Consider the following 144,179-nt stretch of genomic DNA (forward strand, 5'->3'; position numbering starts at 1 on the left):
TTGTGGCAGCAAGGCCCTGACCCCCACTTGCTTGACAGAGTTCACAAATCTGTCATAATTGATGACTTTCCCATCCCTTTTCTGGCTCTCTTGTCTTACTAAGCTTTGGTTCCTGGCAGTGATTAAAACTGCCTACCACTGCCATCACTATTGCTACTGCTGAGACCACCACAGCCATCTTGGTTTCGTGGTTTGGCAAAAAAGTACTGGCCTCCACCACCATAAGGGTCAGAGCTTCTACCTCCCAAATTTCCTCCTTTCATGGGTCCAAAATTTGAGCATTGACTGTTGTAATTGCCAGAATCATTGAAGCTCCTGCCACCTCCATAGCTGACTCCATCACTATCAAATCCCCACTGCCACCATATCCACCACCACCTCGACTGCCACCAAAACCACCTTGCCCACTGAAGTCTTCTCCATGGCCAATGTTGTCATTCCCACCAAATCCACCTCCATGACCACCACCAGAGTTTCCAGAACCACTCTGACCTCTTTGGCTGGAGGAAGCCCTAGCCATCTCTTCCTAAGATACGGCTTTCCTTACGTCATAGTCATGGCTATTCACAGTATGGGCTTTTTGAATGACAAACTTGTCTACAGAGTCATGGTCATCAAATTTTAAAAAAGCAAACCTCTCTTTTTGCCACTGTCTTGGTCAGTCATGATTTTAGTCACTTTGATTTTCACATACTACTCAAAATAATCTCTTAGATCATGTCCTCCAGTGTCTTCTTTAAGTTCACCAACAAAAATCTTTTTCAATGAAGTGGGCACCATGTCTTCGAGAATCTTCTCTTGAGACCACCCTCTTTGGTTCCACAAGACTTCCATTCCCCTTTGTGTGACCTTGCATTCGTGGCTGCATCCACCTTCTCTATGGCGGCATACATGACAAACCCAAAGCCTCTGGAACATTTGGTGTTTGGATCTCTCATGACCATGACAGTCCATGAGCGTCCCCCACTGCTCAGAATGACTCCTCAGACTTCCTTTGGTTGTTTCAAAACTAAACTTCCAATGAATAGCTTCCGCACCTGTTCAGGCTCTTTGAGAGACTGACTTCGACATGATGGTGGTGGAACTGGGGAGACTTTAACAATTCTTACCTGGTGGTGTCCACAGGCAGAAAGAACCACATCTTCTTTATCCATTCATCTGTCAATGGACACTGGGGCTGTTTCCATATTTGGCTGTTGTAAATAATGCTGCTATAAACATAGGGGCACATGTATCCATTTGAATTAATATTTTTGTATTTTTTTTTTAAGATTTCATTTATTTATTCGAGAGAGAGAGAGCGAACGAGCACAGGGAGAAACAGAGGGAGGGGGACAAGCAGACGCCATGCTGAGTGCAGAGCCCAACTTGGGGCTTGATTTCAGGACCCTGAGATCATGACCTGAGCCAAAACCAAGAGTTGGACATTTAAGTGACTGAGCCACCTGGGAGCCCGATGCGGGACTCGATCCTGGAAGTCCAGGATCATGACCTGAGCCACAGGCAGCTGCTCAACCAACTGAGCCACCCAGGCACCCCCGGTAAAAGCCTTTTTTGAACCACTCTGGATTTTAATCAGTTTTTGTTCCCCAAGAGGTGTCCAGACTTTCACCATCCAACTAGCATTCCTTTTTTTTTTTTTTGCCTCTCCTTCCCAAATCCTTATCTCCTTTTTTCTGCATGTGGTCACACACTTGGCCTTAAGACTGAGGTCAACCACATGGCAATCTATCAATCATGCCTATGCAATGAAGACCCAAGAAAGACCCTGGTCACTGAAGCTCAAGTGGGTGTCCTAGAATTCATTGGACCTAGAATAACCAAAATGATATTGGAAAAGATGAGCAAAGATAAAGGACTTAAATTACCTGGGCTTTTAAAAATTAATTAATTAATTATGTTGAGAGAGAGAAAGAGTGTGCCAGCAAGGACAGGCAGAGGGAGAAGGAGAGAGAATCGCAAGCAATCTCAGTGCAGAGCCTGATGTGAGGCTCAAATCTCAGGACCTTAAGACCATGACTTGGGTCCAAATCAAGAGTCTGATGCCCAAACAAATGAGCCACCCAAGTGCCTCTTAAATTATCTGTTTTTAATCTTTATAATAAAGTCACAGTAAAAAATAGTGTGGTATTGGTGTTTAGACAAATAGATCAATGCAATAGAGGTTCTAGAAATAGAATTATACATATACGGTAAATCTATTTTCAACAAAAGTGCCAAGGCAATTCATCAACAAAAGGATAATCTTTTCACCAAATGGTGCTGGAATAATGGGATAACCATAGGCAGAAAATAGCCTCAATCTTTATGTCATACCATGTAAAGATATTAACTTGAAATCATATATCTACACATAAGAGCAAAAACTAAAATACAACCAGAATAAAAAAAATAAGAGAAGACCTAGTGACCTTGGGTTCAACAAAGAGGTCTTAAATATGACACTAAACACATGAATTATAAAAGGAAAAATCAAATCAGTTGAACTTCATTGACATGAAAAGTTTTTGTTCTTCTAAAGGCAATATTAAGGGGCTCCTGGGTGGCTCAGTTGGTTAAGTGTCTGCCTTCTGCTCAGCTCATGATCTCAGGGTCCTGGGATCGAGCCCCGCATTGGGCTCTCTGCTCAGCAGAGAGCCTGCTGAGAGCCTGCTTCCTCCTCTCTCTGCCTGCCTCTCTGCCTACTTGTGATCTCTCTCTGTCAAATAAACAAATAAAAGCTTTTAAAAAAATTTTTAAAGGCTATATTAAGAAAATGAAAAGGCAAGCCACATACTGGAAGAAGTTATTTGCAAAACATATATCTGACAAAAGACAAAGGATAAAGAACTCATAATTCAAGAATAAGGCAAGCAATTTTTTAAATGGGCAAAGATATGAACAGAAGAGGATATACAGGTGGCCAATAAGCACGTGAAAAGATGCTTTGTATTATTAGTTACTAGAGAACTTCAAATGAAAACCATGAGACATAACTTCATACCCACCACATTGCTAGCCATAAAAAGACTGACGACACCAAGTGTTGGAAAGGATCCAGAGCAACACTCACTTCCTTAAAAAGTTAAACATTTGGAAGCATATGTCTGCACAAGAACTTGCATTGTATTTATAAATGACATATATATGTATATTTATAAATATATAAATATATATGTATGTTTATTTATATGTATGTATATTTATAGATATATAAATACACAAACATGTATTTGTAATATATATATTTGTATATATATATATATATGAACCCAAGGACCCATTAACATTAAGCAAATGGATAAACCAGTTTTGATTAACCTCTACCAAGGAATATTGCTCAAAAATAGAAACAAATGAGCTATTGATACAGAAGTATGTGGATGAACGTTTAAAGAGCTGAGTTAAAGCAATCAGAGTTCTCTCTCTGAAAAATAAGTATATACTGCATAATTCCATTTACAAAAAATTCTAGAAAATTCTAACTCAACTCTAGTAACAGAAAGCAACTCAGTGGTCACCTGGGACTGGGGTTGAATGGAGGGATGACAAAGGGGCACAAAGAAACTTCTGGGCATGTAGATCTGTTCATTATTATGACTGTGAGGAGATTTCACAGAGGTACATATCTAATAATTTATCAAGTGGTACACTTGATAGAAGTGCAATCTGCGTGTGTCAATTACACCTCAATGAAGCTGTAAAAAATTATTAGTCCTTCATATCTGGTAAAAAAAATTAAAATAAATACAGGCATCATTGACAAAGATAAAAAAGATGATATCTCATCATGGTGAGTGAGTGATGAAGAAGCCAGTTCTGTCTCTAAAAACTCCTGGCCATGGTGAGAGAGCCATTCATGGTCTCTAAGAATGAACCCAGAACCAAATCAGTTGTATTAGAGAAGAGAGGAGATGGGGTTGAGGAGGGGAAGGCACACTAGTCCAGGAAAGAGGGACGAGCTCAGGGAAGAAGCCAACAATCCAAAGGAACCCTGAAGAAGTCATACTGAGTGAGGAAGAAGGGATGGATGCCAGAGAGACTGGACAGTCCGAACAAATGCACAGACTTGGGTGTGCTTTGGGGCGGGGCTCCCGAGTAGCATCACCTCTTCTGGTAGCATGTTTTCTATATGGATATTCAGATCTGTAGTCATACTACCAATCAGAGAAAATAGCGTCTTTCCTAACGTGAGTCCATTTGCACATCCTCATTCTCTGGAAGACTCCAGCCCTTTGATAAGCATTTCATTGTTTATGTAGCAAGCACTGTGATATCTACTTACATCTCCATAGGACCCCAGTGCCTGGGGAAGTTCTTTTTAAACGGAAGGGCCTTTCAAGACAGTTAAGAAAGACTAGTGCTCCTTTGGCTTCCGAAGGTACACTTGTAGCATCCTGGAAGTGCTCAAAGACTTTTCATATAAAGTTTATTTTCTCAGTCATGTAAGAATCACATGTTAAGATAAAATACCTACGATATACAGGAAGAAGGGGAAAACTCCCACGGTCATGTCACACTAACCATCCGTTGTTAACATTTTGACATTTCCTTTGAGGATTTTTTTTTTAAGATTTTATGTATTTATTTGAGAGACAGTGAGAGCATGCACAGGAGTTGGGGGCAGGACAGAGGGAGAGGAAGAAGCAGGCTCCTCACAGAGCATGAAGCCGGAAGTGGGGCTCACCCCAGGACCTGGAGATCATGACCTGAACCCAAGGCAGATGCTCAACCCACTGAGCCACCCAGGCACCCCTACTTGGAGGCTTTTAAGGCACTTTTTAACACAGGGGTGACAAAGATATACATGTTGTTGTTTCTTGCAAAGGGCATTTTTTTGGTCCATAAAGGTAATTAATTAGCTGGGTGTATTTCTACTTTATATCTGGGAATTACATCTGCTCAAGTACAAGAAATTTATCCATTATTTACATTATTAAGCAATGGCCTGCCACTCTTCACGATGCTTGTCGGTTTCATAAAGGACAAAATCAGTTACAGACGGCATTCACCAATAACACATTCAATGCTATTCAATAGTAACTATATTAATATGCTCCTTTTTAAATCAGCTAATGGAAAGTTAAGTGTTAGCAGGGCCTGTTCCCAGATTGAACAAGAGTCATCAGCTTCCTGGTAGTCAACTTTTGGGTTGGAGAGGGTTTTCAATGGAAATGTGTGCATCTGATGAATGCTAATTACATGCTTCCAAATCTTCTTTAGCCAATCCGTTTGCAGCTGTTATCCAAGTTATTTTATAAACGTCTGAAACAGCTGTCAACATTCTGAGGGGGAAGCTCTTCAATCAATGAATTGACAGAAATGCAATACTTAGATTTTTCTGAGCAGAAGGCACGAGAACATAATATACATCTATTTAGTGATGTAGCCAGCAATGAAAGGCAACGATTGATACCGCCATTGTGTTTTAAAGTGTTGAAGAAAATTTTCATGCTCATGGGCATGGAAAGTACATCGTAAGAGTGCCCTACTTGGGGGGAGACCCACAAAGTCAAATGGGATGTTTGAGTGTCCTAAGGATACAAACAATGCAATCTTATTTCCTATCAATAAGAACGCTTCTAGTGGTGTATAGCAACATTGTAAATCATATTTTAATTAAAATTTTAGTACTTGTTGATGTTATTTGTTTATTGTCTCAATAAAACATTTTTAACAGATGACATCTGGACATTTTGCTTAATTTCTCTTTTTTTCTTTCTCTATAAAATTCTTTAGTAAATCTAATTGTCAAGAAATGCATCAGACTGACAGCTCTGGAAAACGAAGCCTTTTACTCAGGCTCAGAATCTGTGTATTGAGAAAAGAACTACCTCGATGCTGCTGCTGGCCTCAATTCCTTACTGAGACTTGAAGGCTCAGGTCCCTTTTAACCTTCAGGTTGCATTCACTTCTTTGCTAAGGTTACAGTCTTCAGGGTGAAAATGAGCATCTCTTACAGAAATGCTTATGTGTCAGAAAGAAGATTGAAGCCCACTATGCCTTTTTACCTGCAACTGGTCCAAAATGATTCTTGAGCTCTTATGACCTCTTTAAAAGTAACCCAATGTTTTCTTTGCATGAGTGGAAGAGAAATCCTGTCTGCCCTGACTTTTCATGGAGCTATGTCCCTGCATGGGCATGTCATGATTTTTCATGCCAGTAACCAAAGAACATAATTAGGACATGTAAGTTTGCCAAAGTCAGCCCAGTTAAGTCATGCTGGCACAATACATATCCTCATCTCTGCAAATTTGATACTAATGATCACATATATGAAAATATTTCGCTATTGGTGCTGTTTCCTAATAGATGAAAATATCAGCAGTTGTGGCATGATAGCCTGGGGCAGTTTTTTGAAAACACACAAAATAATGTTTTAAACTTTCAAAAGTTTAAACATAGAAAGTCTTTTTCATTGACCTTAAAATTTCTTCAAGCGTTGCAGAATAAGTTGGTTCGTTTGTTTCCAATCTCTGTTTCTCTTACCTTCTCTTTCCTCTCTTAACTAACCTACTTCTAGGGTTAGTTACCAGGGAACCATGGGAAGCAGATATCGAGACAAAGATAAGCATGCAAATAGTTTATTTCTGGAAGTGCTCCCTGGAGAAACTAATGAGGTATGAGGGAAGCAAGACAGGGAAAGGGAAAAAGCAAGCGAGGGTATGATCTCATGCAAAGTTCACTGAAGAGAGGAACTAGCCTGACCTGGCAGGGAAACTGGGTTACAAGTTTTGCCTCAGTTTATCCCAACTGCAGGCAAGAAAGCCTGGGCTTTCATTGTCTGCACCAGTCAGCCATGGGCTAGGGGCTTCCCAGAGGAGGCAAGACCTCCCAGGCATTTCCTGCTTTCCGTACTTGTGCCTAAAGTGACTTCAGCCGACCTTGGGCAGACCTCCAAAGAAAGGTGCAGGTGTGGACAGTTACAAGCAAAAGCATACAGAAGCCAAAGGAGGGGTGCAGAAGAATAAAAGAGATCCAACTGAATCTGGCTGAGCCCCAGCTATGTCCAATACACAGAGGAACATTAGACAATATCCCGGAATTGTAAAATGAGGACAGTGCTCATTCAGAAATCATAAGTTTTGTCCTGGAAGAGTACAAAGATGCCTGAGGGGTCATATTTTGAGTGGCATGCTCATTGCCACAAGAGAAAGAGAGCATAGAGCAGAGATTCCCATGCTCGTTAGAATCACCCAGGAGCTTTTAGAACTCCCAAAGGCCAGGACATACCCCGGACCATTCAATCACAATCTCTGGGCCTAGGGCCAGATGGCAGTGTTTTTTCAACATGCAGGCAATGTAAAGAACCTTTGGCATAGAATATGGTCTCAATATCGATGGCGCTTGCAAACGGATATCTATTGCCCTTCCTAATATGGCTTTTGTTCATAGTCTATAAAAAACAAAACAAGCAAACAAACAAAAATCTACTCCTTAATATGATACCATTTTAGTGGGAAAATGTCTTGCTTTGGGCAAAAATATCAGACTATCTCCCTATTAATATGTTATTTAGTATTTATTTAAACATTTAATTGGTGCAGGGACAAGCTAGTCAGAGTTTTGCAGAAATCTGCAAGGAAACATTTCATTGTCTTAAAAATACTAAACAAAGAGAACTATTTTAAGAAATAATAAGAAAGCCACCTTGTATCTTATAAAAATGAAGGGAGGATTCTGGGAAGATGGCAGAGCGGGGAGCACCAGGATCTGTCTCCCCACCTAGACAGTAATTGCACTGGCAGATTCTGTCTGCTATAACTATTTTGGAACTCTGGAGTCTATTGAAGGCTTGCTACTTCCAGGGGAAGTAAATTTTCTGGATGGTAAATTGCACTTAATTTCAGTCAATTTCATTGTAGCAACTACCCATCTCCCATCCTCTGGCCCTACAATAGACAGCTGTGCACATGTTTCAAGAGCAGCTTGCGTACAGCTTGAGGGAGCCAGGGTGGATAATAAGGACTCTGCCTCCAAATATCCGGGATCTGTGCTCTGATCACTGATTGCTGTTTCTGATCACAGAAGAACAGGCGCAGAGTGCAGACACAGAGAGGCATTGTTGCCTTCATCCCTTCACTGTTACAAACCTCTTCTCTTCAGATTGAAATGACTGTCGGAGGATTTAAAGGGCCAAGGTCTTTTAAAATTTTCTTTTGTCTCCCCACCCCACACCTCATTTCCTCTTTTGGGAGCCAGATAGTTAAGCTCTAGGATATTTAAAAGCAACCACATATATAGTGGGGAATTTCGAAAGTCATGCGTGCTCAGGAAAAAGAGCAGGCTCAGAAAAAACTTGAGAAGACCTTTAGTTTATACCTCAGGCTGATCCCCAGGACAGAGCAGCCTACAGCAATCAAAAAAGAAAGACAAACACCCAAATCAGCAAACCCTGGGGAAAGGGAGAATCTGCTTTCCAGAGTTACTTCATTATTTTATTCAAATGCCCAGTTTTCAATAAAACAAAACGACAAGGCATTCAATGAAATAGCAAAGTGTGGCTCGTTTCAAGGGGGTGGGGGGTGGGGAAACAACAGAAACTGTCCCCAAGAAAGACCATATGATGGACCTACTAGACAAAGACTCTAAAACATCTGTTTTAAAGATGCTTAAAGAACTAAAGAGAAAATAAAGAAAATGATGTATAAACAAAACAAAAATAACAGAAAAGATATTTGAAAACCTAAAAAAAGAAAGGAACAGAAATTCTGCAACTGAAAAGTAATAGAACTGACATGAAAAATTCACTAGAGGGATTCAGAGGCAGATTTGAGCAGGCAGAAGAAAGACTCAGTGAGCGTCAGTATGGAAAAATGGAAAATCTCAAGTCTGAGAGAAGAAAAAAAAGATTGAGGAAAAGTGAACAGAGACTGAGGGACTGGTGGGACACCATAACCCAACCAGCATACACATAATGGGCATCTCAAAAGAGAGAAGAGAGACAAAGGGGAAGAGAGATTATTTAAAGAAATAATGGGCCCTAGCTCCCCAAATGCAATGAAAGACATGGTTATAAATGAGAAACTCAATGAAATCCATGCAGAATAAATCTGAAGGAACCACACCAAGACACATTATAATCAAAGTGTTGAAAGTCAAAGATGAGGAAAGAATCTTGACAACAGCAAGACGAGTGGCTCTTAACAAACACGAATCCTCAATGGAATCATCAGCAGACTTGGTTCAGAAACTTTGGAACCGGAGGCAGTGGGCTGATATATTCAAGCTGCTAAGACTGCTGAAGACATCATGCTAAGTGAGATAAGCAGGTCACCAAAAGGCATATAGGTTCCTTAAGTCATCAAATTCACAAGGTAAGGACAGAAAAGAGAATAGTGGTTGTCAGGGTTTGGGAGGGGGGAATGTTTTCTCTAGGTTTGCAAGATGAAAAGAGTTCTGGAGATGGATGGTGGTGATGGTCTAACAACAGCTCAGATGTGCTCAATGCCATTGAACCTACACTTTAAATAGTTAAGACGGTAAATATTACATTATGTGTATGTTACCACAATGAGAAAAAAGAGGGATATTAATATCAAGTTATAAGAGAAAACGTTTATGTGGAAAGGATTATAAGTCAAAGGAGGAAAATGGCCAGGAAAAGAGAAAGGTGGGGGGGGGGGGTATCTCAGCCAATTGATTTTCTAAATTCTTAATTACTCAGTCTTACTTAATATGAACTTGGAGAATAAGCTTGAACTCCTGGCCAAGGAAGTAGTCATGAAACCTGGATACCAATATTTAGGGCAAGTTAGTGTTTGCAGTCATGAAATTATATAAAAAAATCATTGTAGTATTTTTTTCACATTGTTCAGGGTATTTTGATTGTGTGTGTGTGTGTGTGTGTGAAGAAATTGAGAACATCTAAGAAATTTAAGAAATTCCATTTTCACAACCAACCTACCTAGATAATGTTTTATTTTTCCTTTGAAGTATTTTATTTTCATAGGGTTAATAGGGTTTTTTTCTTTCTAAAGATCAAATAACACTTTCCCAATGTTAATATGTGCTTTTGACACTTAAAATATGCAAGCTAGGGTATCCAAACTTGACAGTTCTTGGTATGCTTAAACTCTAATTAGATTGCTGTGAGAATCGAGTGAGGTAAAATACAAAAAAAACCCTTTGAAAAATATAATTTATTGAATAAAGTGTACATTTTGGTCTAGATATGGTTATAAATCTAGTTTTGGAGAAAGACAAATCTTAGTGGAATTTTGTAAAATAAAACATGGAGTTGTGTATAATGAGCAATCCATTTGCTTTAATTAATTCCTAAAGGTGCTGAACTTTGGGTACCTCAATTAAATAATCATTACAATAACTCATTTATGGAGATATGTACACACTGGGTCTTCACGCAGAAGATAATGGAGATGTCTGGACAGAAAATGAAACATCAGTGAAATTTCTTAGGAAATGAAAAAAACCAGGGTTTTAATATAAGTAAAAAAATAAGTAAAAAAAAAATAAACAAACCCTCAAGTATTATGAATATGAAACAAAAGAGAGAAGCATTTACCAAGAAAACGGCAGTTCTCTTTGTTATCCTTCACCCCAAATCACAGAGACAGTCATATGGAGGACATGTTGTTTGGGAAACAGATCTGAGGATCATTATTTTCTAACTCATCATGTTGCCCTCGTCTTGCTTCGAGGTCTAAGATGCCACTTTCTAAGGTTAGAAGGAAGGCATTCTCTGAGGGGTAAAAATCATCAATGGTCCTTTTCTGTAATAAAAGTAGAAATGGATCCAATGGGCAGCCACACTGTTACTGTAGTGGCCAGTACACTTACACTGAGCTACCCAGGCATCAACATAAACGTAGCTGACAGTATACAGAGAAGGTGGACTCGAAAGTGCTCACAAATTCTCAATTTTAGACCTCCTTAAGAAAAGGAAATCAAATGACAGAATTATCAGAGTTATCTAACTGACATCTAACAAAAATTGGAAAATAATCTGTATATGACCCTAGACTCCTGAAGGATGGTGGCAGTACAAAAAAAGCTATTTTATATTTCATGTAATCATTCATTTAACCAAGAAGCGTTTATTGATTGCCTTGTATTGTGCCAGGCACAGCCCAGCTGGGGATATAATATGAACAAAACACACATGGACCCTGTGCTCGAGGGATTTGAAAAGGACTTCAGATTCATCTCATGTAAGCATCTACTAGAGGCATAAGCCCCCTTTGTGATATCCCTATTAAGTGGTTGTTGCAAAAACCTCGTATTAGCTTGCTCAACAGCCCTTCCAATTTCTTTCCTTTCACCAACCTGTATATTCCAGATCCCGGGTACTGTGTGAAACAGGGTTAGGAGTGAGCAGAGCAATTACAAAATTACTTTTCCCCTGTACTGTTAAAGCAGGGAAGTTAAAGACTCCCTTGCAGCTTGAGTTCCAGGGATGCCTTCATTTCCGCTGATCAGAGGTATCCATGTGAGACTGGAATTTGTAACTGGTTTAAGTGGGAGAAGATGAGCAGAGTGTGAGGCATATCCAGTTGGCTGGTGCACCTAATAGCTATGTGGTCCTCAGGGAGATGTTCCTCAAAGTGCAGCTGCGGCTTGATCCACCGGCCCCTTCAATGAGTTTTTGAATACCTGAGTAAATCCCTTTCTGCTGAAACCAGTTAAGAGTGGATACCAGTGCCTGAAAGTGAAACTGACACAGTGTAATTAACCCAAGCTTGTACCTTCTGTCAGGAAGGATTCCTCCTAGCTGCTAGGAAGCTGCAAATCTACAATGAAATCGTGTGTGTGTGTGTGTGTGTGTGTGTGTGTGTGTGTACCAGCGCGCACGCATGCGCGCTTGTGGACACACAATAGAAGATCAAAACTAAAATCTTGTTTCTTTTCTTACATTCTCTCTTTCCAACAACAGGCCAAATGTATTTTAGAAACTTTGGAAGTCCTGCTAACTCATAGTATCAATTCTATCTTCTCCGGCATAACTGTACAAGTCGTTGAATTCTTAAACTGAAGTCTTGATTCTGTTTGCATAAAGAAATACATTTCGCTGATTGGATAAGAAGTTCTAAGAAACATGAATATTTGACAAGTGTGAGCCTTGAGGTCAGCAACCTATGTCTTAAAAGTGCCAGATGTATATATAAGATGACAGGAAATCACGGACTTACCACAGAGGCATAAACATTTGTAAGTTTCAAAGGTCATTAAGAATGTAATTCTAAAAGCTTGGTTTTGAAAATGGATATGCTTATTTCAGGAATCTGTATTTCCCTGGATAAAACTGTTACTTTGAGTCTAAAGTCAAAATAACACCACGCAGGTGTTTACAATCTAATCACAGCAAACTATTCATAAAGAGATGAGATAGTTTAATCAGACAGTAGGCTGTGATATGCTTCTGGAAATTGGACACAACTTCAGATCTTCAGATTTCAGATATGATACTTGATTTTTGAAAACACTTGGAAAATGGGCCAGCAATGTGTCTTCAGTGGAATTTGGAGAAAGGACATGCAAATGCTTAAGTGTCATTTAAGGATAGTGAAGAATAATTTTTAATCGCCTGATCTGATAAATTGAGATAGAAAATCCTACTTGGTAGGTATTATAAAATGGGGTAGGTTAAATGCTTTCGGAGAGGGTTTGAAAGTGATTCTGCAATATGGTAAAGAAATGAGTTAGAAAGTTTTCTTATTTTGATTTACAGCTCTATAAAAGATTTGGGAAATAAAGCCATCTTGATCCATTTGGCAAGAAGTAATGTTTTCCTTCTCAAACTCCCAAATTACTTTGCGGTTCTTTCGTGACCATATCACAGTCTTTCTCGAATGATATTTGTGTAAATATCTTTTTCTGCCTATAAGTTTATAAGCTCCTGAAAGACAGGTATCATATTAATACTCAGATGGTTTCTATCACAGAGCATTGCAAAGTAGGTATCAATACATATTGGGTGATAAAGACACAGTTTTTGTATAGACTGAATTCTCACTTCAATTCCTAAAGTAATAACTTTCCACTTTTCAGCTGGGTGGCGAAGTCAGTAGAGTTCCTAGGCGGATTTATCTATGTCTCCAGATTATGAAATAACCAGTTCCTTGGTTGGCCCTTCTGGTCAAATCCTTTGAGCCCTAGAGCCCCAGCATTCCTAGCTATCTTTGAGTCGGCAAAATCTGAATAGTGCTGGGGTTCATGTTTATATCAGGAAACATTTTTCAAGTTCATGTGTGTTGCAGCCACAGTGGGCAGTACAGAAAGCAAGATAGAATATGAGCATATGTGGGAACAGCCTGAAGTGGGGCTCCAAGAGTGGAGGGGACACGGTGAATGGAGGGTATGTGGTCAACCCAAAGTTTGCACATTTGAACTCAACACACACACACACACACACACACACACACACACCACTGTGCAAACAAAAGAAAATGTATCTGAAGAGCGACGTAGACAGATGTATTCTCATGCCCTTACACAGGAGATGGGATGGGTGAGAAGCGTGAGAGCAACAGACAGAATTAAGCAGGGTTGGATGCTAACCCAAGAGGACAAATGAAATGGGTCCCTGAAGAGATGAACAGCAAGCAGATAGAACATATAAAGGGGAGAGTTAGGGTTCTCAAGACACTCTGGTTAACTAACTCACAATTCTCCTGGGACAGGACATTATATGGAAGTGTGGTTAGGCATGAGTCTTCTGGTACCATGTTGCTCGGCTCCAGACCTCCTTAGCTGTAAGACCCTACACAAATTACTTAACACAGCCATGCTTCAACTTCCTTATGTCTAATATGAGGATAATAATAGTAGCTCCCTCGTAAGGATGTTGCTACGATCCAATGAGGCAAAACTTAGAATAGCCCTCAGCGACTGCCATGTAATATTACACAATACTCTTTCAATTAATATTTTGTGTGTGTTCACTTGCATACGATGTATAATTTATACAGCTCTCTTCCATATTTCTTGGAATTGCGTCTCATGGTCCATAGAAATGCAGATGCAGGCACTTTCTCAGAAATGCTGGCAATATGTTGCTCTTACCTTCACTTCCTCAAAAGCATAAGAATGAAGAATATACTTCAGAACGTCTCTTTTTTTTCAGGCCCAGATGACAATCTTCTACTTATTTACATTTTCAGGCTGCATCAACTTCTTCCCCACAATCCACTTTTAAAATCGACTCCCTGCTGTGTAAAGTGGCACCTCCTCTCTTTGTCCTAAAATAGTCTCTTTATGCCTGGGGAAGTTTATTTTGGCTCTAGTGTTCTGGCATTTGATTATTAAGTCTATATTTATTTTAGCCAGGCCCTCACTGATTTTATTGGTTCCAATTATATTCCTTCCTAACCGTTTTTTGTTTTGTTTTGTTCTGAAATCCCAGTATCTTGACCATATTCAGTCTATAAGGTTGGCTGTTTAGCTCCCGTTTTCTAGACCTTCTTTACTTCTGTTCAGGGCTCATCACAAGGGAGTCCTGTACCGAGTCAAATCCATGCGAAGGGAGGGCATGGATGAAAGAAATACCCAGAACGTCGTAGAACATTTTGTACATGCTACTATTCCTAACATGGAAATCACTTCTAATTCCACCACCCAGAGTATCTACTTCTACTGGCTACTTGCACTTAAAAAAAAAAATGTCTTAATCTATGCAAAATAATTGCAAATATGGTCAAGAAGACACTGGCCCTAAGCACATTGCCGTGAAACTATGTATGTTGGAAATCATTTTCAATGCACAGCAAATGGTGTGATCGATCCACCTTTATGCTCCATGTAAATTTGTTTTATTTTTGATAACGAAGCCTGGAGAAATGATTCTTGAAGCATCATAACAGCCTTGACTGACAGCTCCCTAAGTGCTGTGTCTTTTATAGCAAGCATAATTGACAGCTCGTGGGTAAAGAGCATATGTGGATGGATTGCGTCCACATTGAACGCAGTGGGGGAAAACACCAAAGAAGATATTTGTTCTCTTTGTTATTAATTAAAATGCAATTAATATTATAAAGTATATGCATTTGGGGAGAATAGATTTACTTGCAGGCTGAGATGGATTCAGTTTTTAAACTGTTATAGAAGCTTCATATATAGCAATTAGGTACTAAAATTACCTCTCATAAATATTTTTACACTTCAGTGAAATTTGCATTACTCATTTCCTTATTCCATGTGTACCGCGTATTTAGCTGGTTTAGATAATAAAAACTTTTTAAGTTGTAGATTTAAATTTCACTGAAGATGCGTGCGCACCTGCCTGGGTAGGTTAAGTTGGAAGTCTGGCCCCATTAAAAACATGAATCCTGCAATGTCACTTCTGGACATGTACCCAAAAGGACTGAAAGCTGGGATTCAAATAGACACTTGTGCACAAGTGTTCATAGCACCATTATTCACAATAGCCAGGAGGTGGAAACAACTCACGTGTCCCATGATGGATGGACAGATAGACCGAATGTGGAACCTATGTACAATGGAATACTATTGATCGTTAAAAAGGAATGAAAATCCTAAGACATGCTACCACATGGGTGAAACTTGGAAATGGTATGCTAAGTAAAATAAGGCAGGCCCAAACGGACAAATTCTGTGTGATATCACTTAGCTGTGGTACTTAAAATAGTCAAATACATGAAGACAGAAAGTGGGAGGAGGGTGGTTACCAGGGAGTGGGAAGAGGGAGACTAGGAGGTGTCTGATGGGGACAGAGTTTCAGTTTGGGAAGATTGACACATTCTGGAGACGGATGGTGGTGTTGATTGCCCAACACTGTAACTGTATTTAATGCCACTGAACTATATACACTCAGAATTGTTAAAATGGTAAACTTTATATTATGTATTTTTTAACCACACATGCACAAAAAAGGCACATAGGAATCTGCAGGGTCAGACCAGATGGCCGGGATGAAAGGATACTGACACCAGATGAAATGTAATGGAATCTATTCTCGACAAGAACTGTGAATGATTTGGAAGGCTTTATGCTGGGTCTCACTTCGAGATGTAGTAGGTCTGGACTGGGACTGAAGAATTTGCATTTCTAAGGAATTCCCAGGTGTGTTTTTTATTTATTGCTGCATGACAAATTACCCCATATCATAGTGGCTTCTTTTAAGAACGTACATATATTTTTGCATAATTTCTATGGCCCAGAGTCTAAGATTGGTGTCTCTGGCTCAGGATCTCTAATGAGGTGGTAATCAAACTGTTGGTTGGGGACTGAAGTCATATGAAGACTTGGCTGGAGGACCCAGTTTTAGGATGGCTCACTCCCACCTCTCTTAGCAAGAGACTTTTGTGCCTCCCTAGGCAGATCTCTCCGGATGGCTGTCTCACCACACAGCATCTAAATTCTCCCCAGAGTGGGTGCTTCAAGAGACAGAGAGCAAGCAGGAAGCCAGCTTTTGTGACTAGTATCCAAAGTCTATCCTTCAGAGATAGGTCATTAAATCCAGCTCATCTATTAAAGGAAGGACTTCACCTTTTAAAAGGAGGCATACCAGGGCACCTGGGTGGCTCAGTCAGTTAAGCGTCTACCTTTGGCTTGGGTCATGATCCCGGGGTCCTGGGATCGAGTCCTGCATCAGGCTCCCTGCTCAGTGGGGACTCTGTTTCTCCCTCTGCCCCTCCTCTCACTCATACTCCCTCTTGTGCATGCCTTCTCTCTCAAATAAATAAAATCTTCTCTTAAAAAAAAAAAAAAAGGAGGAGTACCAAAAATTGTAGACGTTTTAAAAAAACAATACACTGGGTATATTCCTGGGGCTGCTGTAAGAAAGTGCTATAAAATTGGTGCCTTAAGCAACAGAAATTTATTATTTCACAATTCTGGAGGCTGGAAGTCTGAGACTTCCTAAAATATTACCATATTGGATTAAGACCCACGGCAATGACCTCTTTTTTACCTGGTTACTTCTGGAACAACTCTTATTTCCAAAAAAGTTCATGTTATGAGGTACTGGGTGTTAGGACTTCATCATCTTCTGAATTGGACGCAATTTAATATACAATGTAATTAGGAATGCTGAGGTTCCTGCTCTGAGGACCATACTTTTGAGAACCACTGATCTCATCCACCCCTCAGTTACACTAATGAGGAACGTAGGTTTTCCATAAGCTAAATGAACCACCAAGTGTCAAAGAGTTTGTGGCAGAGTTCAGACAATAACACATATTTCTTAATCCAAATTCAGTGCACTTTCCATGAACCATGGAGTGTTTGTTCATCTTTGACCTGAAGTTCTCTGAAGAGCTCAGTTATCTGTGGACCCATGAAGACTTTGTGCTTTTTTTAGGCTAAGTTTTTTCACACTGATTCACGAAACTCTAGTTCCAGGAATCTTTTAAAGGTGTGTGTCTGTGTGTGTGTGTGTGCGCGCACGTGTGTGCGTGTGTGTGTGTGTGTGTACGATTTTTCTGGAAATGACATCATTCATCATTAAGCAATCTACACAGGGAGGGGGAAGAAAGAGATGAAGAAGGGATACTGAAGAAGAGAAGAGTAAGGAAATGGGATATGAGAAACACAGGAAAAAGAAATAACAATTGGTACCAATTTACACTCCCGCCATAGCCTGCCACATCTCCTGGTGTGAGTCACGGCAGGAGGTGAGATGAAATCAGCTCTACCTGTTATGTGTATCTATATTTTTAGAAATTCAAGGATAAAATGAACACCTGTATGTCCACCAGTCATCTAAAGACAAAGAACATTAGCAGGAACACTGACACTTCTGTGTGCCCTGCTCACGGCACCCTCTCCCTCCTTCCTGGGTTATTTACTATTCCCAAGTGGGTGTTGATCATGCTCTTGCTTTTCTTTATGGTTTTATGACAGATAGGGATAGACCCTTAAACAATATCTCGCTTCATTTTACGTGGTTTTGAACTTTATGTAAATGGAATCAGACTAGGTAATCAGACTAGGTAAGACTTTTTTTTTCTCTACCTGATGAAACCCATCCATATTGTGTGGTTGTGGTTCATTCATTGTCATTGACATCCATCCATCCTCTGATCAATAAATGGTTACTTTTGCTGTTACAAAAAAGACCCCAGAAAAGAATGTTATGAATATTCTTATGTTTATGCACTGATGTGTGTCTGCTCCTTGGTGACTTAGCCACAGAGACTACACCAGGTGGAGTTGCCTGAGATCATGTGAATCTTCCCAAAGCTATGTCTCCCAGAGCAGGGATAAGGAAGTTCATTTTATTAGGGTTTGGGATGGATATTTAGAGGGGAAGGTTTCATCGTCACTTGCAATGGTCAGGCATAGAGTTATACATTCCCACTCAGAAAACATGTCTATACATATGTTGTATGTTATGCTAATGAGGCTATGTTCCTCTCAGCGTGGGAATTTTAACATTATAATGAAACTCAGATACTTCATGATTCATCTGCCCAGGTGTCTGTTCTGGGGGGAGGGTCGTATTCAAAGGTTTTTTTTTGTTTGTTTTTTGGTTTTTTTTTTCTTGCTCCAGCCATTTGTTATCGCCCTCGACCTGCAAGGACGACAAGACGCCCCAGTTTAGATGCATCTTCTCTCTCTTTATTTCCGCAAGTCTATACACTTATATACGTTTACATGACCAATCAGTGAGCAGGGTACAGGAGGGAGCGAATCAGGCTGTCCACCTAAAGGAACAACTTCGCTAGCAACCAATGCTGTTTACTTCCTCTTTGGGCGTTCTGCTTAGTCTCACGAGGCAATCCTAACCTGGCAACTAGCCAGGCGCCATCTTTTAATGGCGGAGGCCGCCCTGGCCAGGGGCCTGCCTCTGACAATTTGTTATTTTCTAAAAGATAAAAATTTACAGTTAATCAGAGCTTTTAGAAGTTTCTTGAGTTCAGTGGTCTCGCTGATGACATAGATACATGTCTTCTGGTATACTGCCCAAGAATTTATGATAATACAGGCTATATACCTAAGACTGCAATTGATGGATTGTAGGGTATACTCCTTTTAACATCATTGATTGATTGGTTGATTTCAGGAGGTCTGTACTCCCACCAGAAGCATCTACAAGTTATTGCTACCTCACATCTCAGCAGCACTTGTTAGTTCATTTTGACTATAAGCTGACTTTAAAACCAAACCCTCACATTAGATGTGATTCCACCATATTGGACCTTGGGGACTTATGAGCCTTGTGCCTAGGATGCCTGATGCCACTGACATAAGAGGTGTTCAGAAAATGAGAGGAAACTTAAATGAATCTAAGTTTTAGCTGTGTGGTAAAACTAAAAAAAATTTTTTTTACATATTTTAAAAGTTTACCAGCACATTCCTGATTCCAGTCTTTTCTTCTGACTCCAAATTATGTACCTAATGTCAACCTATAATGGTATATTTGTTCCAAACTCAAAGGCTACACAGGAAATTTCATTCATGCAGCAGTCCAAGTGTTGCCCCTAGAGGCAGGAAATGTATTACATTCACTTTACTGTAATCTAATGAAATATTGTAACATGGATTTTAGAAGAAAAAAAAAGAAGAAAAGAAAAAAAGCCCTACAATCCCTCACCTTAATTTCCGAACTTACTTAGTTCTTATATGTTCCAGAATGTCATTATTAAAAAGAAATAGTAAAAATTCTGCTTCCACATATTTATTTGTTTTCTATTTAACTAAATACCCACAACTAAGTTAAAAACCTTTTTGTGACAATGTGTGGGAACTGCTGTCTAAAGGCACCTATTTGAATGAGCTATGAAGTTTTGGTTCCCAAATTTGTGAACCTCTGCCAATTTCTGATGAAAGTTTTACTATTCTAAAAGGTAGTAACAGAACAAGAGTGAGTTTTCAATACAGCAAAATACATTCCATTTAAAAGAATAGTTTTTTTTTCTGGAATTATGTCATTTCTACCTTTTTAATGACTAAATGTGTTTTAAGAAATGATGGTATATGTATTTTCTTGACAACTTTGTGTGTTTGTGTTTTAATTTTACTGATCCTTCCATTCTAAATGTTTGGAAATCCTTTCAGAGCGGCTTACTGCATCATTTAAAAATGTATTTTGTAGAAAAATGTATTTTGTTACTCTCAAGGGCCCACAAGTCTCCGGAAGCAAGTTATACTCATTTTTATTCCATGACGGTGCATTTAATTCTGATTGGGTTTCAAGCGAGGCTTAGTGCTGACACTGTGGGGAGAGGCGCGTAAACATGGCTAAGGCTGTTTCGTCCTCATCTGTGAATGGTTTAGCCTGAGCGTTATACAGTTCAACAATAGAAGTGTGAGCGCCATGGAAAGTAGAGTGGTTTGGCAGTTGCTGGAGGCAGGTGGAGACCCTGGACCCTGAAAACGTGGAAAGGTAGAGAGAAGGGGAAACCCATGGTAGAAAGACATATAAAGCAGCCAAGGCTTGGAGTTCATTCTTCCGTGAGCAAGAATAAGAGCCTCTGTTTTGCGAGTTCTGCCGTTCGAGGAGAGCCGGCTCGAGGTGCAGCCCCAGACAGGGAAGGAAGGGCTGGTTGAAGAGCCACGCGAAAGTCGTACCGAGACTTAAACCACCAGAGAATTCAGCAGCTGCGGGAGAGGAAAGAGGCCAAGCGCTTCAGTTTAGGACTACGACGAGCAAGGGGGTGGAGTCGGACACGCCCCGAGGGCTCACACACCCAACCAGCGACGAGCCGCTCCGCCCTGCAGAACACGCCCCCTGTTTCTTCCCGACAGCTCCCGGAACCCAGCCCCCACCCGCGCCTGCGCAGGCTTTATCAAGTCCTGCCCCTTTGCCCGGCCGCAGGGCTCTCTGGTAGCCAATATGGCGACTCCCTGTGTGTTCTGCGGCGCAGCAGCTTTCTACCGGCTCTTTCTCGGAGGTAGGGTTAGCCTCACCCGGAGACAAGGCGTTTGGAAAGCCGCGGCTGCTGAGTTGCAGACAGATACTGGATTCCAGGTAAGGGAGAAGCACTGGTCCGTGTAGCGCAAAGATGTGGATACGCGGCCGCAACCTTCCTCTGGCGTCTCACGTGCCCTCAGACGGGGACTTAGGGGTCTGGGGTATTTAGTTGAGGTCTGAGGTTGAGAGAGGAGAAATGGTATTGGTTTGCAGCGGCCAGTCCAGGTTGTTTCTGGTTTTCGTAGGGTGCAGTGAGGAAGTTGTCTGCAGGCAGAACTAGAGCCACCCCTCTTCCTTGAGTTGGCTGCCAAGCTAAGGGGAGTCCATGCCTTAGGTGTGGTGGGTCGGGTCCTTCCGGCTGGCCTGCGGTCCAGTGTGGAGGAGGGCCGCGCCAGGGGAGGTAAATGAGAACTGGACTTCTGCAGTAGGCTGGAAGACTTACTGGAGAAAGTCACAGTGGATGAGATGGACAGTGACTTTAAAAGTGCCTTGCATCTGTGCAGTTTCTGTTTTCTTAATTTTCCCCCAAAATCTTGTCTCTGGAGAGATGGAGACCAGAACTTTCACATTTCCTTTACTCCTGAGAGCAGTGAGAAGCCAAGATTTTAGCTTCACGGAACTCAGTTGGGTGATGGTGCCATTTGCTGACATGGGATCTCAAAAGAAGGGAAAAGTTTTGAGAGGGAAGAAAATGAGTTAAGTTTCGGATGTAATTATGTTTATTTTACAGTTTTAATTGGGATGTCCAAGAGGAGATTTCCAGTAGGCCCAAAGATTGACAGGTTTATAGTTCAAGGAGAGATCTGATTTACAAAGCCTCCGTTAACTTGTAGATAGTAATCAAGGCTTTGGAAGTGAATTCAAACACCTAGTGAACGTGTCCTGAATTGTTATAAATGGAGGGACAGGTCCTGAAGGACAGCAGTCAAGAAAGAAGAACATCCTAAAGATTGAGAATGAACTGCTAAAGAAGTAGGTGGAGACCAGACAGTGTGATGTCCTGGAAAACAGGCGAATGTTTTAAGTAGGGAAAGTGATAAACAAGTACCAAATATTGTAAAGAAGTCAAATATTATATAAAAACGATTGAAAAAAGGAATGCTTTTTAAAATTATCTCTCTTTTATATTTTAATCAAATTTTTAAATCTTTTATATTTTAATCTAAATCAACCAGTCCATCTATTCATTTATCCATCACTTATTTTTTAATACTTTAAAAAAGATTTTATTATTTGAAAGAGAGAAAGCATGAGCATGGGAAGACACAGAGGCAGAGGGAGAAGAAGAAGCAGACTCCCTGCTCAGTCGTGGAGCCTTACTTGGGCCTCCAGCCCAGGATCTGAGATCATGACCTGGGCCAAAAAAGAGTTGGATGCTTAACCGACTGAGCCACCCGGGCACCTCTTAATACTCTATTGTTGGAAAATATGTTGAAACTTTCATCTTTTCATGCATCTCTTTTGAGTATGTTTTCCCTGCATATGCTTAGTTAGCTATAAAAGGGGCTGTAGCATATAGAATGTTTTCATTGCTAACACTTTATGTATGTATGTGTGGGGTGGGAGGGGTGCTAACTTTCTTTCCCTCCCTCAGACTCCAGAATCTGTGTATCCTCTGTCTTTCTCTATGATCCTTTTTATCATGTGCATACATATGTGTTAGTGGTAATGGTTGATGGCCATTTATTTTGTTAACGTTTTCTTACCATTAATATGTTAACATTCTGTAATAATTCTTAGGTACTATTCCTTTTATTTGTGTAGAAGAGCATTCCAGTTGGGAGTTTATTGTTGCAAAGTATGTGTACATCTTACATTTGAATAGATATTTCCACAGCTTTCCAGGAAGGCAGTAGCAATCCACACTCCCATCACTGATATATGAGCATGCCCCCTTTTCTACTGGCATTAGCTATTTTTTTCAGGAAGATGGGTGAACAGTGATTTCTCCTTGCTACTTTAATTTTCATCTCCTTGACTAAAATAAAGCTTTTTTTCCCCCTCCATATGGTAAATGTTTACTGAGCACTTTACTTGAGCCAGCCACTGTGAAGTAAACAAATCATTATCAAATAATATATTACCAGACAGTTTTGACGCTTAGCACTCTACAGGGATGATCCTGAAACTGCCGAATCCCCAAATTCCTTTGTAGTGTCACAGCTTATATTTTACCACAAGAAGCGCATCTCACATATAACTAAAGGACTTAACTGACCCCACTCAGACCCTTACTATTACCATATATGTGATTAAAGATATTCATAAAAGTTTTTTTTTTTTGTCTGTGTTAAATATTAATACTCCTTCACTTCTGTATCTAACATTAATAGTTATATTTTTCTTGGGCTACCTGGGTGGCTCTGTCGGTTGGACATCCAACTTGATTTGGGCTTAGGTCAAGATCTCAGGGTCATGGATCAAACCGGGGGGCTGGGGATAGAGCCTGTTTAGGGTTCTCTCTCCCTCTCTCGCTCTGCCCCCCACACCTGCGCACACACAAACATGCTCTCTTTCTCACTCAGGAAAAGAAAAATATAGTTACATTTTTCTTAGGGGCCATATTTCTAAAAGGATGGAATAATAATAGCAAATACATCTCATAGGGTATTTTTGCATTTTTTTATATGTATAAGTGTGTCCTAGGTGGTGATCTAAATAGTAGTTATTACTATGGTTCACAGTCAAAAAAGTGAGAAACACTGATGCCATCTGGAAAAAGAAACAAGTTCCATTAAACTATGATTCCTGTGTGCTTAGTTGGGACCCTAACTAGCAGACTTCCTCTTGTGTACCCATCTTATATACATGCTTTGTATTAATGCCACTACAATTACAAATATCTAAGTGAACCAAATTCAGGATGGAGGAGGGAATCTTATTTGTGAATGGTGAAACTTCAGGTTATAAACCCCTGAATATTGGGGACCTACACACAGTTTACCATAAAGGTTTGCAGAGGTAAGTACAGAAGAGCACAGAAGTGCAGTACCTAGTGCAAATGGGTTGAAATGGGTAGAATGATGGGCAGCTTCTCAAAGGAGATGATACAGTCTTCAGGAGCAGTTAGGAGCTCCATGAAAAAAGAGGTGTTCTGTTCTATGATGATGTTAATAGGTACAGAAGGGACAGAGACCTACAGTCAGTGGATCTAGCAGCAACAACTAATTGGTTATAGCAGTTATAATTGGTGTAGTAATTTGTGCAAGGATGGTGAGAGATAAGAAACTTTGGCAGGGCCCAGATTATGATCTGTTTTGCTATACTAAGGTACTTGCACTTTTTGTTTTGTTTTGTTTTGTTTTTTGTCTTAAACTAGTGAGAGCCGCACTGGCATTATAAGCAGTTGACAGTCATGATGTCCTACAGAGGCTACCCATGGATTCCCAAATCCTCTATCAATATAATGTAAAAATGTTAACTTAGCTTTCTGAAATATTTATGACTTTTTAAAAAAGATTTGTTTATTTTACATACAGAGAGTGTGTGTGAGCACAGGGGAGGTAGGTCAGAGGAAGAGGAAGAGAGAATCCCCGCCCCCCCGCTGAGCACGGAGCCCAACTTGGGGCTCCATCTCAGGACCCTGAGTTAATAACCTGAGCAAAACCAAGAGTGGTATGCTTAACTGACCGAGCCACCCAGGTGCCCTTGATTTTTTTTTTTTTTTAAGATTTATTTTTAAGTAATCTCTGCACCCAGCATGGGACTTGGATTTACATCCCAGACATCAAGAGTTGCATGCTGTTGACTGAGCCAGCTAGGCACCCCTTTGACTTTTATAATAAGGAAAACCAGTAGACCAGTTTCCTGTTTTGAAAGCCAGTTATCAATGATACATCCTTTTAATTTTATTTTCTACCAAACACTTAGTGCTTAAACTTTCCGTGTTCACTGGGTCAATACCCGCCCCCCTTGTTGAATCGGACTGTCTGCCAAGGAATGACCAATAACATTTGGTGGCTTAGTCCTTGTGTATTTTGATTTTATTGTAAAAACATTGTTCTTGTCTTAAGTATCTGTTCTTTCCTTCTTTCATCTTATGGGTGCCTAGAGATTATAATGTCCTGTATTTATCATAGCATACGGCTGGTTTATGATAGGGTCTTAATAAAGTTTACTGATAAATTGCTTAAAAACTCTTTGAAATTAAAAATTGACTTCCATTTGTATCAAATGCTGTCTGCAGCTCGGTAAATTGGTTATGTTTTCCCCTAGGTAACTTTTGAATTTTTTAAAAATCCCATTTTATTAGCAATGGAATTTAAAACCCCTTTGATGGATAAGGTTTTTTTTTTTTTTTTTTTTTTGAGATCTCATCCTGTCCTTTTAAGGATAGAGTTAATGTACTAAATCTACTTTTATTATGCTTCATTGTTGTAAGTAGGATGATGAATTAGTTACTTATTGCTGCCTAACAAGTTACCCCCAAATTCTGCACCTTATAAACAGCACACATATGTTATTTCATGGTTTCTATGGGTCAGGATTGCAGGCACAGCTTTGCCGGGTCTTCCTTCTGGGTCACCCATAACGTAGCATTCCACGTGTTGGCTGTGGCTCTAATTGTCTCGGGGCTGGAGGGTGGAAATCTTCCTCCCAGTTTGTTCATTGTGGGTGTTAGTGGGATTCATATCCTGCAGGCTGTTGGATGGGCTGTTGGCTGGAGGCCACCCTCAGTTCTTGTCACGTGGGTCTCTGTAGTACAGCATACCACATCTGGCTTCCATCAGGTTGATCAGGACAGGAAAGAAAAAGAGGGAGCGCAGTCTTTGTTACATAATCTTAAAGGTGACATTCTGTCACTTTAGTAATATTCTGGTCATTAGAAAGAGGTTACTCCCATCCAAGTACTAACCAGGCCCGACCCTGCTTAGCTTCCGAGATCAGACGAGATCGGGCGCGTTCAGGGTGGTATGGCCGTTACTCAAGCAAGTTACAGAAGACCACGCTCAAGGGGAGGAGATTGAACAACAGAAAGAATACCAATGGTTGGGGGGACACCTGGGTGGGTCAGTGGGTTAAGCCTTTGCCATCGGCTCAGGTTATGGTCTTGGGGTCCTGGGATCGAGCCCCATGTTGGGCAATCCGCTCGGCAGGAGGCCTGCTTCCCTCTCTTTCTCTCCCTGCCTCTGCCTGCTTGTGATCTCTGTCAAATAAATAAATAAAATCTTTAATTAAAAAAAAAAAAGAATACCAATGGTAGAATTACTGGGAGCCATTGAAAGCTGTTTGCAACTATGAAAGACCCACATTTACTTCTTTTTTATGAAATAAGTGTCTTGTGTATTTAGGTCTTTCCCCTAGCTGTAAACCTCTTGAGATACATAGCATAACCTTTGTATCCCTATTCTGATGCGTAGTACAGTGCCCATAGATACCTCCTAGATGCTCACTCATTTCCTGAATTTGAACTTGGGAAGGGTTCTTACATATAGGGATATGTGCATGTGTACATGTGCATATACACATGTGTATACATGTGAACACCTGCCACACTTCTTTTTGCCAGATAGATTGGTAACTTAAGTAAGAAAACTGCAATTTGACCATACTTCGTATTTCCTTCTCTCGGTATGGCAGTGTTCTCATTTTAACACCAACTCGGTTCTGCTTGACAGTTATTTCTGTTAAAATTCTGTAGATAGCCTGGCCCATTGTAGTTGCCCAAATTTGTCAAATGAACTTGTAAAATAGTTTACTTTTTAGAATTTTATTATGAAAAATAAACCATGTTCTGTCAGGCATTTATAAAAATAGAATACTATAATGAACCCTGTGTATAAGTCAGCCGACTTCAATAATTGTAACTGTTTTCCAATCCTGTTTCATCTGTCTCCCTTTTTTTCCTGTGAGCTTTTATATAAATCTCACAATTCCCCATACACACACACACACACACACACACACACACACTTGAATGTGCATCTCTAACAGGCAGTTTTTAAAAGGGGGGAAAAAACCCATCATGGGGGAACCTGGGTGGCTCCAAGTTGGTTAAGCATCTGCCTTCACTTGGGTCCTGATCTCAGGGTCCTGAGATCGAGTCCCTGCATCCAGCTCCCTGCTCAGTGGGGAGTCTGCTTCTCTTTCTCTGCTCTTACCTTCCACTCATGCTATCTCTCTCAAATAAATAAATAAATCTTAAACAACAACAACAACACATAGCTTCCATGCCACTATGCAAATATCTGACAAAATGAACAATAATTTTAATATCATCTATTACCTGTTCCATGTTCAAATTTCTCTGGTTGTCCCAGCAATAATTTTTTATAGTTGGTTTGTTTAAAGTACAATTCAAGCAAAGCCCCTATATTTCATTTGATTGGGAAGTATGTTGAGGCTCTACGTTTTAAAAGTTTGTGGAAAGAATATAAATGGTGAAATTTTGCTCAAGTAGTGTAGTAGATTTCCTTGTTCGTTTAACCTGGTGTCCATTTCCCTTTCACCAGGCACTCCTGTTTTCTCAGGAGGAATGAGTTCCTCCCCATTAGATACAATGGGGAAGAACTGTAATCTGGGGCATCTGACCCAAGGTAGCCTCATTAGATAGTCCCGCGGGTGAGATCCTGAGCAAAGAGCTAAGGAAAGTTGGAATAGCATTTTATCTTAATGGCCACAGACTTCTTGAATGTGTTGTGTATCATTAGAGTACCTGATTTTAGCTGCCTGTTTCAAGTATAGTCCTGGGCACCTCTTAGTCTTCTAAGAAATGTCTCCTTTCCTTAAGCAAAGTCATTTTCTTTTGCTTGCATCTAGAGAATGCTAGTTGATAAAAATATAAACTCATTCAAAAAGGTTACTATCCTTTCTCTCTTGATGTCCTTATATTGTTTCTATCCATGTTTTCTCTAATCTGACTTTAGTCTTTACTTTTCTTTTTTATTCCTCAAAGTATTTTTTCTTTTGCCATTTCTTTTCAAATTAGCAGCAGTTCTTCTTTGTTCCATTTTTATCCAATTGAACAAAAAGGAAACTCCTTAATACTCGTAATATCATTAAAGTAGTGTGTGGCACTGGCATTTGGCCACATTTGGGACATCACTGCTCTGTCAGGATGTGTCTGCTTCTTTGGCAACCTGCTTGATTGAAATTATAGTTGTCTGACCCACTGATTATCTTAAAAAAGAAACAAATCTGTCAAGTTGTATCTATACCAGTCCCTAAAAGCAAAGTGTGAGAAAAATTCACTGTTACAGCTTTTCAGTTGGAAGTAAGTAGAACCTGTAGAAAATTTTGTTGGGGATTTGTACTCAATCAACAAAGCATGTTCTCTCCAGGAATTCTGGCTGTTCCTAGCTAAAGACCTAGTTGATTCACATTTAACCTCATCTTACTTAATGGATTGTACTAATGAATAATGGACTCTTTTGAATGTAAATATTTTTCTGTGAATCATTGCTGGAATAATTTAGAACATTTATAAATCTATTCAGTAATCTGGCATTGATGCTGTGATGGCTTTATAATAAATAGGGATTTCCAGAGTGTCATATTCTCTGGCAATGTATACAAATGTCTTTGAAAAGATCCTAAAGAGATTTTATGAAAAATAGCAAAGTGGGGGCTTTAAAAAAAAAAAAAAAAAAACAACTCTTTCTGAAGTGAACAACAATTTAAAAATTTAGTTTTTTAAGCCTCATTTATATTAGAACTAAGAAAACCGCCACATGTCACAAAGTCTGAAGAATATAGATACAAGATAATTTTAAATCAAGTGAAGAAAATGAATCCTCAAGGCAATAATCAACTCTCTTGCTTGAGGTGATATTAAAGTGTTATTGGAACAAAAGAAAAGGAACAGTGTGGGAAAGAGAGATGAAGAAAACACAAAGGAAATTTACTGAACAAAATGGAAGAATTATTTTAACTATAACTAACTGTCAGGGACATTCTTAAAAGGTTGGGTGAGGGAGAGCCGTATGAAATAGGCTATAAGACAAGATACAATTAAAGAAACGGTTAAGGAAAGATTTATGGAGATAGACCAGTGACATTCAGAGTGACTGCAGAATTAACACTGCAGAAAACAGAAAACCCAAGGAGTAAAGGTTTAACAATCATACAGGATGCAGAACAAAGGGATAAGAAGTAAGACTGAGAGAAGCTGATATGGTTGGAGGACAGAAAAACAGATCATTCCTATGGTCGAAGAAGTAAACAATAAGTGAGAATTCAATGAGTATTACTTTCTGAAGTTGATAGGAGAAATAATTTAAACACTTTCTTAAGAGACTTATAGGTGATCACTATTAAAATCAAAGTAGGCTGTTTGGTATTTAAATTGCTGGATCAAAAGACAAATATAAAAAACTATAGACCATCTAGCAAAAGAAAGAAAACAGGAATGAAAACATAAAAACGATAAAGACAAAATAAGATGAAAAAATGAGACGGTATCTATTAAGTCCATTTAAGTCCATTTAAATAGGATATTCTCATGTATTAAAAAAAGTCAGATTGACTCAAAACCTGAAGTGATTTAAAATTTAAATGAAAAATATGGGTAGTGATATTCCAGGAAAAGGCCAAGAGAAGTTTGAAAGGGTTGCAATATTGTGATTCGGCAATTAAATTCAAGGTAAAAGTATTGCCTGAGAATGGAATACTTTATAATTTGAAGGTACAATTTGCCTTATGATAGAACTCTTCTGAATTAATTAGTACATTGAAGGTACCACTGAAACATACAAAGGAAATATATAGGAAACAGGAAGATAATTAATAAAATATTATAGCTATTCTATGAATATAGATTCAATAACTGTTTTTTTCGTATTATTCTCCTGGCCCACATCCAGTATAAAGGGGTGCTTAAGATTTTTTCTTATTTTCTTCCTTTAATTGTTCTGTCTTCTTTACAACCATTGTATCATCGCTCTTTGAATATGGAGTATTCAGTCCATTAAACCTGTCCCCCCACTTAACTCTGCAGATCCATCTCTTGTCCTGTTTCATAAAAATAATGGCCATAATACATAAGTAATCTTATGCTTTCCCTCACAAACTGTGTTGTTTCTTTGCCTAGTAAAATAGATGTTTCTTACTCTTAACACTAATGCCTGCCATTTCCCCTACTTAGATGGTGTCACATCATGTCCCGTGCTGATTATTAACAAGACGGCATCTCCAGCTCCAGTCTCTCCTGTATACTCACCCACAGAGCCATCTGCTTTGAGGACACTTATATCTCCCAAGATGCCCATCAAGCATCTCAAACTTTTCATGCCCCAAATTGAACTCATCACTTCCCTCCTAATCTTACTCTTTCTTTAGAACTCATTACTTCAGTGAGGGGAAGTCTCCCGTATTCACTGGGAGACTCATTTCTCCTGAGGGCTGTGGTTGGTGATTGGTAAAAAGTGTAGTAGGCTCACCTGTATTATGAATGGATTCTTTTAGTTGTGGACAAAAACATTTTTGTCATATGACTTACAAAACCAGCCTCGTAATCATCCTTTTGGCAGGGGAACATTGGGGACAGCGGCTTTCTCCTCCAAATCCGCAGCTTTGCCATGATTCTTGGGGCAGACAGGCATTTTCTCTTCACTTTGAACATGGGAAGCAACATCTTCCCATGTTCAAAGAAAACATGGAATCATTTAAAAAAAAAAAAAAAACCAGAAGCAAACCCTGGAAAAAGTAAAAATAGAGTAAGATGGCAAAACTTATAATGAGGATTTGGTGCTGTTGGCACTGGCAGTGGGGAAAGATAGCAGGGGTGTACAAAGACGCTGTAATAGGGCAGGCTCACTGTATGTAAGCAAGTTTGAGTCGTGTTTTACTAATTGATAGCGACACTATATATTTATAAAGCATCTTAAGATTCTCAATTAATGGAATACCTGGATGGCTCAGTCAGTTAAGCATCTGCCTTTAGTTCAGATTATCATTGCAGGGTCCTGGGATCAAGTCCTACATCAGGCTCCTTGCTAGGAGGGGAGCCTGCTTCTCCCTCTGACCCTCCCCCTGCTCGTGCTCCCTCTCTCTCTCTCTCTCAGATAAATAAATATAATCTTAAAAAAAGAAGATTCTTAATTAATAATATAAAGAGAGAAAGTTCTTTGTGCTCCCCTGAGGAAAAATAAACTAGATGGTTTCATGGGATTTTAAATGGCCCTATCTTATTTAAGAGTAACAAGAAATCATTTTATCACTGTTTAGATTTGTGAGCATTTAAGAACATAATTTTTACTGTTAATAGGGTATTATAATATTTGTCCTGTATTTTTTTCTTCTGCTTTTTATTGTTACTGTGGTGACAAATTATCATAGTCACTTAAATCTCTGGTTCTCAAAGGGTTGGGGAATGGATGAGGCAGGGATGGGTTGGTGACGGTGTGTGCCAGAGAAAATTTATGTTAATAAAAAGAAAAGTGAAGGAGTTACTAAGAATTATAGTTCTTAAGGTCTGAATTGCTTAAGAGTGTTTAAAATTGTTGAGGCTGGGATGAAAGTAGAGAACCACAGATTAAGATTTTGAGAAAAGCCAGGACCAGAAATATCTGTTCTAGTTATATCCAGCCACTGAATGTGGCTGAACAGTCATTTGAAAACATTTTTCTGGTTCTTTAGCACCCTTTCTTGTAGGTGAACTGTTAATGCCTTGAGGGGAAATTCCTAGTGCTACAGCATAAAAGGATCAACAGCAGCAATTGGGATATCATTACTGATAGTTTAAAAGGATGGGAAAGCCCTTATTTCTGTAAGTTAGTGTATTGAACCAAGTTAATGATAAATCTTGTCAGTGCTTAGTGAAGCAGTTTCTTCCCTGTATCAACTTAAAGGACCACAGAATAGTCTCAAGCTAAGCTAAACTATTATTTTGAGGCCCTGAAAGATGGGCCATGTTTGTACTTTACAACAAGGTGACTTCCAGTAAGTAGCCAAAGTGTGCTGTCCCCCAGTACATGCTTCTTCCTTCTCTTGTCTTCTGCCTGCTCAGTTCTGTCTGCATGTGCATTTGCCTCTTTTTGAGGGAGTGTCATTTTACTTTTCATTGCCTGTGTGTCAAATATCACAACTAGTTGACATTGGCCAAGTGCTATCAAATGGGGATGTTTGTAGTAGATAAGGAGGTAGCATATCACTTACATATTTGGGCTTTTGGGGGTTTTAATGTGTTGAAATGCCAGTAAACTGTAAGCAGAGGCTTTTAAAAGCAAGCTTTTATAAGTGGAGTACAATTTCCAGTGGCTTTCTTAACAATCCTTTTTACCTGTTTCCAGACTCTTGGCAACTGAGTACTATAATAAAGAGAACTGTTTGAACATCCTGTTTCATTTAGAGGTGGTAGCCTAAAGATAATCTTTAATTTAAAATCTTTTCTCTTTTTGTTTATATTTTTTGCTAGATATTAAGGCTAAGGCACACCACAGGTGTCACAACAAAGAAAAATGTTGCAGCCTTAAGACGTGAAACTTACACAGTGGATTTTATTAAAAAGCAAATTGAAGAGTTCAACATAGGAAAGAGACATTTAGCCAACATGATGGGAGAAGATCCAGAAACTTTCACGCAAGAGGACATTGACGTAAGTGCAGTTGTCGGTTGGGAAGGTAATTGCTGTAGAGTTTCTTTATGATTTATTTATTTTAGAGGGAACGAGAGAGCATGCTAGCGGGGAGGGGCAGAGGGTGAGGGAAAGTTTAAGCGGACTCTGTGCTGGGCTCGGAGCCTGAGGCAGGGCTCGATCTCATGACCCTGAGATCACGACCTGAGACAAGACCAAGAGTTTTGTCTTAACCGACTGTGCTACCCCAGGTGCCCCTAGCTCTGTGTTAGTTTTCATCAAACTGTCAGAATAAGGACAACTACCACTATGCATTGCAAGTTGGAACCAAGGTTTCAAAGAGAGATGCTACTTTGTATTTTAAGCATTATGAATCATAGCAAGTTTTAGATTTTAATCAGAAATGGATAATTTTCTTGATTCAAGGTCTTAGGAGCCACTGTGAATGCTCATACACAATTTGGAAACATTTATCCTATTGTGGAGTCTTAAACTCCGCTTTCTTACAAAATGGTAAAACAGATGGTGATGAAAATATAGTGAAGTTTATAGAAATCCCATCAGTAAACCTGAGTTGAGTGTTTTTTATTATCTTAACTAAAATATTTGAATTTTCAAAGTCAGGGCATGTTCTAAATGATTTGAGAATTAAAGTTAGAACTCTGTTATTATTCCACTCTTGAGTTGTTCTAACCGTGATAAAAGTAGTAATAATAAATAATACTTTTATCTTTAAAAAAAAAAAAACTTTTTGTCAAACATCCCAACATACCTAGCAAAGATACTTAAGTTTAACCACTTTGAAGTTTGTTGTAACTTTTTACAATTTTATTTTGAATTCCAGTGTAGTTAATGTGCAATGTTGTATTAGTTTCAGGTATACCATATAGTGGTTCCACACTTGCCACACATCACCCAGTGCTCTTCACAAGTGCCCTCCTTAATCTCCATCACCTAGTTCACCCAGCCCCTTCACCCCCTCCCCTCTGATAACCATCAGTTTGTTCTGTATAGTTTAGAGTCTATTTCTTGGTTTGTCTCTCTCTCTCTCTTTTTTCCTTTGCTCATGTTTTGTGGGGGTTTTTTTGTTTTTTGTTTTTTTGGTTTCCTAAAAGTGAAATCAGATCATATTTGTTTTTCTCTGACTTCTTTCACTCAGCATTACACTCTACCTCCATCCATGTCATTGCAAATGGCAAGATTTCATTCTTTTTTAAGACTGAATAATATTCCAGTGTGGAGAGAGAGAGGTGTGTGTGTGTGTGCGTGTGCGCATGCACAACATTTGGACTGCTTCTGTGATTTGGCTATTTTAAGTAATACTGTTATAAACATAGGGATGTATGTATCCCTTTGAATTCGTGTTTTTGGTTTTTGGTTTTCTGTTTTTTGTTTGGTAAATACTCAGTAGTGTGATTGCTAGATCATGGGGTTGTTCTATTTTTAACTTTTTAAGGGACCTCCATACTGTTTTCACAGTGGCTACCCAGTTTGCATTCCCACCAACAGGGCACGAGAGTTCCTTTTTCTCCGCATCCGCATCCTTGTCAACACCTATTGTTTCTTGTGTTGTTGATTTTAGCCATTCAGACAGGTGTGAGGTGACATCTCATTGTAGTTTTGATTTGCATTTCCTTGATAAGGAGTAATGTTGGAGCATCTCTTCATGTGTCTATTGGCCATCTGGATGTCTTATTTCGAAGAATGTCTGTTCATATTTTCTGCCTATTGTTAATTGGATTATTTGCTTTTTGGGTGTTGAGTTGTGTATGATCTTTATATGTAATATATATATGAGATATAAAGAACGTACATTTGTGTTTATATATATAATCCCCCCCCCACACACACTCTAATCCTTTATCAGATATGTCATTTACAAATACCTTCTCCCATTCTGTAGGTTGCTTTTTGGTTTTGCTGATTGTTTGCTTCTATGTACCGAAGTTTTTTATTTTGATGTAGAGCCATTAATTTAATTTTGCTTTGTTTCCTTTGCCTCAGGAAACATATCTAGAAAAATGGTGCTATGGCCGATGTCAGAGAAATTACTGCCTGTGCTCTCCTAGGATTTTTATGGCTTCAGTTCTCACATTTAGGTCTTTAATCCATTTTGAATATATTTTTGTGTATGGTGAAAGAAGGCAGTCCAGTTTTATTCTTTTGCATGTGGCTGTCCAGTTTTCCTAACACCATTTGTTTAAGATGCTGTCTTTTTCCCATGGGATACTCTTTCCTGTTTTGTTGAAGATTAATTGATCATGTAGCCGTGGGTTTATTTCTGGGTTTTCTGTTCTATTCCATTCCATCTATGTGTCTGTTTTTGTGCCAGTATCATACTGTTTTGATTACTACAGTTTTGTAATATAATTTGAAGTCTGGACTTGTGATACCCCCAGCTTTGTTTTTCTTTTTCAAAATTTCTTTGGCTATGCAGGGTCTTTTGTGGCTCCATATAAATTTTAGGATTTTTTTGTTCTAGTTCTGTGAAAAATGCTATTGGTACTTTGATAGGGACTGTGTTAAATGCGTAGATTGCTTTGGGTATTATAGACAGTTTAGCAGTGTTTGTTATTCTAGTCCATGAGCATGGAGTGTCTTTCCATTTCTTGGTGTCATCTTCAATTTATCAGTGTTCATCAGTGTTTTGTAATTTTCAGGGTATAGGTCTTTCACCTCTTCGGTTAGGTTTATTCCTTGGTATCGTATAATTTTTGGTGCAGTTGTACATGGGGTTGTTTTCATAATTTTTCTTTTTTCTGCTTTATTATCAGCATATGGAAATGCAACAGATTTCTACACATTTGTATCCTGTAACTTGACTGAATTCATTTATCAGTCCTTGTAGTTTTTTGGTGGAGTCTTTAGGGTTTTCCATATGTAGTATTATGTCATCTACAAATAGTGAAAGTTTTACTATTTCCTTACAGATGCCTTTTTTCTTTCTGTTGTCTAATTGCTGTAGCTACAACTTCCAGTACGATATTGAATGAAAGTGGTGAGAGTTGACATCCTTGTCTTGCTCCTGACCTTAGGGGAAAAGCTCTCAGTTCTTCCCTGATGAGTATAATGATATCTGTAGGTTTTCATTTATGGCCTTTATTATGTTGAGGTATATTCTTTCTAAACCTGCCTTATTAAGGACTTTTATTATGACTGGATGTTGTGCTTTGTTACTTTTTCTTCATCTATTGAGATGGTCATATGGCTTTTATCCTTTCTTTTATTGATGTGATGTATCATGTTGTTTGATTGTGAATATTGAACACCCTTGCATCTGGGAATAAATCCATCACTTAATTGTGGTGAATGATTTTTTTAATGCATTGTTGGATTTGGTTTGATTGTATTTTTTTTTTTTAAGATTTTATTTGACAGACAGATTTTTAAGATTTTATTTGACAGACAGAGATCACAAGTAAGCAGAGAGGCAGGCAGTGAGAGAGGAGGAAGCAGGCTCACCGCTGAGCAGAGTGCCCAGTGGGGGGCTAGATCCCAGGACCCTGGGATCATGACCTGAGCCAAAGGCAGAGGCTTTAACCCACTGAGCCACCCAGGTACCCTGGTTTGATAGTATTTGTTGTGATTTTTGCATCTGATACTGATCTATAGTTTTCTTATATGTGTCTCTGTCTCATTTTAATATCTGGGTAATACTTGGCCTCGTTCAATAGAGTTGGTAGGTGTTTTCCTCTATTTTAGAAGAGTTTGCGAATAGTTGGTATTAATTCTCTAAACGTTTGGTTGAAATCATTTGGCCCTGGGATTTTTTGGGGTAGTTTTTTTTTATATTACTGTTTGCATTTAAAACTGGTTGTGTGCCTGGCTAGCTCAGTCGGTAGAGCATGAGACTCTTAAAACTGGTCCGTTGTCCTCTCCCTGTGACTTGTGTGTCCCTGAGTAACTCTTTTGAGCAAGAGGATTCTACTACCCAACTGAGTTTACTACATTTTTGGGTGTACATGGAGCATATTTAGCTCATTGAAAGAAATAGAATTGTTCAATGGTTTTGTAATTCTGTCTGAGAAGATAACCATTTTCATAGCATATTAAAAACTGTTTGGGGGGCGCCTGGGTGGCTCAGTGGGTTAAGCCGCTGCCTTCGGCTCAGGTCATGATCTCAGTGTCCTGGGATCGAGCCCCGCATCAGGCCCTCTGCTCAGCGGGGAGCCTGCTTCCCCCTCTATCTCTGCCTGCCTCTCTGCCTACTTGTGATCTCTCTCTCTGTCAAATAAAATAAATAAAATCTTTAAAAAAAAAAAAAAAAACTGTTTGGTTAGTTCAGTGCTTGGATCTTTAATCAGAATTATTTGTTTGGGCTGTTAAAAATATTTTCAAGATGATTTAACTTCCAGGTAGTCGACATGGCCTATAATTTAATTCATTTACCTGGTTGAAAGCCTAGGCTCACTGTATAATTTTCACATTGGTAATTTAGGTGCCATTGTATTACTATTACCTTTACTATTACTATTAAATGCTGTAAGTAAAATCTACCATAATTTAAATCCTTCACTCCTTCTCTGATTGCCTTCGTCACACAAATCTTCCATCCCACCTAAGACTGTGTGTTGAGAACAATAGGAAGTACTGTTGAACATACTGGTTTATCATGGAGTGATTGACACTGGAGGTGGTGTCATACACACAGGTTGAGATCTTGTCTCACCCAGCCTAAATGCCTACGAGGAAGTGTTAGCCCCTTTCCTTGACACCAGTGACGTAATTCTGCTGTGTTAGTAATTGATCTGCCTCACTTAAGTCTCACATTTTATATCAATGAACTCTTTGGGCATTTTATTAAATTTAGTGGACTCTCTTTGGCGTCTAAGTAGATGTAAAAGCAAAAGAGGACAGTGACAGCCAACTGTTACCAAAGTGCTAAAATTACATACCCATTGTGGTTCCTGGTTTTGTGTCTTCAAAACTCTTACCTTTGTTTGAGATTTGGCTATTGGTGTAACCTGAAAAAGAGTATATAGCTAATGAGTCTTAGGTAGTGTTCTCATACTAACAGAATGCTTAGTTATTTCCAAAGACAAAGCCAAATAATTTGATATCCAAAACCAGGAAAATATAGCTAATGAGTCTCAGGTAGTGTTCTCATACTAACAGAATGCTTAGTTATTTCCAAAGACAAAACCAAATAATTTGATATCTAAAACCAGGAAAATATTTTAAGCTTCCAGATAATTTTTGGAAGAACATCATGATTGCGTTTCTATATTTAGAGCTTGTAATTCTTTCGTAATGTGTTTGGCTTTTAATACAGAATTTAAAACCAGGTACAGTAATTTTTCTCTTACTTTATGTGTGATCAGAAAATTAGATATTCCACACAAGTGAAGTTTCCAGAAAAGGGAAACCTATTTTTAATTGTTACTTGTAATGAAAAATATCACCATTTATTGAAAACCTCCTATATACATTCAAGATGCTATCTGGGAACCTGGTTTACATTACCAGATTCAGTCTTTAGAAAAACATTATGGGGTTGGTATTTATTGTTATAAATAGGAATCCAGAGCTATACAAGGTCTTCCTATATGCAAAGTCTGTTTTTCCACACTTTCAAAGATTAATTTTTTGGGTAATGTTTTCTAAAATAGGGTTCTCCCCCAACCTTGTTAGTTGAGTACAGTGAGTATAATTTAACCTTACAGTGCCTCAGGATTTTCCTTTTAGTGTGGTTGTTAAGCTGATACCCTGGCTGGGGCTCGTAGTTTCTGTTTGTCCCTGTACTGACTGATTCCTGACATATCCTTTCCTGTCAGGATGTCTGCGTGTGTCTGCCTCTGGCAGCTCTCGCCTTCCAGGCTTCTAGCATAACTAAACTTTAGGCCCTGTGAATTAAAATGTAAGAGCCCTTGGACTTGGCGTCAGGACCTGTGTGCCCTTCCTACTAAGTAAAATCATGAATTTAGGTCATCTATTTTAGCTCTTCATGGGCTTTTTTTTTTTTTTTTTTTTTTGGTGGATTTCTAGGTTTAGAACTTTATTCCAGAAGGTTGAAATTGAATAGAAATCTGGCCCCTGGCTTTACTGAGTCCAGCATATAGAACATGTGAAAATTACACCCGGCTAATCTTACATGTTAGTGTTCTTTCAGTTACAAAGGCTTTTAAAAAGAGTACAAATGTGAGTTGGTAAAATAGAAAGGATATGACATAAAATTTTGTGAATAAAAATAATTGTCATTTTTAATATTTACTTAAAAGTTAACATTATTTAGAAGTTTATTATTAAAGCTCCAGCATTGTGTATCTGCTAGAATTGTTTCTACAAAATTACTTTTTTATATTTAATGCTCAGTCTTGGTATTGCATTTATATGAAAAGTTATTTTTGGTTTGTGAAACAATGAATTAACTGGAAAGAAATTAGTCATGGGCAAGTACAGATTTTCCCCATTTCAAGATAGTTTCATCTTTGCCTAATATTTTAAGTTCTTTTGAAAAGAAACCACCTATTGCAATTTCCCACTGAACCACTATGATGCCCCTGACCACCTGTGGGAGATATGGCCGAAGGAAAGCGGATGCCCCCTTGTTGGCAGTGAGTAGTATATACGGTGACACACATATACAGGTGTCCATGTATACAATATACTCCCATTGCTGCAAGTGCTGACATGCATGCCGTTTTGAAAATGTATCTTAATGCTGTGGTTCTCAACTTCCATTCCTCAGCCTTTCACAGGTTGCTGCCAAGTGTTGATCAGTGTGTAAAAAATATTTTTGACTCTCACCCTATAGTTACCATGAAGAGAACTGAACCATCAGATTGAACATTGCACCCGAGTGGATTCTGTAACTCAGCTCAAAGTGGTTACAGTCTGGCCAAGGGAAGACTCTGCATGTTTGAAGACTGTAAAGAAATCAGCCCCAGAGCCTATAACAGAGGCGGGGCTGCAGCGATTTCCCTCAGTGACCCAAAGGGAAAGCCTTGTCCGGTGACCCTGTAACATGTTATTAAGCTGGAGCAGACACTGGGTGACAGCAATTTCGAAATCTGCTGTCAGTGTAGAAGAAAGTTGAGAACCACTGCTGTTTGCATTTTCCTTTTTGAATGAAGTGATAGCAGTTACCAATTTTAAGTTGGAGACATCTCACTTGCATTAAGTTTTATGGATACAAAATTGCACTTGCATTTACTAATGTCTTTATTTGGGAATTAAAGTTGAGTTCTCCATAACTATAGAATTTCAGGAAAAAAGCCAGCAAATTGATATATAACACTGCTGAAGTCTACCAATTACTTTTTAATTGGTATTATAGACCTCATTCTGAAACCAGAATGTTTTATTCTCCTAAGTGTGAATATGCTGTATGAAGTTTCTCTAATTGATTTGCTGTGCCCATTCCATTTGATGTATCATTTTTCACAATATTTCATAATTTGTGCTCACTTCTAATGAACAGAGTCGTTAGGACAGGCATGTCTAAGTGCAACTGACAGCTAACATTAGGTGCCAGATGCAGTTTATAAAGCTATGTAGAACTGTAGAGAACAGTTTAAATAAATTAGCACCTGTACATTAGTCTCACTTGCTGGTAATTTATAAGCGAATCAGTAGAGATGACATTTAGGTAAGTCATTGATCAAGTTAACAGCTGCAGACCCACTGCCCAGCTGGGATACCTAATTAATAGAGATTGCATTCCTGACCCAGTGCTCCTCCTGGGTTGAGCCTGCAATCCTTTTATACTTTGATTTAAGCCTAAGAATGTAGTTAAATACTTTGCCTTCATTTTAGGGAACCCATGAATTCCCTGTATTCTAGTTAAAAATCTGAAAATGTAGGAATCATATACACAAAGGAGAATTGCCATAGTCCATGATTTATTTGGATTAATTTTTTTTTTAATTTATATTCTTTATTTTTGTCAGCATTTTTTTGTTTTAGATCCAGGCAAGCAGTACTATGGTCTAATAAATTTTTTAAGTTTCCTATACTTACCGTTAAATGTATACTCCACTTTTTTATTTCCAAAAGAAGTATGGCTTTTTTTGTTTGTTTGTTATTGTGACAACAAATAACAACCGTTGAACCCTACTTCAAATATGAAACGACTTTTTCAAGTGTGACATAAGTTTAAAATACCTAAGAACTTAGCCACGTTGAATTCCATACAAATTTCAGAACTTAATATAGGAAATACTAAGCTAGAACTTATTATAGGAAAATGCTCTTTTTTTTCTCTCTCTCTCTCCCTCCGGCTCAGAGTTTCTTCTGACTGAACTTCAGACTGAAAGAGTAAGTCATCAACAACTTCAAAATCAGAGTAAGGCAATGATTTGGTGTTTGCATACCAGTGTTAAACTACAGTCTACATCTGGAATCTGGTTCCTAGTCTGAGAAAATGTTCTTTTGAAACACAAATGCTAACCTAAAACAAATAACAACATTAGGTTAGTAATACTGTTTCCAAGCTTCTTGAGGAGTTGAGTCCCAACTGATAGACAGTTGGCCCTTGAACAGCGCAGGGGTTAGGGATACTGACCCCCTTTAAAGTCAAAATCCACATGTAACTTTTGACTCCCAACACTTAACTACTTACTAAAAGGCTACTGTTACCTGGAAGCCTTACTGATAACATAAGCAGTTGATAACACGTATTTTGCATGTGAGGTCTATTACATACTGTATAATCACAATAAAGCAAGCTAGAGAAAAAAATGTTACTAAGAAAATCATAAGGAAAATACATTTACAGTACTGTGCTATTTATCAAAAAAAATCAACACAAAAACATCTATGAATAAATTTGATGTTTAAAATTTCTAAAAAAAAAAAAAATCCGCACATACATGAACCCTCAGAAGTTCAAACTGTTGTTCATGGGACAAATGCATCGATTTTTGACTTTTGTCTTTGTGGAAGAACTGGGTGCTTCTCAGTTTACATAACCAGATAATTAGGAAATTTGTTAGTTCTTTTGTTGAAAAACATAGTCTAAGCGGGCAGAACCACAATTCACATGTGAAATGCCCAGTTTCCTCTAATTTTAAGATACTTGAAGACCTAGGCCATGTCTTGCTGGTGCGTCTCTAGCGCCTGCTAAGTGCCCAATGCACCTGGGAATTCGAGAACATTATAGTTGATAGATGGGTTAACATTAGCAGAGAGTCAAGTATTTCTCTCGTCACCTTCCTCCTCTGATTTTCTGGTTGACTTAATTTCATCTTATCAAAATATTTAAGTTCTGCACTTTTACCATCCTAATACAGATATTTTTGAATTATATCAGGAAAATTGCTTAAAAATGACAAGTATTTTAACACTTTCTTTGCCTGCCTTTTTTTTTGTTTTGTTTTGTTTTGTTTTGTTTTGTTTTCTGGTACTTCTGCTCCTTTCCCAACTAAATTTTTACCTTAATTAAAAATTTTATGGGAAAAGCCCTTATGCCGCTAACCACTTTTGTTACTTACTTTTTATTATAATTCTCTTCTTTGAAATACCATCTACAGCTTTATGTTGAACTGGGAATAGTATTTTCCTGTTGGGTATTTTGGAAAGCCCCAAAGACTCAAGACATCAGCCTTTGAAATGTTTTTCCAGTTTGGGCCAGAGGCTGTCAGTTGTAAGGAGTGAGGATATTGTCTACCACCTACAAGGAAAGCTTGAGGAAGTCTCTTGAGCCTGTGGCTATTAATAGAAATCAACTGAGGAAGCCAAAGGGGCAAATTTAGTGGGGTATGGAGGGAGGTGGAGGGTTAAATGCCATATTTGGAAGGGCTTGCACAAATGCCTTTCTACTAAAATAAGGTGTGAAGTCACTAGAGCCTAACAGACTACTTTATGGTGTGGGATGTGCCGGCCACTGAGCTAACCTCTCCTCGCCTGACCTTGAATTAAAACCAAGTAATCCTGGTCAGGAAAGGCATAATCTTATCATTGGGGCTCCTAGGGTAAGAAGATGGTGTGAAAGGCAGGAAGCAGTAAGGCTGTTGTGCTACCTGATGGGTCTTGCTCCCACTGCAGAGACCAGTGCCCTCATAGCTAATGCAGAGCTTCTAGTAGTTAACAGGAGATGCCGGACTTTAGTGAGGCCATGCCGGTGAGGTTGGTTCTGGAACAGCAGACTGTAGCACACATGTTCTCATACTTGGCAAATGTGCAGAATGTCCAGAAGCCATGTCCCTACTAGCACCAGGCTTTGGAGAGAAAGTTGACACGTGCTTTCCTCCCCTCACCATTCCTGCCTCTGACATGGTGGTGGGGACAGTTACTGTGGACCTGGACTGAAGGCCCTGCAGAGTCTGGCTTGGAGTGTTCCCTGGAGGGCATGTTGCAGACAAGGCTCTGTCCTCATGGGCTCTGGAGGATACCTTGTTCCTTCAGGTAGGCGTTCCGAGGCTTTAAGAAAGAAGTGGATGCTTGTCATTTTTGTTGTTAGTTTGGTTGGTTTTTTTGGTTTGTTTTTTGACAGTTTGGTTTTGTTTTGTTTCCACTTTTTCTAGGAGAAAGGAGATGCACAACAAGCGGGAATTTTCAGTGTTGGTCACAACTGGATATTTATGTCTTTTTCTTTCCCATAGCAAGTTAAGATTAATATGGAAGGTGGGAGGAGGACAGTGAGAGCTGTCCTGAATCAATAAACATTGCAAGAAGACTCATTGGGTATCTGGAGTCTTTTGTGATGTTACTTTCATTTTGTCCCATATGAGTACTTGTATGTATATTATACCTATATTTTCCTGCAACTTACTGTATGTAAATGTTTCTACTTCCTACCCCCAGCTCTGAAATCCAGGCTGAAATGAGGTATAAAATCCAAGTGCTCTTGCCTTAGACACAGGAAGTTAAAGTCATTCTGGTTAGTAGAATAGGGCCTCAGTAGTTCCAAGAGAGAAGTCAGGAAATTCAGCTTTCTACGTGGTTTCCATAATACTGAGTTCTCCATTCAAACCCTCAGGGAATCAAATCACAAATCTGAAGTATTAAAATGCTCTCACTTCATAAAGAGAAAAAGAGGGATGGCTATCATGACCAGATTCATTCTAGAAATTTCTATTCAAAGACAATTTGGTTGTTAATATTCTCTGTTATGAATGTGGGTATTTGTTGGGTAGAGCAGTAAAATTAAATCACAGATCTTATAACTTTGTACCAATTTAATGGAGTTTGAAAACCTTGCTGAGATACACAGTAGTAACATCAGTGCAAGACTGTCATGCTGCATGAGAGCTTTGGTTAAAATAGTCTAGAGCTGTGTGGTTGCCACTAGCTGTGTGGAATTGTTTGAAGTTAGTTAATACTAACTAACATTAACATTTAGTTCCTTAGTCTAATTCCTTAGTTGTACTCGCCATATGTCAAATGCACAGTAACCACATGGGCTACATATCATATCAGCCCACAGATTATCGGACATTTCCTTTGTTGGAGAAAGTTCTTCTGGACTGTTTAACCAGAGGATTGCTCCGTGATCTCCCCATAAGTAAGAATTTGTATTTTTTTGCCTTGTGTTATTTGAAAGAAAGGAAATACTTTGGAAGTAAAAGTAATATTCTGCAGTTTCATTTTTATATTGTTTTTCAATGACATGATTCTAAATATCCGAAGAATTGGTTTTGAAAACAGTTCAAAAATACACTGTAAGAATAAATAGAAATTTAGAAATGTAGGAAATGGTTGCTTTTACCTGACTGAAACAACAGGTTTACTAAAACAATTTCAGTTGTTTGGTTATTCAATTATAAACGAGCAAAAGCTTCATGACTTATATGTGTGTGTATATATGTATATATGTCTATGTATACATACATACGTATATGTATTTATGTATGTATATTACATGGGAGTAGGAACCAAAATTGAAAAACTGAAATAGTCTAAGCCAATAGCGATAGCCATAAACACTAATTTGTATGCTTTTTCTTATAAAAATTTCAGTCATACAGAAGAGAGGAAATAATTGTATAATGCATACCATGTAACCATCACCTAGTTTAAATAACATTTTGCCATATTTGCTCCCCCTGTATATTTTGTGGCTAAACTGTTTTTTTTTTCCTTTCTTCCTTTCTTCTTTTTCTTTTTTTTTTTTTTTTTGTTTCTTAGTTTCTTTTCTCCTTCCTTCCTTCCTTCCTTCCTTCCTTCCTTCCTTCCTTCTTTCTTTCTTAGAACATGGGGAGGGTATGGTGGTGGGACCAGAGGGAGAGGGAGAAGCAGACTCCCCACTGAGCAGGAAGCCTGACCTGGGGCTTGATACTAGGACCCAGAGGTCATGACCTGAGTCTAACTGACTGAGTCTCCCAGGTGCCGCTGAACTATTTTCTTTTAAAGTCAGTTACAAACGTTATGATACTTTACCCCTACATACTTGAGTATACATCTCCAAAAAGTTGGGATATTTTCCTATATAACCACAATACCATTATCACATTTACCAAATTTAATTTTAATATAGTCTGAGCATGGGACTCAGTATGGCTGAGTATATGACCGAGTATGGGATCATTTGTATATTAATCTGTATTTAAATTTCCCTAATTGTCTATAAAGTGTTACATAGTCTAGTTGATTCACTCAAGGACTGTGCACTCAGTTTGCTTCTTTATTTACCCTTTGCGTACTGTTTTCCCCTGCCACCTATTGTCTTGCTTTCTGTGGTTTCGATTACCCATCCAGAAGCAGATGATCTGCCTTCTGTCATATCAGAAGATCACTAGTAGTCTAACGTTACATCACAGTGCCTCCATCATTCGCTTCACATTATCTCATCACATACGCATTTTAGCATCTCATACCATCACAAGAAGATGTTAGTACAGTACAATAAAGTATTTTGGAAAAGAGACCACATTCACATAACTTTATTACAGTATATTGTTATTTGTTAACCTCTTACTGTATCGAATTTATAAATTAACCTTTATCATAGACATGTATGTATAGGGAAAAGCATAGTATATATAGGGTTCAGTACTGTCTGCGGCTTTAGGCAGCTGCTGAGGGTCTTGGAACGTATCATCCGCAAGTAAGGGGAACTATGATACCTGCCGATGTTCTCCCTCTGGGGTGGGCAACGGTGACTAAGAAACCAAGGTCCTTTGCCTTCGAGAGCACCTTCTACATATGACCAAGGTAAAATCCAAAGAACTGGTAACAGGGCCTGGGAGAAAGAACTTTGAGGAGGCAAAAGTAAGTTATTTGAGGAGCAGCTATGAATGTGCTTTTAGGATACTTAAGAGGAGCAATCCTAAAGACAACTGACAGTTGGGAGTGGTTTGGAAACTAAAGAAATAGATTTAGCCTCTCTGCATGAATTTGCTTGACAGAAGAAGAATCAGAGATGGAGCTCTGAGGGAACTAGCTTTTAAGGGAGGAGCAGAGCTGTGTTTACAAGAGACCATGGAAGAACTTGGAGAGAGGTAGGAGGAGAACATGGCTGTGAGTGGGAAAACAGCAACCTTCTGTGGTAGAGACCTGGCTGTAGGTCATGAGGTTCCAGAGGAAGGCTTGGTGAGCCCAAGCAATTGCAGGGTCAGAATTTGGGCTGAAGAGTAAGGTCGTTGAGAAAGTGGTTGTGTGCTTCTAAGGATAGAAATGGGAATTGAGGGGGGTTTATTGGCCTGGGTGACACTGGGAGTCTTGTGTAGGTGGCTCACACCCAGGGCAGGAATTGGTATGTAAATGAAAGGAGGTGAGCATCAGCCTTTGTGATTGCTGCAAGAAGTGTGGAAGTTCAAGCCAGGAGGAAGGATGAGGAGAAAATAACAGACTGGCCAGTGATCTTCTCAAGTTTCTAGAGAGACGTGAGAGCTCTGTCCATTGTGACTGACGTCATAGGGAAGGAGACAAATGTGGAGAGCACTCCCACAGGTGTAAACAAAGAAGGGAAATGACAGAGCCCTTGGGGAGTCAGGGGAGGTTGCATTTGAGCTAGGTCTCAAAAGAGAAGCAGGAAAATGTTAGATGGAACAATGGTATTCCAGGCAGAGAAAACAGTATGTAAAAGACCTGACTTGGCAAGGGACAAGTGACTGCTAAGAAGTCAGATGAAAAGTATTGCTGAAAAAAAGCTCGTGACCACTTCCCTTGGTTCCATCTGTGTAACCTAGAAATAGCTGCAGCACAGGTCCTGTAAAATATCCTTTTACTAAGCCATGTTATTCCATGTGTACTGTGACAGTGACCCCGGTAATTGAGATTATGTATGCATCTGTCTCTGCTGCTAGAATGTGGTCAGGAACTATAGCTTCCTAAACTCACAGAGTCCCTGTAACTTAGGTACAATGAGTATTTGTTGAATAAAATTGGTCGAGGTAAAACTGATTCACAGTAAATGGTCAATTTATTTTCCTTTGAGCATAGTTAGGCTATTCTCCTAATTTTACCTCTAACTAGGTGAATGTCCTTGATGCCAGTGGAGAAGTAAATCCGTTTTCTGAGAGACCTAGGTTGGCTCCCTGACCTCGGCGGGGAAGAGCACATTCAGATACTAAATTTCAGGAGGTCCAGGTTCTTATCTTTGCCACTTTAAGTCTTAATACAAAATAATGTGGAAAGTGTTTCACATAGAACATTTTCGTATAGCTAACATTTGTCTAGTGCCTGTGGGGTGCTGTGCTTTTGCAAATACCTTATTTCATCCCCACAACAACTAGATAAAGCCGATGTTCTCACAAGTTAAAATCACTGGGAATGGTGTTCCTGGAGAATATTTTTGTGGTTATAGGACGTAGTAAAGGTCTTACGTTACTTAGATATTTAGCACTCTCTGTTGTGAATTCTGAAGTGCAGCGAGAGTAAGGGTTTTTACTCTGTTACAGCACATGGTGCTCTGCTCCAAACATTGCAGCTTCATGCACACACTCAAAATTCTCTTCTTCCTATAAATTCTTTTTTTTTTTTTTAAAAAAACGGTATTCACCTACTTGAGTTTTAACAACTGCAGTCCCAGAAAGCCAACAAAATTATTTTTTCATAAAATCCAGGTAGTCCTTTGTTAGCCTCAGAATTTGTAAGAAATCTCTTCAGAGTGCCCGTAGTAGGTAAATGGAAGTGCTGCCTTAGGTGGTGGTCGCACTCTCCCTTGCATGCTGGACGGATGACGAAATGTACATTCCTACTGTGCCTTTCCTGTTTTGTATCTACTTTTTGGTTAAAAAGTAACCAGTTTATGACTAATACATCATAAGTCCCCTGGAATTAGAAAACCTATTCCTCATAATTTGGTGAAAAAGATGTAATACGGATTTGGAGGGATAACTCTTTTATGTTCTGTATCTTCATTCATTCTTTTTTCTGCCATCCTTTGTTTTTTCTTATTTTAACTGAGCCTGTGATTTTGCTGTTTATCTAACATGGTGTCTTACTCTATGGACCTTTTCCACAGTACTTAGTACAAAACCTAATGTAATTTGGTACAAATATAATATAGTTGGTACAGTATAGCAGAGCACCTTGTACATGCCCTGTCAGTAATTAGTAATAGAGTATATAATATAGTATAATATAGTTAATACAATACAGTGTAGTTGGTTGTGTTATTATTATCACCTACAGTACCTGGGTGACTTAGTTGGTTAAGCATCTGACTCTTGGTTTTGGCTCAGGTCATGATCTCAGGGTCATGAGATTGAGCCCTGTGTCATGCTCATGGTCAGCGCCAAGTCTGCTTCCTCTCCCTCTGCTCCTGCCCACCCCCTCTGCATTGCACATTCTTTCTAAAATAAATAAAATCAACATTATCATCTAATATAATGAGGAATTATGAATTAATAAATACGTGTTTTTTCTTAGCTGAGGTTTTTGGGTTTTTGTTGTTGTTTTTAAGGCAGTGCTACTTTTTCTGATCCTTCTAGGAAATTTGAGAATATTTCTACCAAAATCTGTACTAACTTTTTTTTAAGTCAATACAGAGATTGCCTGTAAGACCTAGACACCCTTTGCAGTCAGTTCCTTATTTTCAAGTTCTATTGATTAAATTCCTCGTGACTTGTGTATGTCTTAGTTTTCATGAGAAATCTGCTGTGAGTTGAAATTCTTTACATTTTTTTTTTTAAAGATTTTATTTATTTTATTTGACAGAGAGATCACAAGTAGGCAGAGAGGCAGGCAGAGACAGAGGGGGAAGCAGGCTCCCCGCCGAGCAGAGGGCCCGATGCGGGGCTCGATCCCAGGACACTGAGATCATGACCTGAGCTGAAGGAAGCGGCCCAATCCACTGAGCCACCCAGGCGCCCCATGAAATTCTTTACATTTTCATTGCTTTCTTGAACTCTTTCATTGTTCATGTAGTACTAGTAATTTTTATATTTGAAAATGATACCAGGGACAGCTTGAACCTGATTCAAAAGTTGGTTGGACTTTCAGCCGTGTAATCCTGGCATGCTTACCCCAGGCTGCAGAGTTGTACATCAGTCTTCCATGCTGTTATTCTCACCCAGGCCTTGAGTCAGTAGCCCCTTGGCTAAGATGTCTGACCAGCCTTGGGAGTGCCATGGCTGATTGTGGGAACCAGGCCTGAAGGCTAGCTGGGCTACTACAGGTGCTGTAGGCTCATGGTGGCCCTGCGGAGACAGGTTAGATTGGGAAAGATCTGATGGACTTACTTTTTAATTTTTAACATTTTTCATCTTTTTATTTTCAAATTTTTCAAATATCCAGAAAACTTGAATATTCGGTGAATATAAAGACACTTGCACATACATACCTTTCACATAGATTTGACAGTTAACATTTTGCCACATTCCCTTTCTCTCTGTATATATAAAACTTATTTGGAGTGAGTTGAAAATGCAGTATCATTACACCTAACTCCTAAATGTATCCGCATTTACTTTAGCCCTACATACATGCATCCTTCATACCATTTTTCCATGGTAACCACGTTTATACCTAGTACAATTAACAGTAAATCTGTAACACTCTATAATCTATAGTCTATACTTAAATTTCGTCAGTTTTCCCTAAAATGTCTTTATAGCTAGCTAGTTTTGTAGAATCCAGACCACTTGTCTTACATGGTTGTCTACATTCTGGCTTTCTGCTTGCTCCTGGTGATTAGATTTAGAATGTATAAAGGGTAATACTTGTGTGATATTGTATACTTCTTGTTCCCTCACACCAGGAGGTATATAATGAGCTTGTCCCACTATTGATTGTACATCTGACCCCTTGGTTAATGTGGTGACCACCGACCTCTTTATTGTAAAAGTGATTTTTTTCCCTTCATAACTAAGTCATCTGTAGGGTGATTATTTGAAGTCCATTTGAATATTCTAGGCCCCAGTAACCTTTTAGCCAATGACTTTATCATCCACTGGTGATCCTTGGCTGAAATTGAAGATTACTTTGGAGGTTATAAAACGGTGATTTTCTACATCTTTCATTCCTTCTACTTTTAATAACTGGTATTGTTTCATAAAGAGGCCTTCCTTTTCTCCTTGCTTCCTACCTCAGAACCCTGGAGAGAGTGAGAGAGAGAGAGAGAGTGAGTGAGAGAGAGACAGTGAGTGAGAGTGTGTGTGTGTGTGTGTGTGTAGAGGCATACTCTGCAACATGTATGTATTGAGTATGTTTCCAGGCATTGTCATTGTTCTTTTTGATGTTCACATTGTCGCAAGTGTGGTCCGTGGAAGCTTCTTGAAGCTGGTTTCTCTGTCCTTTCGAGCACTTCCTTGTTTTCTGGCACAGGAAGGTGTCTCAGGCTTATTCTTTACTTTCCCTGCCTTAGGCCTAGGATTAATCCTTTTCCTGAGATGCTCTATTCTTTATACTAGGAAACTGTATTTAGAAACCAAGATTTGGTTGCTAGAGTCCACTCCTTGATTCTAGAGTTTCATTAAGCCTGTGCTCTTTGAGGGGACAGAACTAAAAAGTAATCTCTTTTAAATATTATAGGAATAATCCAGGAAATAATATTTTTTAAAGATCCCAAGTATGTTTTGGTTTGTCTAATTCAAACTTAACATTACATTTCTTTTATGTTTGTATCCTCTCTCCTGAGTAACATCTTGGTCACCATAAAATTGATACCTTTATTTACTTTATGCTAGAACAGACACAAAATGTTTCAGAATTTTAATATTAATATTACTAACAATAAGCCTTCTGAGTAAAGTTGAAGAATTCTTTGGCTGTTGTGGTGTTTTGTTGTTGTTGTTTTTGTCATTAGAAATTAGGTTTGTATAGGGCACCTGGGTGGCTCAGTTGTTTAAGCCTCTGCCTTCAGCTCAGCCTATGATCCTAGGGTTCTGGGATCCAGCCTCACATCGGGCTCCCTACTCAGTGGGGAGCCTGCTTCTCCCTCTCCCCACCGCCCCTGCTTGTGTTCTCTCTCTCTCTCTCTCTCTCTCTCTCTCTCTGTCAAATAAATAAAATCTTTAAAAAGGAAAGAAATGAGGTTTGTTTATTTTGTTTATATTAAGTTTTAGAGTTTCTTTTGAAAATGTTGGTCTTTAATACATACAGCATATTTGTGCTTCCAAGTTCAGCTGAATAAAGGCATCCCCAGGAAAGCCTTACTCATCCCCGTAGCCCTCACCCTACTGCCGCCTACTCCTTAATAAATGATCATTTTTATTTGTTTACACTGTACCGTTCCTTGTGGAATGAAACCTATGTATATTTTCCCCATTCCTATATGTATTTTCTTATTTTTTTTTTCTTGTACCAAAGGTCACACTCTAAGCACATTTCCCTTGTGTCTTGCTTTTATCAATCCTTTTTTATGCTAGAGTGCTTGGTGGCATGGACATGCCATCATTTATGCCCCCAACCTTGGAGTGGGGGTTCTAATATTTTGCGGTTGTAAATCAGCGAATAACCTGTGATGGTGTTGGTTTTGCCTGTGGAGGTGTAGCTTATATAGAGGAATTCGCCATGTTTTCTTCTCATACTTGTTTGATTTTCTGTGTTCGACCATCTGACCCATCTGCGGCTTATCCTTGTATATGGTGTCGGGTTTGCGTCCACTTTTATCTTTTTCCAAATGGCAATCAGTTGTCTCAACATCACTTATTAAAAAGTCCACCTTTTCTCCCTCAGAGAAGGAAAGGCAGAGTCGTCCCTGGCTTTAAAAAAGAAAAAAAAAATGTTCACAAAATTAGCACTCTGCTGTGTGATCGAAGGGTTTCTTAAGTGTCCATTTTATTGCCAGAAGCCCAAATGGGAAAATGAAGCTTGACTCAGAGACACAGATGGGCTCCCTAAGATAACTGAATTGATAAGCCCCAGGTTACAGACCCCTGACTTTCGGGGGTGGAATCCGGTCTTAGCACTTTGCGTGGGAGGGCACAGAGGCCCATCCTGAGAACAGCTTCTCCACAGAGCAGCGCTGTGTCTGCGTGAGCTGCCAGTTCATTTAGAGTTCAGATGCAGTGCTAATAAGATCCAAGGCCACAGACTTCTCATCTGATACCATTCGAGAGAAAGGAAAACGCGTGTGCTTTGCTTTTGATTGTGAGGAGTGGTGTTGGCGAAGACACTGGCATGGCTTACACAGTTGTTCTCAAGTTGGTGGCAGTCCTGGGAGGTGGAGGGCTTTTGGAAATGTGTGCGGGCAAGATTTGTCACAGGTGCTAGGGTTATTACCAGCAGAGATGGTGGAGAAGGGCCAGGGCTGTTAAGTGACCTACAGGACAGGGAAGGGCAAGGCTGCCTACTACGGAGTTGTCACACTCAGAATGCCAGTAGTGTCCCCATTGAGAGACAGACATTTCAGAGAACCCGGTTGGGAAAATGTAGTATAAAAACCTCTCAAAACTTCCTAGGAAGAGTTCAGAGAGCATCTAAAAACACTGGGGCTGTCGCGGTGGGTGAGGCTTGGAGCCTGCTCTTCTCAGTATTCGGTCTCTGATATTCGCACTGCTAACAGGGAGTCCAAAGTGGGGCTCCTGAGCACATTACCACAGAGGTTGTAGAGGGGCACCTCTCGTTTGCTTTTGAAAGAGGGATTTGGGGACACCTGGGTGGCTCAGTCCATTAAGCCACTGCCTTCTTCGGCTCGGATCATGGTTCCAGGGTCCTGGGATTGAGCCCCGCATTGGGCTCCTTGCTTGGCAGGGAGCCTGCTTCTCTCTCTGCCTCTGCCTGCTTATGCTCGCTCCCTCGTGCTCTCTCTCTCTCTGACAAATAAATAAATAAAAATCTTGAAAAATAATAATAAAAAACAAAAGAGGGATTTGTGGGAGCACATGCATATTTGAAACTGACACTTGAAAATTGTTAATAACCAGTTTAATAGTGACAAATAATTTTTCTCTGGGGGATGTGTATGTGGTCATTTTTTTCTCCTGTTTAAAAGATTATGAGATCTCTGGCATGTACTAAGCACTCAGAAAGTATTAGTCATAACATTAACTTGTGTTTATAACAGTTGTTAATTAACCTTTGTGTATATTTTCAGAGAGCTATTGCTTACCTTTTTCCGAGTGGTTTGTTTGAGAAGCAAGCCAGGCCAGTAATGAAGGTAATTCTCTTCACTAATATTTTTAAAATTTCACTTAGGTCTGTAATATGTTACAGTAATTAATGCACTGTAATTTATTTTACAGCATCCTGAACAGATTTTTCCAAAACAAAGAGGTAAGTAAGTTTGCTCCTAATAAATGAGCAGTAGCTTTGCACAGTGGCAGTATTGTAGCCAATGAGGTTTATCTGAGGCGCGATTATTGCTGATTATTGCTAATTGAAGAATGAATGAGCAGTGCTTCCTTCACTGCAATGTCAGGTTACGTATCAGCAGCCACCCACATATGGTGGGGACATGCCCCTGTGTCATGGCAGTTGTGAGGCTGGTCAGCAATATTTTATAACTAATAATAAATGACTAGAATTTACAAATTATTTCTTTTTAATTAAATGATATTACAATTAGATCAGGTTAGAATTTATGCCTATACTAGTGTTACACTCATTTATCTGCATTCTAAGATGCCGTTTTGAGGAAGAGTTTGGTATAGATCTGCTGGAGACTAATTCACCTTTATTCAAAAATGGAAAATTTTTGTTCATTTTGGAAGCACTGAGTATAGACCCTCCCACCCCCCATCCCCCCCACTGCCACCCCCGCTCTTTCCTTTGTTGATATAATTCCATTGTCTTTTGTCTTTTATTGTTTCTGATAAGCAGTTAGCCATCATCCTGTCTGGCCTTCTCTTTTCTCTGATTTCTTCTAAGATTTTCTCTTTATCTCTTAACTGTGTAAAATTAAATTTGAAGAAAACATACATCAGGCTTTAAGGTTGCCAGGAAATAATAATTACTGTTTTCCAATTTACATTAAAAGAAAGCCTATTAGCCAGTGTTGACTGGTGGTAATTATCGGTTTAATTTAAAAAGCTAAAGCTAGGGTGGCTCAGTGGGTTAAGCCTTGGACTCTTGATCTTAGCTCAGGTCTTGATCTCAGGGTCATGAGTTCAAGCCCTACACTGGGCTCCATGCTGGGCATTGAGCCTAATTTAAAAAAACAACAACAAAAGATTTTAAGTACTAAAGCTAGAAATTACTTCTTTAAAACGCTCAGTATAAATTTATACTTATTCATCAATCTCTTGCTATAATAACTCTAGATGGTTTTCTTTCTTTCAGTAGGTATCTATTTCTCCCAATTCCTTTTATCCCCATTATCAAAGTTTTTTAGTTTTGGTTTCCTCACAGTGGAACAAAGAACTTAAATTTCTAAGAAATCTAAATGCAGAATATTTCTGTATTTCTACAGATTTTTCCTCTAACCACAATGAAGTGGAACAGACTTTTTTTTTTTAGAAGCTTGCCTTTCAGTTTTTCTGAAGCATTCAATTTCGTTTTCACAGCACCAAAAATTGTCTTTTCTATTTCTACTCATATATCATCTGCTTATATAGTACTTAATTCACGTAATTACAGAAATAAATACAATTGTAATAAATAGATTGGGAATGGACACAGCTGACTCTTCCAAAGCATTTAACTCTGCAGCAAAGATGTGTAGATTTCATAGAGAAGAGCCTGGTAGCCACAAATTCTTACTGTACAGGCTGCATTACTCAGTCTCTTTTAGAGCTGATTCAGTAGAGATTGGTAAGAGAGCAGATATTTCAATAAAAAAATGTATTTCTTTTGCACTGATATATCTGCTAAGTCTTAACCTGTGTTCAGAGCTAGGCACTCTTTTTTTTTCCCTTAAGATTTTATTTATTTATTTGAAGGAGAGTGAGCAAGAGAGAGAGAGCGTGAGCAGGGCAGAGGGAAAAGCAGACCCCCTGCCAAGAAGGGAGCCCGATGTGGGGCTCGATTCCAGGACCCTGGGACCATGACCCGAGCTGAAGGCAGAAACTTAACTGACTGAAAGCCACCCAGAGGCACCCAGAGCTAGATGTTCTTTCATTCTACTTCTCTACTTCGCTCTTTGAAATGATAACTTTTCTTTTGAATCTTGTTAAAAAAATTAGGGGCCCTTTTATAAATGAATTGTCTTTCATATTTCTTCATTTCTCTGACATAGTTGATTATAAACTATAACATCATTTCAACTGAGAGCTCTTGGGGAGATAATAAACGAAGGCTGTGTTACAAGTGCACATCCGTTTTAAAGATGCAGCTCAAGTTTATCGAAGTAGAACTGTATATACAGGACATAGAAACTTAATGGCTTTTTCTGTAAATGTGGTAACTGATTTTTTTTTTGTTTTTAGTAGCTTCTCTATATATCAGCCTCACAGGCTCCTCACTTACATCTCCTGTCTCTTTGTCTCTTTGCATCTCTTGTATATCTGTGCCTTTAAAACTGTTCTTTCAAATCATACCAGCTTCTCAGTATTAGAAATTTGTCATTACTATCAGCTAGAATGTAACAACTGAAACTTCCAGACATCCCTGCAAAATGCTTCTGTTATTTTGTCAGTATTGGTGGGGTTTTATTACATACTGCAGTTAACTATATTTAGACAGAATTCCTTTAGAATTAGCAAAATATTTTTTGCCACCTACCTACCAATTTTGCTATACTTTGTAAACATAAGACAGACTAATTTTTATGTTAAAAAATCAGCAAAATTTAGATTTGAATAGATTATGATGCTTGTAAAGTGCCACCACTTCCTTTATTAAAAGATGGAAGCTTCCAGATTGAGTTAACATAAAAATCTTACTCTACTGTTTAAGGCAAGTGATAAAAATGTCAGAAAAACAAAGATATATGCCAGATTGATGACAGACGCAAGGAATAGCACCTAACGAGATGAAATGGAATTCAGGGGGGTTGAGGAGTGGTTCGATGAGACAAGAATGTTAATTGATATTGATAGAATCTAATATCCTTTAAGTGGATTTGATGACCATGAACCTTTTTGTACCATGCATTTAGCATTGAAATGTTTGTAGCAAAAGCTGTTAAATAAGGCTCTAAAGAATTTGAATAACACAGCATGATTTTATAGCTTACACATACAGGTACAAAAATATATTTTTCTGTATAGATGCTAATGGAATATTAATAGAATTATGATGTAAGAGGTCATAGAGAAAATCTAACAAGTTCCAAAAATGTAGAAATTATATAGGTTAGATCCTCTGACTTCAGATCACTAGAACCATAAAACTGTTGGATTAAAGAGGAAACCAGAATTGAAATTACAGATTATTTAGAAATGTAGAAAGATGAGAACAGTTCATATCAAACCCTATGGGATATAGGCAGGTATTATGCAGAGGCAAACATAGTTAATAGACATTAACAGAGACTGGAAATAAATGAACTCAGTATTCATTTCAAGAAAGTAGGAAAGGAATGAAATTGATGAATGAAGAAATTTTAAAGATGAGGCAGGATAAATGAAGCCAACTAGTTCTTTGAAAAAGCCAGTGAAATTGATCAACATCTGGCAAGTCTGGTCAAGGAAAAAAAACATAAACGGACAATATTAATCATTTTCAATAATATTCAGAAGATATTTTTATCTATTTATTTTTACTAATTTTTAAAGGTTTTATTTATTTGACAGAGAAAGACTCAACGAGAGATGGAACACAAGCAGGAGGAGTGGGAGAGGGAGAAACAGGCTTCCCGCTGAGCAGGGAGCCCGATGTGGGGCTCAGTCCCAGGACCCTGGGATCATGACCTGAGCCGAAGGCAGATGCCCAATGACTGAGCCATCCAGGCATCCCTTCAGAGGATATTTTTGAAGTAAAGATTGTTGTGGGTAGCTTTATTCTAATTAATTTGAAAAATATCCTAATTAATAACTAGAATTTATTGAAACTTCGAGTGGGCCAGGCGCAGTTCTGAGTGCTTTGTATTTGCTCATAATCTTCATAACAGTTTCATTAAGTAGATACTGTTACATGTCCCATTTTACAGATAAAGGAATTAAAACCTGGAGAGTAATCTACCAAAAACACAGCTGGGAAGTGGCTGAGGCAGAGCCTCAAACAGCTAGATAAATAGCAGATTATTCTGAACACCCAAGAAGTCAGTCTGAGAGAACAGAACTACAGGTCTACAAGGAAGTGGCTGAAGCAAGATATAGGTAGGCCCTAACAATCTCAACTGCAAAGCACTGCCACACTTCCCTGATTCTCAAACAGGTAGTAATAATCTTAGGGAGAATACTGGTTAGACTAAAAGCTGGGAAAGTCAGAGGTGATCAGAGATCTAATCAGAGAGGCACCAGGCCCAGAGGTTCTGTAAGTGAGTTCTGTCATACTTGAGAAAGCTTGAACTTTTACGTTATGTGAACTGTTGCAGAGCAGAAAGATAACAAAACCTTCAGGTTCATTTTAAAGGCTCAGACAATTACTAGATCTGGATACGAATTGCATAAAAACTTGTAGTCTGTTCTCACTAAATAAAATGATAGCAAATGAAATAAAGAAATATAAATATAAATAAATATAAATAAATATATAATTAATAAATAAATGATATATATTATATAAATATATATTTAATATAAATATTTATATTTATTTATATAATATATAAACACATAATATGTAAATGTATAAGTAATATATAAACATACTTATATATTATGTATAATATATTTATAATAAATATATGAATATTATATAAATAAATGTATTATTTCTATTTATTTAAATTATACTAATATAATATAAAATATACTTGTTTATAAATAAATAAATATAAATATAAATAAAATATTAAGAGAAAATACCAGAAGACCTTTTTACTCCCAGGAATATTAGGATGGTTTAACATTAGGAATTTATTAATGAGTTGCTTGAGTCAGGAAGTAAATATTTTCATAGATGAAGAAAAGGTCATTAAACAAAATTCAGCATTTTTTGATGAAACTCTTAAACTAGAACTAAAAAGAAACTTTATTAGTTTGAGAAAAACTATCATGAGAAACAAACACATTAAATTAAAAAGCATGGCACTGGAATTACTTTATCTTATGTCCAGGAATAAGATCAGTATGCCTGCACTTGCCTGTGGTATTCGGTATTATTTTGAAAGGCTTAACCAGTGTGATTAAAAAAGGCACAGAGGTTAGGAATAAGTCAGTTATTATTCATAGATGTTAAGATTGCCCACCTAGAAAAAACAGACCACAAACTAAAAACCATATTAGAATTACAGTAGAATATCCTTATTTGGATATCTGAATATTGAAAATATTTAAACTATGTGAGTTGTAATTTTTTTTAATGATACTCTTTTTTTTAAAGAGTTTTATTTTAGATAGGGCACACATGAAAGAGAGCGAGCACTTGCAGGGAGTGGGGGAGAGCAACAAAGGGGGATGGGAGAGGGAAGAGGGGAAAGACTCAAGTAGACTCTATGCTGAGTCTAACTTGGGGCTCTGTCTCAGAACCCTGAGATCATGACCTGAGCCGAAATCAAGAGTTGGACGCTTAACCGATTGAGCCACCCAGGTGCCCCTTAAGTGGTACTCTTATAAAAGCATGCCACAGTATAGGTGAAGGGCAAAGTGCTAATTGTACAGAGATAATATGAGCATCCTGCCGATTGACAACATGGTGGCCAAACCCACACAAAGCAGTATGGAATGGCGTGTAATGATGATTTAAGTAACACAATGGTCACATGGGTAACAAATAAATTGCGATTTTTCTCACCTATATTTTGGTGGACAGGAGCTGTTTCAGAAACATTGAATTCCAGCTTTACAAATACATATCTACATATGCACATAGAAAAATAGGTATCTGGGTGTATTCTATTTTTTCAACATTTCTTTGTATACACTTCATCTGTTCTAATTTTACATCTATAATTAAATTATTAAACTTCTGTTAAAGTTTCCCTTGTCATCTCTTGGTTGAATGGAGTTCATCTTCTAGTAGATTCTTCAAAGAGAGGTCATAGATTACAAAATTTCTTGAGCACTGACGTGTTTAAAATTATTTTCCTATAGCCTTGATACTTGAAGAACAGCTAGGCTAGAGGGAAAAATCTTTGGTTCACACTTTCTTGAGTTTCTTAGAAGTGCTGCGCTATTGTTGTCCTGCTTTGTCTGTTGTTCTTGAGAAGTCTCAGATCAGTCCAGCTATTCTTTCCTTATAAGTCATTTAATCTTTTTTCCTGGTGGTCGTAAGGATTCTTTACCTTTGTTTAGTAGCTTTGTGGAAGTATGACATTGAGTTGATTATGAAAAGTTAGCTTATTGTGCTGGCAGTGAGCTCTTTCGGTATTGTAGATTCAAGTTCTTTATATCCAGGAAGGTTTTTTTAATAGTTTAAAATATTAGTTCTGTTTCACTTTGTTTTGCCCCTTGGGACTCCAGTTATGTAATTTTTATTCCTTCTTTGGTTGTTTTCTAGTCTGTCTTTCTGACTCATCTTCATTTTTTCTTTGTCTCATTTTCATTTTCTTGATGGTCTTTGTAGTTTTTCCTCCAGTGTCCTTTATTATGTTTTCAATCTATTTCTTCTTCTAATCTATTTCTTCTTTTAATCTATTTCTTCTATATAAGTCAGTCTACATTTCTGATGATTTTAGCTTTTTTCCTAATTCTTCTCTGAGTTTAATCAAGTTTCATTACTTTCAGTTTTTTTGTCCATTATGGGCTCATATTTTGAAGATTTGATGCAGACTATCCTCCAGTAAACGCAAATGCTTGTTTGAAAATATTTAATTCAGTTTGGAGTGTTGCATTTCACTTTCCTTCTGTTTTGTCATTGGTTTTACTAAGGATGATTTTCTTCAGCTGAGCATTTGGGTTATTCTCATTTTCTGTTTTATTTTTGTAGCAGTCTTTAAAAAATAAATGGGACAAGGCATCCACATTTCTGTGGACAGAAGTGTCCCCCCCCCCCCTTTTTTTAAAGATTTACCTATTTTAGAGAGAATTAGCACAGGTGGGAGGGGTAAGGAGAGAGAGAGAGAATGCATCTCAAGCAGACTCTGCACTGAGACTAGAGCCCAACACAGGGCTTAATCCCATGACCCCAAGGCAATGACCTGAGCTGAAACCAAGAACTGGGCACCCAACCAGCTGTGCCACACAGGTGCCCCAGAAGTATCCTATTTCTTAATCCACTCATGGAATGTAAAAAAAAAAAAAAAAAAAAAAATAGAGTGTATCCAGAACATGACAGAATTGGGTCAAGACTTAAAGGTTCATTATGATTTTGGAATTAAGAAGTTCACACTCTAGAATAGAATTAAAGTTGTTAGTTGAAGGATAAACATACAACTATCAAATAATGGATAATATTATGTCCTTAAGTCACAAAAAAATGAAAAGGACAAAGATCGGTAAATTACCTATTTTAAAATTCAAAACTTCTCTTTGGAAAAAAGGCAGTATAAATTTAAAAAGCAAGCATCAGGGATACCTGGATGGCTCAGTCAGTTAAGCATCCGACAAAGTAAGCAAAGGGGAAAATAGTCAATTCATAAGTGAGAATACAAGTAACCAGTAAACATAAGAATTATCAGATCAGAAACAGTGTTTTATAAAACAATGATAAATCATTATCACTTACCAGATTAGAAATTGTGAATAGTATGTGTTAGCAAAGAATTAGAAACAGTCTAAATGTTCACTAAATAGGGTAGCTAACTAAATGTCGGAGAATCTACTGTGAAGTAATGTGCTGATAATCAAGAGAGAGCTAGTTCCAGGGGTTTTGAGTGGCTCGGTCTCGGTTAAGCAGCCAGCTCTTGATTTTGGCTTGGTCATGATCTCAGGGTTGTGCGGTCGAGCCTTGTATCAGGCTCCGCACAGACACTGGAGCCTACTTAAAATTTTCTCTCCCTCTCCATCTACCCCTACTCCTCACTCCTCACTCACGCGTTTCTGCTCACTCTCTCCCACTCCCTCTCTTTCACTCCCCAAATTGAAAGAGAAAAAGGCAGCTCCAGTTGCATTAGTACAAATGAGACACACTGTTGGGTGAGAAAAGGAAGTGAAAATGGTGTAGTGTTGTCTTAGTCCATTCAGGTTACTATACACTGGGTGGCTTACAAACCAAAGAAATGTATTTCTCCTAGTTCTGGAGGCTGGAAGTCCAAAATCAAGAAATCTATTCACTTCAAGAGCCCACTTCCTGGTTCATGGACAGCTGTCTTTCCCTGTGTTCTTACAAGGGGGCCTAGGATCTCTGGGGTTCCTTCTGTGACTGCACTCATCCTATTTATGATGGCTTTGCCCGTATGACCTGATCGCCTTCCAGAGGCCCCATACCAAAATACCAGCACATGGAGGATTAGGCTCCAACATGAATTTTGGGGGCAGGGGAAGACAAATAGTCTGTAAGAAGTAAATAATGTAAATACAGCTTAATACCATTTGTGTTTTTAAAAAACATGCAGACAGTCCTCTGTATATCAGTAGGTAGGTAGACATAGGTAAATAAATTGAAAGAGTCTAGAACAATCAATTTCAGACTTGTCTGTGGCAAGGGAATTCTGGTATTTAATCTTTATAAAAACAGTGGACAAAAGAAGTACTCAGAGGGAAATTGATAGCATTGTGAAAGTGTATAGTAGAAAAGAAGATCTAAAAATCACTTGTCTAAGCTTCCATCTTAGGAAACTTGACAAAGAAGAGCAAATTAAATCTGAAGTAAGCAGAAGAAAAAACGATAAAAATCATAGCAGAAGTCAGTGAAGTTGAAAACAAGAAATCAGTGAAGAAAATCAACAAAAACCGGTTCTTTGATAATAGATTTTATACGTCAGTTTTATTTTATCAATAAAATCGATGAGCCTCTAGTCAGGCTAGCTGAAAGAAGGGAGCATGGACACAGATGATTAGTACTGGAAATGAAAGAAAGGATACTGCTACAGATCAGGGACATTAAAAAGACCATTAAGGAATACCATGAACAACTCTATGCCTCCAGATGTGATGACCTATAAGAAATGGACCAATTCCTTGTAGGTTAGGTACAATCTGCCAGAACTTACACCAGAAGTAGACAATTTGAATAAGCTTAAATCAATTAAAGAAATTGAATCAGTAATTAATAACCCAGAAGACTGAGGTTTGGCTATGGCTTTTTATGTACAACACCAAAGGAGAAGCTGGATTTCATTAAAATTCACATTTTCTGCTGTGAGAAAGACCCTGTCCAAAGAATGAAAAGACAAGCCACAGATTGTAGAAATATTTGGAAAAGATGTATTTGATAAAGAACTGTTAACCAAAATATACAAGGAATTTAATCTTAAACTCAACAGTAAGAAAACCAATGACCCAATTTAAGAATTGGTCAAAGTTCTTAATAGATAACACAGAAGGTATATACATGGTAAACATGAAAAGATGCTTCACCTCAGGGAAATGCCAATTAAAGCAACAGTGAGATACCACTACAGGCCTTTTAGAATGGCCAAAGTCCAAAACACTGACACCACCAAATTGTGCCAAGGATGATGAGCAACAGGAGCTCTCATTCATCACTGATGGAGATGCAGAAATGGTACAGCCACTTTGAAAGAAAGTTCGGCGGTTTCTTACAAAACTAAACATAACTCTTCCCATACGATCCAGCATTTGTGTTCCTTGGTATTTGTCCAAAGCGGTTAAACACTTAGGTCCACCCAGAAACCTGTAGAAAGGTGTATAGCAGCTTGATTCATAATTGCCAAAACTTGAAAGTAACCAAGATGTCCTTCTGCATTTGAATGGGTAATGAAACTGTGGTACGTAGAGATGATGGGATATTCTTCAGCACTAAAAAGAAGGGTGCTGTCAAGCCATGAGAAGACATGGAGGAGACTTAAATGCAAATGTCCGAGGGAAAGAAGCCAATCTGAAAAGGCTACCTACTATATTCTACGTATATGACATTCTAGAAAAGGCTAAATTACAGAAACGGTGGAAAGGTCAGTGGTTGCCAGTGGTTAAGGGGAGTAGGTGGAGCACAGAGGATCCTTAGGGCACTGAAACCACTCTGTATGATATTATAGTACTGGATCCAAAGTCACCAAGTGTACAGGAGTGAACCCTGTTAACTGTGGACTTAGGGTGATAATAATTCTCCAGAGAGAGTAGATTCATCACTTGTAACAAAGGTACCACACTGTCAGGGGATGTTTTATGATGGATGTGGTTATGCATATTTGGGGGCAAAGATGGTATATGGGAAATCTCTACCTTCCTCTCAACTTTGCTGTGAACTGCTCTTAAAAAAAAGAAAAAAAGCGTTGAAAAAATAGTGAAAGAAGGGCATATCGCTTAAAATTAATTTTATAGAAAACATAGTTAAATGAAGGGACAGTATCAAGAACACTACAAACTAAAATACAGGTAAAACTTAGAAAAATATACATGAATTTTTATGTAGAAAATTAGGAAAATTATTATGTAGTAAATATGAAAATTAATAAAATTATAAACCTCATAGGTGAAAGTCTGAATAGCTAGAAAAAAGATTTCATGTTCTGTAAGGAAAGATATTGGAAAGTTACTTCCTTAAAAATTAACAAATGTAGTATAGTTTTGTTTTGTTTTTAAGATTTTATTATTTATTTGACACAGAGAAACACACAGCCAGAGAAGGAACACAAGCAGGGGGAGTGGGAGAGGGAGAACAGGCTTCCCAGAGCAGGGATCCCGATGTGGGGCTCGATCGCAGGACCCTGGGATCGTGACCCGAACAGAAGGCAAATGAATAACAACTGAGCAACACAGGAGCCCCCGAACGTAATATAATTTTAATCAAAGTCCCAGTAGGACTTTTGGGAGATATTTATAAGCTTAATTTGAAAGGGTAAATGTGTAAGAAGCAGAGAGAACTTTTTAAAAAGAAATAAGGGTAATGTAGGAACCTTACCCTATCAGCTATCAAATGCAGCAAAAGCTTATTTTAGTCCAAGGGTGGTGGTGTTGCAGTGTCCTGACAGACCAATGGACCAGATTAGAGTATTCAGCATCAGCATGTTTGTTAATGTCATTTTTTGTGAATTCTAAGAGAGTTTTTCAGTTTTAACATTTTTGACCACAGGATTAATTTTACAATTAATGTAAACCATGATGTTCAGCATTTTCTCCTTCCTTCTTTGTATAAGACACATGATGGGGCATCTTAAAATCTGTGACATCTTGGATTGAATGAAATATTATGAAATCAAGTATATACACACGGACTTCTATATACTCACACACAAAATGAGGCCCACTCAAAAACCCCTCCCAAGTTTTACAGTAGAGTCTTATGTGCAGCAATGATATTTGTCTTTCTTAGGCACTTTCTGACTCCTTTAACACTACATACAATGCAAATGGATTGCATAGTGAAGTTACAACTATTGGAAAATATGCAGGATTTCATGAAGTTTGAGAATGATGTTGGAGAAGTATTTAATTTATCCACTGCCTTTGGCATATAAGAATCTAGTTTTCTTTTTCAAGCTAAAATCCCTGTCAAGACTTTTCTTCAGAATTTATTATGAAATTTTGGTCTTTGTTTTAAATATATTCACTTAAAGTGTCCTGTGTGTAATGTCAGTTACCCTCAGAAGCAGAAATATCCTACTTATTGTACAGGTGGTATTTCAACACAAGAGCGTAGTGGGGCATCTGGATGGGAACAGTCAGTTAAGCGTTTGACTCTTGGTCTTGGCTCAGTTCGTGATCTCGAGGTCATGAGATCGAGCCCCACTTTGGGCTCCGTTCTCAGAATGGAGTGTACTTAAGATTCACTTCTTCCTTTGCCTCTCCCCCCTGTTCGTGCTTGCTTGAGTGCACTCTCTTTCTCTCTAAAATTAATCTTAAAAACAACAACAACAACAAAAAAAAACCTTGACTCAGCGGGAGAGTGTAGTATCAAAAAACTGATGGGACAAAGACTCTCTTTGCTGCACAAGGTAATAACTTGGATTCTGCCTGATGAACATAGATTTCAAATAGATGAAATTTCTGAGCACGAAAAAAAAATAAAAATTCCAGAAGAAAATATAGGAAAATAGTTTTTAGAAATCCCAAAGTCTTAAAGCATGCTCTCTCCATAGAAGTGATATTGTCCCTGAGGGGACATAAATGGATTCATAGGAGGTGAGTAAAGGCTGAACTGCTAGAATGTTTATGACCCTCCAAAGGACCTCTGTATACATCAACAGATCTATGGTATATTTGTGATATTGAAGTTTCATGGGGAGGGAGGCAATTAAAGAAAAAGATGTCTAGCGAGGCTCACTTAGTAGGGGTGATAGTGAGAAACAGCCAATAAACCATGCTCTAGAGAAAAGTGACAGATTCTACAGTATGCATATATTTTAAACTTCTTGACTATGAAAGACACTGGAAACCAAAGTAAAAGGTGGGTGACAAAGGATTTCAACACATTAAGGCTGTCTGTGTTTGTCTCACATACCCTCCCCATGGGGGGGTAAAAAAAAAGATAAAGGACCTCATTCCTTTTAAAAAAAAAAATGCTTTCTCTAAAAAAAAATTTTTTTTAAGAAGTGAGTGTTAGATTGGGAGAAAAGAGTTTTCAACTTCTGTAATTGACAGAGGAGTGTACCTTTAACATATTGAAGTTCCCACAAATGGTTAACCAAGAAACAACAGTAGAAATAAGGGCAAAGGATGTGGAGTCAGGTTTGGTTTATTTACTACAGTGAGTCCATTCCTCAGTTTGTTTGGTGCTTATTAGATGTGAATGACCATCTGTATTTCAAAAGGAATTACACATAACACCTTGTGGGGGCCCTTCTGTTTTAGACATTTGAGTTCTAAGAGGTGTGTTACCACAGAGTTGGATCAAATAATGTGGCATGGAAAAATCCATTTAGTTTTTTCTTTGTTATTTTATGCCTTTTCCTAATTTCCTGAATGTATGACATCATTGACTTTATCAGTGTCCCTTTTTAAGAATATGGAGTGTGTTGTATTTTTAGCCAAACCTAAATTCTTTGTTCTAACAAGATGATTTTTTGCTATTTTATGTGTGTTTATTTAAAACAAGTTCTAGAAATTCTCATGATGAACTGCACAGGAATATTTTATCAGTTATGAACAGTTTTATGTTAATGAGTGTGAAATATTAAATATCCTAAATAGTTTCCAGCATGTTAAACATGCTGAACCAAATACTAAAATTCCAAATATTAACGCTGTTTTGTCATTAAAGTTAATCAGGATTGTAGACATGTCTCCTAACTTCAGCTAAATATACCTATAAATTTTTATTTTTGCTTATTTTCATTTCACTTTTTATTAGCGATCCAGTGGGGAGAAGATGGCCGTCCATTTCATTTTCTCTTTTATACCGGCAAACAGTCGTATTATTCATTAATGCATGTAAGTATATTACATCGATGATTAATAATATGAACTGTAAGCTTAAGTGACTGTAGCAGAGATCTTGCTCAGCTTCAGGATTTACCTAGTATGTTTCAGACTGAGCAAAATTAAGATCTCTAGAGGTAAGGCAGTATGTCGAAAGACTTTATATCTTACTAACTCATTTTTGCTAAAGGTAAATAAACACCATAGAATTTATATCTGAATGTCTGGTTTTAAAATGCTGGTATTTAAAATTGAGATCATTTTTTGGAGGTGGGTGCTCCGCTCAGTCATAAGGCACGCACGTGCGTGGAGGGTAAGGCTGCTGTCAGGGGCTGTAAGGCGTTTGCCATGGGCAAATTGTTGTCTGTACTTTTTGTTTATCCTATACAGTTTTTGCCTTTCAGAGGCGAATGCAGCATTATGAGTCTAGAATTTGTGCCCTCCAAAGACCTAAGAAATGGTTTTATTACACGTTGACTTGCAACTGCGTTTGAGTGTACCGGGAGCAGCTTTTTCTCGTTGTTGTTTCAGTGCTCTGAGTGACTGATAGCATGCAAATTTGGGGGTTCCCTAGGGTATTACGAATAAAATGGCTAGCTGCTAATACCCAGTTTTGGACAACAGAACCTATCTTGCTTTAAGAACATGGTGTCAAGTTTTATTTTCTTCATTATACGGTTTTTAAAAAATTGCAAAAACATGCACCGGGCTTCCCCGGCCTCAGTCAGCTTTCAGGTTGCTTGAATCCCAGGCACACATTCACTCGGCTTTTTTAGAACTCTCTGGTGTTTATTTGTGCTCCACAAACCCAAAGGACAAAATCCCCACTTGTCAGGTACATTTATTTCTTGGGGAAAAAAAAGAAAACCTTCTTTTCGCTTTTTGTTGACCTTGGGCAAATGAGCTTCTTGCCCTGGCAGAAATGAAATGAATGATAAATGTAGAGTGTGTCTTTGCTGACTAATGGAGCTGCGGCTGGCTCTCCGCCGAGCCTCCCCCGCAGCCCGAGGCTGCCCGAGGACCCCTGCTGTTCATTTAAATAGGTATGTCAAATCTGCCTCCAAACGCCGCTGGTTTGATCTGTGGTAATATTTGTGAAGGTTCCATATGGACTTGAGCCCCCTGCAGTGCTAAGAAATAATGTACAACGCTTCATGGTGCAGACGCAAATTTTCTCTGAAAAGGGATGCAATGCTGCGTTTTAGCTGTCGGAGGGGATGATGGAGCTGACGTGCTAGGCCTGTCAACTTGTTACACGGATGGGTTGCACGCAGCGAAGCTGTGGAAAATCTGTGCCTTTTAACTTTTCTACTTAATCACGGTTGTAGCATTGCCTTTAGACTGTATGCTACATTAATTCTCTTCCTGCCTTCTGCCTTTCATCCCGAGTTTCACGGAAAAAAGTAAAGTATGCAGGTCTTGTAGGGGAGCCTTATCAAACAGCTGTCAGCTGACAAGCCATTTGCATTTGTTTGGGCTGAAACTGAGCAACCCAAGGGCAAGATATTTTGTTGCATTCCATCATAATGAAGAAATTACACATTGTAGAAGGGTCCTAACATCGGTTTGGGTTGGTTTCTGTGTTTTAGGAAGGTACTGCTCAAGAAAACGGTCGGTTTCACTACCGTAGTCTAACTGAAGATGTCAAATTACAACTGATTAATAAAGGGTTTTCTTTTGTTGTTGTTGTTTTGTTCTGAGTAATACAGTTTCTGTTACATAGATCTGAGTTCTTCAGGCTTTTCTGTTCTAGTTCAACTCTGTAGTTTAGGTCTGTTCATTGTGTCGGGTGTTTTGACTCCCCAGGCAGTGTGGGGCTTAGCATTTGCTGCAGTGCTTATCGGAACAGTTTGCATGTATGAATGACAGATTGTTTGGTTTGACCTGAGTGTTTTAATTCAAATCATTAATAAAATCTTGTGTTTCTAAATCAACTTTTTATGGAATCTTAAAGTAAATGTATGCGTGGAAAAAAAGGACAAATGCTTTCCTAAATCTGCGCCCATCAGCTTCCTGTATGGCCGATGCTCTTAACAGCTGTGGTCGTGCCAGCCTCGTTTCCTAGATGGTGCAGGTTGATCACCCTCCTAGAGACCCTCTGCTACTCTGAAGCACTGTGACTAAATATCCACTGGTCACTTTACACTTTTGTAGGGAAGCCAGGCATCGGGTATAAAGAAAAAAAGGATAAAACTTGAAACTGCTTCATGTGTTGGCTCACTCCTTTGTTCTGCCTCCTCTTGGGGTGGGGAGGGCAGTGAGGATGCCATTCGATTCTGTGGGAGAGTGATCCCACTGCAACAAGGAGTCGACCCCCAAAGACTGTGGCAGGCCTTAAACACTTGGAAGTGTATCTTTGACGTTGCCATTTCTTTTGATACAGGTTCTTACCATGTGACACCGTAAAAAGACCCTAAGGCAAACTAGGTTTTCTGGTTAGCTAACTGTAATTTTGTGAGGCATGGCAGTTGTGGGCCAAGCTTTTTGACAAACAAACAAACAAAAAACCTCATGGGTCTCAAATATGTGTGCAATTCTGGCCAGGAGACCTTTCTGACATCAGTTAACCTTTTTGTCTTCTGTAATAATGCCAGTTCCTCTTTTTCGTATTTAGTCACTGTTGGTGTAGTAGGCTTATGTATTACCTCACAGCAACTAATACAAGAGAGTCCCTGTGTGGCTTATACTTAAGGATAACCTCCAGTGCTTTAGTGAACACTGTTTCCAATTGGCCTGTCATCAGTCCATCCGGTCTTCGTGGAGAAGCAGGGAGGTTTTTGAGGGAAGATGAGGACGAGAAGAAAGAAGCAATTTATTGTTCCTGCCCAGATGTGAAGTGTGATAGATGTGAAGTGGAGTGGAGGAAACGTGCTGATCCGTAGCGGTCTCAGCTTTTGTAAATGTGTTACTTTCCAAAGGTTGTTGCCCCCCTTCCTTGGGATTGCCTTTCTCCTATGGATATAATATATGTCTTCAGGTTCCTGGGAAAGTCCGTATAAACCCACTTACTTATTTTACACTGTAGTGGATGTGGGATACATATGTAATGTAAAAAGTATAGGACTGAACAAACAAGTAGTGTCTTAAGGAGTAAAAAATAGTTTAAGTAAAAAGAAGTAAGAGACTTAAGAAGTTTCTCAGAAGGTCCTTGAGTACTGAAAAGGGAGCTCCACGCTTGATGGCTTTGGCTCATCTGTCTTTTCTCACCGGAAATGGATGGCTTTCCATTTCCTTAATGGCCATATGATGAGTAGAACTTGTATACTTCTCAGACATGATTTAGAGTTTGAGTTTAGGGTTTCAGGAGCAGAAGGAATGAACAGAGGGAGAAGAAGAGAAGTTTCCTGCAACAACTGAGCCGAAGTGTAAAGGAAAGGGAAGACTTTTTAAAGAGGATAAAGGTATGTGTGCACTAAAGAAAATGCTATGCCATGGCGCAGCTGAGCTGTGAATAGCCTTGGTCTAGATGAGGGAGAAAGCCATGTGTGCACAGTCAAGGGACAGGGTGGAAGGGTGGTCTGTCTGCCCTTGGGGCCTGCCAGTCTGGCGGGGGCAGGGGGGTGGCTCCCCTTGCCCACAGCAGCTGGAGCCTTTCCCGGCTGGCCACGCTAGTGATAAAGAAGGTTTTACCCATGAGCAAGACATTTACAACCTGGACAGCCATGGCTGAGTTTGGGTAAGGCCTTTACTTGTAGGAAAAATGTTAATTCAGGTTTACTCATTAATATATACACATTCTTGAAAAATTTTAAATTCACTCACTATAAGCAAATTGAAAATTATTTAAAATTCATTACGGGAAGGGATTATTTGACTCTAAAGTGGAAACCTTTTATAAAATTTGATTCATTTAGTCTGGGCTTGTCTACTGCAGCCTTTCCCAAAGTTTGCTAAGAAACACAGTTAATAAAATATTCTTCATGACAAAGGTTCTGCCATGAAGTGAGTTTGGCAGTGCTGCCCCTTGAGTCCTGGGAAACTCCACCAGGAGCTACGGGATAGCATTATAAAGTGTGGCAGTAAAGAAGCCTGTTGCGGTAACCTACTGCTGCTCAAACATTGAGTCACGGAACCTTTGCTGCCCGGAGCCCCTATTAATGTTCCATGAGACCAGTGCTTGGAAAAGGCCGTACAGACATTTAAGAAATCAGTTATCAAATACCTTGGGCATTTGCTGACATTTCATACAAACTCCCTCACTCCAATTTCTGTGATACAGTTGTGCATCTCTTTTTGATGCAGTTTTTACTGCTCCAGGAGTTGAGCTTCTTAAATCTATAAGCCTCATTTATATTTTAGGATTCACTTTATAGTAAACAGTGGAATATTTTCAAAGGATTTCTGTAAATTGAAGGAATTACATGGCAACAGATGAAATCTGTTCCCAAAAAAGTTGGAAGTTAAGGAATAAATAGATCATTATATATTATTTAAACTACTCTGCTGAAGTGAAAAGAAAAAGGTTAAAATTTGAAAGAAAACCAAGTAATTCTAATCCTGATAACTTATGCATAAATGGGATTCATTTGCCTTTTGAAAGAAGCCTGGCTTATTTAGAAATTATCTGGTTTATTTTAAATGACTTAAGTAACCGTCTGTGTTCATAAAGCATGAGAACAACAGCCCTAGAAGTGACTTCACTATGTGAAGATCCCAGACTTCAAGAAACAAAAGTCCTGGGACTTAGTGCCACAGAACTCTTACGTAGTTTGCATCATCTTTGTAACCTTGTGGTGACTATTTAAAATCTCTGATTTCGTGCCCTTATCTTTTAAAAATGGAGTTAAAACAGTGATCCTTCTCTAAATGAGGTATTATGAAATAACTCCTTAAAACTGCAGAGTGCTGATTTTTAAAAAGCTGCAGGGTGGTGGTGACATATTTCTGCCTGCTCTGTTAAGGCTATATATGCAGTGTATTGTATTCACAAAGTGATAGCAAAGGGTGTGTGATATGTCACTTGAAACATTAGATAAATAGCAGTAACTGTGATAAATGAATTCCGTATTATGTTTATTTCATTTTATTTCATTTATATGCCAGTAGCCAAAAATTGGGATGATTGCTACTTAGGAAATCTGATTTTCTGTGATTTTTTTTTTTTCCACAAATGCATATTTTAAGTCCATTACTTTCCTCTTACTTAACTAGTATCTAAGATTTACTGTCAGTTCACTGTTGTATGTTTTGGGTATCATTTGGGTATCATAGACTTCTATACCACCCCCACAAGAAATTTTATTTGTTTACCCTTCCTAAAATTGGAATTTCTACATGATTAACATAGCCAAAACAGATTTGAGAAGGATACTAAAAAATCATATTGCTCATGCTCTTGGAAGGATTTCGTTTAAGCATCCCTTTTCTGTAACCTGAGCATCTGGTATTTTCAAATTAGGCACCTTCTAAATTTGACTCATACATTATGGAAATCTGATGACATGAGGGGTGGATAGGCTTGCTTTGATTTTATGAAATATTAATCATAGCTGTGATTAATGATTCAGCATTTCACATCTGGGTTATTCCTGTCATATTTGAAAATTATACTATTAAATACTGTATATAAACTTAGTATGGGTGGGGTCACGCTAATTCTCTAGTGTCCTTTAAAAATTAAGTGGAAACTTAACAATATACCAGAAGCTACCAGTGATAATCTGTGATGCTGACAGTTCCTGACATATTTTATACCCTCTGGGATTTTTTGATGCAGGTTAGTACACATCTCTTCAGGGAGCTAAAGCTATAGACTCTACTTTCCAGAGAGCTGTTGTCTCTAACAGATAGAATCTCTAGAGTGGTCTTATTATATAGAAGAGAAAGAATAAATAGAAATGGTCCACCAGTAAAAGTGTTTCCATTGTTAGACTCTTGAATGCCATCCCTCCCCCCTGCTGTCATTTCTTGACCATTACCATGGGTCAGGCACTGAGCTAAATATTGATGCATGTTTTCCTATTTAAAGAAATGTATGGGGTGCCTTAATGAGAATTATGTAGTTCGATGGATTACAACCATCAAAGTGTAAGCATCTGCTGTAAATGAATTTACCATGTTTGAAATTTGACATGTACTGGTTTTGGCTGGTTTTCTCATAGTACACATTTTTTCTGATTATCTCACTTGCACTATTTACAAATGATTATGGAGCTAAATATAACCATGGAAGGTAATGGCACAGTGAAAAAAAAAATGTGAAGAAGAGCATGGACTTAAAGTTGGTCCAGAGTCATTGGAAAATGATGATTACTTTAGCAGTCCACAAGTGACTCAAAATTTGATGATGAGGCAGGTTCATTATTATTACTGTTTTCATAGTTGCTGTAGTTATTCCAGAAATTAACAGCCTTACAAACCAGAGAAGGCATCTTATTACTGTTGGTGGTGTTCTCTAGGATTTGGTTTGTTTGTTTGTTTGTTTGTTTGGCTGGCTGGATTTGAAAGATACTACATCTCTGGCTTCCGTACCCTCAGAACGTCCAGATTCGAGCGGACCAGAGAGACCTGTTCTGTTCCCCAGATCCCCAAGGTGTAGCAGTGTGGCTGGGCCCGGCCTGCCAACAGCCTGGGGCCAGGTGTACAGAGAGATGCAGTGTGCGTGGAGTCTGTCTACTTCTTGTGGGTTCTTGTTTCTTCCTTTATTTTACCTGGTCAGAGCATTTGAGAATTCCTTTCTAGAAACAGGTGTACAGAAATTTTTTCGATACAGTATCCAGTTGGGGTCACAACCGAGTACCTTAGCTTTCTAAAATGAGTTATAAGTCAAATGAGACTTAACCAGTTCTTGGGAGATAAATTACACAACCAGTCAAATGAGGCTTACCAATTCTTTGGAGATAAATTGTAGAGTTTTAAGTTGAGTAGCAGGTATACATATTACATGTGGATGGTTCACATTCATTTTTGCTTTCTTGGGGGTAGACTGTTGTAGTTCTGTTGCCACAGGCAATGGATTTGTACTATGGATATAGCTGTAGAGACTGTTACACTTAATAATGAACAAGAGAATAGAATTAACTGAATTTTTCCCTTTGTTATGTTATGTTGTACTAGGCTCCTGGTACGTCTAGTGTTTAGATCCAAAAGTCAGTGTATGTAACTTGGAGTCATTAAAACAGATCAGTGGGCCCACCCCAGAGGTTCCTCATCTGAAAGTCTGGGTTGGGGCCTGAGAAATTACGGCTTTAACCAGTTCTACTCTTGTGCTGCTGCTGCTTCCCTGGGAACTGACCTTTGCAGTTACCGAACTGGTGATGCTTTCACTTTGTTTGAGATCCCCATGTACGCAGTTAATGTATGCATGCTCGTATAGACAGAGACCTGTGCAAAGAGACACTTTCCATTTTTTTAGAGCAAACTTCCTGAGCAACCTTGTGAATTTTACGGCAGCTTAATCAGAGCCCACAAGAAGTTGCCCTTCCAAAATCGGCAATTACTAAGACTGGGATATGGATTGACATGTCTACAGTAACTGGTTGTTACTTCATTATTGGACAGTAGCTGGTGATATTGGAAGGTGACATGATCAGCAAGGGTAAAAATGTCATTTATATCATCTCTGTCATTTATATCATCTCTGGCTCATCCTTTGAAAATGTTACTCATTAGGTATCAGTGTGGTAGATTATGTTAAATCTTAAGTGAATACACACATACTGCATGTGAGTCCTCAGTGAACACTTGTTCAGTCAAAAAACTAGGAGACAACTTGCATGATTCTACTTTTGTAAACTGATTTCCTGGAAAATATTTTATTGATACTGTTCATTGCCAGATTATTGCATTTTACAAGTTCTAACAAAATGGCAGTTTCTCCCTGTTTATATTACAAGTTAACAAGTGACATACATTTACAAGACTTTGTTGGGAAGTAAATTAATGGAAAGAAATCAAATAATAAAACAAATATAACAGAAAACTTTTTAAGATATAGACTAACATGGTGAGGACTTAAATATTATATAAATACTGAATATTAGATAAGTAGTTCAGCTGTAAATACCATAACTTTGCTGGTTAATTCCCTGAATTTAAAGTGCATATTGCTGTATAAATTTAACAGGATAATTTTTTGTCCTGTTTGAGGAACTTAAAGAAAAATAGTTTATAGCTTTCTTTTGTGCTTACCAACCTCACTGGAGTTTTGTTTTTTTTTTTTTTTTTTTAAGATTTTATTTATTTATTTGACAGAAAGAGATCATAAGTCGGCAGAGAGTCAGGCAGAGAGAGAGAGAGAGAGAAGCAGGCTCCCGCTGAGCAAAGAGCCCGATGCGGGGCTCGATCCCAGGACACTGAGATCATGACCTGAGCCGAAGGCAGCGGCCCAATCCACTGAGCCACCCAGGCGCCCCTGGAGTTTTTTTTTAATAGAGTTCTTTATAGAGTAAATATCTTACAGAATTATTTAAAAAACGGTTAATGTATGCTATTGTGTATTATACTAAATTCTCATTGAAATTACACCACTGTCCTTTAGTTTGAGAAACAGTATAATTAAAAAGTATTTTCAGTATTATTTGCTGTGCAGCCAGATTCTGTGAGGAGGTCCCTTCTGAACTGAGGAATGCTCACAGGGAAAATATGAAGTAGAAGTCATAATGTACCAGAGCTCTTATTTTAGCACATGTATTTTATTTGCCACAGGAAGCATATGGAAAGCTACTAGAAGCAGAAAAACGTCAGAGTCAGTTGCAAGCCAAAGGTCTATTTTCAGAAAAAACTGAAACCAAGTAAGTTCTTCTCTTGCATTAGAATACATGAAAATTTTGAATGAAAAACATGCCACTTGTCATTGGTGGTATTTAGTATTTAGGCATACTTAAAGTTTACAAGTATGTTCCCTGTTTCAGCATTAATCATTAAACTTAGGGGTCAAAATAACAGGTGAGTTTTTTGTGAGTTTTTGGGAGGAAGTAGATGTAACTGCTGTTATTTTTATCTTCATTCCAGATTTATGAATTAAATGGCACTTATATTTGAAGATGAGGTCTTCAGAATTTTTGTTTATATAGCTGTGTATTTACTAAAATGCCAAAAACAAGGCCTATAAATGTTAAGATTTGGACTTCCATTGGACAGACAGGGATAGGATAGATCTGTCAGCTGGGTGATTTTGGGCTGCTGCTTCACTTACTACTACTTTTTTTTTTTTTTAGATTTTATTTATTTGGCAGAGAGAGATCACAAGTAGGCAGAGGGGCGAGTAGAGAGAGAGAGGGAGGAGGAAATAGGCTCCCTGCCTAGCAGAGAGCCTGATGCGGGACTTGATCCCAGGATCCTGAGATCATGACCTGAGCCGAAGACAGAGGCTTAACCCACTGAGCCACCCAGGCAGCCCCCACTTACTACTTCTTATGCAGAAGACACAAGTCTTCGAGAATCCCTTTTCAAAATTGTACACACGACCGCTAGCTCTTTACTTGGACTTGATGATTACTTTATTCCACAGGCAGGCCAACTCTGTGTCCGTTGCTTCTCCTTTGAGGTAAATAGTGAAAAATAAGTGCAGTGTTAATTTTTAAGAAACCTGGTATCTTGGTGTATCAGATGAGTTCCACAAGAGCATGTTTAAGTCCTCCAGCAAAACATTTGCTAGACTTGGTGTCTTTTTTAAAGTAGAGTGAGGGAATGAAATAACACTTCTCAAAAATAGTTCACTTGGGTGAAATTTTAATGCTCTGGAATACAAAAATTTGTTTCCCAATCAAGAATTGCTACTACATGTGGGATCTTTTGTGATAGAACTCTAATTGCATGGTTAATTTAAAAGAGAATATATGTGATATTTTAACAGAGACCTGATTGGCAGCAGATGGCTGATTAAGGAGGAACTAGAAGAAATGTTAGTGGAAAAACTATCAGATCAAGATGTGAGTAATTAATCTTTTAAATTTAAGGGGACCTTGTACAGTAAGAATGTAGACAATTGCTGTATTTAGGATCTCACAGCAATGTTTCTCAGGGGCAGGTGTTCGTTAAGACAGTTCCCTTTCTGAAACATATTTATAGTCATTTTCTGCCATGGGGCCTTATTGCGGTCAGGAAGGTGACATGCCTGCTGTCCAGATCCTCCTATCCATAAGTGCCCTTGCAGTCCTCTGCCAGCGGTTCTTGGGAAACGTGGCAGGTGTCATTTTTCATCTCCTTCAGTAAAGCAGAGAGCTAATTTTACAAGCTAATAATGACAAGTGTAAGGAGTTATCACAGGTTAAGTAGAAAAAGAAGAGAGCACATGGTTGCCTTTGTGCAGTTTGCCGCTCCCTGGCCTACTTGTGTGTAGTTTCTAAAAGGGCGGTATTTTCCATCTTGGAATCTGCGAAACCACCTATGTCAGAATCACTTAAATGCAGCCAGAAAACTGATTAGAAAATGCAGTTTCCTAAGATTCAGCCCTCGCTCAGAATTTCCAGGGGTGTCACCCAGGAATTCATATTTTTAACCAGCTCCCCAGGTGAGTCTTCTACCCTATAAAGTTTGGGCTTTAGGTTTTAATTGGAGTGCTCTTTTGCTAAGTGCTCTAATATGTGCCAGTATTATCTGAGGAAATTTGATGGTTTTAAATATGTTGATGTGCTAAATTTAGATTATTTGTAGAATATTTGAGTGTAAGTTTCACAAATTGTTCCAAGAAGGGTTTTTCCTTCCATGGCACTGGCTAACATTGTTAGTACCTTGCCACCCATGTTGATTCTAAGTCATGTATTTAAATTGCTCTTTTTCTCGTTTAACATATTGGAGAAATTAATGATTTGGAAATGTTGCAATTTGCTTAACAAGGTGTCAGGCATTTGTTGAGTGGTAGATCTGGAGTTAATTTCTAATATCCTAACTGCCAAGTCACTATTGCTGCATTTGGATCTAACTGAAAAATCTCTCTTTGCTTCTTCATTTAGTGTATCATTTCATTGTTTCCTGTGTTTTTTGGTTGCTTTGATTTTTTTTTTTTTTTTTAAATAATGCAAGTATGGCTTTTGTTTCTTGGTTCTGTTTTTCCATTTTGAAAACATCCCAAGGACTTTTTTCAGAGGTGTGCAACTGGGAAGACAAAACAAATATATGCATTTTCTGTATATACACGTAATGATATGTATATATCTCTTATGCATAGACAGTAGATAAGTAGATGATAGTCTGCTATACTTTTGGGGTACTGGATAGCAGAAGAAATCCTGAAGCTGCTGGCTGGTATCAAGATGAGGAAGGTAGGGACTTCTTCCCCTAGCGCATTAGAAAGGCCGTGCCAGACTTGTAGCTACCCCTCTGTATGCTCATGGTCAGTGTGCAGTAGAATTGAGAGAACTGCTGAGAGCAGAGGGCACAGGCCTGGAAATGGAGGGAAAGAACAGAGCTGTGTCAGTCCAGGAACCGCAGGTGGCGAAGTCTGTCACCCTTACCTAGAAAATTCCCCTTTTTTATTGTGACAGCACGGGAAACAGTAATTGAAGCAATCTTTTTAAACTTACTGTTGAGATTTCTCCATGTTTCAGGTTATTAATGGCAGATGTTCATGATAAAGTCAGAGGCGACAGAGGCATATGATTTTTAGGGTTGACAGAAACACAAATAAGGTTATCAAAAATTGGGTCTCACACTCCACATTAACTAAGGATCTCGAGTATTAGTTGTCTCCTTCTGCATAAACACTTTAGAATGATTACTCTGGCGTCTAATTTTAAGGGGTTAATACCAAGTTGTTTACTTTCTAATCACATGTTCGAGAACTATTAAAAAAAACGCACAGAGTAGCAGCGATAATTTATTTCAAGAGGTTGCCCTTTAAGTCAAGTATCTCTTGAATTTTTAAATAGCTTGATTGTTCGGTTTTAAAGGAAATCATAAACATTAAAGTAACACAGCTTGAACAGCTAAAGATATATTTGCCAAATGTATTATGAAATATAATTTAAGAGGTGCATTTTCTCGAAATCAAAACTCTCCCCATTTTACTATACATAACTGGAAATTATTTTTAAACCTCCTCTTGATCCGGCTAATAAAAGAGTAGAAATTACACTTGAAGATCATCTAAATATTTTTTGAAAATGAATTTAAACCTTAATTTCATGTAATTATAATACAGAGAAACTGATTTTTCTTTGCTTGGTAAGTCTCTTTTGTTTCTCAAAAGAAAAGATTGGGCACTGAGGGCTACACAGGGAGGCGCGGCGTCTGCATGCTGTGTTTTAAAAGCAGCATGAAGGTGCGGGAGTGTCATCCTGTCAAAATTCATCAGGAAAAGCAACATTGGAAAGATCAGGTATACAAAAATAGAAAAAATTTAGCAAATGCAATTACACTTGCATCTTCTAATGAATTTTGATTTTATTGTCTGCAGTATGCACAGTTCATTCGGCTGCTAGAAAGGTTATTGACACTGCACTGTGGTGCCGAAGAAGAATTTGTACAGAGATTCCGTAGGAGTGTAACTATTCAATCAAAAAAACACCTGATTGAACCTGTGCAGTATGACGAGCAAGGAATGGCCTTCAGCACCAGCGAAGGTAATGACATTCTGTGGGGAGAAAATAAATTTCGTGAAAACTGAGAAACGACAATTATTTTTACGTGCTATCACTCCCTGGTATTCAGTTGATTCATTTGGTTTTTTTGGTTTTTTGTTTTTGTTTTTTTGCTACTGCTACATTGGATATTCTAATTCTTAAGACTGTTGAAGTTTCAAAAATCTGAACCTTCTCATGTCCCAAGAAAAAATGTGGATGCGTACCTACCCCATCATGTTAACACTTTTTATTTTTACAGATTTATGCGAAATCTTTTTATTTTCACATTTTCAACTACCAGAAACAAAAACTATTTGTAGTAAAGGTTTCCCCTGTAAAATGCTCAGGGAACCTGCTTATCAGATACCAAAACTATGAGACCTGAAAACTTGAGGCCATCAACCTCGCATGTTCCTTGGAGCCACGCAGACATTCATTCTGACACAGCTCTTAAGGCCTGGCCTAATAAATAATAAACCTTCAACTCTTCCTTTGGCACTTCAAAGAAATGGGACCTTTGCTGGGGATTCTTTTCATTTCTACCAGTTATATTGTATCATACTACTCATATTTTGTTTAAGTTCTATGATTAGATATATCCTTATTATCAAAGAAGACCACTGTAAATTGGTTGTTTTTCTAAAGTAAGGTTAATAAATATGAATTACTTCATCACTTGTTGAAACTAATTTTAAATGATTGTGGTATTCCTAAAATAGAGTTGAGGAACAAAATTACCCCATAGTAAGCACTATTACATTGATTATGGTGTACTTTGCCTGTTTTATTTTTGTTTGACTTGTAATACTCGTAGAACTTTCCTACATATAGTGTAATAGTATATTGTCCTTCTGGGGAAGAAAATCTAATGTCATTTTACCTATCTCGGAACATTCGCCTTGAAGATTTTTACTAATAGAAATTTTATATTTACAAAGGTAAAAGAAAGAGCGCAAAAGCAGAAGCAGTTGTTTATGAGCATGGAAGTGGAAGAATAAAAGTAAATGGAATTGATTACCTGCTTTACTTTCCAGTGACACAAGACAGGTTTGTTTCTCGTTTTGCGTTTGCGTTTTGTCTTTATATTTATTAAAAAGGCTTGTGATTTTCTGATTATATATTTCTGAATGATGTAATTAATTTAAATCAAACTAGCTAGAGGGAAGCTGTCACTATCTTTTTTATGCCATTTACCAGATTTTGAAAAGGCCTCTGTAGAATTCCTCATTAATTGAATCTTCCTGTCTCCATCAGATCCTACTGGAAGTTGAGTATTTTAGATGTATCTTTTTGTCTGAAATGCAGACTGAGCCAAAATGAGAGGAGAATCGAGTCCCACCTTCTGTTTCCCTAGCTGGAGGGCATATGTGCACAAAGCAACACAGACCAACCTTGGCCCTTAACAGCATAAATACCAGAAAAAATCTGCTTTATCACTCTGAATTTTTTTCCTACTCAGAGGAAACTGATTACATATTGAGCAAGCAAAGAAACCTGACGTTGATGTGTTAAAATAAGAGCTCATCAGGCTTTGCTTTAGTTCCCGGTGCCAAATATGGCAGTTTTATTTTTTGAGCTTTGTATCCCGTGGAGAAATAGACATTAATCATAAATAAGTATTACAATTCATGTCCTCTAAATATGCTCATCTTCGATCTCTGTGAATCACTATCTAAAGGCCTCTTTTGGAGACGGTTATTATTTTTCTAGTAGTTACTGTCATTATCCACAAGTAACACAAGTTCTGCATGATTAGGCCCACCTCCATAATCTTCCTGTTTCCTGAATGTGTAGTGCACTATTTAGGGTGAAAAGGGGCAAAAGCTCTGCTGATCTCAGTGCTTATGTAAGGAAAAGAGGACGCTGTTAATGTTGTGGAAGTTTCTGGACTGAATAATGACTTTGGGAAATGTATGTTTATTTCATTGGTATGTGTGTCTGCGTCGAGGAGTAACCCACTCTAACTCCATTCAAATGAAGTAGACTAATTCTTCGATCCTTCTCACAGAGAGAGGGGTAGAGGAAGCTCTTCTTTCCCTTAAAAGCCAGAGAGAGGCCCGGAACGTCAGCACAGAAAACCGCTTGGGGAAATGGCATTTGACCAGTTAGTTTGCTTTCAGATATAACTCCTGATGATTTAACCATAAATCTCAGTTATGGCTTGATCTCATCATTCAGTGGTATCCTTAGAACGTATTTTCCAATTTGAATTCAGCAGGCATTTATTAAGGACTGTTGGTGTATACCATCTTGTGAAGTTGTGAAGACAGAGCTATTTAGGATATTATATCATTCATCAAGAGACTTCCTCTCTGACTGGGAAGCCTAAGTCAAGAGTCTTGGCAGAAATGGGCACCAGGACCGTCTCATCATGTTAAAGTGGTTGTAGGGATTGGGCATGGCTATCAAGTGATCTCGCTTCTAGTTCTGTCTTCTAGCGTAGGAGAGTTGGACTTGATCTCTCCAGTGCTCACCTGTAAGTCAGCTGGATGACTAGCTAGCTGTCTTTGCAGAGTCCTTTCTTCAGGCTCTTTGCACAAATAGATCATTGGGAATGAACGTTGACTGTGTTGCCTTCCCAGTGTTATCAGAAAATTCTTGTTCATTCATTCCTTCCTTCACTTATACAACAGACATTTATTACTAAGTGCCCAGTACTGTGGAATACAAAGATTAATAACCCTTCTGATTTGGAAAGGCCTTTGCTCTGTCAGCCAACCACTAATGCAACTCTTGATCATCTGTCCCAAAGAAATATGTTCCTCACACAGCACTAGCCATGTAATAAGGGAGATAAGGTTAGCATTCTCAGCAATTGAAGAAAAATCAAAAAGATCATGCATTTGTACATATGCTGAATTATAAGCTTTTGAATTGGTGCCATAAGGAGTTCTGTTCCGAGTGGATAGAAATGAGATTGTTTTATATTTTTTTTCAAAATAACTTTGAGTAGATAATAAAGAGCAAAATAGATCTGATTTTTTAAAGTTAGGATTCCATTGGAGACGCCCGAGAGCAGAGGAAGACTGTTTTTGCACAGATTTGTTTGTAGTCCAGATTAGTTAAATCAATAGCTATATACAATCATCTTCAATTGTTATCCTTTGGATCACACTTACATATAAATTTTCTTCCTCAGTGTGCACCGACTTCCCAACTGTCCAGACCCTTCTGGGTGGTCTGTCTTACCTTGACCCCTGGCTCAGTCACTCTAGTGTATCTGGAGTAGATTAGAGAATGTGTTTTTTCTGAATTTGTCACTATTTCTTTATATAAGCATTTGTTAGGGAATCTTAGAATTTTAGGAATTAACACAGGTAAGTTTTTAAGCTGCCAAACAAGTGGGTGACCAGAACTGCTCAGTAATGTCACTTATATCACTAACCATTTACTGTGTCAGACAACCCAGAAACCCCCACACACTCGTCCACATGGCAATCTCATAGATTCTGTCTTGGCCTGTCTTGCCCTGCTGGAAAAGTGGAATGGTGGAATTACTTTATCAGTCTCTAATTTTCTTTAGTTATTTTGATTTTATGGCTATTAGAACAGTTCTGTTTTTTATAAAATTCCTATTTTTTATTTGGTTTGCTTTATTAAAAAAAAACAGTGTGGATTTATGTAGTTTCGAGCCCGTGTTGTCATTTCATCCCTGTTAAAACAGCATTCCTGTTGCAGATTCTCATTAACCGTGGAAGGTTTTGTTCATCTGTAGCTTGAGGAGTAACACTTGAATGTCCTTTCCGTATCTTTCAGCATCACTGTGGTATAATAAGCTTTTTTATTCAGGGCCTAGAAAGCTACACTGTCAGAAAAAGCAAGTCCTTGCACAACAAATCGGCTTTTCCTAAATCTTCATTAGAGATATTCGGGCAAAATAGCAAGATCAACGTACGTGACAGAGACAGTGGTGACTGGACCAGGGACATAAATAGTGCTCAACAGACACTTGCTGGTTGAGCAAGAGAAGGTCTGGGGCCACGTTCTCTCTGAATTCCACTGTCCACTCCTGGGGTGCCTGCAGGGCCCAGCCAGGCATGGACTGCCGAGGGCAGCGGACTGGCTGGCACTGTGTCGCCTGACACTGTGTGCTGTGTCGCCTGGCCCTGCCACTTCAGGAACCAGTCATAGGAAGAGGTGTTTTGGGGGGTGGGGAGGGGGAGGAGTTGAATGTGGTTCTAATAACTACACAAAGCATGTCAGGATTTGTCCTACATCACACAGGTATGTAATGGGACAGTTGGTTTAGTGACTGTAACTGGCATTCGATAACTTATCACCGAATCCAGGGAGATGCCACTGATTAGTGGAATTTCCCAGCTCTGAGACTTCTTTACAAGATTATTTTCAAGCTTCGCATGGTTCTCATGAGAGAAAAGGGTTCAACTGTGAGAGGGTGTGTATTGCTCTATCCAGGAAGAAGACGACGACATGTGGCTGTCTGCAGAGCTTTCTCGACGTCAGAAACACCAGGAGGTGTTCCTGTTAGGGGTGACTGAAGCAGGCACACCGGTGTGCCTGATACGCTTTCTGTGAATGTTGACAGTGCGAGTAGCGGAGAACACAACTATCTCGATAGTGAGCTGCCTTTGCTTGCGATGTGTTCCAGAGAACAGTTGATGTTCCCCTTCCACTTCCTCGATCGACTTGGAAAACACGACACGACATGCACGGTCTCGGGCGGTGGGCGGTCATCCCAGGCTGGAGCCATACGTCTGGCGGTGGCCAGAGCCTTGTGCAGTTTTGTCACTGAGGAAGAGGTCGAGTGGATGAGACAAGGTAGGAGCTGCGGAGAGGGTGGTTGTCTCCACCCTGTCTGGGAGTGCTCGCTGGTTCTCGCGCCAGTTCCCCGAAATCAGAAAAGATTCCATTAACTACACGGGCCTGCCCTTGGCTGGCTTCCCTTCTCTATGTTCCAGAGCCGTACCCGCGCTTTTCTGTGCTGGGTTCTGTGAGGGGAATTTGAATTAGGAAAAGAAACAGAGCCCTCCCAACATCAGGGAAACTTTCCTTTGGCCTCCATGGCCTAGCCACTGAGCCAGGGTCCGAGCGCCGCTCTGTGGTGATGGATAACAGACGGGTCAGTGACTGTTTTTGTTTCATCACAGGACTTGTGTTAGATGTGATGATGAAGCCCATACTGTAGCTTTCCAACATTTTTGGAGATTTCTTTTTTCCACTGTGATATGACTGAGTACTGGGTGACTCTGTCACCTCGCCACAAGTACAAGCATCCATGGCGCAGGAAAGGACAGGCCATCAGTTCGCTCGTTAGGGTGCTGCTTTCAACACTTCTGATGCAGCCTGTCTTCGGACCATTGGCCAACGGGAGAGAACACTGGGGGCTCTACTAACCAGCTGTGTGGCCCGGGCGAGTCACCGAGCCACTGGGCCATGCAGCGCCTCTCTGGGCAAGGAAGAAGGCCAGTCTCCTCCCGCGTGAGCCGCTGCACTGCAGAGGCGCCACTTCCAGCTTAGGCTGCTTGACTCCTGAAGTGTCTAAAAACCCATTCGCTTATAAACAATTCACTGTTTTGTAGGGTTCATGTCTGGTCATTCTAGTAACTTGTAGGACCTTATTTCATAATTCTGCCAGGTTGACCTAGTGGGCATACTGAAAAGTAATAAAGCATTATTACTTACAATTCAAACTGGAAGTTAGACAGGTCTTGTCTGCATTTTGTCCAAAATATTTATTCTATGCCCTTTTAAAGACAAGTAAATGCAAAAACTTAGGGGTATATAACAAGTGGTTGAAGTTTGCCTTTGCTTTCCTCCCATTCAAATACTCCTAATAAGATACCCACAGCTTGTCTACAGGGAGGAGAAGTGCTTAGTGTAAAGAGTAAAAAAGACAAGGAAAACTATGGTCTGTTTACATATTTATCAATGCATCGTAAGAGCTTTCTCATCACTGCTATTCTTGAAATCTGTGGTTCTGGCCACCTCAGGGGCATGTTACTCGGGGCGTCTGCTGAGAGAAACTCATCACTTGCCTAGAAATCATATTCACTCTTTGGTTAGGAGAGTGAACGCTTCTAGAAGTTTGTTAAGTCATACTGTATATGTATGTTTGTATATTCATGTTCTTAAGTCTACAGTGTCCATCTACTTCCTCTTACTTTGCTGTATAGTGTCTTTTTCTGCTTCTGGTCTGTGTTAGAACTTTCACATCAGTAATAATAAGCAGGCAGTATCAGTGCAGTCATAGTGAATAGTGACCGTGCACCCAAGAGCAGACTTCTCTTTAGTCGAACGGCTTAAAAAACCTACAAGGAGCCATAGGCCTCCTAGGAGAAGAACAGACTCAAATGATGTAGCTGGTGTTGGTCTCCGAAATGGGGGAACCATCCTAAAAGAGTGAGAGCAAACTGCTGTCCTGACGCTTACACCGGGCTGGTAAATTATTACAGGTCTGCTTGCTTTCCTGCTAGGCAGTGTGCATTTTCCATGGTTCATAAAGACTTCTCTTTCTCCACCGCAGCTGGACTGCTGACTGCCGATCCACGTGTCCGAGAACGGAAGAAGCCAGGCCAGGAGGGAGCCCGCAGAAAGTTTACCTGGAAGAAGCGCTAAGTGTTCTTTCACGGGCAAGGAGAGGAAACGCCGTGTATATGTGCCTGGCATGCGGCAGACATACAATAAATATTTGCTGGCCGGTATGAGGGCAACACTATCAGGCATTTGAGTTGGGAGAGGATTTATTTTTAAATGCTATTTTGTAAAGGTTACCTTGTAAACATAATTTTTAAAAAATATTTAACTTCATTCTGCTGCTTTATTTTTTAAACTTTCTCAGAAGGTAGTTTTTTTAGAAGCATGATTCATAGAATCTTGGCATATTAGATCTGAAAGGAACATTCAACAGCATATAGTCAACTGAGTAACCTCAGTTTGCGGATGAGAAGGCCCAGCCTCCAAAACGAAAGGACCTGAGAGCTACACTGCTAACTTAATGAAAGAACTCATTTCTCCTGATTCTCTTGTTTTCCTCTACAGCCATTGTTACAACATGAGAGGTGAGAATGCTTGTTGAGAATGAGGTCGGTTGTGGGAGTCTGTCAGGAGCCAGAAAGGGCTGAACTGCCGAGTGTCCCAAGGAGCAGCCACTACTCTACTGTTTGTAGGAGTTCGGCTCTGAGAGGCTACATAGAAGCAATACCGTGTGGTATTGTCTACTCCAGCTTACTTCCCCAAACAGGTTGGGTACAGGCTTTCAGCTAGATGATGACTTAGTTCTGAGGATCTAAGGTGGTGATTATGGTGTGTGATTCTGTATTCTATAATGGAAATTTGCCTAGTAGATCTGAAGCACTGTCACCAAAAAAAAAAAAAAAAAAAGTGTTGGGGGGTAACTAGGAGGTGACGGGTGGGTTAATTAACTGGATGGTAGGAACCTTTCACAACCCATGGATACATACAAGTAGTCCCCCCCACCCCATCCACAGGTATACATCCCAAGGCCCCCAGTGGACTCCTGAAACCACAGATAGTACTGAACCTGATATAGGACAGGTTTTCTTCTTCTATCCATGAATATCTATGATAAAGTTTAATTTATATATAAGGCATAGTAAGAAATTAACAACAATAATTAGTAATCAAATAGAACAGTTGTAACAGTATACTGTAATAAAAGTTATGTGAATGTGGTAGCTCTCAGAATACCCTGTTGTCCTGTACTCACCCTCCTCATGGTGGTGTGAGATGGTGAACTGCCCACAGGGAGGAGGTGAGGTAAGGGGAAGGACGTGAGCCCTGGGGCACAGCATTAGGCCCCTTCCAACCCTCTGACAATCCAGCAGGAGGAGCAGTATTTGCTTGCAGACTCTGGTTGACCTTGGGTATCTGAAAGTACAGATGGGCCGGGGGGTAGGGGAGGCAGGTGGGGACTACTGCAGATCAGATCATCACATTGTACATTTTAAATACATTACAACTTTGTGCGTTCTACCTCAGTAAAGCTGGAAAGGTAAGCCAGGTGAAATTAACAGTGAAGTCTACACCGCTTCCTGCTGTAGCATAAGCAAGATGCTGAACCTGGGGGAGCGCTTCCCCAGCCCATGGAGGGCTCAGCAGAGGTGCCTGTGGAAGGAGATGCGGAGGCTCTGAAGGACGGTGGGTAGGCCAGGAGTTCACAGAGGCGGAACAGCAAGGGGAGGACCCAGGTGGCAAGTTCTAGACTGCAGGTCGCCCAGAGACTGCCACACCCTGGCTGTTTGCAGGGTAGGGGTGGGGAGGGCTGCGTCCCTGGGGTGGGCTCTGTGATCGCCTCCATTGGGTCGGAAAGACCATAGACAGGTGTCTGCCTACAGCTGGACTCCTCGGTCAGAGCTAAGTATTAAATTGAAGAGTTTGTTACAGGATTTCAAAAGTTATTTAATATAAGAAACTTGGATTTTAACTTTGTTTTAATTGTGCAATAGGTTTTTTTTGGGGGGAAGGTAATTGGTGACAGGTGCCTTAAATCCATTTTAATATGGTTTTAATAAAAACAATACTTCAAAAATTAGATCCTTGATGTTCAGTTGTCCTTTCTCTAGGACAACTGATTTTTTAGTAAGTTTGTTTTTTAAAATGCATACATACACTGGAAATCCTTACACCATACGGTAATCCGAGGAAAACGAGGGCATATGCACCCCCGCATTGTACCCAGTGCATTGTTCATCTCGGATGGCATTGTAGGCAACGTGCTCAGGTTCTCTACAGCATTCTTTGTGGAGTTGGGGCAGTTTCTGTTCCGCTTCTGTCAGAGCGTGCTGTCACCTCGACGAGCAGGAACTGACGAGCAGTCCCGCCATTGTGTGGCACGGGTCCGCTGAGGTCTCGGCGAGCACCCGCCAGTGCTTCTCGTGGAGGAGACATCTGGGGGGTGGGGATGACCAGGGTGCTGGTGCAGGGAAGCCAGTAACAGAGCCACGGGCCAGGGCCCTAGAGGACAGGAGACTTGGCTGAGACAGGAGCAAGGGCAGGTGGCGGCAGTGCAGACCCCGGCAACAGGAGAAAGACAGGCGAAAAGCAAGTCCACGGGTGTTCGGGGTGGGGGGGGGCACAGCAGGTGGGGGTGCTGCTGCTGTGGAGGGTGCGGTGCAGGTTTGGGGCAACCTGGGACATCACAGAGCAGTGTCTGTGCTTGCTGCCCACGGGGCATGCCTGAGCCTGGTTTCTCTCCTTCAAGGAAATAGCCATGAAGATTGAGATTAGAACAAGGATTTCAAACTATAAGCAACATGACTCTGAAATATTTTAACTGTTAGGTAAGATCATAACAAACAGTACAGTTGACTTTTTTTTTTTTTTTAAGATTTTATTTGACAGAGATCGCAAGTAGACAGGCAGCCAAAGAGAGAAAGAGGAAGCAGGCTTCCTGCTGAGCAGAGAGCCCGATGTGAGGCTCGACCCAGGACCCTGGAATCATGACCCGAGCCGAAGGCAGAGGCTTTAACCCACTGAGCCACCCAGGTGCCCAACAGTTGACCTTTGAGCTGCATTGGTCTACTTATATCTGGATTTTTTTTCCCCCCAGTAAGTACAGTACTGTGTATGTTAGGATTTTCTTAACACTTCTTCTAGCTTTATTATAGAAATATATAATACACAAAATTCATAGTAAACTATTTGTTATGGGTAAGTCTTCCCGTCAACAGTAAGCTATTAGTAGTTATGTTTGGGAGAGTCAGAAGTCCTATATGGAAAAAAAAAAAAAAAAGAAGTCCTATATGGATTTTCTACTGCACAGGGATTGGCCCCTGAACCCCCACACTATACGAGGGTCAGCCTGTAACAAAAAGTGTGTTAGGTCCCACCTCCCTGTGAGGCAGCTCTCAGGAACCTCCAAGGGAGAGTATCTACCTCAGGAAGATCAGAGTTGTTGCAGGAGCAGGAGGGACTCGAAGTAGGGGACCCATCAGGAGGCCGCTGTGACTGAAGGAAGGGGGACCAGAATGGGGGTGGGTGTGCAGAATGTCCCAGAGCGGGCCGGAGCAGAGCTTGGTGATTGGCTGTAGGAGGCAGGGGCAGATACAAGTAGGAGAGCAAGCAGGTAGTGCAGAGAATGCAACTATAGGAAGGGCAGTTGGCGACAGAGGGGACAGTGACACCAGAGGGGCTGGGATGGAGTTTCAGGTGTTTGGGGATAATTGGAAATGAGGGGCTGTAACTCAGAAGGGGCATCAGGCCAGTGGCTGGGTTGGGAGGCTAGTACCTGGTGACACATTGGAAACATGGCTGGAACCAGCAAGGAGGGATGTGTGGCAGGAAGAAGGAGAAACAAAAGAGAAGTTTAAAGCCAGAAGCAGGACCAGTGACAGTGGAGGAAGGAGGAAGTCAGGGGCTGACCAGAGAGGCTCCTGGAGAAGGAAGCTGCCTGTGCTGGTGGACAGTTGGGGCTCTGTGTGTGCAGCAGATCGCAGTCTGCCCTGCCAGCTCCACTTGTCCTTTGGTGAGGATCACATAAGACAGAGTGGGACAGCCCTGGCTGTCCACTCGGGAGCTGTGCCCTCAGAGTGCAGGGATCAGGCCACCAAGGAAGATGATTAGAGCTGGTCCAGGCACTGGTTTCTTTGCTCAGCTTGAGGCTAGCTCTTCGGCAAACAAGTGGTTAGGGCAGGAGCTGGGCACTGAGCTTTCCAGGCTCTGATTCTTGACCTCGGACTGAGCTTTCCAGGCTCTGATTCTTGACCTCGGCCACCTTGCTCAGAAACTTGAGTGTGTTCTGAACACCCACTATGTATGCAGCGTTGAGAAGAACTGATAAGAACTTTTTTTAAATAGGCATTTGACAAGATGATTGCCTTCAGATAATAGTTTAGTGCTAATGTTTCTGTAGTCCTTTCTCCGTGCCAAGTACTGTTCTGAGTACTTTACAAATGAGAACGTGTTGAATCCTCACAGCAACCCTGATAGATAGTCGCTGAGAAAAATCATGCCCAGGGACATTATTACATCACTTCCCCAAAGTTGCACAGTGAGAGAGTGGCCAAGCGACATTGGACTCTCGAGCCATCATCACATCAGAGAGGGGTGTCACTGCCGTGCCATCAAGATGGGATCCCTGGGAGGACAATGAGTGGGCCAGGGGCCTGTAGCAGAAGCTTCCAGGTGAGCTGTGAACAGCAGTGTGAGTCCAGGGATGAAGCCTGAGGAAACTGAGGACTCCCCCAGTTTGCCTACACCTCCCCCAGCCTACACCTCTGGGTATCACTGGGTTATCTCAGTGTAACTCCTAAGTAGTACTCCCTTTGGCTCCCCATGCCTTGGGGCATGCATGAAACCTCAGAATCCTTCCCGAGGTTTTGATGGGCATTGGTCCATCGCGCTCACAAGATGCCCAGGGGGGCCCTTCTCTGTCATGGTAGGAACCACGGATATAAAAAGGGTTTTGGGTTTTAGTCTCGTTTTTGTCTGTTTTTAGGAAAATAAGCCTGGGCTCTGCTCGAAGCACTGAAAGCTGTGGGTGAGGCCAAGCGGATGCGGTAGATGCTGGTGAGGGGTGCTGTGCCAGGTGGGGGAGAGGGTTGGGGAGAGAGGTCCATGGGCCTCTACCCAATACACCTTCCAAAGGCAGCGTGTAGGGTTTTCATCACAAACTTGCAGGATAAAGTAAGTACAAGGCCACCCTGAGTGGTGGTACGAGGAAGCTTCAGGACACAGTCCCTGGAGGCCATGTGTGACCTCGGGCAAGCCGACCTCCTCCCACCTCGACTGCTCATTCCTGACGTGGGGAGAACAGCAGCACACCTCCGAGGACCGCCACAGGAAGTGCTCTGTAAACATTGGTTATTCTCATGGAAACAATCCCTCTTTCACCTTCTCCCATGGGTGAAACAAAAGTTCATGGTGATCCGCGAGCTCGCAAGAGGGCTAGAGGAGAGGCACTGGTATGAGCCAGTGGTCTGCGAAAGGAAGGAGCAGGTCCTTGGGTACAAGTCTCTGCCTTCTGTAGCACCGACTTCATGGGCCACCCAGAGAAAACTCGAACGCGGTGGCGCAAACGGGGGAGCAATTTGGTGTTGCCAACCGAGTGTCTCCTTGTCGTGTCTGTGAGTATCAAGGCCGGACTAGATTCAGGAACCTTCCAGTGTCGGGTGCGTGCAGCCTCAGGAGGGGCTCAGAGCCATAGCCGCTGCCAACCAGCAAGGTAGGACGGGCGTTTCCGAAGAGCAGTCAGTAGGTTGGTTTTACAAATACTGATGCTACGTGCCCTGCATGGGCTGTAACACGGTCCCCAGAATTAACAGGCGAGGAACCAAAAAAGTGGAAGCTGTCATCCCCTTCACAGAAATGACTGCCCCTTCAGTGAACAAACTCATGAAAAAACAACGGAAGTTTCTCTTAGCCTACGTCTGTGGCGGAAACTGCGCATTATTAAGAAAGACAGTCTTGGGGCGCCTGGGTGGCTCAGTGGGTTAAGCCGCTGCCTTCGGCTCAGGTCATGATCTCAGGGTCCTGGGATCGAGTCCCGCATCGGGCTCTCTGCTCAGCAGAGAGCCTGCTTCCCTCTCTCTCTCTGCCTGCCTCTCCATCTACTTGTGATTTCTCTCTGTCAAATAAATAAAATCTTAAAAAAAAAAAAAAAAAGAAAGACAGTCTCTGAACACTAACCAGTAAAAACGACTGAAGCTCAGTACTGTGTGCAGAGTCTTACCAAAGAATGTTTGCTGCCATTTCACAGAGAAAAGATTGCGAGTTATTGCCGAGGAGCCAAGTGTTGGAAAAGATTTTAAAAGAATTCAAGTCCTATCATTGTATTGCTTTCCCTTCAGCCACAGATTATTAGCTTTTTAAACTTAAAATCATCAATAAAATTAGTGATATGTACATGAACAATTGAGTTAATGTAACAATTGAGTATTTCATTAGGATTAGAAGGCACTTCAAGTCTCACCATGTAAATCACATAAATGATTTATGGAACAGAGACCTGTAGTAAGAGACCCGTGGTAAGTCTTGACATCCTGGGGCCTTTGCTGACCAGGGCGGGACCTGCCGCCAGCCCACCTCCTGTATGCAAACCAGGCAGCCCCGTGTGCACACCCCCAGCCACCTGCTGTGTCCACCGGCCCTTATTGCCTCAAAGCCACACGCCTTACAACAAGGGACAGCCTCTGTGTCCCAGAGCCCTCCGAAATGAGCCTCCCCTAAGCCTGCTTACACCATCTCATGCACTCCATCCCTGAGAAAGCATAATAAAAACCAGGTTTTCCCCCTTGCTCTTTCTCCTTCCTAGCCATCTCTGGCTCTTTTCTGCGTGGCCCTGTGTGGTGTGGCATGGCCCCCTCCACCGAACAGTCTGGGGGCAGTCACCTGATCTGATGGCCTCCCTGTACCTGAATCATAATAAAATCTCCACTTCAAATGAGGTCTCAGCCTCAAAAGGCCCCATTACACTCTGACTGTTCTAGGGTTGTTATCCCTTTCCTGTGTTACCGCTCAATTTCTATTCGCTGTTTACCTACCGTGGTGATGTCAAGTTCCCTCCAGGAAATGTTTTTAAGAGAATTGAGAATACCCCTTTATTGCTGGGGCAGGGGGTAAATCCCTATTACTTTTCATTAAATCACTGCTGCTTACGCTTTCTTGAACAAAAGCTAGAACCACTTTGGGGCCCTCTATGAAATCTGTTCATGAGAAATCTAGATGGATTCCTTTTACCTTTTCCCACCACCTGGCTGTATTTCTCCCCAAAAGACTGAAACCTCTCCAGGGCAGCCAGCCTTACCATAGGAGATCTCTGCCTCCAGGTCAGGCAGAAAAAATACACACCAAGCTCTGCACCACTGTAGGCAACCTTCTGGTAAGTGCTCCCCATCCTGGCTTCTGGAAGCAACACTTCTCTCACGGCGTCCCCCGCTCTTATGTGGAATTTCTCCTTTGCAATTTTAGAGCATTGCTCCTCCGAAGGGAGGGGAGGAAGTGGCTAAGAAAAGGCAGATTTTCCTAGTAGGGTCTAATAGATGAAGTTAAGGGAGCCGAGGACCCATGTCAGTCATATGAGAACTCTCCTGGTCCCAGGCCACAAATGTCCCAAACTTGGAACATCTTTCACCTGCAAAGAGGGTTTCTCAGAAAGCTCTCAGGGAACCTGGCCTATTTGCATGAAGAGGTGTCCAGCTATTCTGCAGGAAGGGGGAGCAGCCCCTCGGGCCTCCAGGATGCAGGGTTCCCAGAACTCCCCATCTGTGCCCTCTGCCTCCTTCCCTTCTTGCATAACTGCTGCTCCTGCGGGTGAGAAACACTCCCACCAACTCTCAAACCTCACATCTCACCTGGCCCTCAAGGTGCTTCCATTGAGGCTGGGAAACCACACTCAAGCCCACCTCCAGCTGGCTCCAGGGAGCTGGGGTGGTGTAGGAACTCTGGCCTCTCCCACAGCAGCATGCAGATGGAGCAGGAGAAGGGGCAGCTTGGGGGCACCTGGGTGGCTCAACCTTCAAACCTGAAGGCTCAGGACATGAGCTCAGGGTCCTGGGATCGAGTCCCACGTCGGGCTCCCTGCTCAGCAGGGAATCTGCTTCTCCCTCTCCCCCGGCTGTTTCCCATGCTTATGTGCTTGCTAATAAATGTTTTTTAATCTTAAGAGAAAAAGGGGGGGCAGCTGGAAGCCAGCAGGTCCTATCCCCACCCCACAAGGCAGCACTCACACACAAAAGGACCACGCTCACAGGTGTTATCCCAGGTTGTCCTAAAATAGAAATCGTCATTGCAGGTCTGTAGAGACTGTCTACGTGCTCTCCCTACCACCCAGTGGTCAGGGGGCCTCTCCCCACCTTTCTGGGCCAATTTCTTCCTTACAACACTCTCCCACCAGCCATCTGAGGTGCCCGGGCCTGGCCCCGCTGCCCCCACGGGCTCCCCTCTGCTTCCACAATACCTGCCCCTTGGAGCAGTCACAGCACTCAATAGTGAGTTTCTGCTTGTGTGTTTATCTCCCACCAGTGAGATAAAGCTCCACAAAGGCAGGGAGACTGTTCAGCTTATCTTCAGAGCCCCAGGGCCTGGCTCCCAGGATGGGTGGGAATAAATGTTGGCCAGAGTTCAAGGCCTTCCTTACTGATGCCTCATAGAATATGGTCTATCACAAAAGGAGCAATGTGCCAGCTGGTGCAGCCTGGCCCCTTCTGTCCCTCTAAGCACTCCTTTGGTGCCAGCAATAAGGGTTATAAAAAGCCAAGTCAGAATTCTGGGGCTGTGAGAGGAGTCAGAGCTGAGGACCGGGCCAGGGCAAAGGCCCGAGGGGACAGCTGCAGCCTCCACATACTGAGCCCGGTGGGGCCTGGTGCATAATAGGTGCTCAGGAAACCTGACTGCCTTTACCAAGCCTCAGCTTTCTAGTCTGAAATATGGAGCCACTGGCTCTGCTTTCCAGGGTCCTATGGACCCCCGGCAAACTTGAGCAAAATCTCAAGTCTCTGGTGTGGACATGTCCTGGAGAATGGGAGGGGCAGAGGTGTGATGGGGTTCAGGGTAGGCTCTCCCCAGATAGGTATGTTGATGATTTTGCATGAAAGCAATTTAAGAGGAAGCCAGTGCAAGGACACTTGGGCCCTTCTTGGTCCCCTGAAAGTAGGAAATGTCCCCCACCCCCCACCATCCCTGCACCTGGAGGGTAGAAGGCATCCTGATTGCCCAAGGAGCACCCTCGGGGCCACCAACGCTGGATGAACAAACCTTGTTGCTTCTTCGCTAATTTGCTACCCCAAGCCCAACCCCCTTACCTGTTCCCATAAATAATCATCTGTTTCAAAGGCTTTGGGCACTTTGGGAGTTTCCTATTTCTGTGACCCACCCCCATATGGACAAAATTAAAGTTTTTCTCCTGTTCCTCTGTCTTCCTCTGTTTCGTGTCAGTGGAATTAGGAGGCCAGCCACAGAACCTGGAAGGGAGGAAACAACGTTCTTCCTCTCTAGGGTGCTGGCGCCCAGGGTGGGGACCTCGGCTGGCCAGGAGGCTGCCCCCACCACCACCCGCCACCCACCACCCTGGGGCTGTCATGGCTGAGCTCTGGGACCCCTGACAAGTGCTGACAGACGTGAAATTCCTCCCAGGTCAGCCTGCTCTGCCTGCAGGGTCCCATAGACGCACAACGGTGAGAGCCCTCTTCCCGGCAGGAGAAAATAACCTGCGTGCCTTCGCTCCTTGGGTAAAGGTTGGTTAGGGGTACCTTTGTTCTCTACTGATTCTGTTCCCCCCCTCAGGCGGTCATGGTTTTCTTTTGGCCGTCTCTTAGGTCCTTTGTCACAGGGAAGAAACCCATAGGGTGTGACGCAGGCACAGGCCCCATCAGCCTGCTCTATGAGCGGCCGGCCTCACACTGAGGAGATCATGCTTCTCGCCAGACTGGCCTCTACTTAGAACCACTTTGCTGTGGATCCTCTCTCAATGTCCACAACAGCCAAACTCTGGAAAGAACCTAGATGTCCATCAACAGATAAGGAAGATGTGGTACATAGACACAATGGAACATTATGCAGCCATCAAAAGACCCCTGAAATCTTGCCATTTGCAATGATGTGGATGGAACTACAGGGTATTATGCTGAGTGAAATAAGTCAATCAGAGAAAGACAATTATCATATGATCTCTCCGATATGAGGAATTTGAGAGGCTGGGCAGGGGTGTCGTGGGGGGAAAGGAGGGAAAAGTGAAACAAGATGGGACCAGGGAGGGAGAGAAAACATAAGAGACTCAATCTCAGGAAACAAACTGAGGGCTGCAGGGGGGTGAATGGGGGGACGGCTAGAGTGTCTGGGTGATGGACATGGGGGAGGGTATGTGCTATGGTGAGTGCTGTGAATTGTGTAAGACTGATGAATCACAGACCTGTACTCCCAAAGCAAAGAGTACCTTATATGTTAATTTAAAAAAAAACCAAAAAACTGCATGAGGTTTTCCGGTTTTGTTCTGTGGCCTGAGAGCTTGGCTTTGTGACCAATGAGAGAGTATTCCTCTGGTCTGCCCCCATCTGGAAGGGGCAGGTACTAGTGGTGGCCAGTCCAAGAGACTGGGGATCCAAGACACAAGGTCATAGGCAGCAGCACTCTCTCAGTCTTTCCACGCTTGCTCTCAGGGAAGTGGGTTATAAGGAGTCCCAGCCTTCGTTGTCTTGTTAGTGCTAGAAAAGCCTCATAAGCCCCATTCCAGAAACACTCACCTGGTGTCACAGACTTGCAGGTCTGCGCATTCCCGTGACGGACCAGAGACACCATGTTCACTACACTGTTCCCCCGTGACTACCAAGGTCTGTGTTTTCACAGAGTAAGTCCAGGACACCTTGGACTGTGGGGGTTCCATCTTCTGTGCCCACTCTGGAGATGCCTCTTACACCCATGGTTAAGATTTATTGAATTTTTTCCTAAGCGTGGGATGTTATCTCCAGGTCCTTCCACTAAAAAGGCTTATTGGATATTGAGTCATGTTTGGAATAAATAAAGTAATGGAGACCCCACTCGCCCAAGACCAGATGATGGGTCTTTTGAGTTAGAAAAGTATCTCTATTCAAAAACACCAATAATGAGCGCTGCTCCTCCCCCAGAGCTACCTGCTGGTATCTCTGGGAAGCCCGGCCTGAGAGCAGGGCACCGAGGAGTATAATGGCTAACCTTTGGAGCTCCCTCAATAAGAGGAAGGAACAGAAACTAGACTGGGAACAAAGATTCAGATCCACATCTGCCATAAATTCTCCATCTCCACCTTCTTGTGCACCCCTCTACCCCTAGTTCCCTGTCCCCGTACTTTCCAGAAGATCTTTTGATCTCCAGGCCCTGGGTCAAAATCCCCTTTCTCAGAAGCCAGCTCGCCAAACTCTTCCAAGTTCCCCAGAAAAATTCGTTCAGCCCCCAGCTGCCTGTTTTAATTTCCCTTTCCCTATGTGATTTACAGCAGGCACCCTGGCCTGACTTCCCAGCCCAGGGCATCGAGGCTGCCCGTGGAAACGCTCATGGTCAGAAGGGGAGTATAGCTGAATCATGTAGGGCAGGCGGGGAGGCTCGCTTACTGTCCCCTATGGCCCTGCCTACTTTCCAGGGCTCTCTACGTGCAGACACAGACCTTGCTTACCCAGGCCTGCCTATCCAGAGTCTTCCTCAGACACATCTTGGACCCCCTTCCCCGCCAAGAATTCATGTCCTCTGGACAGCAGCAGACCTTTGAAATGATAAAGCCCTTTTACCTCCACTTTTAGAATATCCTACCAAATTTAGAGCAGAATTAGAAAGATTAGTGGCCATCCACCACCCCACTCCCAAAGACCTGTTCTGGCTGGAGAACACCTCCCCTGATGATGATGTGCCTACAGGCAGGCCAGACAGCCCCCTGCAAAAACCCCCTTGCAGAGGAAACAGATGGCCAGAAATTCTCCAAGGTCCTTCTGCATATGACCAGGGGATGGCCCAGCAGGAGGTAGATATTCGAGGCTTGATGGTAACCATCTTAGAGGTTTCTCCCTAAACTCGGAGGGAAGGAGAACATCCAAAGGTCTTTGCTGAATGCTTTACACATTCAAACACATGACTGCACTGAGCCCAGAGTTCTGAGCCCAGAAACTCTTTTAATTTCCCCTTCAGTAGGAAACTTTCTCCCTGATATGAAGAGACACCTTCAAAGTAATATAGTTGGGTAGACCAGCCAGCCTAAAAGTGAAATAGCTACTAAATTCTTTGAGCAGGGGGAGAAAATGTTAAAACCAACCATTCTTTCTCTGCAACTTGTAATGCTCAGAGCTACTCTGAGGCCACTGTGACCCTTTTGATTTGCCTCCAGACATTTGCAGGTATTATAGAAAACAACACTGGAAGAATAACGTCCTGCGCTTCAGAGAGAAAGGTCGCTTCAGAGAGAAAGGTCGAAGAAACCATCCCCTGGGGGCCCATGTCCCCGGAAGTTCAGTTTGTATCCTCCTGTGGGACAGTTCGCATCATTGAATGGGGTCAGCCGATCCTTGCTCACACCCAAGCCCACTGTTCCATTGGAACTAGAGGACCCAGAACTGGATGTTTAAATTGAGTCTGGTGGGACTCCGCCATCCTCTCGGAGGATTCCTCTCTGCCTGTCACCTGATTCTATTCGAGCCACTGGAGACTCCGGGCACCTTCTTCCACGGCCCCCTTCTCGAGCCCACCCAGTACCCTCAGGCCCTCCTGGCACCCCGCACGCCTTTCCGGGGTCCAGCTCCTCATCAGCAAACCTTCCTGATACAGATCTGCTGTATAAGCTTAACGTCACCGTAAGACACACCATCTCCCAGCCCTGCCGCCAAACCACAGATCTCCCCCTCCTTACTTGCAACTCATCTTGATTCCGATTCCTCTGAAGAGGACAGGTCTCTAAAGGATGCCCTGTTGCTCTCTGGGCCACACACACGAGTGAAGTTGGGTTGTGACGGAGTGCTGAGCGGGGGTGTTTCTTGGAAAGGAACAAGTCCTTCCCTGCAGCAGCCTGGTGCCCCATCCTGGACTCGCGAGAGATTGGGTGACAGCAGATCACCCTGGCCTTTAGGGCCTCACCCTGTGATGCTCCAATTTCGCCAGTAAAGAAAGAAGGTCAAAAGGAGCCAAATCTGTCCAGGTGTGCCAGATCTGAGAGCCATAAACTCGTGCACCCCCTTGTACCCCAGGGCTTTGATCCAGCTAACTGTTCTTACCTCCTCTCCCAGGCAGGCCGTCTGGTTTGCAGTAGCTGACCTCAGCTCGGCTTTCTCTCAAGCCCCACGGCATCCTGACTCCAGACTGCCTTAGGGAGCAGTTAACGGGGACTCACATACCTCAAAGATACGACTGGTCTCCCTCCCCGCTCTCCCAAGTCCTTGCAGCCGACTTGGGTTCCATAGGCTGCACACTGGGCTCTGCTTTCATTCAGTAGGTGGTGAGTTTTGTGCTAGAACCACACCAGGACAGCGCTCTCAGAGATACCTTCTCATTTCCAAAAGGCACCAGCTGGACCAGGCCATAAGGCCCGCCCATCCAAGTTTCAGTAAGTGCAAACTCGGTATGAGATGTCCTCAGGGTGTTTGAAGGCTCTCCCCAAAATGCCTTGAATCACTTTTGGCCATCCTCCTCCTTAAAACCAAAAGACAGTCACATAAATCTTTACGGGCAAGTAGTTATTGCCACCAATGGATTCCTAATTTTGCCACCCTTGCTAATCCTGTCTGTCCTCCTCCCAGAGGACACCCCAGAGCCCATTTTCTGGCCAGCCTGAAGCCTTAAAATAACCATTGTCCACACCCCAAGCTCTTGGCTTACCTCATGTTGACAAACATTTCTGTCTATAACCCATGAAAACAGTGGGGTCCTGAGACAGCCTCTGCCTCTCAGGCTCATCCTGTGGGGTACTGCTCATGGGGGGCTCCTGTGGCTCAGGCCCTATGGCACAGGCACGGCCCCCATGTTTATGCATTGTAGCCATGGCTGCCATCTTGATTGATAAAGCCTTGCATTAGGCTCCCCTTTTCACCTATGTTCCCCATGAAGTATCTGCCCTCTGACTAGGTCATAAGACATGGTACCTTTCTACATAGCGACAGACCACCTACAACCTAGCTCTCCTAACCATCCGCCATCTTCCATGGTTGTTAGGCTTTCCAGCCAGCTATCCTACCAGCCAACCCTTCCACCCCCGCCATAATGGTTGGCTTGCCACTACAGAAATGGGCTCAAAGCCATAGGAGGAGCTCCCAGACACCCCCTCAGACAACCCAGATTCACTTCTAACTTGTAATGACTCCTGTAAATGAAATTTCCAGCAAAATGTAAAATGTAAAAACCAGCTATGTCATCATGTGAAACACTGATGGCAACTCCTTCCTTGCCCACTCTGAAATCAGCCCAAGAGGCTGAATCCTAGTGCTCACCACAGCTTGTACACTGGGGAAGGGAAAACTGCCACTTTTTACACTGACTCCAGAAAGGCATTTGGGGTCTGCAAATGGCAATTGTGCCATGCTATTGGCACAATTAGGAAATCATGTGGATTCTTCACCTCTGCAGTACTCCTGTTGCTAATGTGCTTATGATTCCTGCCTTATTTCAAGCTATTCTCTTCCTCCTAAAATCTCCATTCTTCACTGCTCAACCAATACTAAGGAAACGGATGTTATACCCTTAGGAAGCAATCGGGGCCCCAGAGCTGCGAAGTATGCAGCCCAAAACAGAACACCCTTCCTTTTTCCACCCAAGTTTTAAGCCCACCTTTTATCCTTGACTGGTGTTACCGACTCTCAGGCAAATGCCCCCCCCCACACCTCCCTATCCTAATCTGAAAAAGACAAATGGATACCAAAATGTGCCAAACAAGTTACCAGATGGATTAAACCTTGGGCCAGACAGACTTCCATAGTCTCTTCCTTTGAACTTGTTGGCTTACTCTTCTCTCCCACCCAAATGGGACATATGTGCAGACAGGGGAGATAGGTAAGGAACTAAAAGACAATTGATCCTGCTCTGGCAACCACAGAATTGCTGACCCGATTATTTCCCAGTGTCCACTTGTCACTTAATTTCTAGAAGAAATCAACATACCCTAGGAGGTCCTCCAAGGCTCCTGTGGTGGCAGTGCTGTGAATGGGTTTTATAGATTTGTCCCCGGGGTTGGGCTCTTCCCACTGTCCTTTGGGTTTTGGAGGGGGGGGGGTTAAAATTTTTTTAATTTTTATTTTTTTATTAAAGTTTTTTTTTTTTTTTTTTTTTTGGACAGAGACACACAGCGAGAGAAGGAATACAGCAGGGGGAGTCGGAGAGGGAGAAGCAGGCTTCAGGACCCCAGGACCATAACCTGAGCCGAAGGCAGACACCCAACAACTAAGCCACCCAGCACCTGTTTTTTTGTTTTGACTTGTTTTGTTTTTGTCTGTATCCTTGGTGGATGGACTGAATGCTATCTGACCAGATGTACTGATGCCACAATAGTGGTAAAGAAATTAAAAACAAACAATCCCACATTTTGTTATTCTGTTACAGATCAAGTCAGGCTGGGGAGTCCATTTTACAGCAGAGAGAAACCACGTGCTTGCAGAGACTGGAGATGGTCATTACTGTTTCAGACTCACCATCCTCCATCATCAGGAACATAAAATTTAGCCCTATGAAGGATTGTAGGAAAGCCTGGTCAATAAACTAGACTTAAATGGCCAGATGCATTATCCCTGCCCCTTATAAAGATCCAGAACACTCCAAGCAGGAGACATAGATTGACCCTTTCTGAAATAGTGTTTGGACACCCAGTGCCTCCTGGCATTATAAAGCTCCATGACTGGATAAAGTGAACAGGTGGCAACCTAAACGCACTATCTGGTGTGAGGACTAGCTATACACAAGAACTAACTGGTATACTTGCAGCGCCTCACCAACAGGTAAAAGGGGCATGGCCTCCACTGATGGCCAAGCCTTGCCATCCAGCTCAACCAGGAGACCAATACACCTCAAGGTCTTTAGAAGAAAACACACATGGCTATCTCGCTGGGAAGAACCTTATGAGGTACTGCTGACCACCAACTCCGCAATGAACAAAGAAGAAGAATCCTCCCAGATTCAACAAGCTATGCCAAAGACAGCCCAGCTCATCACTTCTGAGATAATTAGAAGACAATCCCTGCAGGTGACCTTAGGAAGGCTTTCTAGAGTGAATTCCCAGGCTCTCGAAACAGATGGTGATCGAGGTGGAAGAGGTCAGGAAAGCATCCTGTATATGCGGAAGGCACTTTGAGACTGAAAAATGAAGCAAGTCCCGGGATACTGTCCACAGAGTTTTATTCCAGATAACTGACTGACTTGAAGACAATCCAGGAGGTACAGGGCCATTCTCCACTGTTGTTCCCTGCCCCATCCGACCTTAATCCCCAGCTTTTATGGAGTGAGGGGCACGGTGGTAATGTCACAGGGCAGTCTTCTAACGGGCGCCTTCTCTGTGCTACAGGATCCTTACTAATCACCCAAAGCAGGGCCTTTGGCACTGCTCTGCCCTCTGTGCACCACTTTAGGGAAGATCAGAACAAGCCTTCCTCACTCTGGTCAGGGCACACATTCCCTCCATGGGCCTCAGAATACATGGCCTTGCGGCAAGTCACTGGAGCGCATAAACAAGATGTAAGGCCAAAGATGGAGTCCATGTTGTCCGCACCCCTCCACCCCACCCCAACATCTTTACAGCCCAAACAATCTCACGCCCTTCTTCCACAATGACCCTAGAGCCACATATCAGGAGGCAACTTGCATCCCTGTGCCACGACAGCAACATTAATATTCCATTAAGCCCAAAGAAAAAACTCAGAATTCTGGTTCCCCCAGCAAACCAGTAAAGAGGTCCTCCCCACAGAGGGACTGAGAACTTCAGTGTACATGGGGGTCCATGACAGAGAGAGGTTTGCTGACCCGATAGGCAGGAAAAGCAGCAATTGAGGGTAGAGGCGGTCAGACCAATGCTCTACAGGCCATAGCCATGGACAAGTCTTCATTCTGGAGCAATGCAGTAGTGGTTCAGTCCCCATGCCTCAACACCCTGTTGGTTTAGGTATTTTCTCTGAGGGAGGATGCCATATATTATGTGCCTCCATATCTGAGAGGGTGTGACTCACTTGTACACAGTCATCTCTGTCAGTACCCATACTAACCTTTCTATCTCAGAACCAAGTGTCAGAGGTCCAGAAGTCAGACGCACGTGTTAGGCCCTGACCAATGTCAAGGGGTTGGGTGGAGGAGCACCTGGGTGGCTCAGCTGGTTAAGTGTCCACTTTTGGCTTCAGCTCAGGTCATGATCTCAGGGTTGTGAGATCAAGCCCCATGTCAGGCTCCATGCTGAGAAGGGAGTCTGCTTGAGATCTAGCTCTTCTTCTCCCTCTCCCCTTGCCTCTCCCCCCACACCTGTTCTTTTACAGGCAAAGGTTTATACAAGCCCTGTGGAGGTGTCCACACAGGTTAGTGCCAATTTGTGTCCTTCCAGCACTGACAGAGGGCCGATGCCATCCACTGACCAGCGAGAAAGGATGGTGTGTGGTCCAACCGATATGTTCTAGCCATCACCTGAGGAGCCATCAGGGTCAGGAGTCAGCAGCCTGTGGTTCTGCCTCATGACTGCCTGGCAGTGTTGGTGTGCATGGGCACTGAGCGGACACACGCCGTACTTGGATAACTACATTGGGTTTAGTGCCTACTTCCCAAATAGCTTTTTCTGAACCAAAGTCCACCAGAATCCAGCAGAATATCCAGGAATGTCAAAGAGGTGGGCTTCCCGGACAACAGGTGTCAGTATACTAGTGTCTACTGCAGGCCGGTCTAATCCTTCCTTTACTTGCCCGAGGGGAGCCATCATGTCTGCTATAGGTAAGAGGGCCATTCCTGTAAGGTGCTTTCCTGGGCACAGGCACACTTAGGTTTGCTGAACGTGTCCTAAATTCATTCTCCGACCTGCAGAGATGTTACTACTATCATGGGCAAGTCAGCCATCAGTCCTGTTGTCTTTTGCAGTAAGAGATAAACAGCTTAGTTGTTTCTCGATGGGACTATACCCAGCTTCTATTCCCTTCCATAATAGAGACCAGAATCCTTACAGGATTTGTTTTGTATTTTGCCATTGCCATGAGCCCCAGCCAAGCCCTTCTGGAAATCACATCTCATTCATCAGGCACTGATATCCCTAGGTATACCCTACCATTTAACCCCACCAATATTCCTACAATTTTTGCCTTTAAGAAAGCCTCTTGTTGGCGAGCACTTCAATCCCATAGGTTTCCCTTCCTAACCAAGGCATATAAAGGTCTTAATATCTGCTCTAGATGGAAAATAGAAAAGGTCTCCAGTAACCCAACAAACCAACAAAAGCTTGTAATTCCTTTACTACGTTAGGGACGGGGAAGGCTCAGATCTTATGGATGACTACCTCCAGCATCACCTGGGTCTTCCCAAGCCTGATGGTACCCATTTGACTAGGCCATTGGATCTTTTTATGTCCCATCCTTGGGACTTCAAGTACACCTGGAAAGATGCAACTGCTTGAGACAGGGAGGCTAAGTCACCACAAGTTAACAGGACATCATCTATATCATGAGAAAGCACAATCTTCTCTGGCAAATCCAGTCTTCCAAAACTCTGCCTACTATCCTGGGACAAATTGCGGGACTATGGAGATATGCTTGAGGCAACCCCTGGAAGGTCTGCTTTCTCTTGTTCCATGGGACAGCGAATTGGTCTTGGGATTCAAGTCCTAACAGAATGCTGAAAAAAGGCTTTAGATAGGCCCAGTAAAAAATGGTAGGTCTTGGGATGCCTGGATGGCTCAGTGGGTTAAAGCCTCTACCTTTGGCTCAGGTCATAATTCCTGGGTCCACATCAGGCTTTTTGTTCAGCAGGGAGCCTGCTTCCCCCCACCCCCACCTGCCTCTCTGCCTACTTGTGAACTCTGTCAAATAAATAAATAAAATCTTAAAAAAAAAAAAAAAGGTAGGTCTTAACAGAAGCCATGACTTTCTCTGAATATAAGAAAGACTATATTGGCACCCCAGCATGGATGGGCAGAACAACTTCATTGAGTTCCCTATAATCTACTGCCATTTGCCAGGTCCCCTTTGATTTCTTTACAGGCCCAGACTACTGAATGGGCTTTGAGTGGGCCTGCAGACCCCTGCCTACTCTAATTTGGTCACAATGGCAGTAATCTCATCACGCATTCTGGGTAGGTTTTGGTGTCTTATATTTGTCCCTGAGAACCAGTAGCTAAAGAGGTTACCATTCTGCACGACTCACCACGATGGGTTTTCTACTCAGATACACAACCCAAATTCACCTGTCAGTGAGTTGGATCTAGAACCTGTAAAATGCCTACAACCCAAATACATTCATGAATGGGGGAGATATGCACTAGAAAACAGTGGGGAGGAAGCCTGCTTGTCTGTAGGTAGAGACTAGTTTGTCTGACCTCGACAATTTTGAGACCCGATAGGGCCTGGACTCCAGGCCCCTCAACCTTGACCACAAAATCCAGTATTCCTTGCTAGATAGTCCTCTATGCCTCCTGAGTAGCATGTCTTGCAGGAAGGTGGAAGCAGGATGCTTACCGAAGGAGGTACTCAACTACAGAGACCAGAAGACCCAACCAAATCAGTCTGCACCAAGGTGGACCCCAGCATTAACCTGCCATTGACTTTTGCCCTCATTATGATACTAAAAATCACCCCCAGGAGTGGAGATTTAACATGCTAATGAGCTAATCAATGCATGTTCTGTGCCCACGTGTGCCCAACTTCCTGTATCTCTCCCCACTCCTCCATACCTAGACATCACTCCTTGCCCACCTCCTTAGTCTTTTCACAAACTTTCCCTGACCTTCGTGTAGAACACCAGCAGGAAGGAGCCTTTCCCTTATTCCATCTCCCCCATGCTTAAGCATAAGCCCCTGTGAAAGCCTTGCCTGGAAATTCCTGTTGACTCCAGTAAGTGTCTACTGCTTGGAGAGTTCAAGGACTTGAGTCATTAATAATTGCTCGCCCATAACCATTAATAGCCTTTATTTCTCCCTGAAATGTTGAGGGGTTTCCATAGGTAAGTGTGCATTCAGCCAGTGAATATTAGAGCTTGCCCAGTGTGTTTGTAAGTGCAAAAGAGGGCATGCACTAGAGGGCAATGCTGACCTAACCCCTAGTATGTGGCGGTAGAGGAGGCTGTGGGGATCCACCCCTGAAATTCTTCTGTTAGTGGAAGGGCCCTCAGGGAGGCACTTGGCTTTCCTGAGGCTTTTTCAAGGGAGTAAACTGCTTTCCCCTAGACAACACCTTCCATAGGCTTGGGAAGGCCAGATTGGATTGTTTGTCCTTATTTTCTCCCAGGGTCCCAGATGATATTAGATCTTGCCACAGCTATTTAGGAGAGAATTTGATGGGCCCTCTGTCCGCCATTTTGTCCTTGGCAGTGTCCTTTGTTTTTCCACTTTTCAACCCATCTCTTTCCCTTGTGACAGAATCTTTTGGTTTCACTTAAAACTGCCACCAGAGCGGCTACCATGGCCATGAGCCAATGAACCACAGGGGAAAGGGCAGATCCATAAGCCCCGTGCCACAGCCCCCTGGGGCCTGATCTAGCCTTTCCCACCACAGTAAAACCATTCACTGTCTGGGCCTCTAGAACGCTGGGTATAAATGGCATGCCTCATTCCCAGTTCACGTATCATCTCTTGTAGTTGTTCTAGAGAGAGCCAGTGAGAGGGAGGGGATGAACAGACAGCTCTTCAGGCCAGGTTACCTCAATCTCAGGCAGGCTGATCTCATCCTTGAAGTTAGTGCTGGCGCCCAAGCCCGAGGCACACAACCTTCCTCCCAAGGCAGGTGGAGCAGCACCTGAGGCCATTTCCAGCATCTCAAACTCACTTAATACAATACCATCTCCCCCTCCTGACCCACAGACAGCCACCCCTTCTTGGCCCTTTGGCTTAAAGGGGCTCATTAACTCCACGAATTCAATGGCAGAAGGTTCCCTCACAGCAGTCTTCTGACTGGCGTTCTTCTCAGTCACGCCCAGGCTCACGACTGGCCTGGCTCTCCACGTGAATCAAAGGGCCTCCTCCTCTTCCTTCAAGACCGAGTTCTCCTTATCAGGGTAGTCTCCATCCCAGGGCCCCCAGCTCTCCTGAGACACACCTTGTCTCCCTTCAGTAGGTCCCTGACCCTGTGCCCACTCCTGCCAGCATTCCGAGGCCTTCTCTTGCACATGACACCCCCATTACAAGAGCCTGGGGCTCATATGGGCTTTTCTAAAGCCAACGGTTCCCTGGTCCGTTCTGATTCTCTCCTTACTCAAAATTCCCTTTTCCTGGCATCTCGTAACCCTCAGGTCAATAACCAAGCCATCACCGGAACAGCTTGATTACTCTCCCCTCCGCTGCTTTTCCCCCACGGTTTCCAATGGGATCTTGAACATTCCTTGAGGTGTTTACCGGGTGTCCCCATCCCCATACCAGCCCAGTCTCCCCACAGGTGGGGTCCGACCAGCTGGGGATTTCCTGCTCGGACCCCTAGCTGCCCCCTGACCCATGTGGGCCCCGGGCTGCCCCCAGCACCCCCCCTTTTACCCGAGCTTGTTTTGTTTTCACTCTGTGCCTGGCTTACCAATTCTCAGAGGGTGGAGGAGGGTCAGGATGCTATCCTCCACCCTGAGAAGGGACCCTGAGACAGAAAAATGAAGCAAGCCACTCCATACGGCTTCCAATTGTATTCGGGGTAACTTACGGAAAGGGGAAGAACCAGGACCTTTCTCAGCCATTCGACCTCCAGTCCTGGCCTTAGTCTCCAGCTTTTATAGCATGAGGAACATGGCGGTGGGGTCACAAGGCCATGTAAAGTGGGGCCATCTGTGCGCCAGAGGAGCTCCACTAGTTACCTAAAGTGGAGCCTTCTGGGTGCTCTGGGAAGCTCAGCGCAGACTTCCCTGCACCTGGGGCAGGGCCTCCATGAAACTCCACATCACAGGAGGCAAAGTCATTGCAGGAAAGTCATTGTAGGTAGTGAGAATGTGGAACCCAAAGATGGACTCGCTGTTGTCAGCCCTCCATAGGGCTTACAATTGCATTCGGGGTCACTTACGGAAATTACTTTGGGGAAACCTGTAGAGAAGCTCAAGGACAGTTCCTTGGCCAGAAAAAGACAAAAGGTGAAAATGTTTCCCTTTTTATTGAAAACACATGCCAGGGGGCCCTTTCCTGGGTGACATAGGACTACTGGACGATATTGCGGACACACCCTGGGGGCTGAGTCTGTAGATGGCATCCATGAACATGTCAAGACCATCAAAAGTGACTCTAGCACCATGTCCCCTGGCACAGGTGTTTGCCAAATCACTCCCTGTTTTAGATGGTTCATAGGCCACCCTTGTAGGACTTGGGGTATCCCAGCTGCTCCCCAATTAGATTCCCCAACACCCCACACTATATATGAGTGAATCAAGAAAATGTGGACTAACTTGGCCAAGGGACAAAACTGAGACTTCGAGCTGCCAAAGCTGGCATGCAGGCTTCTTGTGGCCGATGTTTTGCAACCTGTTTTCCTCCTACAGAGAAAATGACAACGTGTGGTTGCTAACATTACTAGTAGCAGAGGTGATGGAAAGCCCCAGATCTCAGATATTACAGATTCTGCTCTGATCTTGTCTTTGAATCACACAGGTCTTTTGGCCTTATGTGGCAACAAGGTCTATAAAGTGTTCCCACCCAAATGGTCAGGGCAATGTGGACCCAGACCCCTGACTCTTTCCGTCACTAGACACTCTGCCTTAAACACCAGCCAGATTGCAAAGTTGGGCCCCTTTGTTCATGAAGTTGTGCCACACTAGACTAGAACATGGCTTGGGTATCCCCGCGGCAGGTTCTTTTCAGCACAGAGGACCTTAGTCCCAGGCTGTGGGAGTGATGCATTGCGAAAGGTGATCTTACCTATTTCCATGGTGAGAGAGCCCAAGTTCCATATGAGACTGGGGACTTGGGAGCTAGCGAGTCAGAAGTTAACAGCTTTGCTTCCGCTGTCCTCCAGATTCATCCTGTTCTCACTGCCCGGTGATCAGAAGGGTATGCAATCATCGGTGAAAAATGCTGTTTTTATGTAAGTCAGATGGGTCAAGTAGAGTCTAATTTACCTTACTGTAAGGAAAGATGAGCTCTGCCCATCCAATAAATGAAGCACGAGCCTCGTCCATTGGACTGATGGAGTCCCAGAACTAGGAGGCGGTTTAATGGACTGTGGGACACGTTCCTCCCTCTGTTCATCTCTGTCCATCCTGCTTCTAGTCTACGTTCTTTTCTCCCTTCACAGACCTCTTCCCACTCGCCCACGAACCTGACTCTGCTCTCTCCAGGTCACCAGCTCACCTTTAAAGGGTACACTTTCCAGGGAAGTTTCAGAGGAAGAAACTGATGGGGCCCAGGGAAGGCCACCCCCAAATATGTCACTTTGGTATGTCGATGATGTTTGCATGAAAGCCATTTAAGAAACAGCCAGTGCAGGAAGGACCCTCGTACCCTCGTTTGTCCCCTGAAAGCAGGAAATATCCCCCACTCCCCACCGTCCCTGCACCTAGAAGGTAGAAGACATCCTGATTGCCCAACGAGCGCCCTCGGGGCCACCATTGCTGGATGAACAAACCTTGTTGCTTCTTCCTTTATTTGCTACCTCAAGCCCAACCCCCTTTGTCCCTCAGGGCCACCATTGCTGGATGAACAAACCTTGTTGCTTCTTCCTTTATTTGCTACCTCAAGCCCAACCCCCTTTGTCAATTCTTCACAAATAATTGTTTCTCTGTTTCAAAGCTACGGAAGCTGCCTGCCTTGCTCACTTCTTTGAATCTCCTATCTCTGTGATCCCCCATAGGTACAAACTTTTTAAAACTCGTTTTTCTCCTGTTCATCTGTTTTGTGTCGGTGTAATGATTTAGGCCAAGCAACAGAGACTAAAAAGGAAGAAAGTTCAGTGTTGACCCCAAAAGTCAAAACTGCTTCGAGGGAGAAAGTGAGCGCTGACCCACAGGTGGGGTTTACAGAGGCATGTGACGCTGGCTCGCCACTCATGCTCATTTATGCTGTCTCTCAAATAAATAAATAAAATCTTTAAAAAAGGAAAAAAAGAAGCATTTACTAACTGTTGCAGACCAAATGCTTCCCCAGGGAGGCAACATAAATGTGCAGAATGGTGTGAGACCACATGCACCAGAAGGACTGGGGGCTGGAATCAGGATTCCCTGGTGGAAACTCTGACTCCGCCCCGCAACACCCCCCCCCCACCACCACCAATAACAGATGAGGAAGGCAAGGCTCACCGAAGTTGTGGTTATCCTGTTAGGAAAATATTCCGTTTTTACTCCAACCTGTTAAGCAAACACTGATCAGTTCTCCTGAATCCTGTTGAGATGGGGTGATTTATTTTAAGTGAAAGCAGGCAAATGGTAACTACTATTTCTTACATATAAGAATGCGCAATTAGTAGGTACCTATATGCGACTTATAAAATATGTGTGTCTAGATCTCTCTAGACAAGGAACTGATCGGTACATTCTACTTTTTCCCTTTAGGGGTGGTTTAGATCTTTTTACAGCTCATTCATAACTTCCCTGCAGAGATTTTCACGGTGACAAGTGTCCCGAGTTCTAGCTACGAGTACCGTTGTTCAACCACAAGATGGAGTCGTTTACAATCAAATAAGCAGCTAAACGCAGCGGTCGAGGAGGGGAATGGGATTCCTGCTCCCCGGTCCCCCTTTTAATCTGGGTGATTCAAGAGCATTGTAACGCCTCTTGAAAACATCAGGCTTATTCACTGTATTTTAAAATCCATTGATTGCAGATGAATTTCTAAATTTTGATTGTGCTGATGCTTACATTTTTGAACTTATAACGATCTCTTATTCAATTGATTTCTTCTAACAAAAGGGAAACTTAGAGAAGACTAGAAGCCAAATAGTACTTAGCAGCAGCTTCTTCTGATAAAAGAAAATTCTTCTTTCTTTTTTTTTTTTTTTTAAGATTTTATTTATTTGACAGATCACAAGCTGGCAGAGAGGTGGGGGGCGGGGCGGGAAGCAAGCTCCCCGCTGAGCAGAGAGCCCAATGCAGGACTCAATCCCAGGGCCCTGGGATCAGGACCTGAGCTGTAGGCAGAGGTTTAACCCACTGAGCCACCCAGGCGCCCCTGAAAGAAAATTCTTGCACACAGAGGTCAGGGACCCATTCCCTCCTCAGGCTGCCCTGCCCCCCACACAGAACGGGGACCATTCCACTACGAGTGCCATTTCAAAACATATATTTACAGTGACATTTCGAACCATTAACAAATTCTCTAAATATTAGTGTACAAAAAAAAAAAAAAAAAGAGAGAGAGAGAGAGAGAGAGAAAGAAAGGACTTAATTCAAAATAGAGGAAGACCAATAAAAAGACACTGAGACTCAAAAGCAAGGCATTAGGACTGCATTCCACAGTGGGGTTTGGGGGAGAGGCATGGGAAACAAATGAGCATGCTGCTGGCCCCCCGAGGACTCACCCCACAGAATGAAAACCTCGGGGTTTGAGGATCTGGGATTGGCAAGGACAGTCCTCTCTTCCCTTCCCTGCCTCCGACCCACAACCCATCCTGGCGTGACACAAGGGCTGAGACTGTCATCCAGAGTTTGGTTGGCGTGTTTTCTAGCCAAATCACACCAAAATGCTGGGTGCTGTTGATAACCCAGACTCCCTTGGCAGGGAGGAGGAACCCCGTTAGTTATTACTCACACTCAGTCTTTTTTTTTTTTTTTTAAGATTTTATTTATTTATTTGACACACACAAAGAGAGATCACAAGTGGGCAGAGAGAGGGGCGGGCAAGCAGGCTCCCCACTGAGCAGAGAGCCTGACGCAGGGCTTGATCCCAGGACCCTGAGATCATGACCCAAGCTGAAGGCAGAGGCTTTAACCCACTGAGCCACCCAGATGCCCCCTCACACTCAGTCTTGACATCGAATGGGAGGGAGGCCCTGACAGAATGACTACACCATATAAAATCCAACTTAGTGGACCTCAGGAGCATCAGAGTAGGAAGGAGGAAAAATCAGCTATGTTCTCCTTTGAACAGAGTAATAACTCGCAAGATACAAGGCTACTATTTATCTCCCACCCAGCATTGTAACAACAGGATTCAGAAGGAGCCCACCACACGGAGCAAGAAAACAAATCATCTTACCATTATCCGCAGCCAACAGCTAGTATCACTTTTAGGAATTCTATTGTAGTATGTTTTCACGTGAAGGCATATTTCACGCAGTTGCAATTAGAGTACGCATACAATTTTCAAACTGGATTTCCATTCACCGTCATAATCACTTTTCTATGCAGCTATAAGTGTCATAATTGTGATTTTAATGACCTCATAATATCCCATCCATTGAGCATATGTTCCATAATTAACTGGTTTCCATACCGTGAGCCACATGCACTCTTAAAAAATAATATTGTAAATAATATGCCACAAGCACATTTGGATGCATGGTTTTCTTTTCATTTATCCCAAGGGTAAATTCTCCAGACTAACTTTATCGAGTCAGTGGGCACCAACTATGACTTTATACCTGGTGCCAAATGATTTCCCGAAAGGAACTTGCCGTTCCTGTGTATGACTGTGTTAGCATCACTGCTTCGATATCAGCGCTGAGCATTTTCATTTTTGGAAGCCTCCAGCTTGCCCAGAGTCTGCCCCATGGACTTGCCATTCTTTACTGCCCCTCTGATCTGGGATGGCCTTCCTACTGACGGTGGTTGCTCGTGTGTGTGCCTTATCACAGACCTCGGCCCTTGACCCCCAGTCCTGGTTCTGTTGTTATCCTCTGGTCACCCTCAGCAGAATCCCCTCTCATTCTGTGAATGTGCCCACAGTTCCCCAGGGGCCCTCCAGAGGCCCAGGGCCAATTTCTCCATCAATGCTCCAACCTCCCCTTCGCAACTCACTCTGGCAATCTGGCTCCCACTTCCACCTCTTCAGTGAAGTGGCTCTTTCCAAGGGCACCAGGGATGTGAACTGCAAAACTAAGACTATGTCTCAGAGGCACTTTGCATTTGCTCTCTGTGAAGCATCGACACCACTCTTCTGGAAACTTCCTGCTGCCTTGACTTCCACGTCCTCCTACCCTTCTGAAGCTTCTCTGCAAATGTCAGCTGTCTTCATTTTGCAAACCCAGCCCTTAACCATTGGTGTTTCCCCAAATGGGATAAACGGCACCTAGGACAATGCTATAGGCCTCCCGCCATGTCTCTATGCTGTCATGTTCATTCTGAAATTTACAAATCCTAGTGTGTCCTTTATTCTGGCTTTGTGACTCCCAATCCTGGATTCAGTTTCCACCTCCTTTTCATTCTATCTCCTTTTATTCTATCCGTGAATAAGCTCATCTGCTTCCAAGATCATAATCTTCCCCGATGCTAATGCCTTCCCCATCTGTGCCTCCAACAAGGTTTTTCTATTGGGTTTGACTCTTATCTAAGAGATGCCCAGTGGACACCTCTGTATGAAGGTCCTGTAGGTATCTCAGATTCAACAGGTACCAAATAGAATCATCATTCCCCTCCCCCCATCACCTCACCTGCCAGGTTACTCACGTTCCATTAGTGAATAACACCACTCTCCACCTCCATGACCAAGTTCAAAAGCTGTCATTTCAGACTCCTTCCCCCTCCTCACATCCAGGACCACTTACTCACTAGGAGTTCGACCACCCCTCCTCTGAAAGCTCTCCAATGTCTCCCCTCATGTCCATTCTTCACCGCTTCCTGAGTTCACCTCACAACTCTTGTCAGCTCCTGCCTGAATTACTCCAACAGCCCCACAAAAGGCCTTCATTTTGTAGCCCATTTCCCCAGTCCATCATGAGAGCAGGTAGGTTCTACAGGCAGACTTACAGGATAAGACTCTGTCTTCTGTGGCTTTGGGCAGGTTCTTTAACTTCTCTCCATTTGCTCATGTATAAGGGGGAACAATAATAGCACCTACCACAAGGGAGTAGGTGTGACATAGGACGGGGATTATGTGAGTCCACACGTGTGCAGCACCTGAGACGGCACCTGGCACATGGCAGCCACTCGCTAAATGCTCACTGCTGTTATCACCTTCTTCTTCTGCACTACCACATAGAACTTTATAAAGGAAAAATCAGGTCCAGCCAGTATGCTACTCAAAATCCTTCAGTTCAGACATATTTGCAATAGCCAGAGGGTGGAAATAATCAAGCATCCATGGATGGAAGAATGGATAAACGAAATATGGTGTGTACATGCAAGAGAATATTACTAAGCTTTCGAAAGGAAGGAAATTCTGACGTGAGGTATAGCATGGATAATTCCTGAGGACATAATATAAGTGAAATAAGCCAGTCACAAAAGGACAAATACTGTGTGATTCCACTGTGAGGTACCCGGAATAGTCAAATTCATAGAGACAGAAGTCGTCATATGGTGCCTGCCAGGCAGGGGTTCAGGGGGGAGGGACAAATGGAGAATTCATGTTTCCTGGGCTAGAGTTTTAGTTGGAAAATGGAAAAGTTCTGGAGATGGATGGGGGTAATGATTGCACAATAATGTGAATGTACTTACTGCCACTGAGCTGTTCACCTAAAAATGGTTAAAAAGGAGTATTTTATGCATTTTGCCACAATTTAAAAAAAAAAAAACAACTTTTTAGTGTTGCGACACCACAGCATTTGCTCCAAGTCCTTGAGAATCTGTCTCAGCACCCCTCTTCTGGCCTCATCTGCTACCCATCACTGAAATGTAGCCACACAATATTACTGTGGTCTCTTTGACCATGAACTTGAACAACACTCAGTGGCTACAGAGTTTTTCAGCGCTTCACCCTCCATGTCTATGAGGCTTGATTCATGCCCACCTCCTATATTTCTTGTCTTGCTGATGGAATTGTGAAATATTCAAGATTATTCTAGTTTGCAGATGGGAAAAATAGGTCATCAATTTAAGTGAAAACACATAACAGGTGGGTGGTACAGCCAAAATAAGAACCCATGTGTCCTGCCTCCCAACCCTGCACTCATGATATTATACTTTGTCAGCCATGACATTCATGAGAAACAAGTCTTGGGTCAGAAACAAGACTAAATGCTGACATGTGGAGACCACAGATAGGCCCTGAGAACCACAGGGCTCTCAGACTAATGGAGATTCTATTTGTTGGGACAAACTTGTCTATTTGTTCATTAAATCATTTGTACATCCATCTATCTATCCACCCATCCACCCATCTGTCCATCCATCCGTTCATCTATCCGTCCATCCACCCATCCATCCACCTATCCGTCCATCCACCCATCCATCCACCTATCCATCCATCCACCTATCCATCCATCCATCTGTCCATCCATCCATCCATCCATCCACCCATCCCTCCACCCACCTATCCATCCATCCATCTATCCATCCAATCATCTACTCTTTCATTCATCCGAGAGGCAGCATAGCTAAGAGCCCAGATATGAGTTGCTTAGTCTGAAACCTACCTCTGCCACCTGTTTGTGTGATCTTGAGCAGTTTATTTGCCTTCCTGTGTCTCACTTTCCTTATCTGTAAAACGGGGGAAATTGCTAGTTACTTCATAGAAGATATATATATGGAATAAATATAAGGAATGTAGGGAACAAATTAACATATGTAACATGCTTAGAACAGTGCCTGGCACATGGTAAACTGTGTGAGTCCTTGACTCAGCACTAAACTAAGGGAGAGATATCTCCAGTTCTGGAAGCTGTAATGCATAGGATGGTCTGTTGGAGACCCTTCTCCCACCATTGCAGTCATTGTGAGCAGTGATGATGACGAAAGTGTCTGGCAGAGGGGCCTGAATTTCACAGAGTAGAGGAGATGGAGTCATAGGAGGCTTTAACCCCTCACAGTGCTCTTGTGTCTCTGACCTTGACGTTAATGAAGATAAATGTAAGATTTCAAGCAGTATTCTGATATTAATCAAATAAGATAGCGAGACTTGTTTTAAAACATTAGCATAAGTAAAGTTTAAAGTTTATGGGTTTTTCTAATGAGAAAGGCAAGAAATAATGCCTACTGGGAATTTTTGACGATTCATCCAAATGACAAGAGGAATTAGAATGCTGTCAGGCAGAAGACATGCTGCTCTTGGCTGAGGTCTGGCAGGAGCTCTGCATTTAAACCAAAGGGCTTTCTCTCTACTTCTTTCTCCCAAAAGCCATTTCAGGTGTTAGAAACTCATCTTGGAATGTGAATAAATTAAACAAAAAAACTTCCCTTCTTTTCATATAAGCACGTTTCCTGATTATCCACTGATGTGCATCATCTATAAAGCGGAAAAGAATTTCATAAAAAGCATTTTGTAGCTACTAACTGTATTATGTTAAGGGGGGAGGGAGTTATTTTTGCAAGCCCTGAAGAATATGGCTGATTTTACATTTTTTCTCCAACTTAAAATATCTTTTACTGCGATCTGAGGTTGCATTAAAATGCTATGAGCATCTGTGCACGTGCTTTATGTACACCTAAGTCTTCATTTTCCTGGGGCAGAGACTTAGGAGCACAATTGCTGTGTCAGCTTCGTGTTTGGTTTTATAAGAATCTACCAACCCGGTTGCCATAGTGGCTGCATATTGTGTATCCCCTCCAGCAATGCGCGAGGGATCCCATTTCTCCACATCCTTGCTAGCGTTTGGTGTTGTCACTATTTTAAATTTTAGCCATTCTGGTAGGTACATACTGATTTTTTTTTTTTTCCCATATTGATGTCTTACTGGGGCTTTTTAATTTGCGTCTCCCGAATGGCAGATGACTCCTTCTTGTGTGTTTATTTGCCCATCTGTGTACCCTCCTCTGTGAAGGCATGCCATGTTTCCATTCTGTCTTGCCTATTTGTTAGCTGGATTGCTTGCTTTTCACTGTTGACTGTTGAGACTTCTTTATATACTGCGGTTACAAGTCCTTTGTCAGATATGTGATTGCTGATACTTTCTGTCTCTCTGTAACTTGTCTTCCCATCCTGTAATATAAAATATTATATATATAGTGAGATCTCTTAAGGAGCAGAGTAGATGGCCACATGCATTTCAATGAGGTCAAGTTTATCTTTTATGGATCCTTTTTTTTTTTTTAATGTCAAGTCTAAGAATGTTTCTCTGAGCCCTAGGTCCCAAAGATAGTCTCTTTTTTCCCCCCTAAGAACTTTAGAGCTTTAAATTCCTAACATTTACATTTGTAAAAATCTGTGACCCGTTTTGAATAAGGTTTCATCATATCAGGTGTGATGTGGCGTCAGGGCTCACCGTGCTTGCCTTAGGGGTGCCCCTTGCCCGGCTCCGGTTGTTGAGAAGTCCATCTTCCTTCATTGACCCGCTTCTGTACTTTTGTCAACGACAGTTACATCTTTTGATCACAGATGTACGTAGCTATGTTTGTTTCTGAAGAGAAATGCAAAACTAGTGGAATTGAATCCTGCGTGTCGTGTTTTCCTTGTGTTCTCTTCTTTATGTTGCAGGGGAGGGGCTGTGTAGGAAAGGACACATCTGTATGTGTGACCTTCAAAATTTCACAAGCCTGAGGCTCACATTTCTCAACCTATGCAGAGTGCCTCCAGGACAGTTTCCTTGGGACCATTTTCTCAAATCCTGAATTTTTCCTGTGGACTTCATTTCAAAGCCAGGACCACTGAAGAAAATCAGTAGGAATAGTATTGTCTTGCTTTTATTTTTACTCACAGATGGTATTTCCTGTCCAGATTGACCCACCTTTCCCTTATTCACGAGCTGGCTTTGGCACGGTCATGTGGTGGTGAGTAGAATGAGGTCTCCCCGTGTTGGACCTACCCAGCTTTGTTACTTACTAACCAGGTGATTTGGGAGGAGCTATTCACCTCACTAAGTCTCCATTGCATCGCTGTAAAATAGACTTGGGGACATAGTGGGGACCAAAGAAGCTGTAAATCCAGGGAGCAAAGAAGAGTGCCTGACACATTATAAATATTGACTAAATGATAGGGAGTATCATTAGTGCTTTAGTGTTAGTGTTTTGAAAAATTAAATCCCCGTAAGCGAGGATGTTCAGAGTATATGGCTATGGCTCCGAAGGTAATTCCAGGAGGGACAACCAAAAATATTCTGAGCAGAGTGAGCTGACTACTTTGCAGGGGGTAACTCTCACAGGTTAGGCAACGTTTGGCACAATTGTCGAGAAACTACTTCAGTGATAAACACAAAACTCGAGATAGTGATCACTTCTGGGGAAGGCAGGAGGATGGGAGAGACCAGGGGCAGACAAGAAGTTTGCAGTACTGGCTGAGGCTGGGTGGTGAGTGAGGTGACAGATGTTTGTTTTATTAATACGTAGGACACATATTCCTTTTTTAAAATTTAATTAAATTAATTTATTTATTTTAGAGAGAGCTGGTGAGAGAGAGCATGCACAAGCAGCAGCAGGAGGAGAGGTAGAGGAACAAACAGACCCAGGGCTGAGCATGGAGCCCGATGCGGGGTTCCATCCCAGAACTCTGAGATCATAACCCAAGCTGAAATCAAGAGTCAGATGCTCAACCGATCGAACCACCCCAGTGCCCAAGTTCTTTTGAATAAATCCAATGTTACACAGTAAATTTGCTTAAAAATTAGTCTCAGAGTCGTAGTCATACCTGACGCATTTATATGTAATATTCACATAGATGTGCAAAATACGAAAGTCAGTTTAGTTCTATCCCTTTCTATTAAATTCCTGCTGCAGGGCGCCTGGGTGGCTCAGTGGGTTAAGCCGCTGCCTTTGGCTCAGGTCATGATCTCAGGGTCCTGGGATCGAGTCCCACATCAGGCTCTCTGCTCAGCAGGGAGCCTGCTTCCTCCTCTCTCTCTCTGCTTGCCTCTCTGCCTACTTGTGATCTCTCTCTGTCAAATAAATAAATAAAATCTTAAAAAAAAATTTCCTGCTGCAGCATAAGAAAAAAATAAATATATAATCTGCATTAATGGATACTGGAAGACCAGGTAAGTTTCAAATGAGGTTAATATTCACCAAAGAAGGTGTGTTGCAAGAGGCGAATCTTTGAGTTATGGAAAATTTAAATTAATGATGGAATTAGCCAACAGAAAAGTTGAAGTTTCCAGGGGAAACTCAAAAATCCCCAGAATACGCTGAGGACATACTCTATGTCAAAACCATGCTGGATACCTTCATCCTCATCCTCACTAGGGATGGGGTAATAGAAGCTCCAAGTCACACCATATGTGAATGCAAGGGTGGAATCTCAACCTCAAATCCATCCCAGTTGACCACGGCCATTGATAAGGAAAACATCCAACTGATTGATGCATTGAAACTCTACAGTTCTGTGATTATTGTCCTAACCCATTGCCTAAAGGCAAAATGCTTTCAGGCAGGAGACAAAGATACTTGACAAAATTTATTTGTGCTGGCTATCAATAAGATGAGTTGTAGAGGGGTTATCAGTGAACTCACACTAAATCATGCTGCAAGCATAATTAACAAGCATAAATTTTGGTAGTTTATAGCAACTCACTCATATCAAAGGGGTCAGTCAAGGCTCTGCTCCAAGACATCTTAACTGCCGACCCTAGCTGACAGAGCCGTTCCCATCTGGGATACAGCTGGTCTTGGGGCAGAGGGAAGAGAAAAGATGGCAGAACTGTGTGGCAACTCTGTGCTTCTGCTCAAGAGTGCAAAACATGATGCAAATTTCATGCATCAAGGCATGTCACATGACCAGGTCTGACCTCAGTGGGGTGGGTAAGTGTAATTCTCCCATGGGAAGAGGTGGTGAACATTCTGATATACAGTACAATCTAACATAAATGTTAAAGCAACAAAGCCAGAAACAACTTTGGTTTTGCTTTGATATCTTGCATCTTAAACCAAAGTATCAAAAACATCAAAAGGAGTGAGATAATTTGAAATAATGCAAATTGTGTTTTTACATGATTTCTCTGATGCTGTTCATTCATCACAGAGGGCTAGAAATAGGTGGTAGCAATAAGTCCACTGGAGACAGGGCTGGTGAAAATATAGTGAATTGGTATTTCAAATGTAGTGCACAGAAGCATCAACCATTTAGAGAAAGGAAAGCGCACAGATTTTTAGACAAAAGTTCAAATATGTATAGGCATTTTGATTCTGATAAGTACTTTAAGCTCTGACCATCAGCTTCCTAATGTGTAAAAGCTTTTCATTTAAGTATTCATTTTTTAAAAACATTTTATTTATTTATTTGACAGAGAGAGATCACAAGTAGGCAGAGAGGCAGGCAGAGAGAGAGGGGGAGAAGCAGGCTCCCTGCCGAGCAGAGAGCCTGATGTGGGACTCGATCCCAGGACCCTGAGATCATGACCTGAGCTGAAGGCAGAGGCTTAACCCATTGAGCCACCAGGCACCGTTATTTAATCATTTAAAAAAAAAAGATTTTATTTATTTATGAGAGAGAGAGAGAGAGAGAGAGCATGAAAGAGGGCATAGGATCAGAGGGAGAAGCAGACTCCCGGCTGCAGAGAGCCCCATGTGGGACTCAATCCTGGAACCCCAGGATCATGACCTGAGCTGAAGACAGGCACTTAACCAACTGAACCACCCAGTTACTCCTTATTTTTTCATCTTAACTTAGCACCGAATCTGGACCAGGCACAGGAATAGCGGGGAGGTGTTGCAGAGAACAAGGGAGATGGTCTCTGTCCTCAGGGAGTGTATGAGCTGGCCGGGTGCAGACAATTATGGCGAGAGTGATGTGCCCTGTAACACATAACACCAGGAAGAAATGGCTGAGTAGGTACTGGGCTTGGTATGGTTTATGGAGGTGGGGGTACAGGGGAGTGTCCTTAACCCATAGAGGTCACATATGTAACCTGGTGAAGTTCCCTGCTCTGTCCCTCAGAGATCTGGGTGTAGCTTAAACCTGAGGTCAAGGGCCTGACAGCTCAAATCCCATCACACAGTTTCCACACTCAACTTCCTCATACTCTTCTAGGTTCCTCTGTGTCATATCTGGAGGAAGCATTCAGCCTTTCCTTTTTTCCCTAAGAAACTCAGTTAGACATCATTCTGTATTTCCTTGTCCCTCTCTCTCTTCTTCCATGCGGGGCAGTGTTCTTGGCACTGAGACTCAATCAGTAAGCCAGGCAAGATCCCTCTCCCACAAAACCTATATTTTAGTAGTGGAAACAGATCATCAACACTTTTTAAAATAGCTCATAAATAAGTCTGGTGATGCAAATAGTATTAAGTACTATGATTAGTCACTTTTCTGAGGATTTGGTGTACTCTGGTGTGTTTTGTAATACCACCCAAGCATGTCCCCAATTTCCAGTGGACACTGAGTACAAGTGGGTTTCTTACACAGTTAACTCAATTCTGACACCAGCTACCCAAAGATACATCAGATCCCACAAGGAAAGAGCTCCCCCCCACAAGACTGCCCCCAGTTCAAACAACCATCTCAAGACCAGTTTGCCATATGTACTTCTAAACAACTGGTTGAAATCAGGGTTTTTGCAACCCCCATCTTGGGTCTGAGAATTTTTTAGAATGGCTCATAGAGTTCAGAATACTACTTATATTTCTCAGGGCTTTTCTGTCACCTCATTAGCACAAACTCAGGTATGCTTAAAAGGGGGCTCCTTATGGATATCAAAAGAGACCCCTTTATCACTCTGATAACTTGGGAAATCCCGTGGGTTTTGGGAGCTCTGTGCCAGATGCAGGGAGAAGAACAAATATATATTTATTATAAATCCCAGTATCAACATGTGTCCTAGAGGAAGGAGCACAGACTGGAGTAGTTGTCATAGAACAAAGTGGACAGACTAGAGAGATGATTTCGAAGGTCAAATCTGCCAATCCTGGCAATCTGATTAGAGGTTAGAGTGCGAGAAAGAGAAGAATCAGGGATGGAGGCCACTTGCTGAACCATCCATATCTAAGTGTCTGATGGGCAAAGAGGAAAGGGTCTGGAGCCCAGGAGAAGGGATAGAGCTGGACACCTGGATTAGGCAGGGGGATATGGGCAGTGTCTGAAGCCGGGAGAGTGAATGATAGCTTCCAGAAGGGTGGGTTATGTTGAATGAGAAAGGAAAGACATAAGAGGTCCAGTGACATTTAAGTGACAAGGAAAGAGAGAAAAGAAGACAAAGGTTTCCAAGGACCAGCCAGAGAGACAGAAAGAATGAAGTGGGAGCCTCAGAGATCAAGGAAATGCAGTCCTTCATGGAAGGGACGAGGGGCTCAGAAGGGTCCACTCAGTGCCGACAGATGTCATGTGAAGACTGAAGAGTGTCCACTGGATTTGGCACAAGTGAGGTCATCGGTGACCTTGGCAAGAACAGGTGCAATGGGTGTTGGGCAGAAGCCACCCTGCAGGGCAGGGAGGACATGAGCCGGGGGCTACAGGGTGAGCAGCAAGAGGGAAGGGTGTGGCCAAAGAGAACATGGAACCTCTGGAAGGTTCAGTTTTGTGTTGAGAGGGGGAGGTTTGGGCGTGTTTAAATTCTGATGGAATGGGCGAGTAGTTGAATATTGGGGAGAAAGTATAGACGTTGGGGAAGGATGTGAAGATGCTGGAAAGAAGCCCTGGGAATGCAAGAGACGAGAGGACAGGGAGTGGAAGCTACTCCGTTCTTCTATTGTAATACAAGGGACCAACGAGCACACCGGTGTCCACGCAGATCGATACCTCCATTTGATGGTAGAAAGCTGTGCAGAATGGGGGCTCTGAACAGTAATGGTAGCATCTCAACAGTACATTCTTGTGGAAATCACGCAGGGGCTTTCTCGATGTGTGTGTGTTTGTGTGTGTGTATGTGTGTGTGCGTGTGTGTGTTCTCAGTGCATGAGGGGTGATACTGGCATTTACTTCATGGAACCTGGGGCTGCAGGGTGAACCGCCATGGTTGAGACAAAGTCAATCAGTATTTCAGGGAACTACCCCACCAGAGGAGGCGCACTGCTGGGAGCAGTCAGCATGCCCAGCTCCCGATCCTGATTTCCAAATACCGCTCTTTACGGAAAAGAAATCAGGGCTCGTTGGAGAAACAGCTGCTTTGTCTGGAGCAGGGAATGGGCAAGGTGAACCTGGGTCATCTCGTGCCAGTGTCTTATTAACCAAATTCACAAACCAGCAATCCCATGCCTGGATTCTGACCCAAGATAAATGAAAATTATGCCCAAAGAAAGACTTGTTTGTATGCAAATTTCACAGAGCTGTATTCTCATGAACCCCAAATTGGAAACGACCCGAATGTCCAGCCACAGCTGAAGAGATAAATAGAGTGTGTGTCCTATAGGGAAGAGCTACTCAGAAATAATAAGGGGTCCACCACGGCTGTGCTCAGCAGCAGAATTAAATTCCCAAAACACTATGCTAAGGGAAAAAAGTAACCAGACGCCAAAGAACTCCTACTGTATTCTTCCACTTAACGTGAAATTCGAGAAAGACAAATACTGGCCAATGGCGATGAAAGCAGATAATGTTGAGTGAATGTGGGCACAAGAGAAGTATGTGGTGCTGGAAAATCTATGTGTGATGGTGGCAGGGGGGACACGGGTGTCCATCTTAGTCAAAGCCACTGGCCTCCATGGTGACAATGCGGGCAGTCCATTTTCCATAAATAATATTACAGAGAGGCTGATTTTTTTTTAAAGATGTTATTTATTCACTTGACAGACAGAGATCACAAGTGAGGCAGGCAGAGAGGTGGGGGGGGGGAAGCAGACTCCCTGCTGAGCAGAGAGCCCAATGTGGGGCTCGATCCCAGGACCCTGGGATCATGACCTGAGCTGAAGGCAGAGGCTTTAACCCACTGAGCCACCCAGGTGCCCTGAGAGGCTGATTTTTTTTTTAATCTTTTATTTATTTATTTATTTGACAGAAATCACAAGTAGGCGGAGAGGCAGGCAGAGAGAGAGAGAGGAGGAAGCTGACTCCCTGCTGAGCAAAGAGCCTGATGCGGGGCTCGATCCCAGGACCCTGGGATCATGACCTGAGCCGAAGACAGAGGCTTTAACCCACTGAGCCACCCAGGCGCCCCGAGAGGCTGATTTTTTAAAGACCAAACAGTGAAGTCAAAAGGACAGAGAAGCCACCTTGCTGGGCTTTCTCTGGTCAAATGGAGGACAATGTGAACATCAAAAGGAACAGTTATTGCCAAAAAAAAAAAAAAAGGAATAAATAAAAATCTAGATGGTCATAGTGTGTGTGTGTGTGTGTGTGTGTGTGTGTGCGCGCGCGCGCGCGCGCACGCGCGCATGCGTGTGTATGCACATGTTAGAGAGACAGAGAGAAGCTTGTCTTTACCTGGGGATCCCTTTGGAGAGATAAACTTACAAAGTCAAGTCAGGAAGTGCCTGTCGATAAAGTCAGTGGTTGTGGGTGAAGGATCCCAGGGTGGGCTTTTGGGGTGCAGATAATCTCCTTTCTTTCTTTTTTTTTTTTTTTATAATCTCCATTTCTTGACGCAAGTAGTGATTATGTCTGGTGTTCACTTTAGAACTATAGTAAAATGGCACACGTCTGTATGGAAGTTCTATTTTACAACAGGAAGTGCGTCATCTGTGTTCGAAGAAGCAGTGAAAACCCAAGCCACCTTCTAAAAATACCGCTTCAACCCATGGATTCCGTTTCTGTCATCAAAGTACCTGTTAAATTTCACTACAGGGAGACCTGTGCATGATTAAAAATAGAACCGACTCTTATGTAAACGTTCTCAAGAAAGCCATTTTTAAAAACCAAGATGGAGCTTCTTGGAGACTCCAAGACAAGAAACAACAGGTTGCCAGAAGACGGATCGCTCGATCATAAATGATCTCTCCTCCTTCGAGAAGGTTCCAAAATGCCTCCAGCTGTAACGTGCCTACTCTTTTCTAAGAACAGAAAGAAGAAACAGCGCGGAATGAACATCCCCCTAATTGAGGGGCTTCTCTGGGTTGCTTTCCCAAACTCCCTCAGAACATACTAATTAAGTTACCAAAAGAAAGTTGATTTTCATAAAAACTGGATTTGATTAGGATCTCAGGGAGAACTGATTAGAGCCAAATGCTTCCAGAGGTGGGTGTCAGGGGCTGCAGCCGCCTGTGCTTGGGGCTAAGTGATGAAGGCCAAGGTCCCTCACTGTGGCTCTCTATCTTCCCCCTCGCCCCCCTCGGTGAAGTGCTTGTGCTCCCCTATCATTACCTTGAAAATAAAAGCCTGGGTGATCAAAATGGAAAATAACAGGCAGATTCTATCTCTCCTAGTTCAATCTTGGGTGAAAACCTTTTCATCTTCAGGGTGCTTTCCCACCCCACCCCCCTTCATTTTAATACATTTATTCCGCTTTGCCCAGAAAATGATTGTGGTCTCAGACAACTCTTATGTATTCATTCTCGTGGACGAAAGCAGAAGTCTGGGTAATGTGAAATGATACAAATCCAGAAACCTTTTATATCTGACTTTCAAATGTGGGCTTGTACTTACATTTGATTAGGCGCATGTTTAATATTCTGGGGATCCAATTCAGACAAAATAAATGAGTCGCAGGATAAGCATCTAACTGGAAAAAGTGAGAACTGTTCCTCTGGGTTCCGAGCCCCATTCCTTAGCCAAAATCTAGCTCCAGGGGACAGGTAGTGCGACCCCTCAACAGATGACAGATGGAGACCCAATGAAAGCTACAGACCTTCTAGCCTGAAGTCGGATTCAGGAAGCGCTGGCTTCCCAGGACATGGGGGGTGCACCCCATGCTGCCCATTGTCTCAGACCACATATAATATGTGCTGCTAATATCTAGAAAGGAGGCTTCGCCATCAAAAAATTGTTTTCCACTGGTGCAAAGAATTGCTTTGCTAATCTTGCCTTCCCAGCCAACCTTGACTTTCAGTTCTTGGCACAGGTCCCTCCCCCAACTCAAGGAGGGCAAATTATATACCATGAGGCAAGAATCATGTGGGGGGCCACCCTAGAGTCTGACCACCACAATGTTTATGTTTATAACCGATCTGTCCACCGTGATGGGCAAATTACTACCAAATGGGGAAAACACTCAGGGGGGCAAACACACTGTTGGAAGCATGCTGAGTGGCATCTCTGGGTCTTGGAGACTAACCCCCTGTGCGCCCTCATCCTGGCCTTTGATCTGACTGGGAAATTAGGGTCTCTGTGAAGACACTCACCATGGTGCCTCCCAGCTTCCTTCCCCTCTACGCACCTCCCCTTACAGGAGCGCCAGAGCCTATTGTCACTTTCTTTGTGTCCAAGGTTTGTGTTGGGATTTTCCCACTGGGGAAAAACGGGACACTGGCAGGAAAGTGACATGATCAGAAGGGCTTCAGAGAGAGAGACAGGAAGAGAGAGAGATGGGAAGAGAGAGAGAGAAAGAGGAAAGGGGGAGAGGGAGGGAGGGGAAGAGAGGAAGAATGGAAGAGGGAGGAAGGACGTTGTCTGTAACTGACCTCGTGGTCTCCTCTCTTCCGACTGGCAGAGAGCACGGGGAGGCAAGGAGGCAGATTAGGCCTCTCCAAGTCGACAGTGCCCTTTAGCAGTTTCTCTCCTTTCAGTGCATCTCCCTCATCTCCCTTCAGGAGAAGGAGGGAGCAGTTGGGCTGAGAGGAGAAGCGTGGGGTCCACGCACTTCCCTGTAAAGCCTGGCCAATGGCTCCACCTCGGTGTGGCCCAGGCTGCTGGCCACTGAGGCAGGCCTCCGGGGTCTCTACGCTGGGTGTCCGGCCAGCTGCCGCTGCCCAAAACCACAGCCTGGTTCAGCTTCCTCTCTGAATCCCTGGCATGGGGAGGCTTTCTCCCCTCAGCCCAGGTCCTCACTTCCCTCAGGCCTCTCCTCCCTGCCTCCTCCCCAAAACTATAAGTGGGAGCCAAGGGCCCGCCCTTGCCAAGACTGCTGCCTTCTGTCCTGTGCTTTCCTCCAGAGCTGTCTAGAAATCTCAGGTGTGGGTGAATTAACTCCAGTCTTAACCAGAATCCCTACCTCTGAACCCATGGCCTGCCACGTCTCCTACAGCTCCTCTCCCAGTTCCCAAAGGGCTCCCCTAGACCCCCGCCCCCAGTGGGAAATGTCCATGTGTCCCAGACTGGCCCTCCTCTGGGTTCCCAGCAAACTCCACTCACAACTCTCAATTGGCCCTTGATTTGCAAGGGAATATAATTTTGAAACCTACAAGGAAATAAAAAACAAGCAACATTTTCTCTCTCACTTCAACACCTTCTTGCCACAGAGTTAAAATACCTCATTTTTCAAGCGAACCTGAGCACTGACCCCCTTTTTAGGGACTTTGCAGCCTCCCTCTCAAGCTCTGAATGCCACCGAGTCAATGGAAGGGAAGCTTACGTCACCTACGAGAAAGGAGAAAAAGTATCTGTTTAATATCACGCAGACATTATGCCTGCAGAATTCTTCGGGAAGATCTCTGCAGTGCAAGAAATGAATTAAACATGGACAAGACAGGAGGCAGGCTGTTTAGGATGCTGTTGCAAACACCCGGGCAGGGGATGACAATGGATTTAACCAAGGTAGCGGCCATGAAATGGAAGAGACAACAATCAAGAGGCTTTAAGATATTCATATTATGATCGACATAGTAAGGCTTCATCTGCAGTTCCAAGACGAGGTGGCTTTCATGTGGAATGAGGGAAGGGGCATGAGCCTGAGCAAGGCTGGTACACCGTAAGGGTAGAAGACCAAATGGAAGGAATCTGAGATTCCATCAAGCTAAGTCTATGAACATCGGAAATTAGGACTTGATATGTCGGTTCAGTGTCCCAGGCTGAATTTTCTAGAAGCAGATGCTGAGACAGGGCTTGGGGTGCAAGACATTCAATAGAGACTTTTATTGCTGAATTGTGTCCCCACCTCCCCAATTCCTATGTTGAAGCTTTCATTCTCAGTACCACAGAATTCAAATGTATTTGGAGATAGGGTATGGAAAGAAGTGATTAGGTTAAAAAGAGGTTATTAGTGTGGGACCTAATCCCATATGACAGGTGTCCCTGTAAGACAGGAAGACTAGAACACAGACACACACAGGGGGAAGATGATAGGAAGACACAGGAAGAAGAAGAAGACCATCTCCAGCCACAGAGAGAGGCCTCCTGAGAAACCAACTCCACCAACACTTTGATCTTGGGCTTCCACCCTCAAGGATTGTGAGAAATTTCTTTCTGTTGCTTAAGCCATTCAGTCTGTGGTACTTTGTTAGGAAAACCTGAGCTGACTAAGAAGGAGGCCAAGCCCTGTGAGGGAAAAGTACCCAGTGGAGGAGAAGCTCAACTGCCATGTGAGCCCCCCACACCCCACCCAAAGCCTTAGCTATGCTGGCAGGGAGCCCTGGAGCAAGAACCATTCACTAGAATCACAGAGTAGCCATGCCTTTACTCTGCCTCACTTAGTCACCACATGAGCGCTGCCCTTGTATGGCAGTGATCTCAGGCTGGGTGGCTCTCAGCTGAGGAGTAGAGGCTGTCTGCAACCTGTGCCACTCACACTGGGCACAGACAACACCATGAAGGAAGTGGCATTCTCCATGTCTATCACCACCCATGCCTTGCCCCACTCAGGTACACGCTATGCTCTCCACATATAGTCAAGGTTCTACTGGGCCTCTGTCTCCAAGAAGCAGTGTGGAAGAGGGGAGCAGGAGGAAAACTACACGGGTCTGTTTGGTCTCAGAGCCACGCTGATACCTCCCACCATCCTCTCTCTCCTCCACGGACTCAGTAATGCCTGCAGTTAGTGAGGGCGACATCTCAGATTGCGCCACATAGCCCATAGAGGAAGATGTTCATAGATTCAGAGAAGTGGGTAAGTTTGAATGGATGGATTATGGGCAACCTGCACACCTGTCTTTTCCGCACACTCCCTAGAAGGGTCTAAGGGACACCCTCCTCACCACAGCATGAGTAAATGGGCCGCCAGCACCAAGAAAGGACTGTGTGATTGTATCCTCTGTAGGCTAAAGGTCAGGGTGGGAGATATGGCAATGGAATGGGTTTCCTGATTTTCACGGGAATAATGGACCTGAACAGCTAGATGCAGATGACGCTAGAGTCGCACTAAGGGATGGTCCTAAAAATCACTGGTGATGGGAACCCGCCCTGCCCCCTCAATGGGCAACACTCCAGTCTGTCCATCTGTGTTGAAGAAGGGATCTGGATCTACACTGACTCGTGAGCTGTGACTCACAGGTTGTTGGTGAAGGAATTGGAAAGAGCAACATTGGAAAACTGGTAGAAGGAGCTCTTAGAAGAATGGAATGTCCGCAGAATGTGAAGCAATTTAAATTCCATGCAAATCCTCACGAAAGACATGCCCCCAGAACAAGGCTCTCCGGCATCAAGTGTAGAGGATGACGTGTTCTGTAGCAGTCAGTCAGCGCTTTTCCCACCACGCCATAAAATGACCATGTGGCTGGGGGTGGGGCAGGAATGGAGCTTATGCAGCAAGAGGGCAAGAGGGCCTTCTCCTCACCAACAAGGATCTGGCTACTTCCAACAGCAGAGGTCAACATGGAGCCCCCAATTTGGCACCATTTTCTGGGGGGTGGGGAGTTACCTTTTAAGAGATTCATGACACTGGGCTTCTGTCATGATGTAACTGGCAGCAATCCATCTTCGGAATGAGAAACTATAATCTGGGTATAGATTCACCCTTTCTGTCCTTAGGGCTCTGCCAGTTCTCCAGATGTGGGCTGGAAGAATTCCTCATTTGTAGCCAAAACATCCCTTACAACTTTCTCTCCACCCAATACACATTTTCCCATGATGGAAGGTCATGAAATAGGCTAGTCTTACCCCATGGCCCACCACTACCCAGAAGCAGCATCAATAGAAGGGTAGAATGGCCTTTTGAAGTTATGGTAGCAGAAGGGAGGAACACCCTGAGAATTGTTGGAATCTGTCCTGTAGGATATAACATGTGCTTCCAAGCAATGGAATTCTCCATTGTCCCCGTAGCCTGATCCATGGGTCTAAGAATCAAAGGATCAAGTTGGTGGTGTCTCTGAGTCTCTTATACCTAATCCCTCCCCACAAAAAAACAATTGAGAAACTTTTTCCTTCTCATCCTGTGATCTTGGAACGGGTAAATTTGGAAGTCCCAGAGCCTGACAGAGGACCATGTCACCAGGGAACCTAAACATAGCGCTGTTAAACTAGAAATTGAGACTGCTCCCTGGCCATCTGGGTCTCCTCATGCTGTTGAGGCAACAGCCAAGAAAGGGTCACTAGTCTGAGCAGGGCCACAGATCTTAATTATCAGGGAAAACTGGATCATGGCTACACAGTGGGTCAGGGAGGATTAGGGGTTGGCCCAAGGGATTCCTGGGGACATTGCCTCTTGGTACTTCTCTCCAACTGTTACCATCCATGGAAAACTGCAGTCAAATCAAGGATTCCATTCATTCAGGAATGAAGGTCTGGGTCACTATCACACATCAGAGAAGCTCATCACCCAGCTGAGATGCTGGCAGATAGGAAGAGGGACTTAGTGGGGAAGAAGGGAGAAGCCGGGTAATAATGCCAGTTAAGCCTCATCACCAGCTACAGAAGAGCACACAGCGGATCTCTTTCTGTTCATTGTTCTCCTTCTCCCTCTTCCCCATCACCTACATTTCAGTATCAGAAGAGCGCTGTTAGGGCTAAAAGGTTAGGTTTCCCATGGGCGTATGGCTGAATTGACCTCACCCATGGTGTTATCACATCTGATGAAATTTGGCATGTCCTCTCTGCAGAGGCCATGACTACTTTTACACCAACGAAAGACAAGAGGGGATAGACTGTCCAGGATATTTTCCTTTGGCCTCTAGACCCACCTTCCAAACTTGTCCACCCTGCTCCTTGGATGGGAGGCATCAACAGGCCCTTGTGCTCTGGCTTCTGGGTGGGATCAGCCAATGGACTGCAGGAGCAGGACACTAGAGGGTGGGCCGCTCATTCCCCCTCTGTCCCCCACTGGGAGGTTCCTGCCCTGACAGCTCCTGTCTGGTATTCCTCTCCACTGAGCTACCCCTCCCTGGCTGGGGAATGCCCTTCCCCTTTGCCTCTTCCAGCTTCCCTCCATTGCTGGTCTCAGGCCACTCAACTGGCCTTTGTTTCTTTCCTAACCTTGGCCACCATTTGGTAAATATCTGCTCCTTTATACTCTTTTCAATAACCCTGTGGGAGGATCTCATCTATTTCTTGCTGGATCCCAGATTTTTCCAAGTAAAAAAGCCACTGAAATGATGTTTACATTATGAACTCTAACTTCCATGAGAAAAAGTATACATAGCATTAATCTGACATTGAACATGTAGTTATAAATTGAACCCATTTGTCTGGTTTATCCCCACCTGAGTCGAGAACCAGAAGGAGGCCAGCCCTCCAGAAGCCCGCCGGATCTTGTACATTTCTTCCCCATGACAATCCCCTTCTTCCCTTTACAGATGAGTTTTTGCTGTAACAAGTTACCACCATTTCAGTGGCTTCAAACAACATAAATAAATTACCTCATAGATCTGACCCTTGAAAGTCTAAAAAGTGCTTATCATAGGTGAAAACCAAGGCATGGGCAGGGCTGCATTCCTTCTGGAGGCTCTAGGAGACCATCAGTTCCTTGCCTTCCCAGTTCCTAGAGGCTTGGAGCCTCTCCCAGAGGCAACAATTGGCCCCTGGCTCTATATCACCCCAACCCCTACATCTGTCCTCACATCCCCTTCTCTGACTCTGAGGCCCCCAATCCACTTTTATAAGGACCCTTGTGATGACACGGGGCCTACTCCAATAACCCACGGTGACCACATTATCCCAAGACCCTTAACTTAACCTTATCTGCCAAGTCCCTCTTGCTGGAACTAGAACAAATTCACAAGTCCCAGGGATTAGGGCATGGATATCTTTGGGGGCTGCTATTCTGCCCACCACACCTACTCTCTGGGCTTCTTAGGTAATCATTTCTTTGAACAAAGCTGTTTTTAAAATACATTGATTGAGGCTGTTCATTGCTTGCCACTGAGTTTTTAGTTAGGCCGTAGCAGGGCCACTGGCCAGGCTGTAGTGCATGGCCTTGGATATGACTGTCATTCCTTGGCCCTTTCAGTTTTGGTCAGGAAGGCAGAAAGCCATGGTATAAGAAAAGCATCACTCACATGAACAAGGAATGGCTTTGACCACTTGTATTGCATGGACTTTTCTCATGACCCTAAGAGATGTATTATTAGCCCCATTATTATTCCCATTGTACAGGTGAAGGAACTGAGGCTCAAAGATCTAAAGCAACCTGCTTCCAGTTGCTGAGTGAATGAGTGTCAGAGCTCGAGTCCACGAGCTCTGACACTCATCCACGCCCTAGTCTGTGTGATGCCAAGCCCCACCTTCTTTCTACTCCATCACAGGCTCTCCATGAAGAGAAGGCAATTCCTTTTATCTGCAGATAAAAGGAAACTGAGGTGGGACACCCCTGTGCAAATACGATCCCATTTTGTTGCTAGAGCAGCCCCAAGAGTGGAGAAACATGTTTTGGACTCTAAGCCAACTGTAGCTAGCCCCGTGCAGCATCTGTAGCTTGAATGTACTTTTCCGTGAAATCTCCATTTGCTCATTTTATTGTCTATCATTAGGTTCTGGAGAAGGAAAAACAAAAGAAAGATGGGTGGAAAAAAAAAAAACCATAACGATCTACCAGGGTACCTTAGCAGAAGCATGGTTTGTTTCATGTAGCAGAACGGTGTGGTGTGTTAATGACTCCAGTAACAAACCCCATGCCAGGGTCATTATTTCTAATGGCCAGTGACAAAAAGCAATAACAAAGCTGGTGTGTGGCAACAGGCAGTGTAAAATTTTAATTGCAAGGCATTTTCTGGAATCTGGCTTGAAATGTCCTGTGGTTATAAAACAAGAAGAGCTTTCAAAAAGGATAGGCGTGTGACCAGGGTGTGGTTTTAGAACTGCGTGCATGTTTCCTGGGAACATCTAAGAAAGGCATGCTGGCCCAGTCTCTTCTCCCTGACACTTACATTGCATTGTCATCAAATTAGAAATCATCTGAGAACCCACTAAGTGCTTAGCACACATAAAACCTGAGCAGAAAAAATAGCATTAGTATCCCTGTTCTAAGGTCGATTCAAAAATCCTTGTCTGAGGGGAGCCTGGAGTCTGAGGGGAGTCTCTATCAGTTGGTTTAGCATCTGCCTTTAGTTCAGGTCATGATCCCAGGGTCTTGGGATGGAGCCCTACATCGGGCTCCCTGCTCAGTGGGGAGTCTGCTTCTTCCTCTCCTCTGCCCCTCCTGCTGCTTGTGCTCTCTCTCTCTCTCCAAATAAATAAAATCTTTTTAAAAAATCATGGAGCCTATTCATCAAATCCATTACACAAATCTACTCTTTTTGAAAAAGAAACCGCTTGATCATCTGACCAGGCACAGGGACACTTTCTCTGCTTCGTGTCACAGAGTAAATATGTCCTGCTACATGATGACCTTAACAGTGGCTGGCATTTCTGGGCCATTCACCATGTTCTAAATGCTTCATGTGTGTTCACTCTTTACAAAATCCTTATTTGACAGGTGGGGAACACTGGGCACAGAGATGGTCACTTGCCCGTGTAGCTGAGAAGGGCAGAGGACAGCCTGGAATTCAGTGAGATCCCAACCTTCTTGCTCAGCTTATATCCCGCTGATCTCCGTGAAGACTGTAAGACTTTTGAAGGCAAAATCTGACCTACCACATCTGGCATATTTTTGTTTATTTAATATCACTGTTATCTATTTCTACATGACAAATACCTAAACCAAGTGGCATTAAACAACCATTTTTCTTTATGGTCACAGATTCTTTGGGCATGAACATGGATGGGGCACAGAGGGGATGACCAGTCTCTTCTCCATGATGTCTGAGGTCTCATCTAGAAAGACAAACAGCTGGAGGTGACGTGAAGGCTGGATGCTGGAATCATCTGGAAGCTCTGAGTAGGCATATCCCAAGAGGGGGCACTGGAGGGCAAACATTGCCGCCAAGCCAGATGGAAGCGGTGTGCCTTTTATGAAGTGAAATTCATAAACATGGACTCTTCCACCTTTCTCTATGGGTGGAAGACTAAGCAGAAGCAAACCCATCCAGACTCGGTGGGAGGGGACATAGCCCAGCCTGTGTGATGTTCTCAATTTTCTTAGTTTCCAGCTCGTGTGTGAAAGCTTTCTTGTTGGGACAGGTGGACTTCCTTTGATGTGGGGGAGCGAGGGGCTCAAATTTCCTTGTGAAGCACAGGGCACTTTGTAGTTACTAATCTGCTGTTCATTATAATGGTCTGTAGTCTCTATCATAACAAATGGGTTGTAACCGCAGATGCATTTACTGCCTTCATTTAGCTGCTAGCATTAGGCTTATTTTGAAGTATTTTTCTCTCCATTTTATCTGAGCTTATCTTCACTGTCAATAAGTTCAGCCTTCATCAACAGCTGGAAGCCCTGATATTAGACATCTCCCCTGCTATTAATCTTCTGTAAGTTCATCTTTATAGTCGTGAATCCATTCATCACCCCAAGCCGTCCTTCACATTTGTATGGCGTTCCATTTAGCTACACCAACTCTATTTCCTTATCAGGACTATAGTTCTTTGTCATTTTAATAGTTTAGAGAGCTTTCTCTTAGAGTTGGCAGAGAGCGTCAGATTGTCCACAGATAACAAATGGAGGCTAACAATATTCTTTGTTGGGTCTCATCTTAATCCTGAGGTTAAGGTTGAGGTCTCCTTGGTCAATTTATGCCCAAGAAGACCTATAAGGTCGGAGTATCCCTAAAATATTCTACACCCTGTAAGAGGACCTACAGTTCGGCCATTCTCCCCCAAGCACAGCTAGACACTATGTTTCTTCTGTCCTTCTCATTCTACAAAAGCTTTAGTTGATTCTACTCACCTACCTCTTCCCTGATTGATGGTGGCCAAAGATGGCTTGAAAAATCAATATGATCCATATTATGAGCTAGGAAAGGAGGAGATGCATAAGTGAGGGAAGGGAAGTGGGAGAGAGGAGAGAGGGAAAGGGGGAAGGTACAGAGAGAAGAGAAAGGCCAGTTCTCCGTCGAAATCCAGACCCGCACTAGGGGAGGTGGTCCCCTTGCCAGCTCGGGGATGAGATTACAGAGCAATTGGGAGATGAAGATTCAGAAACAGAGTGTCACAATCAGGGTGAATGGGAAGCCCCAGCCTGGGGAAGGGCAGGCAGGTAAGCAGGATCAAGTGATGTGCTAGTTTCGGGGCTCCCCACGGGACATGGAAATCCTAGCCCAGGTTGAACTCTTGGGAGAATAATAATCTAATTACATTACAAGCAGCACTCTTTGGGGACGCCTGGGTGACTAGTCAGTTAAGCCACTGCCTTGGGCTCAGGTCATGATCCCAGAGTCCTGGGATCACATCCTGTGTCTGGCTCCTTTCTCTCTCCGCCTCTGCCTGTCTCTCTGCCTATTTGTGTGTCCTTGCTCTCTCTCTCTCTGATAAATAAATAAAATCCTTTAAGAAGAAAAGAAGATGTGCTCTTTGCATGAATGTTGGGTTGGGCAATCAACAGGTTGTTACAGGCAGTGCTGAGACAGCTGTTGACAATCTCTCCTCTCAACACATTTCCACCCTAGACAGGCACATGGGACACACACAGCAACTGATGGGATAGATCACTAATGCAGGGCAGGCCCAGGAACTCCGACTGGGGAGATTTCCTTCTGCCTGAAATTATCAGGGCGAAGTCACAGGGGAGAGAGGGAAGGCTTGAGAAGGTAGGAGAGGGAATGAATGCCAAGTTCCACCGACTGAGACTGGTCTGGGTTGGGGTGGGTGGAGAGAGAATGAGCGCATCCCTGGAGCATCTCAGAGACCATTTCCTGAGCCATGTTAGTCAGGAAACCCACAGTAATTAGGAATTCCACCGAGGCCCACCAGTGGGTACCCGCACTGCCTCCCCAGGCAGGGGGCGAAGAGCCGCTTTGTCACAGGTACGCCTTGCTTCTACTGCTGCAGAAAGCAGGCACGGGCCCTTCTGTTTTCTTCCACCGATGCTGGGAATTGTTTGGAGCAGCCGAGGTCCTCCTAGGTTTCAACCACTGGTCCTCCCACTTTTCGGGCACAACCAGTGTGAATGCTCTGAGCACCTTCTCTACCTTTAGGAACCAGACACTGACTGTGCCTTAAAGGCCCCCTGGCAGCCCGGCGAGGCTGGTTTGAATGGCAACCCTATTTTGTCCCTGGTGAGAAAAGAGGCACGGAGATGTCAAGTAACTTGCCCAAGATCACAAGGCTAGCAAGAGTTACTGGATTCATACCACACTGGCATAGGACTTAACACAGAGCCTCCTCCCAGGGAAGGAAGGCCCCATACCCTAGCGTTCCCCTTCTGTCCCTGGGTCCCAGAGCTCTCAGCAAACAAGAGGCGAACCCAGCTGAAGACTCAGGATCCCATCTCGGGGTCTCCAAGGGACTGCAAAGGACTTATCAGACCACTTCTGTCGTTTGTAACCTGTAGTTAGATTCAGGCAGCCTGTGAGAAGTGAACGGAGTCCCCCGTTTTTGTTTATTTGTTTGTTTTATTTATTTATTTATTTTTTTAGAAAGGCAGACTGCCATGTGCAGCGCCTCATTTGGATGTGTCTGAAGTCTTGAAAACTTGACTACCCTCTGTTCTCCTACAAATGGACCCTGAGAGCTTGTTTGGAGGTTCCAGCAGGGGAGGGCAGCTACTCGTATACCCTGGATCAAAAAATGGTCCTCTCCTCTATTAGGGAAGGTCGTCCTCGTCGACAGAGCACGCAGTTTTGGGAGGGACGCACCTGGAGTGGTGAGAGAGGAAGGGGACACCTGCGTAGCCAGCCAGATCAGCTGAATCAATCCTGGTGCTCAGTGGGGTGACAGATGTTACAGCAAGATCGTCCTCACATCCAAGTCCCCTGACTATTTTTTTTTTTAAATATTTTATTTATTTATTTGACAGAGAGAGATCACAAGTAGGCAGAGAGGCAGACAGAGAAGGAAGCAGGTTCTCCATGGAGCAGAGAGCCCAATGCGGGGCTTGATCCCAGAACCCTGGGATCATGACCTGTGCTGAAGGCAGAGGCTTTAACCCACTGAGCCACCCAGGTGCCCCCGAGTCCCCTGACTTTAAATCAGAATTTTGTGTGTGCCTTTTTCTGGAAGGATGGCCTGCAATCAATATTTTCCAGGGCCTGGGACTCAGTAAGAAGCACCCACCCATGCTAGGTCAGAGCTATGGAACTCCTGCTCCATCAGTCACCAGAGGCCAAAAACAATGTAGACAACCCTTGTCTATCACTGGCTCTGGAGACCCTAGGGCCCACACAGAAGCTGAGCAGCATCAGTAGAGTCGCTGAACACAAGCTTGGTAATAAGTTCTCAACAAATAACCATCAGCTGTTAACAAATCACAGTCAGCTGGTGTCAAGAAATTATTCTTAATTTGGTAAGTTGGGGTAAGGGAAATTGTGACTGTGTTCTTTTAAAGTCCTTAGCCCCGAGGATGGAGAAGAGTGGGGAATAAATGGAAGAATAGCAAGGATTACAACCTTTGAAGCTGGAGCTAAGCACTCAGGGCTTCCTTATACTAGTCTACTTTTGATTTTTTTTTTTTTCTTAATTCCATAGTGAAAAGTTTTAAAAATAAAAACAAATCAAAGCCACTATTCTTAACAAGATGCAAATGACTGAGCCAAGGGAAAGTGGTACTTCTCAGAAAAGGGAAGCCGCCCCATTCCCCGAAGGTGCATGAGGGGGTCGCCTTCCCCGGTGCCCACCTTCCAACCTGCCGGGTCCTGCTGGGGGCCAGCGACTGGAGCTAAACAAGCTGCGGAGGCGGGGCAGGGGGGGCGGGGAGGTGGAAAACTGGGGAGATGTGGGTCCCACCCGGAAAGAGTTCACGGTCCTGGCATTCTCCTCCCACCTTGCGTCCTTGGGCACTTCACCTTCCAGGTCTCAGTTTTGCTCTTCATAAAATGGTTGGACATCAGGAGGAGAGGTGAGTGGACGGCAAGGAGGTCGGTGGGAGCATCTCCAGGGTTGTAAGGTGCGGCAGAGGCTGGCATTTTCCTGAGATGGCTCGGGGCTGCGGGGGTGGATGGAGAGGATCCTGATTGGGAGGAGGGAACACACACACACACACACACACACACACACACACACACACAGGCGCGCGCGCGCGTCTCCCTTCCTCTTCCTCCCACCCCGCCCCCTCGAGGGGCGGTACCCCGGTCCCTTGGGGGAGGTTTTCGGGACCGAGGACTGGGGGAGGACGGCGCCCCGGAGGGCGGCGGGCCGGGGGGAGCAGGAGCGGGGTCTGGGCCGCTGCAGCCGGGTAGCCCCTCCCCGCCGTCCCCTCCCTTCTGTCCCCTCCCCCTCGCCTCCTCCGGGTCCCCGGCGGCGGCGGCCGGAGGAGCAGCCGGCGGCGCAGCGGCCGCGCAGCCTTTGTCTCGGCGGGGCCCAGCGCTGGCGTAAGTGACCGCGGCCGGGGCCGCGGGGTCTCGGCGGGGAGCTGGCCGGGGGCCGCGGGGCCAGCCGGGCGGGCCGGGCGCGCGGGCGGGGAGCCGGGCCGGTGCGCGCCCTGCGAGGAGCTGCGGCCGCGGGGGGCGCGGCGGGGTGCCGGGGTGGCGGGCGCCGCAGCCTTGCGCCCGAGGACGTGCGGCTTGGGTGCAAATCCTGGCGGCTGTGTTTCTCCGGGCAGAGGCCACGCGGGGACGGAGGAGGCAGAGAGGACAGGCAGTGATGGAGAAACTGGAGAGGAGCCGGCGAGCGTCACCATCATTACCATCATCATCACCGCCACCATCGCCTCCACCGTCACCATCACCATCATCACCATCACCATCTCTGCCCGTCGCCCATCCCAGCGGCCCCCGACCTCCCCTCCCCTCTCATTTCCCCGGGTAACGTCAACTTTATCGGATTATTTCCTTTTCCTGGGTGATACTTTGAAACCGCGACAGACTGCCCCAAATTAGGAATAAGTACCCCTGCCTGCCCCCGGGACATTGGGTCCCCTTTCCTTTGCCAGTTAGCTACCTCGGCTTTCCCACGAGGAAAGGGGCCAAGGTGGTGCCCCCTTCCTCACAGTCAGACTGGGATGACTGGCAAGCTTTCAGTTTTTCAACTCTGGTGTTGGAAAGGGTTTTGTATATTAAAATTGTTTTCCCTCTCACTTGGGAATAATGAGGATTGTGATGCTAAAGTCATATCTCCACTAAATTAAATAATCAGGAGTTTTAAATCCTTCTCTCCTTTAAATTTTGAATGTAAGCATACCATTAGCAAAGAGAGGCATAAGGAAAATGAAACTTTGACTAAAATAATACCAAGAACAGAAGCAAACATGTATGTTTGTAGAAAAATCACCCGAAAGGGCTGAAGGCAATGACTTTTGCCTAAAGTGTAGAAAGCGCCCTTTTAGTGGTTAGTGGCTGTAGATGTCATTATTTTTGGATGCATCGTGCTTCCCCTGGGTGCTTTTCACCCTACCTGAAGAATGCTTTAATTGCTGTGTTTCAAAACTGGCATTTACCTGGTCCAAAAGACTGCTGAGCAGTCAGGACAAACAACAGAGTCAGGGGGGCTGTTAGGAAGCCCGGCATGACAAAGCACAGAGATCTTATGAAAAGTAAATTGCAGAACACAAGGTCCTAAACGCTCTGCATTTTGCCTATTAGCTAGAAAATGAATCTCGAACTTTTCCGTGTTTCCTGTTAGACTATGGTCTCTCTAATTTGTGAAATGGGCTTAAAAAAATTTTTTTTTAAATTTATTTGAGAGAGAGAGTGAGCGAGGTGGGAAGGGCAGAGGGAGAGAGAGTCCTAAGCAGACTCTGTGCTGAGCACAGAGCCCAATCCAGGGCTTGATGTGGGGCTTGATATGGGGCTCAATCTCATGGCCCTTAGATCATGACGCTGAGCACGACCTGAGCGGAAACCAAGATCTGCGTGCTCAACTGACTATACCACCCAGGTGCACCTGTGAATTGGTATTTTTTTTAAAGGGTATCTATGATTCTGGGGAGAATGACTTTGAAATCATCTCTTTCCCTAAAAAAATTTCAGGCCTCCAAATTTAAGTAAGGTGTAGTTAATCTAAAGCAATTACATTTTTTGAACTGACTTAAGGAAGGGGTGCCTCGGTGGCTCAGTGGGTTAAGCGACCAGGTCTTGATTTCAGCCCAGGTCATGATATGGGGCTTATAGGACAAAGCCCCCTTAGGGCTCTGCACTGGGCTTGGAACCTGCTTGGGATTCTCTTTCTCCCTTTCCCCCTCCATTCTCTCCTCTTCTTGAAAAAACCCCCCAAACAAACAAAAAACCCCTCACCATGTTTTTGTTCTGGATCTTTGGGAAATAATTAGCATCTTTCAGTACTTCTGTGCCTTGGGTTGTAACTGAATTCCAGGGTCACATCCCACATGAATTGTTTTAACCTAATGAATTTTTATATCTCCATATGAGTTATACCACAATTTAAAAATAATTCACTTCTTTTATTGAAGTACACTTTATATATGTAAAATGCATCACTCTTCAGTGTATAGCTTGCATTTTTATGTATGTGTACCTTCATATTACCTCCACCCAGAACAAAGGACAAAATATTCCCGTCATCCTCGAGTGTTCCCCGTGCCCGTTCCAGACATGCTGCTTCTCTGATGGCTCTCAGCATAGAAAAATAATTTCTTTTATGTCTCCCCCTGTTAAATCTGGTTGGCCTATTTCTTCAGCAAATACGATCAGGTCCAGGCCCTGGACCCAGCACGACACAGACATGAGCCTCCCCCCACCCCCCCCAACCCCCCCGCCCCGGAGAGCAAACAAGGCTAGTAGCTAAACAAGCAGGGGTAGTGCAGTCTCTGTAGGTAGAGAGGTCATAGGAACTCAAGGCAAGCCATATTCCAATTTGGGGATTTTGTTCTGTTTTTATGAGAGAGGAAGGGAAGGCTTTTTGGAGGATCCGAATGTTTGCAGTGGGAACTAAAAATGAGTAGAAGGACATGTGGGGGAAGAAAAGGAAAGAGTATTCTAGGTGGAAGGAAGCTCACGAGCCACGGCTCAGAAATGAGAGCACATGGAGTGTTTGAGGAACAAAAACACATCCGGGAGGACAGGGCTGGCTTTCGTCACGGAGCACGGAATGAGATCCCATCTCTCCGCCGACTGCTTGGTGCAGAGATCAGAGAAGGGACTGGGTGCGAGGCTGGGTGGCTTTGATGAGGCAGCGGCAATGGGAATGGGGTGGAGGGAATGGAACAACCCGAAAGAGATTTAGAAGTGAAGTCAGCACAACTTGGCGTTTGACGGGCAAGACTTCGAGGATGACCCATCGATTTCTTAGATCGTACGGAATGGGTAGATGGTGGTACGACTGGAAATACGGGGAAGGAATCTAGTATATCTTCTCTGATGTATTTCTTTCAGAGTATATTTAATGTCAGTTGCAGGCTAGCCGGTGGGACATTCAGGTGGAAATATCTACGAGGAAGTTGTAATAGCTGTTTATGGGGCACAGTCTATATTCCAGGCATGTTCTAGACACTGAACAAGACAATATGCTGTGCCCGAGGGGAGCTCGCATGGTGTCAGGATGGAGCAGCAGCCTGGGGGCTGCCAGATGCCCGTGGTTAACGAAAGAGTTCAGAGTGAACAAGGTTGCTCAGGCAGATTTCAGTGAAAGGACAGAGAAGCCTAGCATAGCATCCTGAGGAACTCTAGGTTTCTAACATGAAGAAGAGGCAAGATGGCTGGGAAAGCAACAGAAATGTGGCGTTTACTGGGGAGTGGTCCCCAGGGTCACAACCTGCTGAAAAGATGAGGACTAGAGATGGTCTATTTCGCTTCTCAAAGTGGGGTCCCCAGACCAACCATAGCAGCAGCATAACCCAGGAATTTAGAAAGGCACATTCTTGAGTTCTGCCCCAGACCTACTGAATCTGAAACTCAGAGTGGGTCCCAGCCAGCTGTGTTCTAACCAGCCTTGCAGGTGATTCTGATGTACACTGAGGTTTGAGAACCATTGCCCTACTTCATTCATTGATAAGGAAGTCATCAGTGATGGGAAAGTGTGATGAAAACAAGTGGGTTGAAGTTACAGCTATTTGGGATAAATTCAAAAAATTCTTACAGGAGTGTTCAAGTTTTGTTTTATTTTTTCTTTGGAAATCTCCCATGTTTTCTTTCTTTCTTTTGCATGTTTGAATTTTTTCTTTCTTTTATATACTGGTTGATAATAGATTCCTGTTTTGTCTCACTCTGTTCTACATCATTTTTGGAGTTCTATTTTTATCTGCTTTAAAACACATCCCTTTACGGACTCTCAATATGTTAGGCCACTGCATCATTGATCATTGGTTTGCTGTCCTCAGCTCTGAAATGAAGGAATTAAAATTCCAAAACAAAGGGCAGCCATGAAGATAAGTGAGTCTTGACTCTGAATGGCTGAGGAGAAAACACCTAGCTGCTTCAGTTTGTTCTTCTAGAAAGTTCCAAGACACTATCAGGGATATATTCTAATTATTTGGACTTCATACTCGTGTGAAGTAATTAGAAGTGTGCCCTTTTCATCTAAAGTGATCCAACGATGTAACCATAAGTATTGTATTTCCAATGTACTTATGGAAGAGAGGACTCTTACTAACCAGATCTTTTCCTGCTTCTTTTGTTGTCCCACTCTCAAGTATTTTCTTTCATTTGAGGGGAAGAAGTAGAGCGTATTACTATGTTTTGTATGAGCAGGGAAAATCTGCAGTAGAATTTTAAATCACAAGAAATTGAGGTGGATATTACCCTTATTGCCATCCCAGTTCACCGTGAACGTTCTTCATTTTATAAGAATAAAAACTGGCAGGTAGTTCCAGTGCTCTGTATAGTGAGTGACAAGCTCAAAGAAGGTCCCCCAAAACTGGATGGATGGGTGAGTGGATGGATGGATGGGGAAGTGGGTAGGTTGGTAGCTGGCTGGCTGGATAAATGGGAAGAATGATAGACAGATGGATAGACAGATAAATGTGCAGGTAGAAGAGCAGATGGACTAAAAAAAAACAAAAACAAAAAAAAACAAACTGGCAGGGAGAGTTGTCCTGCCTTAAGAGGACAAAGCAGTCCTAGCGAAAATACTGTTCCCCCTGAGGAGGGTGCAGTGAAATGTGCTGAAGACAGAGCATTACTGGTGCTGTTCCTTATTTCTAACATGATCTCATACAAACCCTCCAACACCCCTGAGTCCCTTGTGTGAACGGATGGTATCAGCCACCCCACCTGCTGCCATATTTGGGGTCAGGACCCCATGTAAAATGATCATGAATGTGTTCTTAAAACTGTAAAGTGTGATAGGAACATAAATCATCCTTATTGTATATGGACAGATAATGAATTAGAGTTCAAAGTTGCTTTTCAGTGTGTTAGGACTGCTTTTTTGCTCAGCTTAGGGAACATCCAAGTCATTCCTTGTGCCAACTTATATGAGGTTTCGGCCGGCTCCCTTTCCTCCCATCTTGGGTTGAGCAGTGGAGTGATCTTTTCTAACTACAGTGTCTCCCCATATATGGAATGCAGCACAGAAGTACGTGTTACCAGCATGTCAAACCTGTGGTTTATTGATGAAAATGTACAGCAAGAAAGTTAACTTCAATTTGATATGAAAAGAAATAGTAGGTAAATTATAACAGGCAAGATTCGGCTGTCTATGGCAACACAGGTGTGAAGGTGACAGGCACAAAAATGAGGAACTTTGGGGCAACTCCAGCTTAATATATATATCCGAGAGTGGGGTGCATAAGAGCATCTGAAGTTACTAGCTGCTGAGGACAGAGCATATATTTTTTCTTTCCAAGCCATAGGCCATCCGGTTGCACCCAATGACCTTTCTTCTGCCCCTGTGTTGGTGGTAATGGTCTTTGGAGATGGGCCAGCTGAACTCTTCATTGTTTACAAAGTGCTCTCACAAACTTCTGTGCACCTGGGTTCTGTTTAGTGGGATCCCCACTGCCACATTTACAGTTAAGGAGGGAGGAGAAATATTCCCTGTTGAGACCACAGAGCCAAGACTCTGATTCAGATGTTCCACCGAGAGCAGTTCTTTCCACTTGAGAACTTCTCGGTAATGGAGCTCCTGGCAAAGCATGTGCCATGTCGCAGAGGGGCCAGCCTGTTGATCTTGTTAGTATGTTGATTCTTTTGAAGAATCCTTGGTGGGTGGAAATGGGATCAGAGCTGGCCAGTCCCCAGCCAATGGCACCGAGTGGCTGTAACACCAAAGGAAGGTGTGTTCCCTGCCCAAGCTGTGGGTCCTGGAGGGAGCATGGGTGCCTTCTACTCAAGCTCAGGTTTGATGCTTACAAAGCAAGTGAGAGCACCTGACTGCTTTAACACACACCTGAGTCTCTGGACACATTCGTGGGGGGACATCCTTGCATCAGAGGCATCTAAAATATAGACTGTGAGCTTTTTGGCAAAGCATTACTGGACACTTGTGACTTCTCAGGGAGGTAGTTTTTAGCTAACCTTTGTAAAACTGGCTTTTTGAGCCAATTCACAAGAACAAAATAGATTCATTCTTTCATCATCAATTTATTCATACTTTGTACATTTGTGAAATACCTACAGCATGAGAGAAGCTGTAGCTAGAAGAAAAGATTTTACCCCAATTTTTGCTAAATTTACTTGACATTTTATAAAAAAAAAAAAAAAAGAAAGAAAGAAACTGAGTTAGGAATTATGTAATAGTGACAGAGAATTTCTGAGATCATAGAAATGCTGTTGAGAACAGTCTTTGGACACTCATGTGAATTATTGGCCTCAGACACCCTACTTTACTTCAGAAGGGCTTAGCCTCCCTGGGGACTCTGGGGAGGGCCTCTTTGTTGATGTCATCAAAGTCTTCATGGAACATGATGCTTGGATGTCTGTGTACACAATGACAAATCATTATGTATTTTCTGAGGTAGAAGGCTTTGTGTTTGCTTGTCAAACCAAGTCTCAACACTTTCTGTGTTGGTCTCAAATCGGGACGAACAGGTCTGTGAAAGGGCACAGAACTTGCCAACAGGCAACACGAGCTCCGGAAGTCATTGTGTTCTTGACTGGAAAGCTTTTGGTGTCACACAGATCTGCCTCTGAGGCCTCACTAGGCCACTTACCATGCTGGTTAATTGAGTGAGTCATTTTCCTGACCGTGCCTCAGTCTCCTGATTTGTAAGGTG

The 144,179-nt window shown here is 42.5% G+C and overlaps 2 protein-coding genes and 1 long non-coding RNA gene across 4 annotated transcripts; 2 read left to right on the forward strand and 1 right to left on the reverse strand.

Annotated features, from left to right (window-relative positions):
- Positions 1–20,163: 20,163 nt before the first annotated feature.
- Positions 20,164–85,253, forward strand: MRPS9 (mitochondrial ribosomal protein S9). 2 transcript variants are annotated; one of them, XM_082743635.1, is made up of 11 exons: positions 20,164–20,869; positions 32,166–32,345; positions 52,687–52,749; positions 52,835–52,865; positions 65,925–66,004; positions 74,639–74,724; positions 75,789–75,864; positions 78,330–78,495; positions 79,434–79,542; positions 83,105–83,274; positions 84,980–85,253. In XM_082743635.1, exons 1-11 carry the CDS (start codon positions 20,735–20,737, stop codon positions 85,069–85,071), a joined length of 1,188 nt encoding a protein of 395 aa, XP_082599761.1. In that variant the 5' UTR covers positions 20,164–20,734; the 3' UTR covers positions 85,072–85,253. The 2 variants fall into 2 exon arrangements, with proteins under 2 accessions (XP_082599761.1, XP_082599762.1); XM_082743636.1 differs by lacking the exon at positions 84,980–85,253 and adding an exon at positions 83,604–84,139 and having other exon boundaries at positions 20,669–20,869.
- A 3,537-nt stretch (positions 85,254–88,790) lies between these two features.
- LOC309870713 lies at positions 88,791–94,474 on the reverse strand. Its single transcript, XR_014314763.1, has 3 exons — positions 91,098–94,474; positions 89,180–90,888; positions 88,791–89,145 (listed from the first exon to the last, which is right to left on the reverse strand). It is a non-coding gene; the product is annotated as an uncharacterized lncRNA (long non-coding RNA).
- Positions 94,475–134,104: 39,630 nt separating this feature from the next.
- On the forward strand, positions 134,105–138,161 carry LOC309870637 (uncharacterized protein; the record flags this gene model as incomplete). Its single annotated transcript, XM_082743009.1, has 4 exons — positions 134,105–134,174; positions 135,724–135,779; positions 137,141–137,442; positions 137,673–138,161. The coding sequence occupies 4 exons, from the start codon at positions 134,105–134,107 to the stop codon at positions 137,947–137,949; spliced, it is 705 nt and encodes a 234-aa protein (XP_082599135.1). The 3' UTR covers positions 137,950–138,161.
- Positions 138,162–144,179: the final 6,018 nt, after the last annotated feature.

The sequence above is a fragment of the Mustela nivalis genome (assembly GCF_964662115.1).
Source record: "Mustela nivalis genome assembly, chromosome: 8".
Taxonomy (NCBI): domain Eukaryota; kingdom Metazoa; phylum Chordata; class Mammalia; order Carnivora; family Mustelidae; genus Mustela; species Mustela nivalis.

Bases quoted from the DNA above. Each gene is read 5' to 3' on its own strand.
- MRPS9 (XM_082743635.1), top strand. From the start codon at position 20,735: ATGGCGACTCCCTGTGTGTTCTGCGGCGCAGCAGCTTTCTACCGGCTC. The intron at 75,865-78,329 runs GTGAGTAATTAA...TATTGTCTGCAG, and splicing joins AAAAACTATCAGATCAAGAT to TATGCACAGTTCATTCGGCT. The intron at 78,496-79,433 runs GTAATGACATTC...ATATTTACAAAG, and splicing joins GGCCTTCAGCACCAGCGAAG to GTAAAAGAAAGAGCGCAAAA.